We start from the raw sequence: 119,212 nt of genomic DNA on the forward strand, positions 1-119,212 counted from the left end.
AAATCTAATAACTAAAAAAAAACTGAAAAAAATAAAAAAAAGGCAAAAACTACAAAAAAAATAAAAACTAATAAAAAAACTAAAAAAGCTAAAAAGCTAAAAAACTAAAAAAAACTAAAAAAAACTAAAAAAAGGTAAAAAACTAAAAAAAACTTAAAAACTGAAAAAGAAAAAAACTAAAAAAAAGGAAAAAACTGAAAAATAAAAGAGAAAAAGAAAACTAAAAAAATATGAATAAATATATATAAAAATAAGTTGTTTGTGGGTTATGTCTGTCTGTCTGTCTGTCGAGTGACGTCGTGTTTGTCCGCATATGACGTCTGAATTATTTCACACTAATACAAAAGAAGAAAAAAAACTAAAAAAGGTAAAAACTACAAAAAAAAACTAAAAAGAAAAAAAACTAAAAAAGCTAAAAAACTAAAAAAAACTAAAAAAAGGTAAAAAACTAAAAACTAAAAAAAACTGAAAAAACTAAAAAAAGGCAAAAACTAAAAAAAAACTAAAAACTAATAAAAAAACTAAAAAAGCTAAAAAACTAAAAAAACTAAAAAAAACTAAAAAAGGTAAAAAACAAAAAAAAACTAAAAAATAAAAAAGAAAAAACTAAAAAAAAGGAAAAAACTGAAAATAAGAGAAAAAGAAAACTAAAAAAATATTAATAAATATAAAAAATATAAATATAAATCTATCTATATAAAATAAGTTGTCTGTCTGTGGATGACGTCAAAACTGAAAAAACTAAAAAAAGGCAAAAACTACAAAAAAAACTAAAAACTAATAAAAAAAATAAAAAAGCTAAAAAACTAAAAAAACTAAAAAAAGGCAAAAACTACAAAAAAAACTAAAAACTAATAAAAAAGCTAAAAAACTAAAAAAACTAAAAAAAGGCAAAAACTACAAAAAAAACTAAAAACTAATAAAAAAAATAAAAAAGCTAAAAAACTAAAAAAACTAAAAAAACTAAAAAAAGGTAAAAAACTAAAAAAACTAAAAACTAAAAAAAACTAAAAAAAAAGGAAAAAAACTGAAAAATAAGCTAAAATAAAGGTAAAAACCAATAAAAACTAAAAAAAAAACTGAAAAAACTAAAAAAAGGCAAAAACTACAAAAAAAACTAAAAACTAATAAAAAAAGTAAAAAAGCTAAAAAACTAAAAAAACTAAAAAAACTAAAAAAAGGTAAAAAACTAAAAAAAATATCAAATAAAAAAAAACTAAAAAAAAGGAAAAAACTGAAAAATAAGCTAAAATAAAGGTAAAAACCAATAAAAACTAAAAAGAAAAAAAGGAAAAAACTAAAAAAAATTTTCATCTAAAAAACTAAAAAAAACTAAAAAAGGTAAAAACTAAAAGAACTAAAAAAGAAAAAAATAAATGACGACACTCAAAGAGAAAGCGACCAGGACAAAAGGAATGTTCGATTAGCAATCAACAAAGCACCGGGACACAGGGAGTATAAATGACGACCAGGACATAAGTAAAAAAAAAAACTATCTATATATATAAAAATAAGTTGTCTGTGGATCTGTGGATCGTGGATCAGGTGACGTCACCTGAAAAAACTGGATCAGGTGACGTCAAAACTGAAAAAACTAAAAAAAGGCAAAAACTACAAAAAAAACTAAAAACTAATAAAAAAAATAAAAAAGCTAAAAAACTAAAAAAACTAAAAAAAGGCAAAAACTACAAAAAAAACTAAAAACTAATAAAAAAGCTAAAAAACTAAAAAAACTAAAAAAAAGGCAAAAACTACAAAAAAACTAATAAAAAAAATAAAAAAGCTAAAAAACTAAAAAAACTAAAAAAACTAAAAAAAGGTAAAAAACTAAAAAAACTAAAAACTAAAAAAAACTAAAAAAAAGGAAAAAACTGAAAAATAAGCTAAAATAAAGGTAAAAACCAATAAAAAACTAAAAAAAAAACTGAAAAAACTAAAAAAAGGCAAAAAACTACAAAAAAACTAAAAACTAATAAAAAAAGTAAAAAAGCTAAAAAACTAAAAAAACTAAAAAAAGGTAAAAAACTAAAAAAATAAAAAATAAAAAAAAACTAAAAAAAAAGGAAAAAACTGAAAAATAAGCTAACATAAAGGTAAAAACCAATAAAAAACTAAAAAGAAAAAAAGGAAAAAACTAAAAAAAATTTTCATCTAAAAAACTAAAAAAAACTAAAAAAGGTAAAAACTAAAAGAACTAAAAAAGAAAAAAATAAATGACGACACTCAAAGAGAAAGCGACCAGGACAAAAGGAATGTTCGATTAGCAATCAACAAAGCACCGGGACACAGGGAGTATAAATGACGACCAGGACATAAGTAAAAAAAAAATTAACAAAACTAAAAAGAAGGTAAAAACTACAAAAAAACTAAAAAGAAAAAAAAACTAAAAACTAATAAAAAAACTAAAAAATCTAAAAATCTAAATAAACTAAAAAAGAAAAAAAAAGGAAAAAAATAAAGGAGAAGAACAAAACTAAAAAACGAATGTATATACAGACCGGTACACCGGGATACAAATGACGACCGGGACACAGGGAATATAAATGACGACCGGGACACAGGGACACAACTACAACGGGGACACCGGGGGAAACAGGGGGATATAAATGACGACCGGACAAAAAAACTAAAAAGAAAAAAAAACTAAAAACTAATAAAAAAACTAAAAAATCTAAAAATCTAAATAAGCTAAAAAAGAAAAAAAAAGGAAAAAAATAAAGGAGAAAAACAAAACTAAAAAACGAATGTATATACAGACCGGGACCCGGGACACAGGGAATATAAATGACGACCGGGACACAGGGACACAACTACAACGGGGACACCGGGGGAAACAGGGGGATGTAAATGACGACCGGGACACCGGGACAGGGAATGGTCGATTAGCAATCACCATCAACAAAGCTCAAGGGCAATCATTAGAATCATGAGGTATAGATCTGAATACGGATTGTTTTCCCATGGACCATTATATGTTGCATGTTCAAGAGTCGGTAAACCTGACAATCTATTTATATGCACAGACAATGGGACAGCAAAGAATGTTGTATATTCGCAAGTTTTACGTAGTTAAAACATATATATATATATATATATATATATATATATATATATATATATATATATATATATATATATATATATATATATATATATATATATATATATATATCTATATTCACAGGTGGGACATAGGGACACAACTACAATGGCGCGTTACTAATATGGCGCGTAACGACTTACGCGCGCGGGGGGGCTTGGGGGGGGGGGCGCGAAGCGCCCCCACCAACTAGGTGTTGGGGTGGCGCGAAGCGCCACCCCAATAGCTAGTAATCTATATACATAAAAATGTACTGGCTATTATCTGTTACAATATGACGTAATATATATATACTCTAAGAGAAAATATAACTAAGTCTTTTATATGTTACAATATGACGTCAATATATGTATACAAGAAAGCTTTCCTTATAATATATGACGTCATATTCAATATGATGTCTTATTCAATATAAATATTTGTTGCTCAGAGAAAAAGTACCATTATATTATGGCTCAAAGAGAAAGTATCACTAATGTCAAAGAGAAATTATCCTATAACTAACTATTGGGGTGGAGCTTCGTGCCACCCCAACACCTAGTGGGTGGGGGTGCTTCGCGTCCAAACCCCCCCAAGCCCCCCCGCGCGCGTAATTCGTTACGTGCCATATTAGTTACGCGCCATTGTAGTTGTGTCCCTGTGTCCCACCTGTGAATATAGATCGATGTATATATGTTTTTAACTACGTAAAACTTGGGAATATACAACATTCTTCGCTGTTCCATTGCGTGTCCCCGTCGTCATTTATATATCCCCCTGTGCCCCCTGACGTCCCCGTTGTAGTTGTGTCCCTGTGTCCCGGTCGTCATTAATATTCCCTGTGTCCCGGTCGTCATTTTTATCCCTTTTTTTTCTTTTTAGTTTTTTACCTTTTTTATTTTTTCCTTTTTTTAAGTTTTTTCCTTTTAGGTTTTTTCTTCGTTTTTTAGCTTTTTTCGTGCCATATTAGTTACGCGCCAGTGTAGTTGTGTCCCTGTGTCCCACCTGTGAATTTAAGAATTAACGACGCTACTTGGCTACTAATGTCCCTGCGTCGGCCCTGCAGTGCATTCCTGCAGCGTGATATGATCTCTGGGCCACCTGTGAATATAGATAGATATATATATGTTTGTAAAACTTGCGAATATACAACATTCTTCGCTGTCCCATTGTCTGTGCATATAAATAGATTGTCAGGTTTACCGACTCTTGAACATGCAACATATAATTGTCCATGGGGAAAACAAGCCGTATTCAGATCTGTACCTCATTATTATAATGATTGCCCTTGAGCTTTGTTGATGGTGATTCCCTGTGTCCCGGTCGTTATTTGTGTCCCGGTGTCTCAGTCTGTAATTTCTCTTTGAGTGTCCCGGTCGTCATTTGTGTCCCGGTATGTAATTTCGTCAGTCGACAAACATGACGTCAGTCGACAAACAACGTCATGACGACATACAGCTCAACCCTTATAATGACGTCAGTCGACAAACATGACATTAGTCGACACACAAACATGACGTCAGTCGACAGACACACAAACAAACAACTTCTATACATATAAAAATAAGTTGTTTGTCTGTGTTTCTGTCTACTGACGTCATGTTTGTAAGTCAAATGACGTCATGTTTGTCAACTGACGTATCTATATATATCTATATATATAAAAATAAGTTGTCTGTGTGTCTATTGAGTGACGTCATGTCATCATTTCATGTCGTCATGCAGTTAGTTGTCGTCATGTTTGTTATGACGATGACGTCATTGAAGGTATTTAAGACATTCGTTCACGGAAAAATGTTTAATTGTAAAATGACTGAAGAACCTACAATGGCAACAGCCGAGGAAGCTGTTCAAAGAGTCTATGCCAAAAAACTTGCTGCTGATAGAGAAAGTAAGAAAAGAAAGGTGCACAAAGCAATATCCTTGACTTTTAGTACCCAACACAATTACTGACAATGATGGTTACCCACAATATAGAAGAAGATCTACTGAAGATGGCGGTAAAACAGCAATAATAAAGAAGCGTAACGGTACCACAATCGAAGTAGATAACCAGTGGGTTGTTCCATATTCCCCTTTATTATCAAAAACATTTAATGCACACATAAACGTTGAATCCTGTAACTCCGTAAAGTTAATCAAATACATATGTATATACGTCAACAAAGGCAGTGATATGGCAGTTTTTGTCTTGCAGTCCGAAATCAAAGATATCGACGAAATCGTACAATATCAGGCTGGAAAATACATAAGCAGTAATGAAGCTGTTTGGCGAATTCTTTCATTTCCGATAAATGAACGTAGTCCAGCTGTTGTTCACTTAGCGATACATTTACAGAATGGTCAACGTGTTTATTTTTTGGAATCCAACATGCAACAAAGAGCCCTGAATCCACCGGATACAAAGTTAACTGTTTTCTTTTCGCTATGCAAAAATGATTCTTTTGCAAAAAAACTGCTGTATACTGAAGTGCCTTCGCATTACACGTGGAATACTAAAAATAAAGTATTTGAACGTCGAAAACAGGGTAAGTCAGTCGACGGCCAACCTACCATCTTCAAAGATACCACGATAGGAAGACTCTACACCGTTCGCCCCAATCAACATGAATGCTTCTTTCTACGCCTGCTTTTGGTGAATGTACCCTGTCTGACGTCCTTTGAGTATTTGAGGACTTTAAACAGTACTATACATGACACTTACCGTAGTGCATGCCAAGCTCTGAATTTATTGGAGAATGACCAAGACTGGGATAACTGCATCAATGATGCGTGCGAAGCGTCAACTCCAAGTCTAATTTGTGCATTGTTTGGAATCATTCTAACAACTTGCTCTCCTTCAGCTCCTACAGAGTTATGGGGAAAATATAAATCGAAAATGTCCGAAGATATACTCCATCGAAAACGGTTAGAGACGTCAGATATGACTTTTGATTTTACATCAGAAATTTATAACTACACTTTAGTTATTATAGAAGATTTGTGCGTATGTATGGCAAACAAACCTCTTCAGGATTTGGGAATGCCTTCACCTAATCGTACCGCTGCTGTTTCGACATGTGTAGAATTGGATCGTGAACTAAGTTACAGTACGAGTGATCTATTGTCGTATGTACAAAATAACATTTCCAAGTTAACGTCGGAACAAAAAGACATTTATGATACGATAATGCATTGTGTCGATAACAATGTTGGAGAAATTTTCATTTTGGATGCGCCAGGAGGTACTCGTAAAACGTTTGTGATAAAACTGATTCTGGCATTGCGGGAGATTTCAGGCAAACATTACCTATAATACCTAGATCAACCCCTGCAGACGAAATGAATGCTCACCTGAAAAATTCTAATTTATGGGCACACGTAAAAACATTAAAATTAACTACAAATATGCGTGTCCGATTGCAAAACGATGACTCTGGTCAAACATTTTCAAATCAATTGCTGTCAATTGGAAACGGAAAGCTCCCAGTAGACTCAATTTCAGGACGTATACAACTACCTGCTGAATTCTGTAATTTAGTGACGTCCAAAAATGAATTGATTGAAAAAGTATTTCCGAATATTCTAGACAATTATAAAAATAATAAATGGCTAAGTGAAAGAGCGATTCTTGCACCCAAAAATATAGACGTCTACAAAATCAACAATATTGTTTTAACCAAGATTCGAGACCAGGCAGTCCTTTACAAGTCAGTCGACACAGTTTTGGAACCAAATGAGGCGGTTAATTATCCACCTGAATTTTTAAATTCCGTTGATCTTTCAGGGTTTCCACCACACTTGCTACAACTAAAAAGAGGTGTACCAATAATACTGTTAAGAAATGTCAACCCACCAAAGCTTTGCAATGGCACGCGACTCGCCGTAAAAAAAAACAATGGAAAACGTAGAAGAGGCCACAATCTTGACAGGGCCTTTTGAGGGTGAGGCTGTTCTTATTCCTTGCATTCCCATGATTCCAACGGATCTGCCTTTTCAATTTAAAAGATTGCAATTCCCAATTCGATTAGCAGTTGCAATCACCATCAACAAAGCTCAAGGTCAGTCATTTGAAAATGTGGTATAGATCTTAATACTGATTGTTTTTCCCATGGACAATTGTACGTTGCATGTTTGAGGGTCGGTAAACCTGACAATCTATTTATATGCAGCGACAATTGGACAGCGAAGAATGTTGTATATTCGCAAGTTTTGCGCAGTTAATTTGTATTGTATCTATCTATCTATCTATCTATATAAAAACTAGTTGTGTGTATGCATGTTTGTTTGTTTTTAAAAAGAACCTTTGCATATGACGTCATTATAAGTAAATAAGGCTTTGTATATGCACAGACAATGGGAAAGCCAAGAATGTTGTATATTCGCAAGTTTTACGTAGTTCAAAACGCATATATAAATCTATCTATATTCATAGGTGGTACAAAGGGACACAATTACAATGGCGCGTAACCAATATGGCGCGTAACGACTTACGCGCGCGGGGGGGCTTGAGGGGGAGGGGCTTGAAATCGTTACGCGCCATATTAGTTACGTGCCATTGTAGTTGTTTCCCTGTGTCCCACCTGTGAATATAGGTAGATATATATATATACTAGCTGTTGGGGTGGCGCTTCGCGCCACCCCAACACCTAGTTTGTGGGGGCGCTTCGCGCCCCCCCCCAAGCCCCCCGCGCGCGTAAGTCGTTACGCGCCATAATAGTTACGCGCCATTGTAGTTGTGTCCCTATGTCCCACCTGTGAATATAGATAGATATATATATATGGTTTTAACTACGTAAAACTTGCGAATATACAACATTCTTTGCTGTCCCATTGTCTTTGCATATAAATAGATTGTCAGGTTTACCGACTCTTGAACATGCAACATATAATGGTCCATGGGAAAACAATCTGTATTCAGATCTATACCTCATGATTCTAATGATTGCCCTTGAGCTTTGTTGATGGTGATTGCTAATCGACCATTCCCTGTCCCGGTGTCCCGGTCGTCATTTACATCCCCCTGTTTCCCCCGGTGTCCCCGTTGTAGTTGTGTCCCTGTGTCCCGGTCGTCATTTATATTCCCTGTGTCCCGGGTCCCGGTCGTCATTTGTATCCCGGTGTCCCGGTCTGTATATACATTCGTTTTTTAGTTTTGTTTTTCTCCTTTATTTTTTTCCTTTTTTTTCTTTTTTAGCTTATTTAGATTTTTAGATTTTTTAGTTTTTTTATTAGTTTTTAGTTTTTTTTTCTTTTTAGTTTTTTTGTCCCGGTCGTCATTTATATCCCCCTGTTTCCCCCGGTGTCCCCGTTGTAGTTGTGTCCCTGTGTCCCGGTCGTCATTTATATTCCCTGTGTCCCGGTCGTCATTTGTATCCCGGTGTACCGGTCTGTATATACATTCGTTTTTTAGTTTTGTTTTTCTCCTTTATTTTTTTCCTTTTTTTTTTCTTTTTTAGTTTATTTAGATTTTTAGATTTTTTAGTTTTTTTATTAGTTTTTAGTTTTTTTTTCTTTTTAGTTTTTTGTAGTTTTTACCTTCTTTTTAGTTTTGTTAATTTTTTTTTTTTACTTGTGTCCTGGTCGTCATTTATACTCCCTGTGTCCCGGTGCTTTGTTGATTGCTAATCGAACATTCCTTTTGTCCTGGTCGCTTTCTCTTTGAGTGTCGTCATTTATTTTTTTCTTTTTTAGTTCTTTTAGTTTTTACCTTTTTTAGTTTTTTTTAGTTTTTAGTTTTTTTAGTTTTTTACCTTTTTTTAGTTTTTTTAGTTTTTTTAGTTTTTTAGCTTTTTTATTTTTTTTATTAGTTTTTAGTTTTTTTTTCAGTTTTTTTTTTAGTTTTTTATTGGTTTTTACCTTTATAGTTTTTTTAGTTTTTTAGCTTTTTTATTTTTTTTATTAGTTTTTAGTTTTTTTTGTAGTTTTTGCCTTTTTTTAGTTTTTTCAGTTTTGACGTCACCTGATCCAGTTTTTTCAGGTGACGTCACCTGATCCATCCATCCATCCACAGACAGACAACTTATTTTTATATATATAGAATATATTCACTAGCTGTTGGGGTTGCGCTTCGCACCACCCCAACACCTAGTTGGTGGGGCGCTTCGCGCCCCCCCAAGCCCCCCCGCGCGCGTAAGTCGTTACGCGCCATATTAGTTACGCGCCATTGTAATTGTGTCCCTGTGTCCCACCTGCGAATATAGATAGATTTATATATGTGTTTCAAACTACGTAAAAATTGCGAATATACAACATTCTTGGCTTTCCCACTACTGGGAGCTTTCCGTTTCCAATTGCCAGCAATTGATCTGAAAATGTTTGACCAGAGTCATCGTTTTGCAATCGGACACGCATATTTGTAGTTTATTTTAATATTTTTACGTGTGCCCATAAATTAGAATTTTTCAGGCAAGCATTCATTTCGTCTGCATGAGTTAAACTACGTGAAAATTGCGAATATACAACATTTTTGACTTTCCCATTGTCTGTGCATATACAAAGCCGTATGTACTAATAATGACGTCATATGCAAACGCTCTTTTTACAAACAAACAAACATGCATAAACACAACTCGTTTTTATATAGATAGATAGATAGATAGATACAATACAAATTAACTGCGTAAAACTTGCGAATATACAACATTCTTCGCTGTCCAATTGTCGCTGCATATAAATAGACTGTCAGGTTTACCGACCCTCGAACTTGCAACGTACAATTGTCCATGGGAAAAACAATCAGTATTAAGATCTATACCACATTTTTCTAATGATTGACCTTGAGCTTTGTTAATGGTGATTACAAATGCTAATCGAATTGGGAATTGCAATCTTTTAAATTGAAAAGGCAGATCCGTTGGAATCATGGGAATGCGAGGAATAAGAACAGCCTCACCCTCAAAAGGCCCTGTCAAGATTGTGGCCTCTATTAGGTTTTCCATTGTTTTTTTTTACGGCAAGTCGCGTGCCATTGCAAAGCTTTGGTGGGTTGATATTTCTTAAAAGTATTATTGGTACGCCTATTTTTAGTTGTAGCACGTGTGGTGGAAACCCTCAAAGATCTATGGAATTTAAAAATTCAGATGGATAATTAACCGCCTCATTTGGTTCCAAAACTGTGTCGACTGACTTGTAAAGGACTGCCTGGTCTCGAATCTTGGTCAAAACAATATTGTTGATTTCGTGGACGTCTATATTTTTGGGTGCGAGAATCGCTCTTTCACTTAGCCATTTATTATTTTTATAATTTTTAGATTTATATATGTAGTATATATATATATATATATATATATATACTAGCTGTTGGGGTGGCGCTTCGCGCCACCCCAACACCTAGTTGGTGGGGGCGCTTCGCGCCCCCCCCCCAAGCCCCCCCGCGCGCGTAAGTCGTTACGCGCCATATTAGTTACGCGCCATTGTAGTTGTGTCCTTATGTCCCACCTGTGAATATAGATATATATATATATATATATATATATATATATATATATATATATATATATATATATATATATATATATATATATATATATATATATATATATATATATATATATATATATATATATATATATGTTTTTAACTACGTAAAACTTGCGAATATACAACATTCTTTGCTGTCCCATTGTCTGTGCATATAAATAGATTGTCAGGTTTACCGACTCTTGAACATGCAACATATAATGGTCCATGGGAAAACAATCCGTATTCAGATCTATACCTCATGATTCTAATGATTGCCCTTGAGCTTTGTTGATGGTGATTGCTAATCGACCATTCCCTGAGTCGCCATCGTCATTTATATATCCCCCTGTGCACCCCGGCGTCCCCTTTGTAGTTATGTCCCTGTGTCCCGGTCGTCATTTATATTCCCTGTGTCCCGGTCGTCATTTGTGTCCCGGTGTTCCAGTCTGTGATTTCTCTTTGAGTGTCCCGGGCGTCATTTATATTCCTTGTGTCCCGGTGTCCCGGTCGTCATTTATATCCCCCTGTGCCCCCCAGCGTCCCCATTGTAGTTGTGTCCCTGTGTCCCGGTCGTCATTTATATTCCCTGTGTCCCGGTCGTCATTTGTATCCCGGTGTCCCGGTCTGTATATACATTCGTTTTTTAGTTTTGTTTTTCTCCTTTATTTTTTTCCTTTTTTCTTTTTTTTCTTTTTTAGTTTATTTAGATTTTTAGATTTTTTAATTTTTTATTAGTTTTTAGTTTTTTGGTAGTTTTTACCATTTTTTTAGTTTTTTTAGTTTTTTTTTTTTTACTTATGTCCTGGTCATCATTTATACTCCCTGTGTCCCGGTCGTCATTTGTGTCTCGGTGCTTTGTTGATTGCTAATTTATATTATATTTATATTTATATTTTTATATTTATTAATATTTTTTTAGTTTTCTTTTTCTCTTATTTTTCAGTTTTTTCCTTTTTTTTAGTTTTTTCTTTTTTAGTTTTTAGTTTTTTTTGTTTTTTACCTTTTTTTAGTTTTTTTAGTTTTTTTAGTTTTTTAGCTTTTTTAGTTTTTTATTAGTTTTTAGTTTTTTTTTAGTTTTTGCCTTTTTTTAGTTTTTTCAGTTTTTTTTAGTTTTTAGTTTTTTACCTTTTTTTAGTTATTTTTAGTTTTTTAGCTTTTTAGTTTTTTTTGTAGTTTTTACCTTTTTTAGTTTTTTTTCTTCTTTTGTATTAGTGTGAAATAATTCAGACGTCATATGCGGACAAACACGTTTTTAGTTTTTTTGTAGTTTTTACCATTTTTTTAGTTTTTTTAGTTTTTTTTTTACTTATGTCCTGGTCGTCATTTATACTCCCTGTGTCCCGGTCGTCATTTGTGTCTCGGTGCTTTGTTGATTGCTAATTTATATTATATTTATATTTATATTTTTTTATAATATTTTTAAATAATTTTTTTATATTTATAGTTTTTAGTTTTTTTGTAGTTTTTACCATTTTTTTAGTTTTTTTAGTTTTTTTTTTTACTTATGTCCTGGTCGTCATTTATACTCCCTGTGTCCCGGTCGTCATTTGTGTCTCGGTGCTTTGTTGATTGCTAATTTATATTATATTTATATTTATATTTTTTATATTTATTAATATTTTTTTAGTTTTCTTTTTCTCTTATTTTTCAGTTTTTTCCTTTTTTTTAGTTTTTTCTTTTTTAGTTTTTAGTTTTTTTTTGTTTTTTACCTTTTTTTAGTTTTTTTAGTTTTTTTAGTTTTTTAGCTTTTTTAGTTTTTTTATTAGTTTTTAGTTTTTTTTTAGTTTTTGCCTTTTTTTAGTTTTTTCAGTTTTTTTTTAGTTTTTAGTTTTTTACCTTTTTTTAGTTTTTTTTAGTTTTTTAGCTTTTTTAGTTTTTTTTCTTTTTAGTTTTTTTTGTAGTTTTTACCTTTTTTAGTTTTTTTTTCTTCTTTTGTATTAGTGTGAAATAATTCAGACGTCATATGCGGACAAACACGACGTCACTCGACAGACAGACAGACAGACATAACCCACAAACAACTTATTTTTATATATATTTATTCATATTTTTTTAGTTTTCTTTTTCTCTTTTATTTTTCAGTTTTTTCCTTGTTTTTAGTTTTTTTCTTTTTTAGTTTTTAGTTTTTTTTAGTTTTTCACCTTTTTTTAGTTTTTTTTAGTTTTTTTAGTTTTTTAGCTTTTTTAGTTTTTTTATTAGTTTTTATTTTTTTTTGTAGTTTTTGCCTTTTTTTATTTTTTTCAGTTTTTTTTTAGTTATTAGATTTTTACCTTTTTTTAGTTTTTTTAGTTTTTTAGCTTTTTTAGTTTTTTTTTTCTTTTTAGTTTTTTTTGTAGTTTTTACCTTTTTTAGTTTTTTTCTTCTTTTGTATTAGTGTGAAATAATTCAGACGTCATATGCGAACAAACATGACGTCACCTGATCCACAGATCCACACACAGACAACTTATTTTTATATATATATATATATATATATATATATATATATATATATATATATATATATATATATATATATATATATATATATATATATATATATATATATATATATATATATATATATGTTTTTAAGTACGTAAAACTTGCGAATATACAGCATTCTTCGCTGTCCCATTGTCTGTACATATAAATAGATTGTCAGGTTTACCGACTCTTGAACATGCAACATATAATTGTCCATGGGAAAAACAATCCGTATTCAGATCTATACCTCATTATTCTAATGATTGCCCTTGAGCTTTGTTGATGGTGATTGCTAATCAAACATTCCCTGTGTCCCCATCGTCATTTATATATCCCCCTGTACCCCCCGGCGTCCCCGTTGTAGTTGTGTCCCTGTGTCCCAGTCGTGATTTATAGTCGACAAACATGACGTCAGTTGACACACAAACATGACGTCAGTCGACACACATGTCCCAGTCGTCATTTGTGTCCCGGTGTCCCAGTCTGTAATTTCTCTTTGAGTGTCCCGGTCGTCATTTATATTTCCTGTGTCCCGGTCTGTATATACATTCGTTTTTGAATTGGTATATGATGAAGTACATTTTTTGTTTTTTTCCTTTTTTTCTTTTTGTTTTTTTTTTTTGGTTTTTGCCTTTTTTTAGCTTTTTAGTTTTTTTTCTTTTTTCTTTTTAGTTTTTTTTGTAGTTTTTACCTTTTTTAGTTTTTTTTATTTTTATTTTTTTTAGTCTTCTTTTTCTCCTTTATTTTTCAGTTTTTTCCTTTTTTTATTTTTTTTTCTTGTTCAGTTTTTAGTTTTTTTTATTAGTTTTTATTTTTTTTTCTTTTTAGTTTTTTTGCTGTTTTTACCTTTTTTAGTTTTTTTAGTTTTTTTCTTTTTTAGTTTAGTTTTTTTTACCTTTTTTTAGTTTTTTTATTTTTTTTTAGCTTTTTTAGTTTTTTTTAGTAGTTTTTACCTGTTTTTTAGTTTTTTTTTAGTTTTTTTTTTTAGTTTTTTTCTTCTTTTGTATTAATGCTAAAGCCAAGGTTCGAACCTGGAACCTCTCGGACCTAGAACCTGGAACAAAACGCTTTACAAACTCAGCTACTTCGGCTTGAATACATTCACCTTTTTTAGTTTTTTATTTTTATTTTTTTTAGTTTTCTTTTTCTCCTTTATTTGTCAGTTTTTTCCTTTTTTTAGTTTTTTTTTCTTTTTCAGTTTTTAGTTTTTTTATTAGTTTTTAGTTTTTTTGTAGTTTTTACCTTTTTTATTTTTTTTTTAGTTTTTTTGTACTTTTTAGTTTTTAGTTTTTTACCCCTTTTTTTAGTTTTTTAGCTTTTTTAGTTTTTTTAGTATTTTCTTTTTAGTTTTTTTGTAGTTTTATCTTTTTTAGTTTTTTCTTCTTTTGTATTACTGCTTTCTTCGCGTTATGTCAAAATGATTCTTTTGCGAAAAAACTGCTGTAATCTGAAGTGCCTACCTTTTACACATGGAATGCTAATAAAAAATCTTTTGAACGTCGAAAACGGGGGGAGTCAGTCGACGGCCAATCTAACATCTTCGAAAAAACCACGATAGTAAGTATCTACACCATTAAACACAATCAAGATGAATGCTTCTTTCTCCGCCTGCTTTCGGTTTATGTACCCGGTCCGACGTCCTTTGAGCATTTGAGAACTGTAAACGGAACTATACATGGCACTTATCGTAGTACGTGCCAAGCTCTGAATTTATCGGAGAACGACCAACACTGGGATAATTGCACGCATGCAAAACGTCAACTCCAAGTCAAGTCTCGTATTGTTTGGAATCATATTATAGCTTGCACGATATTCTCAACACTTGGATTATGAGTGTTAACTGGTGTTGAAGGGGATTTACATGCTGGGTACTTGATACAAATATCTATACATCGCGAGATTTTTTTAATAAGCAGATGTTCAGGTTCATGCATGTCTAGAACCTCGGTAAATATCCACGTGTCACACACATCAAAAAGAATGGCTTGAGAATCATCTTCTAATGCAATAGTGCAGGCAAAACATTTGTTGGATCCTTTTTTCGGACTTATTTGTGTCCTTTTTGATTTCCTACTTGATGTGGCCTTAATTTCACTAGGCCGCGGCATGTTTTGGGAAAAAATAGGGCTGCCTTTCTTTAAAATGCGGGAAAATAACGTTCAGCTGACAGATGTCGATTCGTCACGGGGTTTTCAAAAGTTGGGTTGTGAATTTGGACCTGTGGGAAGTGCAGATACTCGATCGCCTATCCTCAGCAGTTTAAGGAGGGATATCCCACTGGTACCAATATTGCCCTTCGTGGTTGTTACCGCTCTCTTCTGCACAGGTTTCTCCAAATATAAAAGATGAACCGACTCAGTTTGCGTAATTTGTAGCTTTTTGGAAAAAAACAAATACTTCGCAACTGTAGACCGGCAAGACTGTATAATTAATACAGTGAAGAACAGGAGGATGCACAATTCTTAAGAGAATTGAAAGTGGAATAAATGACTTAGAAGTCAAAACATAAAAAGCCCAAAGTTGTAGGTCCCTTAGATTAACACTTAAGGTAACATAAGATTAGGGATAATGAAAAAAAGTTTTATCTCATAGTTTGTTATATATTTATCCAGGGTTCAAATTTATGCAGCCACGTGGATTTGTTGTAGACAGATTTTTGCTGTTTTCCCATAGACTAGTCTATCTTTCTACGCCTTTTCGCTACTCTTCATTCCCTTTCTTTCTTTGATCTCCCCTTCCTTGCAAGTAATGCAATAGAAGGAACAGCTAACAAAAGAGCAGTTAAATTTTGTGAGTCCAATACAAAGTTGCACATGATTTAAACTTTAAAATTTTTTTCTGGTAAATAAGAACCTTGAACTTTTTGTATTTGGACAGGCACATAAATTGCTATGATCTGACACATAAGCTATGTATAGGGTTATGCAGCTTATTAGGCCAATTAGGGCAATGGTTAACTATTCTTGTTCCCAGCAGACTGGGCAGTACCCATTTTCCCATTAGGAGTAGAATTAGTAACCATTTGGTTACTTCAGTAAGTCCTTGGAATGCACCCCATATATCTCCCTACAATTTTAGGAACTGGATATAGCACCAATACACAAATTCTGGCATTAGAATTAGATATTTAATTTATAAATTTAAATTTTTACCAAAACCCAGCAATTCTGCCTTCACACCTGTCTCATTTTTATTATCTTGTGGCTAGACCATGTTTCTCACAAGATCAGATAAAGTAATATTAGTCTATCAAAGCTGACATAGGCTAGAATAGTATATAGACTAAATGCTCAATGGGAAGCATATTAAATACAAGCAGGGATAAATATTTTGTTAAATAATTTTGGGGGTAAATATTTACTTTTGTTCCAAGTGCTGTAAAGTGCATAGCCTATTACTACATATAGCAAGATTCTGATGATCCCATATTCTTTGCTTGTCATTATTAAAGAAGGCCATCCATTTCTGGTTGACCCTCCTCCTCCATGGGGCAAACTAAAAATGCATAGAATACACTTGCTTACAGGTAATATTACCTATAGAGCAAAGCATATTAGTCAATGAGCCCCACAGGCAGCAGGGCAAGGATTATGTTCTATATATATTCAACAAAGAGTGATAAAACTAAAAAAAAAAAAAATCAAACAAGGTTTATTAAAAAAAATATAGAACACAGACCTTGCCCTACTGCCTGTAGGGCTCATGGACTAATATGCTTTGCTCTATAGATAGTGTTACCTGTAAGTAAGTTCACTCTACACATTTTTAGTCTTGTCAGAAGGGGATTTTAGAAAGCTGAAAATGGTTGTGCTTCTCTGATAATGAAAAAGAGTCAATATGCAATCATCAGAATCTTGCTATATGCAATAATACACACCTGGAACAAAAGTAAACATTTGCCATTTTGTGTTCTTGATGTCAAATCTCCTCTTGGTTAGTCTCAATTTAGTTTTTGGTGTAGACTTTAACTCAGTGGGCTTGATAGGCCTATTGACAGTGTCCTCAATCAAATATCTTATCTATCTCCCTCACTTCAGGAAATGTCTCCAAATACTAAGTTAAATCAGTTAATGAAGGGCAAAAAAGTCTGGAGCCTAGAGTTTCTTATTTTAAAGATAAAGGTAAAAAACTAGTATCCAATTGGGAAAAACTATGTAAAACTAAAATCCTCACACCTTACTACCAAAGAGGAATTGAGAATAATTGTATATATATATCAATGAATAGCTAAAAACCTAAGCTGTACATAAACTTGGTCATTACTAAAATAATTTAAGATCAAACACTTGAAATTATTAGTTTATTGACTTACCTACAAAGACCTCTTTTTGGAAATACTAATTATCTAATTTTGTATATTCTTTAAAACTTTAGTTTGGTCACAAGCTGTGTTTTGTCATTAACTGGAAACTGTGCTGTAAAGTAGCATAATTTCCATACTATGGTAGTTAGGAATGCTAATTCTAAAAGCTTATCCATTTCTGATTTATCCTCCTCCTCCATGGGGTAAACTAAAAATACATAAAGTGGGCAGGGTTTTGAAGCCAAGGGAAAAGTTTGGGTTGTACAATATGAATAAAATTATATTTTAGATACTAATTCTAGTCATCACCGGATTTTTCTTAGCAGGGGTGGGGGCTCATAATAGGTTACTCCAATGAACTTGCAAACAAAGAAATATCAGCAATTTAAAGGGAACCTCAACAATTATACGTTGTAGATTGGTAGTTGAAATGGTTGTAAATTTAATAAAAAATCTAATGAGGATTAAAGTTCTAATAAATCTATGGAAGTTAAAATGATGTAAAAATACTGATGCAAAAAATAGTGAGTTATAAAAACCACCCCACCATAAAGAAATTAAAAGCTACTCACCATCTACAAAAAAATTTAATATTTAATATTTTCTGCATAATTTTTAGCCTTTGGGCTTTTGACAAATATAGCGAGTAATTTATTCCTTGCATTATCAAAAAAAGTTCTTGAACCATCTTTTGGAGTTGGCATTCTTTGTGACTATTTGTATAGGTCAAACCATTTTTATGTCACCTAACTATATGATACTGCTTAGTCATTTTCATGGTAATGAAGAGTAGGAAATGAGGATTAAGATATAATCATATATATGCAAAAGATTAACATTAAATACTACTTTGTTTAGGGGTGTACAAAGAGATAGAAATACAAAGAAAACATTCAAAATGAAGGTTTTAAGCATAGGCATTAAATCATTAACTAATCACTGTTTCTTTTTAAAAATTGTCTTTAATGAACAGTCCCAACTTTGACAGAATCACAGAAATTTGCTAATCAAAATTTTGCTTTCATAAAAATATACCATATCTTTCCACTTTTTGAAGTTCAATATATTTTGCTTAAATTACAGAATTCACAATTTTATATTAAATAAAGGCTCTTTCTACTCTTGCCATATCTATTTGTTACATGGTTGATGTCTACGTCAATATTTCCGTGAATGTTTATAATGGATAGTCCTCTCAGTTTAGAGCTCTTCATTAGTATTTCCTCTTCTATTTGTCCTAGAATATTCAAATAAAGACCAAAATCATCAGAAAAAACATGAAATCTAATAAAGATGCATTTAGGTATGCGCTCTAAACTAAGTATATGATTCAAAATATTCCTTTAAAAAAATGTGTGTTATTTTTGTATATGGTAGGTATAGATTGGTGGTTCAGAATTTCAAGTTATGGTAGGTTTTAGATTATTTATTTTTTATTTTTACATGTTCAATTCAAATGTTTAAATCTCGATATGTCTGTTGAGCACAAAAATAAAATTTGATATTCGGTAACTATATTTTGTGACTAGTTGGTATTGAGAAGGTGAGGAATTCTGAATAAATAATGCAAGTTGCATTCCGTTTCTGGGTTGAACTCAATTGGTGGATTTCCTCTTTTTGAGGAAGAGGAAATTATCTTTCAGGAAGTTGAAAGATAATTAAAACACCCATGCATTCATTAATGCCAATATCCAAGATAGTTCACTTTCAAACAAAACAAATGTCTGATTCTGATTACAGGTAACATTACCTATAGAGCAAAGCATATTAGTCCCTGAGCCCTGTGGGAAGTGGGTTGAATTGTTAGTTGATGTTTATGACATACTTTTTGCTGATTGGTTAAGCCTTGTTAGTTGTGGGCATGACATTTCATCATTGCAACCCTAATTTCCCCAGGGCAAGCTTCTATAGTGTTAAAAGTTTGAAAGGAGGATATTTTTAGTTTGTGTGATTTTCTATTTTATTTTTTTTGAATTGCTCAGTATGGCTAGATTCTGATGATTGCATTTTTTTTTTATGTCATTATTCATTCATATTGTCCAGCCCCAACATTTTGCTTGGCTTCAAAACCCTGCCCACTTTATGCATTTTTGGTTTCTCTGAAGGGGAGTTTTAGAAAGCTATCCTGCCTTGTAGCATAGTTTCCATTTTAGACAGCTTGTGATGAAACTAAAGCTCTACCCTTTCAGTGTTTCATTTATATTCTTATATTACCAGAAGGCTGATTTTTGTATGATTCCAAAAATTAACTTTTATTGCTTGATATTTATTCTGTAAATCATAAAAATTAAATATAATATTTTCTTTTTGATTACTTGTCAAAACAGATACCAAATTTTTAATTTATGAAAATTTCACCAGGAAGGCAGGACTCTTGTTACTACTGTCCCATTGCATCATGCTGTGGTAAAATATGGGTAGTCCAAAAACCGATCTCTATTTTCTGGAATTCTAAAGAATAGTGGTATCTCCCAAGAAAAGTCTTTTACCCTAGATCTGAAGAGAAAGTGCAGTAAATACACTGCAGCCTAGTTTCCAAAGTGTGAAGTATTTTATAGTTGTTTTCCCTTTGGGAAGTGGATGCTTCTCATCTCTATTTGTACCTTTAAATGTTTGCTAGTTGCAAGTCTTAATGGGCAGTGGACCTAGGCTGGCTTGCTTCTGAGGGACATAAGAAAATAAAAAAGTAAAGTAAAAAATTCATTGATTTAATGGGGCCAACTAAATAAGTGAAGAGGTTTAAGAAGGTAAAAGTTGGAACTAATTACTAGTGTGAGATTAGTTTAAAATTGTTAGTTTTCTGTTAGCTTTTTCGTTTGAAAGCTATTAGATTTGTAGTGTGCTGCTTTGGGGTTGACTACCACAATTTATCTTCTTATCACATAGCTATTTTTATTGCAATTTGTCATTATGAAAAATAGAAATGTAAATTAAATGGTGTTGAATTTTGAAATGTGTTGATCTATGCTTTCTGTGCTTATTTCTTCCATCTATTTTATACAACTTGAACTCTTTGTTCTCTTTCAAAGATAAAATATGATATTTTGTTAACTATTCAGATTATAGAGATTTCTAATTGTCCAGAGAAGTCAAGAGAAGGTCACTGAGCATTTGACTGAATTGGCAAACCATGGAAACACCAAACCTTTTTGGTATTGTTGCTGCTAAGCAAGGTAAATGGCATTATGATACATTGAGCCAATTGGCCTCTTGTTTCTACTTCTTTGCTTACTGAGTTGAAGAGTTAGCCTATTACAATTCTGCACTTATTTTGGTTGCTTTTACTTGAAAAATGGATTAAACAAACTACAAAACCTTTTGTAATAAATTAAAAAACTGCATAGAACAAGTTTTTAGTCTTGCTATCCCTAGCTTTTCACTGCCTATGTGGAATTTGCTAAATGATCACCCTAAAATTAATAAACAAAATGTGGGTATTAATAACATCATTTTCTCCATGGATAGATGTTACAAATTTTTAATAGAGGTTAGAAGATTACAACCAATTTCTATAATAATTTCTCACTTGTCAGGGGGGGGGGGGTATTCAAGATATTCCCTAGCAATGTCCTGACTTCATTTAGAGGATTAAGACTATAGGGCTAGAGGAATTCATAAACGTGATCTTTTGATCCAATTAGAGTTTAGAGTTATTTTTAATTGACATTTGAATCTTACCTCACTAAAATGATAATCTCAAGATTTCTGTGTCAGAATTCAATAATTGTTGCACCAACATTATTTAAGTAGAATAATATTTTTTTTGACAATAAATAGGTAAAAATATATGGAAATTTCTCTTCTAGGAAAATAATATATACTGCTATGAGGTCAAATTAGAATGATTTTCTTTCTTGCCTCCATTATCTTGAAAAACTGTCTATCGTCATTGAAGAAAATAATCTCTACTGATTTTAGTGAAAATAAAATGTTTTTGAATACAGTTTTAACAATGAAAAACTAAAATACAAAATTACCAAACAAAATTTTATGTTTCATTCTAAAATACTTTTATGAAAAAATTGCTGAACATTAGCATAATATTCTATTTTCCATGGGAAGTGGAAGTTGCAGAATGATTAAAAAACACAAATGATCCAAAATAGGCCTATTTCTAGCATCTTAGCCTTGGGTGTCTTGTCTTGTTTCTTTGTTCTAAACTTGTCTATCTCTCCCTTATTGAACTTGACCTTGTCAAGTGTCACCCCACCTGCAAGTTCCCATCATCCTTTATTCTGAAATATCAAAGCAATATAGATAACAATTATATTCTAGTAAAGCATGTTTATTTTACTATAATGCCATTTTACAATTTTCATATATATATATATATATATATATATATATATATATATATATATATTTATATATATATATTTAAATAAGGATAGTTTTGGATTACTTTTAATCATTGTTTATTTATATCAAAAAATTAAGCTATTAATTACCAATCCTGAATCAGCTAAAAACTAGACCTACATTGCCCAGGCAACATGAAGTGTTGCAGCAACCTTTGTCCACTTCACCAACTAAAGTGTTGGAAGAGCAACACTTTGGTTTTGTTTCTTCACTATGAATCTCTAATCACATGATCAAAGGCTATTCCTCAGCGTTGAAAAAACAACAACAAAATGGTATTGAAAGAAGGGACTAAATTGACTTTGCAGCCAGTTGAACCTTATCCTTTTCAATTGTAGACATCATGATGAATGAAAACTCGGAACTATATCTTATATAATCTAGTTGGTATTATAAAGCTATCCCTAACTTTTCAGGATCAAAATGCCATAGATGACATTCTATTAATTAATACAAAACTATCTCATTGTTTTACATTCTTATTTGTGTTTGTTTCTTTACTATCATTTAAATGATGAAGTTGTCAGCCTATCGAAGTTTTTAAAACAGTATGTTCAAACAAGAACGCAATCAGTTATCACATGACCAAAGGCTATTCCTCAGCATTGAAAAAACAACAACTACAAAATAATATTGAAAGATGGGACTAAATTGACTTTGCAGCCAGTTGAACTTTGTCCTTTTCGATTGTAGACATCATGACAGATGCAAACTTGGAACAATATCTCATATAATCTAGTTGGTATTATAAAGCTATCCATAACTTTTCAGGATTAAAATACCATAGGTGACACTAATTATTACGAAACTACCTCATCCTTTAACGTTATTGTTTGTACCCATTGTGTAAACACTTAATTCTGTCAGATTTAAAGAGATCAAGTACAATGTGCACCAATTTGCACAAATTTCTAGCCCAAAGTGAACAGATTCTTACTTACAAGTCCCTCTTCTGTGATAGACATCAAGTTTACCAGAAACAAATAAATGGGTACATCAACTAGTAAAAGTTGCAAACCCCTCATCACTGAAGATTATTGTAGCCCAACAGTCGATTATTACTTACAAGTCCCCTATATATGTTACCACTGGAACCAAATTGGCTTAACCATCAAATACACTGGAAACAAATAATAGGTATGCCAATTAGCAAAAGTGGCAAACCCCTTATTGCCGAAGATGATTAAGAGCTAACAGCCGTTTCTTGCCCAAAGTGAACTGATTCTTACTTATAAGTCTGTCTCCCATGATAGGTATCAAGTTCACCAGAAACAAATAAATGGGTATAACTCTTGGTAAATGGGTACAACAACTAGCATAGTTGCGAACCCCTCATTGCTGAAGTTGACTGTAGCCTAACAGCAGATTGTTACTTACAAGTCTCCTACATGTCTTACCACTGGAACCAAATTGGCTTTACCATCAAATACACTGGAAACAAATAATTGATACACCAACTAGCAAAAGTTGCTAACCCCTCATTGCCGAAAGGTGATTATTACCCAACAGCCGACTGTTGCTTACAGGTCCTCTATATGTCTCACAATTTGTATCGGCCTAGATTTCGTTTCAGTGTGTACCTTACTACTGAAGTTGTCAACCCCTTGAAACTTTCAAACTGGTATACCTTATGAAGGAATTTTGTTTATCAAAAAATGGATGTCATATACTTTGATCAGCTCATCAAGAGCTATCGATTGCGTCGAAAAAAATTCTATCTGTCTTAGTTCAAAAGTTGATTTTTTTTTTTTTGCCATAGGCAAACTTTCTAACGTCACCACTTAGAAAGGAGCAGAGGATAAGCTCCAATTTCTTTATCTTTAGCAATGAGAGAACTTTTAAAGTCTGTTAGGCACATCTGATACCATTTCTCTACCGGAATCTCCAGTCCGAAAAACCAAATGATAAACTCAGCTGAAATCATGAACAGAAATGGGTAGAAACAATGGCAGCACTTTCGGACCCGTGGAAAAATGCCACATTTTTGCTTCTGTGAATTTTCTATTTATCACTCAAAGAAGATATTTTGGCTGTGGGGCCGGGTAACTGCCGCATATATTTAACACTTATAGATTTTAGTCCATCTTCAATTTGAAAGTGGTGTCTGCTTGCTTGCCTGCTAGAATGGAGCTTTCCACTCGAAAGCAGAAACATGGTTTGATGAAACGAAAGCTTGGCTGAACAACTTCAGATACTCCTCTCTGACATAGGCTATATAACTCCACTTCACTTCGCACATCATAGTCTCTGACTTGTGGACAAGCAAAAACCATCCTTTTTGGCCCCAGGCAAGAATTCTGCGGAACTTTCCAAAATGTAATGTCATATTCCTCAATCCAGCCTGAGGTCCACACTTTCCATAAAAGCTGCACAGGTTAGACCCTTACCAGTTTCCGGGAATAAGCTGAGATCGGCAGCATAGGAAAAAAAATGGGACAAAACCGAAATGTTGCTCTCGCAATACAGTGCCAATTTGTTCTCCATGTCCAATTTTCATTAAAACACATCTTTTAATTGTTGGTTGCTATGGACCATAGTTTGTTCTTTACTAGGTTGCAGCTACTTCTGCAACCATTATAAATAGAAAGGTTGGTCCTATAGCAGGGCTTCTTAAACTTTTGTAATTCCTGACCCCATTTATGATTGCGAGTTTCTTAACGACCCCAACAAATATAAAAGAAAAATAAATTAATATTTTTGATGGTATATTTATTAGGTAAAAATATACATATGCATATGAAAATATATAAATTTAGAATTCGTTTTGAAACATATAAATTCTAAAATTGAAATTTGCACAAAATGTTATAGAAATGTTTTTATTATAGTTTCAAAAACCAAAGTGGATTCTGACCATCTTAATTCTCTCCAATATATCCACGTAGTTGCGTGGTAAATATTAAATTAAAGTTTACGTTAAAAATTTAATGAGATGGATGTACCTGTTTTTTATCTAACAGTTCGTGGTAACGGACTGTAGTAAGGAGCAACCCGGCTCAATAGTAAATGAAACTCTAAAAAATGGAACTTCGATGCTAAGAGATATATCAAAAGAATCAAGTTTTTATGCTGATTTTAAATATATAAGTTTCATCAAATTTAGTCTTTGTCATCAAAAGTTACGAGCCTGAGAAAATTTGCTTTATTTTGGAAAATAAGGGAAAACACCCCCTAAAAGTCTAGGATATTAACGAAAATCACACCATCGCATTCAGCGTATCAGAAAACCCTATAGAAAAAATTTCAGGGTCCAATCTACAAAAACGGGGAATTTCGTATATTTTGCCAGAAGACAGATCACGGGTGCGTGTTTATTTGTTGTTTTTTTTCCAGGGGTCATCGTATCGACCAAGTGGTCCTACAGTGTTGCAAGAGGGCTCATTCTAACAGAAATGAAAAGTTCTAGTGCCCTTATTAAGTGACCAAAAAAATTGGAGGCCACCTAGGCCCCCTCCCACGCTCATTTTTTCCCAAAGTCAACGGATCAAAATTTTGAGATAGCCATTTTGTTCCGCATAGTCGAAAACCATAATAACTATGTCTTTGGGGATGACTTACTCCCCCACAGTCCCTGGGGGAGGGGCTGCAAGTTACAAACTTTGACCAATGTTTACATACAGTAATGGTTATTGGGAAGTCTACCGACGTTTTCAGGGGAATTTTTTTGGTTTGGGTGTGGGGTTGAGGGGAATGGGGTATGTGGGAGGATCTTTCCTTGGAGTAATATTTCATGGGGGAAGAGAAATTCAATGAAAAGGGCGCAGGATTTTCTAGCATTACTATTAAAAAAAAACAACGAAAATGTAAACATGAAAAGTTTTTTCAATTGAAAGTAAGGAGTAGCATTAAAATTTAAAATGAACAGAGATTATTACGCATATGAGGGGTTCTAAAAATACTTTAGCATAAAGAGCGTGGTATTTAGGAGGAGATAAATACTTCGCTCTATGTGCTAAAGTATTCTTAGTAATTTCAACTATTTATTCTACAGCCTTTCTGATTCAGGGGTCATTCTTAAAGAATTGGGACAAAACTTAAGATTTAGTATGAAGAGCGAGGTATTAACGAGGGGACAAACCCCCTCATATATATAATCAAAAATATAAGAATATAAAAGTTTGTTACGTAAGTTAATTCTTAAGTTACGTATATTTTTTACTAATAAAAACGTTCGTTAAAAATTAAAAGTTTTAGTTGCCTTTTTAAGTAACCGAAAAATTGGAGGGCAACTAGGACTCCTTCCCCACCCCTTATTTCTCAAAATCGTCTGATCAAAACTAAGAGAAAGCCATTTAGCCAAAAAAAGAATTATTATGCAAATTTCATTTTAATAATTTATGTACGGAGAGCCAAAATCAAACATGCATTAATTCAAAAACGTTCAGAAATTAAATAAAAAAATACTAGTTTTTTTAACTGAAAGTAAGGAGCGACATTAAAACTTAAAACGAACAGAAATTACTCCGTATATGAAATGGGTTGTCCCCTCCGCAATCCCTCGCTCTTTACGCTAAAGTTTGACTCTTTGCCACAATTCTACTTCTTAAAACAATTAAAAACTTTAGCGTAAAGAGCGAGGGATTGTGGAGGGGACAACCCATTTAATATACGGAGTAACTTCTGTTCGTTTTAAGTTTTAATGTCGCTCCTTACTTTCAGTTAAAAAAACTAGTTTTTTTAATTAATTGCATAAAAAATCAAATCTTGGTGTAATGTTTGAAACTGCTGGACGTAAGACCTCTTCAACATTTTTATCGCTGAACGATATTGGGATTTAATGTGTGTTAAAGCTGAGAAAGTAACTTCACATAAATATGTGGTGTTGAATGGCAGAAGTACAGTTAACGCCAAATCGGCGATTGTGGGAAATTCAGTTCTAGTTCCGATCCAGAATTCAGCCAAGGGCTTTTTTTCGGTATTGTAGTTTTAAGTTTGAGTCACACGAAAGCTCGTCAAATTCCTCTTGAGCTTTAAGTGACAGATGATCAATGTCACTTAAGCCAATCCAAAACGGCTTTGGAATCCAAACTATTTTTTGTAAATCAATATTTTATTTAAAATATGTTCGGAACTGTATTTCTAGCGCTTTTAAGTGATCTACAATAGTTTTTGCAATAAAAGTTTTACGATGAATTTTCTCAATTACAAAATTGTCGACACTGGAAAACATTTCGAGCGAATTTTTTTCGACCCTACTTTTCCAAATGCTGTTCTTTTTAATAAAAAATTCAATTTTATCGTATGAAGTAAATATGTCGCAATTTTTTCATTGAAGAGACAAGTTAAGATCGTTTAACTTCGCAAAAAATATCTGACAAATAACGCAGCTTGGATAGCCACGAGTCATTTTGAAAAAAAGCAGTAAATTCACATTTTCGTTCAGTTAAAAATATTTCGATCTCGTCCTTTAATAACAATAATTTTTTTAAACTTTGACCTCTTGCCAACAATCTTACTTCTGCATGTAGTAACAAAGTTGTGTAGTTGGAATCCGTATCCTTACAGAGATTTGAAAATAAGCGACTGTTAAGGGCATGGCTCTTAATCAAATTTATAACCTTAACAGCATCCTGAAGCACATCGTTCAATTCTGGTGCTATCAATCAATTAAGAAGCGCCCAAAGGATTTTTACATACCGGGATTGTAAGGTTCCGTCGGTCGCGAAAGGGTTAAACTGACTAATTCGGAATAACATGCACTTCGTTAACAATTATACAATGGCTAAATAAAAATACCACGAAATGTTTATATAGTTTCTTCGAAATAATACTCAGAAATTTTATTGATAATATTTATCAGGATTATTTCGGTTTCAAGAGATTGACAAAAATAAATCTACAGTTTTTATAAATTTCTATAACATCTTCTGATTCATAGTAAATTTATACAAAATATTATAATGATCGGAATAGAAATGGTGGTATAAACAGTCTTTCCGAACCAGAAGATTTTATGATATATTTATCTACGATGATTGTTATTTTTCTTTATAACAATAATTTTACAAGTTAAAAAATATTTTTTGTTAAATTGTATTTTTATCACTCGCGACACCATAATTTTGCTACGTGACCCCAAATGGGGTTGCGACCCATAGTTTAAGAAGCCCTAATATAAATAATAAATATAATAAGAATATAAATAAGCTGAAAGAACATGATGAAAGATATATATATTTTCTTTTTTAATGTACAGTCCCAAATTAACTAATATGGTCTGTTTCAGTAGTTATGTACAAAGAGTGAGCATAACATTTGTAAATTTTATTAGAAACTAGTTAGAAGGGATGAGAAATTCTTAGGGCTCACACCAAAACAAGTAGAGACGCTCTGGGATGGTATACTCCTCTTGATAGTGCTGGCAAGTTGTTGCATGGTAATTCTAATGTTTATTGTGCGGTTAAACTAAAGAGTGTATGCAACTTCTCCTATTTTCTATTCTGGTGATGTTTCTAAAGTCTTGACTTAAAGTAGGAAAAGAAATTTAGCAAGATTGGTTTTCCTTATCCATCAGTTGAAGATGACTACATATTTACGACAATCCTAGGCCTGATTTCGTGCAAAAACGTGTTTATCCCTGATTGGATAAAAAAAAAGCTGAAAAAAGTTGTGTAGTTGGAATCCGTATCCTTACAGAGGTTTGAAAATAAGCGACTGTTAAGGGCATGGCTCTTAATCAAATTTATGACCTTAACAGCATCCTGAAGCACATCGTTCAATTCTGGTGCTATCAATCAATTAAGAAGCGCCCAAAGGATTTTTACAGACCGGGACTGTAAGGTCCCGTCGGTCGCGAAAGGGTTAAACTGACTAATTCGGAATAACATGCACTTCGTTAACAATCATACAATGGCTAATTAAAAATACCACGAACTGTTTATATAGTTTCTTCGAAATAACACTCAGAAAATTTGTTGATAATATTTATCAGGATTATTTCGGTTTCAAGAGATTGACAAAAATAAATCTACACTTTTTATAAATTTCTATAATATCATCTGATTCATAGTAAATTTATACAAAATATTATAATGATCGGTATAGAAATGCTGGTATAAACTGTCTTTCCGAACCAGAAGATTTTATGATATAATTATCTACGATGATTGTTATTTTTCTTTATAACAATAATTTTAAAAGTTAAAAAACATTTGTTGTTAAATTGTATTTTTATCACTCGCGACCCCATAATTTTGCTACGCGACCCCAAATGGGGTCGCGACCCATAGTTTAAGAAGACCTGTCCTATAGAATTGGGTTCTGTATGATTCCCAGGTGTAAATTTAACTGTAAGAAAGCATATAAAAGTTTACAAATTTTACAGAAATATTTAATTAAAAACGAAAATTAATTGATTTTATCACCAATCCTGAATCAGATATAAATGACAATTTTTTCTCCTTATCCAGTTTTCATTAAAATGTATTTTTGGGAAGGGCTATAAATGACAATTTTTTCTCCATATCCAGTTTTCATTACAACACATTTTTTGATTTTTGGTTACTATGGACCATGGCTTGTTCTTTACTAGGTTGTAGCTACTGCTGCAACTATAGTAAGTAAAAATATTTGTCCTAATCGGGGTCTGTATAATTCCCAGGTGAAAATTGGACTTTATGAAAGAATCTAAAAGTTTACAAATTTTAAAAAGTACTGTAATAAAAGCAAAAATGAAATTAACCAACATTAAAGCAAAAATAAAAGCAAGAATAAAAGCAGAGTAAAAAGCAAGAATAAAAGCAGAATAAAAAATAAAAATCATAAATAATTATATATTTATAAATAATTTTCTTAATTTTTACTGCATGATATGCAGTAAAAAATGCCACAGATGGCGAAGCCGCCTCTCTGCGGTTATAACACAAGGAACAATAAGAATCCATATATAGAAGCCTGCCGCATGCCATGCTTGGGCCAGGCGGTGAAGCCGCCGGGACCCAGTTAGTATAGAATAAAATTGCTGTTTTAGAGTTGCTCTGTAGCTACAAGACCAGTTGAACATTTCTTTTAAGCATCGCTTAAGCTTTAATGGAATATTTGATGATTCTGATTTTCTTGAGCCTAAAAAAGGTAATGCCCCTTCATCTAGAGTTTCATCATTTAATTAACAGTCTTGTTTATCCTTTTGGTAATCTTACGCCAAGGGTAATATCTTGGCACTTGGATAGTGCCTGATTTTGGACATCCATTTTATAAAAAAAAGAAAAAAAATACCATTATTTGGGAGTAAAATCACAGTGACATATTTTTTTCTACATCTAAACCTAAGAAATGTTACTTTAACCGCCTTGCATATTTAAAAAAAAACCGCATTCAGCCACATTTCTCATATCATATACATGTTATTTTTCATTTATTTATAAAAGCACCAAATTCAAGTGAAAAAGTGGTTTGTAATACTTTAATAGCTTTGATTAACTAAGCAATGGATCATAATAGTAGAACATTCTATCACTTTCAGTCACTAAGACCTTCAACAGGATCTGCTGGCAAATCTCCTTCAGATTCTGGTGACTGTGCCTGTTCCATAGCCCCTCCCCCAAACAAAAGTCCCGGATACGGCCCTGTGGATTATATGTCCACTTCTACTTCCAACCTCTCCTCCCTTCTCCTTAGCACTAATTCTGTAGTTATCTGATGATTCATTCAAAACAACTGCTGAAATACAAGGACCATTAAACAAGAATAAGAATTTCTTAAAGACACTGTAGCCAGTAACAACTTTTTTGGAAGCGATTAGTTGAAAAGCTGGCCAAATCTTAGAAAAGAGCACGAGAACTTTACATTTTCAAGTAACTGAGCCCTTCCACAGTTTATCTAACCACCCTTTCCACATGAAGTGCCTCTGGGAAAAAATAAATGAACAAATATTAATACTTCCAACTCTTATGGGTCTTTACTATAGGCCATGCTATACAATTGGCTCTGACTTAAACAGGAGAGTAGAAATTTCAGTTTCTCTTCCTGTGAAGATCTGGAATTATCCAGGGGGAAATGGGGGGGAGGGCTGAATTCCCCACAGGTAATATTTTTTTTTGGGGGGGAGGGTAAACGCCGGGTTCTGTGGAACAATGGCTTGAACACAAGATTTCTGTGGGATAGGAAATTTAAAATAAAAACGAGTATATATATTCTTAATAGGCCTACCACATTGTTGAAAATCTAGAAAATTTGCTCTTTTTGATAAGGTAAATCTAATATCTACAGTAAATGGCTTCCCTCATTCTTTGAGGAGGGCAATTCCAATTTTAAAAAATACATAAATAGAGCTTTGGTTTTAGTAGAGATACTGAAGATATTCCTGTTGACCCAATTTACAATAATTTAAAATTAGAGGATTCAAATATTATTTTTTCTTCAGCTTAAATTAGGGTCAACTGAACACACTTCTAGTGAAAATTAGGTCAGTAGACAAGCTAAGTCTTGCCGAATCTAATTGGTGACCAGTCTTTCATTTATTACGGCTTGGTTTATTTGATTCAGTCTTTCTTCTGCTCTTTTAAGAGTTACTTCAAAAGGTTGTTGTTTCTTCTTTGTTTTGCTCTGAAGATGGTTGGGCGGAAGTACTGGACGGAATAGCTGCTTCTGTCATTTTCGCTTCTTTTCTTTCCACCGTCTCACATTACTCTTGTTTTTCCCGGCCATATAATCTGTTTTTTTCTTGTTTCTCATGTGTCAATCCTGCTTGTAGCCCCTTCTCTCTTTAACAACTTACAGAACGAATATATTTTTATTTCAGATAATATTTAACCAATTAAAAATCATAATTACGTGTATCATATATGCTAATCATAATCATATACGCTTTATTGTTCTGATAACAAAAGACTGAAATCAGAGAAACGGCCTTCTTAACCGGGTAATACGGCTATACACAAAACAAAATCATATCCTAACCTTGTACTGCCAGCCTCTTCGCGCATGTATGCAGTGAAAATTGCAAGACATCGTAAAATACATTAGTAAATTATATAAGACACCGCTAAAATAGGTAAAACACGTAAATTTTGTAAAATAGGTAAATTACGTAAAATGGGTAAAACACCAATTTTTACGGGGTCAGGAAAATCATGGTAAAATGCGTAATAGACTCAACTTTGCCTTGACCAATTTTATCAGTTGCAACTCTACCTCTGGCTAAAACTTACTGCGTGGATAACACTGGGACGCTGGTTTTACAAAAAGACCCATCCGTGATACACAGGCTAAAACAGTTTTCTTAGAGAATTTTCTTGGTTTTGTGGAAGTTTTTCATTCGATGTCAGTCTTGATGCTGGGTTTGTTTCAGTTTACCTGTCTATCACTGAAATTAATTTTGGATTTAACAAAGTCTAGTTTGGAAAAGGAAGAAATTCTACAAAGTTGCCACGATTTTCCGGAATTAATGGGCTCAGATACACTGAAAATGCTTCCCCAAACCTCAAGCTCTTAAGGGAGATTAAATTCGTTTTTCCTTGAATTTATCTGAACATCTGCAGTGCCAAGCTTCATAGAGCTGCCACTTTTTTCTTTATCTCTCGATAAATGTATCTCTTTTTAACCTAACAAGGTTTTGTGGGAAAATAATCTTATACAGTCGAACCAACTGATAAAATATGTATACATAAAATGTAAGGTTGCCTCTGACGTGGCCCAGGGTAGATGCAGGCCAATTAAATGTATGAGAAGCCAAAATCAAACTTTATTTACGCTTAAATTATATTTTAATGGGCTGGGTCAGCAAGATGAAAATGGAACGCCAGTTCTTCCAAATTTGATTCCTCTTTCGAAATTATCGCCTTGACAGGAATAGTTTAACTTGTAGATAAAATTATTTTGTAGGTATAAGAGAAAACAGACGTTTATCCGATAAAAAGGGGCACGGGACCCAATACTTCCCCTACGATAAATTACAACCCTTGCGCTATGCTGGTCAACCTTTAACAACAGAAAACACAAAGTGAACATTACAATTTCAATTAGCCTTTTGTCTCCTGTCTCTCACTAATGGCCGTGCTGTTGCTTCTACATCTTGGGTCAGGATCTGTCGCCATCCAACATTTCTCCATTGCAGAACAACAAGGGTTTGGGTTGTATGGGTATATCAGCATGAGTTTTGAGATTTTGAAGAATGGAAGTCCGCAAGATTAGTAGAAAACTTTGTACCACTCTAATCAAGTAATTTTCAGGCCGAGCGAGAGTTAATTCAAATCCAGCTAACCATAAACATAATGAAAAATTGTGTTTGAATTGAAACACGACTTGCCTCATTGCATAGCTTCATATATTCTTGATAATAATGGTAGATGATAATAAGCTTACCTAAGCTATGTTTATCAGGTGATTGATTTTCTTCAAACGATGATTTTGACAGGACGTGTTCCTGTCATCATCAGGTTCAAATTTGGTTCAATTTCAGGCTGATGATGACATGCACAGGTCCTATCAAAATCACTGTTCGGAGAAAATCAATCACCTGACTTCCATAGCTTAGGTAAGCTTGCTACCATCCACTTTTATTATGTATAAGAGTCAAGTTGGCCTCAGATAATATAAATTCGGGATAAAAAATACAAGGGTCCGTGACAATCTTGGGCTAGATGTAAAGCTGGTAAAATCTGAGCAAACCAGGGATCAGTTTTTTCTGAGTCCTATCCCCTTTAATAATTAAGTGAAGAATGTGTGTAGATACCAAATGTAGATGAAACTTGGATATATACCTCAAAGAAGGAAGCTTGGAAGAAATATGTGTTGATTCTGACCCAGGTGTATGACCGGTAAATGTTTGGATGAAATATGAAATAGCTGGTAACGGGAAAGTATACCTCCCTGAGACCCAAGATTTGTAAAGCCTCGGTAAAAAGATCACAACTGTTCCGCCATTCATGCGCTGAGGGAACCGGCTATCATTTATGGGCTCCTGTCCCCCAATAGAGACCATATACCCCATAGAGCTAGCAGGACCAATCCCAGATTCCTTCCCAAGTTTCACAAGTCCAACCCAAATTCAATACCTCCTAACCTGTCCAAAACCTATTTCAATCAATTCAATTCAACCATTTGATAATCTGTTTTTTGTCTCCCATAGGTCCCAAGGCCTCTTCGTTTTCCCTATGCTCTTTCTTCTCTCCATAGTTTTGTAATTTTCACCAAATTTTTACTTTCCGCCATCAGAGATCGAATTTGTAAATACCATTTCTTTTTCGCATTATTTTTTTCATTTTTACTTTTCTCAAGTTTTTTTCTGTATTTCTTTTCTCCCACTTAAATTTCTTTTCATTTGCCGTGGCTTTGAATATACCGTTGCTAATTGGAATTGGAATTCTTGAATTGTAGCTTTGCTTCTTTTTTATCTCTTTTATTTCTCTTCATGTTTACAATTATTTTTCATGTTGGACAAGGATTTCTCACACTTTTCGCAGGAAAGCGCGTACGTTAAATTTGTTTTCATTTTTCTCTGATACACAGAGTGCCTTGTCTTGGTGCTTGCTTGTAGGCGTCAAGACATTTGATGCATTTGTTGTGAAGTTTGCTTTTTCTAAAACGATTCCCAAAATATCCCTTTTCTGTATAAGTTGGCCTGACCACTTTCCAATTGCCCGTCGTTGTAGAAGTCGCTTCTTGGGATAGGAGATTTTTGATATATCCAAAGTCTCCTCCTATGAGAACAGTAAGTGCAAGAGTAGGAACTAATCATATCTCTATTGTTTTTCTGTGGATCTTGGCGTCTTTCTTGGCAATTTTTATTCTAACCCAGGATGAAGGACATGAGTCTTTATTTCTACAAAAGCATGTGTTGCGACTATCTGAATAGTTTAACTTCTTTTTCGTTAACTAAATTCCTCCGTACGTAAGTTTGATCGCTACGAAAAACATTCTAAATAAAAAATTTAGAGAATCTGTTTCTTTATATTATTATTAATAAAAACAAATGCATAAAAACCATTTCCATGGCCACTTTGTTATAGATGGGCTGGAGAGAATTTTAAGACGTCACAGGAAAGGTTCACACGAATTTATAGCTGACTGTCTTCAATTCCTGGGTGAAACCACTATAATGAATGGACTATTGCAGGTTTGCCATAAAATTGTCTTTTTTTTTCGTTTGGCTGTTTTTCTCAAAATGCCTACGTTGTTTTAGTTTTGAATTGTTGGGGGTTGTGAAGAAAGTATTCAAGAAAGAAGATTTTTAACCTCTGGCTAAAGGTTTTCAACCACGTAGATAACAATGGTACGCTGGCTATACAAAAAAACAACAAAAAAACATCCATGATACACAGGCTAAAATAGTTTTCATGGATTTTATTAAGAGTTTTCTTGGAGTTGTCATCTGAATGGCTGAAACCCTCTGGTGAAGGATTCGACTATAGTCATTTACATGGGGCTCTTTTCATTCCCGTCTGGTGTCAATTTTGTAGGTATTTCAAGCTTATTTTCGAAATTCTCCTAAATCTGTTTCCGTTTTTACCATGAAGTTAAACCGAAATAATGGTCACCATTCCTACCAGTCAGCATACCTATCACCATGAAATACTAAAAATATTCCCGTTTGATCATTTTATTTCCAAACGAGTCTTAAATTTTATTTTTGTTTAATTTATTTAGATTTAAATTTATTTAAATATTTAAGTTTAAACTTTAAATATAAAATATTTAATATTAATATAAATAAACTTAATAATATAAATTAATAAGTAATAAATTAATATATAAATAAATTATTTATTATAAATATAATTATAAATAAATAATTATAAATAAATTAATATAATAAATTAAATAATTAATAAATTAATAATATTCTTTATTTGAATTTAAACTTTATAAGTGACAGCTATTCCTTCACCCATGATGAAGAAACTGTAGACAATAAGATCACTTTCCTCTTGGAATAGTTCAGTTTTTAAGTTGTTTTATTTAACCCGTTGGGGTGGCATAGATCTTACATAAGGAATAAACTTATATTGTTTTGAATGTTTTATGTGGTCTCTACTGTAATCCTTGTAGAAACTGAAGCTGAAACTTCAGATGGTGATAAAGATGTTTCTGGAAGTAAACATCCAATGTTTTCTATAGAACACGAAGCCAACCTTTTTGCTACTTCTCCTGGCATATCTCCAGATGGTATTGCTAATTCCAAACATCTTCAACAGGAGCTCAACACTGACGGTGACAAAGGTATGATTCAGATATCCTGCTCTATTTCTATATGTTTGCGTTTCCAAAATGAAAAAAGTGTATCATTCACTATCTTTTAAATTGCTGGGGGCGTGAAATTTCTGTGCTTGTTGCATCTGAATCCTGTAGCTACATTTTACCATTTGAAAAAGTCTCGGGTGAATTTAAATATTAGGAAAGATTTTTAATCAAAACGAAAAACTATTGTATATTTGACTTGTATTTATGAACAAAACAATCTGTAATTGAAAGCGTCCTATTGGCAGGCGTGAAGAAAAATTTCATAATGTTACACTATTTTCCAAAGCTGGGCGAACAACTGAAAAAGATTTTACAAAATCATAGCTTGAGCATATTCTTCAGTAGCTCAAATAGATTTAAGACCTTTAACAACTGTGAGAAAGATAAAATCAACTCCTGACTATGGTGTGAAATCACACCATCGCATTCAGCGTATCAGAAAACCCTATAGAAAAAATTTCAGGGTCCAATCTACAAAAACGGGGAATTTCGTATATTTTGCCAGAAGACAGATCACGGGTGCCTGTTTATTTGTTATTTTTTTTTCCAGGGGTCATCGTATCGACCAAGTGGTCCTACAGTGTTGCAAGAGGGCTCATTCTAACAGAAATGAAAAGTTCTAGTGCCCTTATTAAGTGACCAAAAAAATTGGAGGCCACCTAGGCCCCCTCCCACGCTCATTTTTTCCCAAAGTCAACGGATCAAAATTTTGAGATAGCCATTTTGTTCCGCATAGTCGAAAACCATAATAACTATGTCTTTGGGGATGACTTACTCCCCCACAGTCCCTGGGGGAGGGGCTGCAAGTTACAAACTTTGACCCAGGGAATCAGGGGAATTTTTTTGGTTTGGGTGTGGGGTTGAGGGGAATGGGGTATGTGGGAGGATCTTTCCTTGGAGTAATATTTCATGGGGGAAGAGAAATTCAATGAAAAGGGCGCAGGATTTTCTAGCATTACTATTAAAAAAAAAAAAAACAACGAAAATGTAAACATGAAAAAGTTTTTTCAATTGAAAGTAAGAAGTAGCATTAAAATTTAAAATGAACAGAGATTATTACGCATATGAGGGGTTCTAAAAATACTTTAGCATAAAGAGCGTGGTATTTAGGAGGAGATAAATACTTCGCTCTATGTGCTAAAGTATTCTTAGTAATTTCAACTATTTATTCTACAGCCTTTCTGATTCAGGGGTCATTCTTAAAGAATTGGGACAAAACTTAAGATTTAGTATGAAGAGCGAGGTATTAACGAGGGGACAAACCCCCTCATATACATAATCCAAAATATAAGAATATAAAAGTTTGTTACGTAAGTTAATTCTTAAGTTACGTATATTTTTTACTAATAAAAACGTTCGTTAAAAATTAAAAGTTCTAGTTGCCTTTTTAAGTAACCGAAAAATTGGAGGTCAACTAGGACTCCTTCCCCACCCCTTATTTCTCAAAATCGTCTGATCAAAACTAAGAGAAAGCCATTTAGCCAAAAAAAGAATTATTATGCAAATTTCATTTTAATAATTTATGTACGGAGAGCCAAAATCAAACATGCATTAATTCAAAAACCTTCAGAAATTAAATAAAAAAATACTAGTTTTTTTAACTGAAAGTAAGGAGCGACATTAAAACTTAAAACGAACAGAAATTACTCCGTATATGAAATGGGTTGTCCCCTCCGCAATCCCTCGCTCTTTACGCTAAAGTTTGACTCTTTGCCACAATTCTACTTCTTAAAACAATTAAAAACTTTAGCGTAAAGAGCGAGGGATTGTGGAGGGGACAACCCATTTAATATACGGAGTAACTTCTGTTCGTTTTAAGTTTTCAGTTAAAAAAACTAGTTTTTTTTAATTAATTGCATAAAAAATCAAATCTTGGTGTAATATTTGAAACTGCTGGACGTAAGACCTCTTCAACATTTTTATCGCTGAACGATATTGGGATTTAATTTGTGTTAAAGCTGAGAAAGTAACTTCACATAAATATGTGGTGTTGAATGGCAGAAGTACAGTTAACGCCAAATCGGCGATTGTGGGAAATTCAGTTTTAGTTCCGATCCAGAATTCAGTCAAGGGCTTTTTTCGGTATTGTAGTTTTAAGTTTGAGTCACACGAAAGCTCGGCAAATTCCTCTTGAGCTTTAAGTGACAGATGATCAATGTCACTTAAGCCAATCCAAAACGGCTTTGGAATCCAAACTATTTTTTGTAAATCAATATTTTACTTAAAATATGTTCGGAACTGTATTTCTAGCTCTTTTAAGTGATCTACAATAGTTTTTGCAATAAAAGTTTTACGATGAATTTTCTCAATTACAAAATTGTCGACACTGGAAAACATTTCGAGCGAATTTTTTTCGACCCTACTTTTCCAAATGCTGTTCTTTTTAATAAAAAATTCAATTTTATCGTATGAAGTAAATATGTCGCAATTTTTTCATTGAAGAGACAAGTTAAGATCGTTTAACTTCGCAAAAAATATCTGACAAATAACCCAGCTTGGATAGCCACGAGTCATTTTGAAAAAAAGCAGTAAATTCACATTTTCGTTCAGTTAAAAATATTTCGATCTCGTCCTTTAATAACAATAATTTTTTTAAACTTTGACCTCTTGCCAACAATCTTACTTCTGCATGTAGTAACAAAGTTGTGTAGTTGGAATCCGTATCCTTACAGAGATTTGAAAATAAGCGACTGTTAAGGGCATGGCTCTTAATCAAATTTATAACCTTAACAGCATCCTGAAGCACATCGTTCAATTCTGGTGCTATCAATCAATTAAGAAGCGCCCAAAGGATTTTTACATACCGGGATTGTAAGGTTCCGTCGGTCGCGAAAGGGTTAAACTGACTAATTCGGAATAACATGCACTTCGTTAACAATTATACAATGGCTAAATAAAAATACCACGAAATGTTTATATAGTTTCTTCGAAATAATACTCAGAAATTTTATTGATAATATTTATCAGGATTATTTCGGTTTCAAGAGATTGACAAAAATAAATCTACAGTTTTTATAAATTTCTATAACATCTTCTGATTCATAGTAAATTTATACAACATATTATAATGATCGGAATAGAAATGGTGGTATAAACAGTCTTTCCGAACCAGAAGATTTTATGATATATTTATCTACGATGATTGTTATTTTTCTTTATAACAATAATTTTACAAGTTAAAAAACATTTTTTGTTAAATTGTATTTTTATCACTCGCGACACCATAATTTTGCTACGTGACCCCAAATGGGGTTGCGACCCATAGTTTAAGAAGCCCTAATATAAATAATAAATATAATAAGAATATAAATAAGCTGAAAGAACATGATGAAAGATATATATATTTTCTTTTTTAATGTACAGTCCCAAATTAACTAATATGGTCTGTTTCAGTAGTTATGTACAAAGAGTGAGCATAACATTTGTAAATTTTATTAGAAACTAGTTAGAAGGGATGAGAAATTCTTAGGGCTCACACCAAAACAAGTAGAGACGCTCTGGGATGGTATACTCCTCTTGATGGTGCTGGCAAGTTGTTGCATGGTAATTCTAATGTTTATTGTGCGGTTAAACTAAAGAGTGTATGCAACTTCTCCTATTTTCTATTCTGGTGATGTTTCTAAAGTCTTGACTTAAAGTAGGAAAAGAAATTTAGCAAAATTGGTTTTCCTTATCCATCAGTTGAAGATGACTACATATTTACGACAATCCTAGGCCTGATTTCGTGCAAAAACGTGTTTATCCCTGATTGGATTAAAAAAAAGCTGAAAAAAGTTGTGTAGTTGGAATCCGTATCCTTACAGAGGTTTGAAAATAAGCGACTGTTAAAGGCATGGCTCTTAATCAAATTTATGACCTTAACAGCATCCTGAAGCACATCGTTCAATTCTGGTGCTATCAATCAATTAAGAAGCGCCCAAAGGATTTTTACAGACCGGGACTGTAAGGTCCCGTCGGTCGCGAAAGGGTTAAACTGACTAATTCGGAATAACATGCACTTCGTTAACAATCATACAATGGCTAATTAAAAATACCACGAACTGTTTATATAGTTTCCTCGAAATAACACTCAGAAAATTTGTTGATAATATTTATCAGGATTATTTCGGTTTCAAGAGATTGACAAAAATAAATCTACACTTTTTATAAATTTCTATAACATCATCTGATTCATAGTAAATTTATACAAAATATTATAATGATCGGTATAGAAATGCTGGTATAAACTGTCTTTCCAAACCAGAAGATTTTATGATATAATTATCTACGATGATTGTTATTTTTCTTTATAACAATAATTTTAAAAGTTAAAAAACATCTGTTGTTAAATTGTATTTTTATCACTCGCGACCCCATAATTTTGCTACGCGACCCCAAATGGGGTCGCGACCCATAGTTTAAGAAGACCTGTCCTATAGAATTGGGTTCTGTATGATTCCCAGGTGTAAATTTAACTGTAAGAAAGCATATAAAAGTTTACAAATTTTACAGGAATATTTAATTAAAAACGAAAATTAATTGATTTTATCACCAATCCTGAATCAGATATAAATGACAATTTTTTCTCCTTATCCAGTTTTCATTAAAATGTATTTTTGGGAAGGGCTATAAATGACAATTTTTTCTCCATATCCAGTTTTCATTACAACACATTTTTTGATTTTTGGTTACTATGGACCATGGCTTGTTCTTTACTAGGTTGTAGCTACTGCTGCAACTATAGTAAGTAAAAATATTTGTCCTAATCGGGGTCTGTATAATTCCCAGGTGAAAATTGGACTTTATGAAAGAATCTAAAAGTTTACAAATTTTAAAAAGTACTGTAATAAAAGCAAAAATGAAATTAACCAACATTAAAGCAAAAATAAAAGCAAGAATAAAAGCAGAGTAAAAAGTAAGAATAAAAGCAGAATAAAAAATAAAAATCATAAATAATTATATATTTATAAATAATTTTCTTAATTTTTACTGCATGATATGCAGTAAAAAATGCCACAGATGGCGAAGCCGCCTCTCTGCGGTTATAACACAAGGAACAATAAGAATCCATATATAGAAGCCTGCCGCATGCCATGCTTGGGCCAGGCGGTGAAGCCGCCGGGACCCAGTTAGTATAGAATAAAATTGCTGTTTTAGAGTTGCTCTGTAGCTACAAGACCAGTTGAACATTTCTTTTAAGCATCGCTTAAGCTTTAATGGAATATTTGATGATTCTGATTTTCTTGAGCCTAAAAAAGGTAATGCCCCTTCATCTAGAGTTTCATCATTTAATTAACAGTCTTGTTTATCCTTTTGGTAATCTTGCGCCAAGGGTAATATCTTGGCACTTGGATAGTGCCTGATTTTGGACATCCATTTTATAAAAAAAAAGAAAAAAAATACCATTATTTGGGAGTAAAATCACAGTGACATATTTTTTTCTACATCTAAACCTAAGAAATGTTACTTTAACCGCCTTGCATATTTAAAAAAAAAAACCGCATTCAGCCACATTTCTCATATCATATACATGTTATTTTTCATTTATTTATAAAAGCACCAAATTCAAGTGAAAAAGTGGTTTGTAATACTTTAATAGCTTTGATTAACTAAGCAATGGATCATAATAGCAGAACATTCTATCACTTTCAGTCACTAAGACCTTCAACAGGATCTGCTGGCAAATCTCCTTCAGATTCTGGTGACTGTGCCTGTTCCATAGCCCCTCCCCCAAACAAAAGTCCCGGATACGGCCCTGTGGATTATATGTCCACTTCTACTTCCAACCTCTCCTCCCTTCTCCTTAGCACTAATTCTGTAGTTATCTGATGATTCATTCAAAACAACTGCTGAAATACAAAGACCATTAAACAAGAATAAGAATTTCTTAAAGACACTGTAGCCAGTAACAACTTTTTTGGAAGCGATTAGTTGAAAAGCTGGCCAAATCTTAGAAAAGAGCACGAGAACTTTACATTTTCAAGTAACTGAGCCCTTCCACAGTTTATCTAACCACCCTTTCCACATGAAGTGCCTCTGGGAAAAAATAAATGAACAAATATTAATACTTCCAACTCTTATGGGTCTTTACTATAGGCCATGCTATACAATTGGCTCTGACTTAAACAGGAGAGTAGAAATTTCAGTTTCTCTTCCTGTGAAGATCTGGAATTATCCAGGGGGAAATGGGGGGGGGAGGGCTGAATTCCCCACAGGTAATATTTTTTTGGGTAAACGCCGGGTTCTGTGGAACAATGGCTTGAACACAAGATTTCTGTGGGATAGGAAATTTAAAATAAAAACGAGTATATATATTCTTAATAGGCCTACCACATCGTTGAAAATCTAGAAAATTTGCTCTTTTTGATAAGGTAAATCTAATATCTACAGTAAATGGCTTCCCTCATTCTTTGAGGAGGGCAATTCCAATTTTAAAAAATACATAAATAGAGCTTTGGTTTTAGTAGAGATACTGAAGATATTCCTGTTGACCCAATTTACAATAATTTAAAATTAGAGGATTCAAATATTATTTTTTCTTCAGCTTAAATTAGGGTCAACTGAACACACTTCTAGTGAAAATTAGGTCAGTAGACAAGCTAAGTCTTGCCGAATCTAATTGGTGATCAGTCTTTCATTTATTAAGGCTTGGTTTGTTTGATTCAGTCTTTCTTCTGCTCTTTTAAGAGTTACTTCAAAAGGTTGTTTTTTCTTCTTTGTTTTGCTCTGAAGATGGTTGGGCGGAAGCACTGGACGGAATAGCTGCTTCTGTCATTTTCGCTTCTTTTCTTTCCACCGTCTCACATTACTCTTGTTTTTCCCGGCCATATAATCTGTTTTTTTCTTGTTTCTCATGTGTCAATCCTGCTTGTAGTCCTGCTTCTCTCTTTAACAACTTACAGAACGAATATATTTTTATTTCAGATAATATTCCAACTCTTATGGCGTCCCTGTGCTTTTTTTTATCAGGCATGGCTCATCTGTTTCGTAAGAAAGACCGCCATACTCTACGTGCGGCTTATTTCAAATACTGCAAATTCCTCCTCCGGCTTCCTAGATGGCACCGAAATAGAAAAATAATTGCTCGATTTGGTTTGATAGATGTGCCTTCTCGGATTCGGTTTTCCAGTGATGATTTATGTAAAAACACTATCAACTTTATTAACGCTTACGACCCTCTGCAGCTTTTTTCCATATTGATACTGGTTTAATTAGTCCATGTTGTCTTTTGTTAGTTTGAATTTTTTATTATTATTTTCTCGCTGTTTATCGTTTTTTTTTGTTTATTTATAATACTCCGTACTTAGTGGGTTTTTTTTTTGTACTTTTACGGGTAATAAAGTTCATTCATTCAAAATATAAAGGTATCAAGATGAAGTTTTCAGGAATTATGAGACCAGTGTTGAACAAAAAACAATACCTGCACGAACGTTGTCAAAAGGACTTATCTCATGAACAGTTTTTGGTATTAAGTTGGTACTTTCATGAACAGATAAGGGGGATGATCTATTGACCAGAGGGCGCCCTAGCATTGCTGCTACTCCCTCTGCCATTACTACTGCTACGACTTCTGCAACTACCTCCTCTTCTGTGAATGCTACCAATGCTAAGGGTATTAAGGTGAAAATTTCAGGGAGTGTTGAGGGGGAATCTAAACTGAAAAAAGACGCTATTTACATACAGATTTTTGAAAGGGCATATCAGCAATAACTTAACAACGACTTGGATTATTAAGTTGAAACGTAAACGCTATATGCATACAACGCTATTTGTATGTGTACAACGTAAAAAACGCTATTTGCATACAGATTTATGAAAGGGCATATCAGCAATAACTTAACAACGACTTGGATTATTAAGTTGAAACTAGGCATGATGGGGGGGGGGACATTCGACTGATCGAAAGACAATACATCCATACTGCTGCTGCTATTGCTAATAATGCTACAAAGGATTAGAGTGTTAAGAAAAAGAAAATATTTAGGGGAAATTTTGACTAAATCAAGACCTTATAGGTGTATGCAGGCTGTCAAAAGGGAGTATCAGGGATATATTGGGAACGGCTCACAGCATTAAGGGGCAAACGGTGTCCACGCCGTTTGCCAATTTGCCATTTTTGCCATTTTGCCATTTTGCCATTTTTGCCAATTTGCCAAACGGTGTCAATTCTACTTTGACAATTGGTGGATTCGCAAATGAACAGGTTTTAAAAGGAATGACGCACATTTATTGAGGCATGTGTCTTTCATCTGTCTCTGTTTATAGGTCGTTACTTAGCTGGTTAATTTCCGAGTTACGGATCTTGAATTTTTTACAGAAAAAGAAAAGCATAGAGATTATTTAATCTAGCCGCAAGAGTCTGCAACATTTTAGCAGGAATCTAACATTTAGAAAACTCTTACAGGTGACTGTTCTCATCAAGAATCTCTAGTTTGAAGAATAAGAAAGGAGTAAGAATTGTTCAAAGTTTTCAAATGAATGATTTAGAACAAATTTTTCTATGCAAAATGCCTTGTATCTTGACTGAGAAAAATAAAAAGAATGATTCAGAGGGGATTTCAAATAGACTGATAGTTTTACCAAATGAGGTTATTTTGATCGATGAAAATTTTATACTTGTGGAAGATTTTTCTGAGAGGTAACCGTCTGAGGAGTTAATTAACTGACACAGTAAATACTTGAGCAGCTTAAAGAAACTTAAGTTAAAGACCTAATTCGAAACTTGATTTTCATTGGATTTCCCCTAAAAATTGAAAAATAATTGGAAAAGGGACTGAAGTAGGGTTGGGACAGGAATCAACAGGGATTTAAGTAAATAAACAACTAAAACAAATATAAGTTTTTGGGAAAGTTTGAAGAAAATCCTATAGGTTCATATATTCATTCAGGTTAGACAGTTCATACTTTTAAATGCGTGTAATATATAAACATTAAATCTGAAATACATTTTCTTAGAAGCAAGGCCGTATCCAGAAGTGGTTTAACCCTTCAGAACTTTTTATCAAGCTCGTAAAAACCCAACAAAAATTTATGAGAACAAATTTTTAATGGGTGTTTTTGTGACCTCCCCCCCCCCCGAAAAAAGTGATACTCTCTTGCTTGAAGTCATATCCATGCAAGCAATTTATTTGGCCCCCGATCCATTTAGAAGTGGCTTGCAAATTGTGACAATATTTCTAAGCACCACAATGACTTTCAGAGCCTTGACTAAGTCCTGGGTTGTATTTTCTTCTATTGTGATCGAAACAATTGTACTCCTTACGAAATCACGCACGCATCTTTTTTATGCATGAAGGGGTTAGAAAATTCTTATACATGGGGCTTCCCTTTTATCTTTTAGTCCAGACTGACCTTCAAAATAAAAGGAAATTTTTGTTAATTTTGAAGAAAATCCTTTTTGAAAAAATGTTTTAGCATAATTTAGATAAGACAATTCCAAATACAAGGACAATTAAGAAACGTAAATTTATATCCGATACATAGTAATAACATACTTCTGTATAAATGCATTCTTTCTCAGTATTTGAGACTTTTTTTTAGTATGTGCAGTATATAAACACTCATGCTGAAATACATTATCTTTGAAGCCATGTTTGCAGTTTTATTCACCCTTCGACTCGTTTAGGAATGGCTTGTAGATCGCCATATTGTGTGGTCTTTTTCTGTCCAGAATTTAGTTTAATGAAGCTTCTATATTTAATTTTGATCTAACCCCTATGCTACCATTGCTGAAACACAAAACGCAAACTCTAATACAAGAAGTCGTCAAACCTCTAGCAAATAATTTTTTTTTTCATTTGCCTGTCCCCATGGTTGGCCCACCCCATTTCCGTGGCTAAATTCTTAGACCTTGTAACAAGAAATGTTTAGATTTTCCCGGTATTGCACTAAATAAAATTTTAATCTATGACAGAGGGATGGTGACTCGGTCAAGATGCAAAACTCACACTTTTTGTGTGATTTTAATCTATGACAGAGGGGTGGTGGCTCGGTCAAGATGCAAAACTCACACTTTTTGTGTGATTTTAATCTATGACAGAGGGGTGGTGGCTCGGTCAAGATGCAAACCTCACACTTTTTGTGTGATTTTAATCTATGACAGAGGGGTGGTGGCTCGGTCAAGATGCAAACCTCACACTTTTTGTGTGATTTTAATCTATGACAGAGGGGTGGTGGCTCGGTCAAGATGCAAAACTCACACTTTTTGTGTGATTTTAATCTATGACAGAGGGGTGGTGGCTCGGTCAAGATGCAAACCTCACACTTTTTGTGTGATCGCACACAAGAAGTGTGTCCTTATCTTCAACAATTCTGTTTAAATTTTTGAGCAACTGTATTGCACATTGCGAATCAGTTAAAAGAGAGAATACTTTCAGACTCTAAACAGTAATCTATAAAATATTTAGGGCAAGATGGATGGTACACAAGTCAACAGAGAAAATAGAGCCTCCCAATGGAAGGAGAGAATACAGATTAAGATTCAGGGATGGAATGCATGTCTCCAGCCTATCTCCACATGAGGGGGCACCAGCACATAAGGCTGATTAAGAAAAACTTTACCAGTTTTTCTTGAAGAAGTTCATTCAAATAGCTCAACCAATTGAAAAAGGCTTATTATTCAGGTATTCTGAACTGAAACTAGTCATGCAGAAATACTGTTTCAAAATATATCAATGTATTGCATGAAAAAAAAATCTTACTTGAACACAAAAAAATAAGCTTATATTGATTAAAATACAAAAAATACAGAATCTAGAAAAGTGTGTCTTTGTCACAAAACAAAACGCACAAAAAAAAATCAAGGAAATGCCTAGAAACTTGAGATGATATTGATTGCACATTGTTGCAACCACCTAAAGGATGCTCAGTTTACCTGTCCAATAGGAATCAGATGACCTGTCTATTAGGAATCTGACGGAAATATTCTGCCACAACTTTAAAAAGAAAATACTGAAAAAAAATACCATTTGAAGAAAAGGGTAAAAAACTATTGTTTTCATAATAAAAGGAATGCATCTAATCATCACATAATACAAATTATGTCAGCGCATCAGGTTGATTAATAAAAATTATAACAGCTTTTTGTGAATTATCCCATTAGGAAGCAGAACTCATTTTAAAAACCAGGCTTATAGTTCAACCCGGTGAACTGAAACAAGTCACTTAAAATATATTTTTATAAAAGAATGAAAACTGATCTGAAATGAACTTAAAGGTGACTTATATTCATTAAAAATATGGATAATACAAAGAGCAGAATCTTGGACAATGGGTCTGCATCACAAAAAAAAACGCGCGCGCAAAAAAGCAAGAAAATGGCAAGAAAGTTGGATTATCTAAATTGAGAGGGCAATTTTGCAGCCACTCTACATAAAATTCAGCTTCAACAAATTACTTATCCGCAAAGCTGTATCAGGGGGGAGGGTTAGGGGGTTTGAACCGCTCTCGAAACGATCATATCGTTTCGATCACGACTCGATCACGACTCGTAAAAACATAACAAAAATGGATACAAACAAATTTCTTATGCGTTTTTGAGTTTTTTTATAACCTCTTTACTCTCCCCCGTAAAATAATCCTTGTGTTAAACACGCCCAAAAAATTCTGGATACGGCTCTGCCTATCCATTAGAAATCTGATGAGAATCTTCAACGTAATTTAAAAAAAAAGTAGTAGCCTTCTATGAAAAGTAAGACTAAAAAAAAGAAAGAAAAAAACTGAGAACATCATAAATATTTGCCATAAGACGATTTCACCTTATTATGACATACGATACATTATACTTACACATCCGATTTACTAATACAAATTACAACAGTTTTTTCTATGAAGCATACCATTATTGAGCTATTATTCATCTAACACAAATTATTAAAAAAGGCTAATTGCCAGAAGACGGATGCTCAGGTAAACGCGGGCCAGCTGAGTATTTTGTTTGAGGAATTAAATTGCAGGAATTAATTTTTTATTATTATTATTGATTATATTTGTATTATTTATTATTATTTTTTATGCTTGGTTTTATGATGTGCGTTTGTTTCTGTGTTTGTGCTGTTGCACTGGTGATTTGGATGGATGGTAGACTGAATTGTTTTAGTTTCATGACTTGTTTTGGTTCACTTTATGGAACAAAAATGTTGTTCCATAATATCAAAAGTTCTTACGGCTCTTCTACGAACGCAAAAAAGTGGCTTGAACTGGTCCTACAAATACAGATATTAAGAAGTATACTAACTTGAACAATTTACAATTTGTTTGTATTACAAAAAAAAGACAATGTCCCCAAAAAATAAAATGCATAAGAAAGATGCAACTAAGTTAATACTCAGTCTAGCATCCATTCAACAAAATTAAGAAGTTAAGAAGTCGATATTAAGAAGTGTACTAACTTGAACAATTTACAATTTGTCTCTATTACAAAAAAAAATGTTCCCAAAACATAAAATGCATGAGAAAGATGCAGCTAAGTTAATACTCAGTCTAGCATCCATCCAACAAAATTTAGTTTTAATAAATCAACGATCAAATCGGAATCCGAAGAAAATCTTTTGAAATTTTCTTTGAAGTGTCGTGAAAAAAAGGTTAAAACACCATGAATTCCGCCACAAATTAACTACACAAACTTCTTTTGTAAGATTTAAATGCTAAATAAAAATTGCAATGCTTATTCTCAAATTTTATATAATTTTTCCTTGAATCAGATAGTTCATCGTAGCGAACTTTAAGCAAGGAGCGAAGCGACTCAATAGTAACCGAAACCCTAAAAAATTGAATTTTTGTTTCAATAGTTGTATCAAAAGATTCGGCTTATTATGCTGATAGTTAGTGTTAATCATCAACAGTTACGATCCTGAGAAATTTCGCCTGATTTCCAACAAAGAGGGGAAACATTTCCGAAAAGTCAACAAATCTTAATGAAAATCATATCATCAGGTTCTGCGTATCTAAGAACCCTGTTATAGAAGTTTCAAACTCTCTTCTGCAAAAATGTGGAATTTTATATTTTTTGCAAGGAGAAAGATCACGAATACGTGTTTATTTGTTGTTATTTTTTGTTTGTTTTCTGAATGGGTGATTATATCGAACCAACAGTCCTATATTATTCGAAAAGGACTCAATCGAATGCAAATTAAAAGTTCTAGTGCCCTTTTTAAGTGACCAAAACGATTGTAGGGCAACTAAGCCCCCCCCCACCCCTGACGTGCCCCTTTTCCCCTAAATTTCCCGATCAAAATTTTGAGATACAAGGCCTTAACCATGGAAAGAATATGGCCCCAACAGCCCCTGGGGATACGTCTTTAAGTTATAAAATTTGCCCATTGTTTATTTATAGTATTTGTTATTGCTTAGTTTGCATAATTTTTTCGGCTGAGGGAGGAGTGGTGAATTTCCTGCTAGGGGAATTCTACGCAGAGAAAATTTTTCATGTGGAGAAAATTTTACGGGGGGGGGGGGGCTTTTCACAGGAAACTTTACACCGGGGAAATTTTCCAGAATTCCTATTCGAAATCCTTTTTATTTGTCTTACTTTCACTTTGTTGACTTAATCCTAGGGATGGAGATGCAAAGGATAATTGTCCGGGGTTAATTTTTCACCGGGATTAAATTATCTTGAGGATCTTTCTGTGGGGGGATTTTTCGGTGAAGAGGGAGCCGGATTTCATGGCACTATTTCAAAAACCACGAGAAATTAAACTAGAAAAGTTTCTTTTTTCAACTGAAAGTAAGCAGCAACATTAAAACTCAAAACGAACAGAAATTAGTTGCGTTTATAAAGTGGGTTACCCCTCCTCAACATCTCACTCTTTATGCTAAAGTCGGAATGGTGTCCAAATTTCTTAATAACGACTCATGAAACAAAAGGGTTGTTTAATTAGAACAATAAAAAGATTTTCTTAAAATCCTAAAACACATCAGGATGAAGAGCAAGGTTTTGAGGAGGGGAACCCCCTTTGTGTAGGTTGTATTTTTTGCTTGTTGTTAGTTTTAATGTTGCTCCTTAATTTCCGTTGAAATAACCTCGGTTGAAAACGATAAATAAAAGTTCAAATAAGGATAAATCCCTTTAATTGATTTTTAACATATGTCAGTTTTTCTGCTGGTGATGGTCACTGTACATGTTACAGAAATATTCAGTTTTTTTGTGAATTATCACTATATTAAAAGGATTTATCACCATTTGAACTTTCATTTATCGTCATGAAAAGGCAATGTGGTCTTTGAAATTATCTACTATTTGTTTGTTTTTTTAATTTAATTCGTATAGTAACAATTATTTCTCTGTCGTGAGTGTTTATACTGTTCAAACTCTTGTATAAAAACGACTCTCTTGTTTCCATATTTCTTGGTAATCTTGCATCGACTATTTCTGGTAATATTACTTCAAGATAAAATTTTATAATTTTGGTAGCATTTTATTCTGCCAGAATTTTTTTTTTCGTGATTGATTTTTTCAATAAATGGATCGCCTTTGTCGAAAAAAAAAAATAACAAAATAGCCAGAATCTATTTTACAACTTTCTTATTGCATTTGTATTTGGTAGAAATAATTATATAACCCTTTAATCTGTAATGTGCCGTTATTTTTGTTTTCAAGACAAATGTTTTTTAGGTATAGCCTCCATTCTCTTATATTTAAATTTTTGGCGCTAAAAGGACATTTTACTTCCAAAACCGCCCTATAACCAGAAAAAAAGTGGCTATTCCATCAGGACTAGCTGCAAAATATCTGTATTTGATATGGACAAAGAGTCGTGAAGGATATACTTTGCAGTCCATATTTTTCTCAAAAGCCGATACAGCGATTTGTTCGTACATTTGACCATGTTCTATTGCTTTAGTCTGGCAGTTTTTGGGGTGAAGCATTTGGCAAACTAACGGTGCAGCAGTCTTTATCTATCTTTTACAAATTGTTCCAGCTATTGACGTAGTTATTCTATTTCTTCTGTATTCTAGCCATTTGCTGGCAATACAATTTCCCTGAAGTCGCGTTGCTTCTTCTATTTGATGAATTTCAAAGTCAGTAAACTGTTCATGATTCAAAAAATCACTTTTGTGTCTTCAAGAGAATCAAGATAAATCTGGAACACATGCGTTTAGGCCGTAGTTTTGTCGGGTTTCAAAACTTGCTTCGTATATTGTTTCGCAAACAGACGTCTTTTGGCTTTCTATGCCTGCTGGTTTATGGCACTTCTCGCCCGCTGTTTAGCAAGTCGCTTCAACAAATGGCTTGGTTTGTTGCGGCTTGGTCTTGGTTGACCAAGTCTTGGTTGAAGCAACAGCACTTGCTTCAACATCCTAAGCTTCTACGAAATATATGCAAACGGGGAGAGTGTCCCTTAGAATATTATATGTCTGCAGCAGTAACACGCGTTATGTATCAGGCTCTTATTGCCACCATTATGTTTTCCCCCGATAAGCTTTGCAAATATGCTCATAAAATACTCTGCAGGGCTGCTAGTACTGTTTTCGATGAGAAGTCGAGCTCTTCTAGTTAAAGTGTCAAAGGCTGAATACACATGACTAAGGAAAATATTGCTTGGGGCACCTTTCTCGCTGAATTCAATATTTTTTCCTGCCATTTTGCAGTATCCTGGCCATTGTGTATGATCACCGCGAAAGAAATACAATGGTATCACTTTCAACTCATTTACAAGGTTTTTGACACCTTTCCCTGCTTTGGTTGTGTGTGCTATTGCGTTTCTTGCAAAGTCGCACATTATCTTTATTTTAAACCACTAAGAAGCCTCCTCCATTCGGGGTTTTCTTTTTGCTTCATGTAAAGTGTCCTTTTTAGACACGTCCATGCATGGTTGGCACACTGAATTTTTTCGATATATCTGCCCTACGGTACTTTGGCTATAAGTTCTGCATGGGTGCTAGAGTCATCATCAGGGATAAATCTAATATATTTTAAAGAGTTCATAGGTAGAGCGATTCGAAATGCCTCGACTAAAATATCAGATTCCATACCTGTGCTTGGTCCTGTCAGTTCATAAAACATGCACGGTTGGGAATCAAAGTGTATTTATTTCTGCGATGCTTCTTACAAATGCAACAGTATCTGTTTATAATCCCAACATATAGAAGCTTTTCTGAATAAAAACTAATGACGACTCCGCAACCAGATAACGCAGAATACCTATTGCCATTGCTTCTAGAGCACCAGCCACCATCAGCTCTAACACAAGTCTCCCTTGAGTCATACATATTTTGCGAAATTTGCGATAAGTTGTATGTCTTGGTACCTGAAAGAAAACATCGGCTAACAGTTTGACTTAGGGGGGGGGGTCTTGAATTCATGTCGTCGCTGGTTAGTTTCCAATAAATTTCTACTCATAAAAAACGACTAGAAACATCTAAAAACGCCGTCTCTAAAAAATCGTTGTAAGAAAATGAAAAAAAGGAAAAAAAAATCAAGGAAAAAAGATGATAAAAAAAATTAAAATTGCAAGAAAAAATAAAAATAAAAGTTCCATAATAATTTTTAATAAAAAAAATTTAATTCCTGGACACATTGCGTAAAAACTCATAAAATTCTTAGAATAATCCCAACTGGCAACGATAAATTTTGAACAACAACATTAGCTTCATTTGTAAATATTAAGCGGGTTTTGATTACTTACCGTTTTGGAATTACAGCTCCATATATCAGCTTTTTGTCCAAGAATTTGGATTTCTTCAAACTTTAAGCGACTAGCGGCATAGGTTAATGTCGTTTAATCGAGCACAAATTTTGGCTATCTCACTATCTGGAAAACGGGCACGTTTTATGGGGTTCAAACAAACTAAATTCTGACACTCCCACCCCTCTGTGAGATCCAGTCACCCTACTCTTTACGCAAAAGTTTTAGGTTTATTTGATTGAGACTGTTTTTCTTTCAAATTCAACGGGTCTTGTGTTTAATCATTTTTTCTGAAAGAATTGCGACAAAAAGTCAAACTTTAGCGTAAGGAGCAAGGGCGGAAGAGGGGATGACTCACTTCATATCGGTAATAATTTCGGTTTGTTTTAATTTTTAATGTTATTACTTACTAACAGTTGAAAAAGCGTAATTTTCGTTGTATACACCCTATTTAAAATTCTCGCTTGAAAATTCCTCCCGAATACTTCCCTACAAAAAATACCCTCCTAAGAATTTTTGACAATTTTCAAATGAAAAGTACCATATGGAAGCCACCGACAATTTGTATATTTTACAACCCATCTCCCAGTATCTATGGGGGTTCTGGTGATCCTCAAAGACATAGTGGACGTTTCAACTATGCTAATTTAAATGACTATCTTAAAGTTTTGATCGGATGTCTTAGGGGAAAAAAGGTTGTGTTAGGGGGGATAGTCGCCCTTCAGTCTTTTTGGTCACTTAAAAAGGGAATTAGAACTTTCTATTTCCAATCAAATGAGTCATCTCCCGATTTTCTAGGATCATTGAATCGAAACAGATACCCCTGGGGAATAAACGCTTGATTTTTTAGGATTCCTAGGATTAAGATTCCCTTCTCCCCTTTTTTTTTTGAAAATTGGGCAAATTTTCTTAGGCTTGTAACTTTTGATTATAACACTAAACTTACTGAACTTTAAATATTTGAAATCAACACGAAAAATCGACTCTTAATGTGTGATTTTTCATATAAATTCCTTTTTTAGTATTTAGTTATTGAGGCGAATCGCTCCGTACTTACAGGTGTTGCCGCAAACTGTTTGATGATTTGCTTTTTGTCCAGCAACTAGTGTAGTTTTTATTATTTGCTTTTTAATGGCCGAAAATGCATTGATTGTTCACAAAAAAAGAAAATAAGTTGACACATTTGTGGTAACAAAAAGGGGGAAGGAGTCACACCAGGTCACCTATTCTTTTGAACCAAGGTATTTGGAAAATGTTAAATAAACACTGCTTTTGAAGATTTTAAATAAAAAGAGATTTATTAGAAACCTGTCATTTGCTCTTAGAACATTATGTATAAGAAAAACATAAGAAATTGTCAGAGACAATTGTAATTATTGTATTTTAGTTTCATAGGCAGAGTGTTGCCTAAGTAAATAGCGTAGTGAACACAATGCATTATTATTAATTTTTTTTCACCAAGGCACTTACTGTGGAAGGAGTTGTCATAAGATTCGGAACTTAAAAGTTCTTGTGTCCTTTTAAGAGTCAATAATGATTGAAGAGCAACCAGGTCCCCTCTCTCGCAGCTCTTCCCTCCAAAGACATATGATGTAAATTTTGAGGTAACCAACTGATTGTCAATAATCTTGAGAGAGACAGTTAAAATTATTGAGCATAAAAACCAAAAATTAGCCATTATAAAGAGAAAACACAAAAGCTTATTTGATGAGCCCCATTTATAATGAATTTATTAACTTAGATTTCTCTCTTTTAAATCATAATATTTTGCAATCTAATTAAATATCAGATGATACCAGACCTAGTAAGCGATTGGGTTTTAAACAGACATTAAATAAAATGAACTTGATTTAGTTTTGAATTGCCAGTTAATATCTTTCTTTTTTTTATTCAGTAATTCTTTCACCATTAGATGGGATGGGTCTATTTATTCTAATGGTTGTCTTTTCGGTTTTATTGTTTATTTTAGTGGTTTTGTTTTATGGACTTCCATGCTCTTCTATCTCAGCTCTTAGGACGGCTTAACGGAGGTCTCGACAAAATATTGGCATTGCATTTTTGCTTTTTCACTGGCTGGAAATATCCTCATTTTTCTTTTTCTTGATTTTTTTTCTCATTTTGTTCTGCCACATGTTCCAAACCATGTTCACAATATTCTTTTCTAAGACCATTTTGGTCTCACTAATGCAACACTAAAAGTTGAAGAAGTGGAAAGTTTAGTATATGGGGCGCAATCAGCGTTATCGGGGCGTGTGTCATTTTCAAATCAAATGAAAACAAGAATTGTTCATAATTATTTGCTCTTTAAGTTAAAAATGTAATAATATTAGTTAATATTTCATACAGTTAATATTGATATAGTTCATATCAATAATATCAATAAGACAGAATAATATCAGTTCACTTTTAAGTTTTAATGTTATTCCGTACGTTCAGTTGAAATACCCATTTTTGTTATTAAATATCTGACCTTTTTTCATCTTGCAAGCAAATCTTCACCACTGTGTAAAATTTTCCCTTAAAAATTCCTCCGGAGTACTTCACCACAGAAAATCCCCCCTTGTAGAAAATACCCTCCCCAAAATTTTAGAATGTTTCCCAATCCCAAATACTATATTTGAACAATCGACAATTTGTATAACCTTCAACCATTTTCCCAGTGTCTATGGGGGTTCAGGTGATCTTCAAAGGCATAGTTAGTGGACTTTTCAACTACGCTGAATCAAATTGCTTTGTTAAAATTTTGATTAGATGTTTTTTAGGAAAACACGTGTGTGACTTCAATCATTTTGGTCACTTAAAAAGGGCACTAGAACTTTCTGTTTCCGATCAAGTGATTCCTGTCCCGATTTTTTAGGATCTCTTGGTCAATTCAATCACCCATGGGGAAAAATATAGACGTCCATGATCTTTCTTGTGACAGAAATGCAACATTCCTCACTTTTGCATTTAAATCTACCCCTTGTTTACGTGTAGTTTTTGTTATTGGGATAAAAATCATGTTTGACCTTTCGTGTGAACTAGTTTTAAAAAAATCCACAAAGAAGTTTTTAAAGAATAGTAAAGAGCTACACCAAACCGAAAATGAGCAGAAAAAGATCAAATAATTTTTCAAGCGCAAAACTACCTTAAATCACTATAAATAATTAGATGAGACCCATAACTATCAGGGAATTACATTAAATAACCAAAGCAAACATAAAATTAGCAGAAATTAAGAGTAGTATGACTGACACCCCCTGTGAATTCTATTGGAAGGAACATACTTTACACTTAATTAAGAACATTCCTTGGTTTCGAGCTGTTTTTATGTTTCCTATTATCGAAAAAATACCATCATTACTAAAATGACTGAAAAAAAATATGGATTGACAGTTTAATGTATATGCATTCCTGAAAATCCATCCTGACATGTATACCTGAAAGTCGTAAGAATTTCGAATTTAACGAGTAAAAACACTTAAAATATATCTTGTTTCCATTGAAGTGCAAAGTATTTAGTTTAGCTGGGCTAATTATTGTAATTTTTGTTTGTTTTGGGTTTCATATATTTATTGATGGTGACTAATGGGAATTAAACACTTAAAAAATTATTTGACTTTTCTTCTCCCCATCTTTGGATTAATGTAACTATTTTCTTGGTAATTTTTTGTTGGAAAAGTTTTTTTTATTCAATTTCTTTTTGTTGTTAATTGACCTAATCTTTGCATTGGTGAAGAAAAAAAAATTTTTAATCTTCTCGATTTTTCTCTATAAGAATTCAGATTTTGATTTACCAGCTGAAGCCGTAATACTAGCTGCTCTGAAAGTTTCAGTTTAGTCCCATTACTCGTTCTAGAGATATTGATGACCAACATGCACATATCGCTTTTAAATTTAGTTTTAAAGCAACATAAAGTTTCAATTAAAGTTTATACTGTATGCTCTATCCCGATCCTAAGATATTCTGCCTGAATATCTTGACAACCTAGATGCTCTTACAACTATGATAACCCATATGTATAAAGCGTGTTGATTCAGTTCGACTCTGGCCTCGCTTTTCCGTGAAAGTTTTACTAATACCTTTAGCATTAGCAATAGTGGAGTCATAGTAGCAGAAGTAATAGTAGGAGCACAAGGAGTAGCATTAGTGATTGTAGTTGCAGTATTAGTAGTAGTAGTAGTAGCGTTAATAGTAATCACATTGTGCTCTTCGCCTTTTTGATGACGTGCATGGACATAGTGTGCTTTTATTTAGCTGAACGTCTACCTTAACAATATCTGAAAGTTACATCAGTAGCCTTAGTAATAGTGATAGTAGTAGCAGTGGCAGTAGTAGTATTACTGCTGCTTAAAGTATGGAAATGATGCTTTTTTATTAGTTTAACATACCCCCTAATATATCCTGTATGTTTCAGCCTAATAATTTTGGGGTTGAATTTAGTTCAACATGCTCCTTATAATGCCAAAATTCCTTTAACATACATCCTCTAAAACGTGGACTATTCTTCGGATATTGTTGCCCTTTTGAGAATCTACATGCACGGAGTGAGTTGACTTAGTTCAAGATCCCCCTAAACATTCCCTTAAAGCTTCGTCTTCATACCATTAGCCTCAGTAGTAACAGTACTCTTTGTAGAGATAGCAGCTGTTGCAATATGAGTAATGTGCCTTTTGGTTAGTTCCACTTTCCTCTTAACACTCTCTGAAAGTTTCAACTTAATGTTCTAAGCTGTTCATTAGAAATACCTCGTATCTCCTATTTGTAGTCAGAATTCACATAGTGCGCTAGTTCAACATCCATCTGAATCCTCCCTGAAAGTTCAACGTTAATGTTCAAAGTCTCAATAGAAATATTAGGCGTATCAGTAATAATAGTTGTAATGTGTGCATAGTATCTTTGGGTTAGTTCGAAATCCTTTTCAATATGCCCTGAAATTTTTATCGTTTCTAAATTTAAGTCGTTTCTAAAATATTGCTTATATGCCCTTTTGACAGCATATAAGTAGTGTATTTTGATTCAGTTGAAACTCTCTCATTAGATATAGTGTATTTTGATTTAGTTCGACACTCCCCTCAGCATTCCCCGAAAGCTTCACCTGGCTGCCTTTGGCGTTTTTGGACACCAATGGCCGGACACGCTCCTCTTCCCAATAACTAATACTATAAATAAATAATGGGTGAATTGAATAACTTACAGCCCTTTCCAAGAGGGGGTGGGATGGTTGAGATCCCACGAGGCATAGTTATTGAACCTTTCAACAACGCCGAGCAAAATTAATTCAAGCCAAGCAGAAAATAAGAGGTGTGAGGTTGATATCCCCGTGCTGCCTAAAGATCAGAATCCATTTTGTATTTTACTAAAAACAAAATATATTTTAGTTGTTTCTTCTTTTTATTAATTTAATAAATTCGAAATTATTAAGGCTTTCCGGAATGACTAACAATATATATATCAAACTGTCAATCAATATTCATTGTCTGGTTTTTCAGTAATCTTGATACTGATGGTGATTTCTTTTTTTCTCTCTTTCTTTGATATTATAATATTACGAGAAATAAGAACTCGAAAAAAGGATTTTTTTTTCAGTAAAGTGCATATTATATTCTGGTCTAGAGAGGGCACGAGGGCGTCAGCCCGATTCTCCTTAGGCTCTGCTCAATTTAGGTTTGACTCTGTAATTTATTGGAATTTCTGTTTGTTTTTTGCTCCAATTATTTATAGATGGTGTTTTATGATAAATTTACCCCTGAATTTTTTTTTCTGCTTGTCTTCAGATAATATAGCTCTGTACTTTTCTTTTGAAATAGTTCTGTGGATTTTTTCTTGCTAATAGAAGTGAATAGTTAATGCATACATGGATAAAATAGCATAACAATATTGTTCATACAATTCCATCTTTAAAAAAATTAATGTGCAACCTAGGGTTTAAAAATTTGAAAATATCGTCAGTTACTTAAAATATACTTCAATTATCGTAGAAACAGTATGCACAATTTAGCTCTTATAAATTAATCACCAAAGGTAGAATGATAAAAATCAAATTTAGAGGAACAATAAAATTCACAATCTTGAAAGCTGCATTATTTGCAACTGTTATATATAAGGCAAAGTGATTCATTTTGAGTGAATTATACATTTTTTTTTAGATTTATCTATTGTAACGTCTTGTGAAAATGATGTCAGCCAACAAAGATGCGGAACACCTTGCATGCCTGATCTGATAAACGTATGTCTAAAGCAAGAAATGATTGTGGATTGTCAGGAGAATGAGCTGCCAAGTAACATTTATGCATTTGCTGAAAATGATATGGTAAAACAGGAGATTCGTCGCACTGTAGAAACGCCTTTTGAAGATAATGCATCTGAGAAAGCCTTTCTAAATAGATCTCATCCGTCTGATCATCAAAGAACTTCTATTGGAAGAAAATTTATCAAATGTGATATATGTGAGAAATGTTTTACTTCAAGGTCGAGTTTGTTCTATCATAAAAAAGCTCATAATGGAGAAACACCTTTCAAATGTGATATATGTGAAAAAAAATTCCGACAAAAAACCCACCTATCTAATCATCAAAGAACTCATACGGGAGAAAAACCCTTCAAATGTGATATATGTGAGAAAACTTTCCGCCAAAAATTTACCCTATCTAATCATCAAAGAATTCATACTGGAGAAAAACCTTACAAATGTCATACATGTGAGAAAAGTTTTTCTTCAATTTCAGGTTTATCTCATCATCAAAGAACTCACAGTGGAGAAAAACCTTTCGAATGTGACTTATGTGAGAAACGTTTTAGTAGACCTTCGTATTTGTCTGAACATCAAAGATCTCATACTGGAGAAAAACCCTTCGAGTGCGATATATGTGAGAAAACTTTCCGCCATAAAAACGCCCTATCTAATCACCAGAGAATTCATACTGGAGAAAAACCTTTCAAATGTCATATATGTGGGAAAGGTTTCACTTCAAATTCCAATTTATCTTATCATCAAAGAACTCGTAGTGGATGTATGAGAAAAAATATTCCGCCAAAATAGACATATAAATCATTTCTCAGGAAGAGGTTAGAGTATTAAGCTGAAACTGTTCGGTCATGTTTAGTCAACTGAAATTTACTATACAAATCCTACTACTACTACTACCACTGTTAATTCTACTTGTATTACGACTGCTACTGTTGCTAAGGTAAATATTTCAAGAAATGATGAGGGCAGTTTTGCCCTAAATCAAAACCCACTATGTGAGTCCAGCTTGACAAAAGAATCATATCAGCAAATAATATTAAATTGAGAATATTAGGACAAATTGAGGATTCTGTTGAATTAAATAAGAAAAAATGTACTCATGGGTTTGTTAAAAAGATGTATCAGCAGCATCCCAGCAGTGCCTATTGGCATTAGATTAAAACTTTCAGGGTTACTAATATTATTTTTAGCCTACTATTGCAACTTCTGCAACTGCTGCTCCTCCTCTCACTGCTAAACCTAGTGCATTTTTACTAATATTTTTAGTTGGTATCCCAAAAGTTTCCTCCCTAAGACACCATGAACTGCTTCACGAACTATTTTCATAAATCATCCCATCAGTTTACCACATGTTCAGATTTTAGGCCTTTCAGTTTAGTTTTTAAATGCTTCTGGAAAGTTTCCTCAAATCCTAATCCTTGATTAGAGCATAGCTAAAACAGAATGTCTCTGTGAGAGGCAAAGCTGGCATAGCTTTTTGAGAGTCGTATAAAAAATGATTATATTCACTTCTTCATGGTAGTCTATCAGATTTTTGGGCCATTTTAAGGTAATTGGAGACCATAAAAATGATTCAAAAATTATGACCTTCCTAATTATCAGTTTTGGATAAACCATTGACACTACTAGAGGGTTACCTTAACTTTTAACGTCAATGACAATACTCTTATATACACTAGTGTCTTTAATCAATCCTTCCTTTCTCCGGTTCAGAACACAATCACTTAAGGTTAGCTTGATCATCATCGTGTGAGTAACAAGTTAGATTATCAGTTATTTTGTGACCAAATGTTGTATTGGTTATAGCAGGATTGTTATGCGTAAAAAAAAATTTGCAGCCAATAACTGTTGCTATCTTTTCCTTATATGAAATTTGCTTATGCTGGGATACCATCTATCTGTATTCTTATTGACCTGGTAGAAAAATTCCCTCATAAAGATACCCTAGTTCTGTCTGGAATCCTGTCTATTTGTTTTGTAGCTGTAACTTAGAGTTCATCCGAGTCACTACTATCTCCATCAGTTGGATCTGCAGGGGCCTATACTGTTATGACTGTCCACAAGGGGTATTAGCCTTACTGTTCTTTTTGGTACTCTGCTTGTCTTAAGTTTGAATTGGTTATAATTTCAGTTATTTTCGGGTTTCATTGATTTGGGTTTGATTTGTTAAAAATATCAGCAGTTCAAACTCTTCAAACCCAGGAACACACTGCTCAAATTTTGCAATGTGTTTGCAAACTGGGTTTGCAAACTCTGCTAACCCAAAAACACACGGCTTCAAACAACTCAAGGAATGGTTGTCAGGGTTCGACACGAATATCGCGATTAAAATATGGGATTCATATATATCCTCCCCGAGAGGTCTGCAGAACTAGAGGTCCATAAATATTGAGATGTTATGCTCAACTTGAACACAGTTTGTTTTTGTTTGAGTTATGTTTACATACTTACCTGGACATTTCTAAAAACTCGGCATGGATTTTTCACCTGCGGCTTGAGTTGTATTTGGATGGTTGTTGTTGCCTTGGGGGTGTCTGGGAGAAGGTGATTTTTTTCAACTAATTTATTCGTTTAGGATGTTTCTAGGAATGTTTATGTAGGTAATCGCTACGCGTTGAAAAAAAATTAATTTTTGTCCTTGTGTAGTGATATATTTTTGTAATGGTTTCTATTTTTTGTTTATTCTGCTCATATATAGTCAAACAGTATCTTGCTGTAGGCTCTAGTGAGCAAAATATGTTGTGTTTGAAAACGCTGTCTTCTTCCTGAAAGAAACGCTGTCTTGTGTTTGAAAAATGTTCTTGTCTGAAGATGCCTAAATACTTAGGACGGTGACAAGCAGTAAAACTCATTTTTCCTTTCACTTTTGTTGGTTTTTCCTTTACTTGCGTGCAGTTATTTATTAATAACTATTAATAATTATTTATTAATTCAGTTGAATTTGATGCTTGTCTGTGGTATGATTTCTTTTGTTGTTTGAAAAAAGTACGCTATTAGAGTTTTAAATCATTTGCGAATAAACTCTTCTTTAATAGTCTATGACTACAGACTCAGTTCAATACCAACTGGAGAAAGAACCCTCAAATGACCGTCCTTCTGTTCAAATAAGATTTTATTTGTGTCATAGGAAGTGCCATAGCCCTGGCTAAGTAAAGAACGAAATGGGCTGTTTGTATTATATGTTCTTTAACTTCTTATGAAAAGAGTTGTTGAAAATTCGGAGAGGACTCATTTGATTGGAAATTAAAAGTTCTAGTACCTTTTTCAACTGTCCAAAGTAATTGGAGTGCAAGCCCCCCCCATGGTGTTCTGGTGTTAAAAGTGATTGGAGTACAAGTATCCCCCGCGTCCCTTTTTCCTTAAAAGATGTCGACCCTTTTGATATCACATTTCCTGTTATATATCCTTTCAGTGACTTACCGGATCTGGGCAATTTCCACAAACATAGTAAACGTTTTTTTTTAGCCCCCATTAAAAAAAAAACAGAAAGCCTGGTTTTGAAGGGGGTTGTCTTATTTCCCTCATTCATATATCCTTGAAACTATATGAAATTTTTCCTTCTAGACTGGGGATTATTCTACCACTTTTTGAACTGGTGTCATTCAGAAACCTCAATTTTACTTTTGCTTCCTATTACCTTTTTTTGTTATCGAATCTTTTATGAAAAATCTCGAAAGGCATAATTTCTGGTTGGACATAATTCCCATCGACCCTCAAAAAGTAGTTGACTCTTTTAATCACTATATATTATTTGAGAAATTTATCACGGAATTCAAAATTAACTCTTTCTTGGTGAAATTGGTAGCCTCGCTAAGGAATTTCCTGACGATGGAAATTTGTCCGTGATCTAACGTTTGTTAAAACCTTCTATATAAATTTAGTGAGTGACCCTATGGGTATATATAATTTAGACCTTGCTATTTGAATTTAGTGAGCCTGTGAGCATCCAAAATAACACCGCACACGATGCCTCAGACATACACGTAAGAGTCCATGACAATCCATTGGTCCATGACTAGAGTCCATTAATCTAAGTTGAAATTTACAGGGCGTGTCGTGGGGGATGTCGAAATAACGAAAAGGCACTATGTGTATGCTACTTTTACTACGACTTCAGCTTTTACCAATACTGCTAAAGCTGAGGGTATCAGGGTGAAAAATGCAGGGAATGCCGAAGGGATGTTGAAATAAATCAAAACATGATATATGCTTGCAGGTTGTCAAACAGAAAAATTCCATTAGCTGCTTATGGTGCTAAGTCGAAACTTTCACGGTATGTTGAGTGAGATGTTCAAAAAGCCAAGGCGCCATGTTTACACTGTTACTTTCACTACTGCAACTGAGAGAGGATGATAAGCTGAAATTGTCGTTAACTTTTAAGGGAGATGTTGAACTAAAACAAAATCCACTATGTACATGCAAGTTGTCAAAAGTGAGTATCAGCAACATCTCAGGAGCAGCTTAGAATATTAAGTTGAAACTTCCAGGGGGTGTTTGGGGAGGGGGTATTGAACTAGCCAAAACGCACAACGTGCATACTATTGCTACTACGATTACTGTGAGGCTAATGATATAAGCAGCAGCTTCCTGTCACTTTTCACCACCGAATCTTTTAGCAACTTTTAGTATTATGGGACCAAAACTTTAAGCTAACCAATTTTCATTAAAATAGCCAAACAGTCAAATGAATGTACTTTGTAAGTCAATAATATGAACAATGAAACATTTACTAGTTGGGCTGTTTGTGTAAAGTTTGAAACCAATGTTTTAAGGCTATTTTTAACCAAAAACTTGAAATATTTTGGTCATTTTCAAGAGCTCAAAAAGGACTTAAATTTGAATTTGTGATAGAAGTGCTTTTTATATTTGCAAAGAGCTTAAAAAAGGCATTGGGTGGTATGTTCACATTATTTGTAAGTCAATAATATGAACAATGAAAGATTGACCATTGTGTTAACTATGATTATTTTGCAAAATATGAAGCAAGAATTGTTTTCTTGACATGTTTCCTTATGTCCAGCTTTTCTCCTAGGCTTATAATGCTGGTTGGCCAATTTAAAGATTTGTATATATTTATATATATAAGATTAGCCGTATCCCCCTTCAAACCCCAAGAGAAAGGAGAAGGATTTTTCAGGGCGTACTACTTCATAGAACATCGTCCGGAAAATGGAATCATTTGCTTGTCGATACTCAGGAACTCTTCTCTTTCAAGGGTTGTGCACATACTACAAACCTCTTCCAAAAGTTGTCTGGCTTTCCATAGTCGGCTTGTAGCTCTGACGCTTTGGTCTTATTCATCTTCCACAACAAACTTCAAGTTACTCCGGAGTTTGAAGTATCTGTCTCGGTTTATATTCTCAACAATGATTGAGACTTTGAATCTGTTGCTCCAGAACGTTCCAATTCTCGGATATTTCAGATTACCCATCAAAATAGTTACACTAAAAAATGTCTTCAGTTCTGATTTCGTTGTAGCAAGTGGTTTTTATACGTTTTCTGGTAGTGAAAGCCATTCGTCGCGAAAGCCATCTGTTAAAGAAATAATCTGAGAAGTATGTCAGGAAATATTTGTGTGGCTTCCAGTCGCTTCGGTCTGATGGTCCCAGATCTTCGTCAATCGGTTCAAAATCGAAATTCGCAGCAGTAAAATGTTCTGAGGACTTCTGTTTGCACAAAGGCTGACGCACTTTTCGGATATACTTTTTAGATCTGGATGAGCATTGGTCCTGAACGCTAAATGTGGAATATTATCCTCTTCGTCATCGAATGCGGAATCAGAGTTATTCGGATCGAAAGTTGAAAGTGAGCTAGGGTCTTCCTTCTCTTCGGATGAGGATTGACAGTCGTTGATACGATGATGGCCATCATTACTGAAAGGCATCCATTCGTTGCCGTCATCGTCGCTAACCTCTAGGGTCAAATTACTTAGGTCGCTGTCATCTAGCAAACTGATCGCCTGGTCCAAAGTGACCAAAAAGATGAGATGAGAGCCATGGGGATCAAAAACAACAAAAAGTTAGCTAAATGAAAGGATATAAGACTGTTATAAATGCTAAATTCAAGGAAAGCGGATGTATAGTATATTATTGCTTCTTGATGTTATTTTCATTCTGAGACAAAAAAAATATAGTTGTTACTGATCCAATTCATGAGTTGCCCACCCAGGACTATAATGGATCGACAAAAGTGCATAGAATAGGAGTAATTGTTTAGGTCAATCTAATATTGTTAGCTGCACTAATAGAAATATAAGATCCAATGTCCAATCCAGTATACATGGACAAAACCTTCATCTAGATGGCAGGTCAATTGATCAGTCCAGAATTTTAAAACACAGAAGTGTAAAAGAAACTTATTTTATATTACTTGATTTATTTCACATTCCGATGCCTATTCTTTAAATTTATTTTTAATTTTCCTATCTTTGACATTTTTTCTGCTTCTTAAACTTTTACATTACTAGTATCTGATAGGACAGGTATTATTAGTAACTAGTAAAAAAAACATCACAGATTTCATTCAAGTTGCGCTCTTTGAGAATATGCCGTTTTGGAGCTCACGTAGACAACGGGTTGGACAAAATGAATTCATAATGTACTGTACAGCGGGTTGGATTTCCGGGAGGTTAAGCTACAAAACTTGCGCAGTGTTTACGTATAGTAGGAAAGGAGTGCGAAGCCGTTCTATTCTTGGAGTGAGGAGGTCGAAATTTTACAGAAGCTAGTACGAAAAGAAAGAAAAATTGTGAATTACCTGTTCACAGAAATAGAGTTGAAATTTCCCAAAATATTCGTCCATTGCTACCCCTATATTCATGGATTTTTCTTGGAAAATACATTAAAAGTTTTAAAACATCCGAATATTTGATCCTTCAAACTCATTTGTCACCCCGATCCTCTTTTGATCTTTGCTCTGTAAGCCGTAGAAATAGTGGCCTGTTTTAAGGGAGTGCGAGCCACCCTCAAAAAAAAGAAAGGAAATCAGCACAGAGTGCCTTATTAAAGGGAAAATAGTCTTTATTTATTTTCTTAAAAAATAAAACTTGGCTTAGATCAGGGACGTACCCATGATGCCGGGGCAAAAGACTTGGGACCTAAAAAAATAATACAAGTTTATTAATAGGGTACGGAACTTCAAAAGAAACGTTGGTTTTATATTATCAACTGTAATAGTTGCCAGAAAAGAAAAAACGAACAAAGATGTAAATAACTTTATCTGCCTATAACAAAACAATTGTAAAATTAGTATCATGCAAAATGTATCTATTATGGTAATACATAAATTCAACAATTTTATCTCTGTATTTTGAATTAAAGGGATGCATGGGGCCAAGAAGGCTTCCAGGAGAATCATTATAAAATATCTATTGCTTTGAGCAAGAAAAAACATCAAATAAGGTTATCACTGTCACTAGTGATTACAGCTATACAAAAACTAACGGATATTCTGGGCTTATAATGAACAAGCTGTACTTCTGTTACAATTTTAAAGGAGGTTATTCAGGCATAAGGTATTAAAAATCCTCGCTGACGGCTTCGTTGGACATTCAAGAGAACTCGGAGAGGCGATCTATGCCTTTTCGGTCTTTTAATTTTCAAAATACCTGAAAAATACTTCTCAGCTTTATCCGAAATATGTTCTGAAAGAGTGCCTGGCAGCACTGACATAATTATGGCAAATGATTCAATTTTACTAGATTGTGAAACAGAATTTCAAGCCATATCAATATTTGTTTTTCCAAATTTAGGAAATACGTTGTCAAATCTTTGAAACCTCGTATATTGAGGTAAGTTTTAAGATGAAAATACTTTTTTGTACTTCTGGTAAAATTCTAGTTTAGTGACTTCTTGCTATCTCAAAAAGGGGTTTGGTTAGGAAAATGAAACTTCTGGGGATGGTTAAGAAGGTTAAAGAATATCCTGGGAAGGTATTTTGAAGTTCCTTCCTGTGCTCCCTCTCCCTTTAGAGGGTCCTGAAATTTGCTTACATGACAAGTCTATACTTATTGAATATTGACAAAAAACATTTTACCTTAATTTTCAGTTACCAGCTGTGGTAAAATTCTAGTTAATTGGCTTCTTGCTATCTCAAAAAGGGGTTAAGATCGGAGAATGAACCTTCTGGGGATTGTCAAAAAGGTTAAAGAACATCCTGGGAATTTATTTTGAAGTTCCTACCTGTGCTCCCTCTCTTTCCAGAGGGTCCTGAAATTTGCTTACATGACAAGTCTATACCTATTGAAATTTTGACAACAATATTTTACCTTAATTTTCAGTTACTAGTTGCTTTTTTCTCTGCCTTTAGTTCTGAAAATACAATTCCTGTTATTTGAGTAGAATTTTGAGCCATATCAATGTTTTTTTTGGTAAAATTCTAGTTAATTGACTTCTTGCTATCTCAGTAAGAGGGTTTATGTTAGGAAAATGAAACTTTCAGGGATGAATCTACAGACTAAAGTATGTCTCAGGAAGGTATTTTGAAGCAACTACCTCCACTCCTTCTCCCTCTAGAGGGCCCTGACCTTTGATGACCTTTAAAAATACATATGTTATAAAAGTGAAACCTTGCAAAATAAATCTTCTGTTTAATTGAAGTACAACAAAATTGTTTTCAGCTTCATAACTTTGCTCAAATCCATTTTATAAGGTTTTAAAGATATGCAAATAGGTTTCCTAAATTTTGAAAAAAAAAACATTGATATGGCTCAAAATTCTACTCAAATAACAAGAATTGTATTTCCAGAACTAAAGGCAGAGAAAATGCAACTAGTAACTGAAATTTAAATTAAAATGTTGTTTTGTCAAAATTTCAATAGGTATAGACCTGTCATGTAAGCAAATTTCAGGGCCCTCTAGAGGGAGAAGGAGTGGAGGTGGGTACTTTAAAATACGTTCCCAGGACATACTTTAGCCTGTAGACCCATCCCTGAAAGTTTCATTTTCCTAACCTAAACCCTTTCCAAGATAGCAAGAAGTCAATTAACTAGAATTTTACTTTTTTTTCAAAATCTAGGAAATGTATTTGCATATCTTTAAAACCTTATAAAATGGAATAGAGCAAAGTTATGAAGCTGAAAACAATTTTATTATACTTCAATTAAGCAGAAGATCTATCTTGCAAGGTTTCACTTTTATAACATGCATATTTTTAAAGGTCATGGCCCTCTAGAGAGAGAAGGAGTAGAAGTAGTTGCTTCAAAATACCTTCCTGGGACATACTTTAGCCTGTGGACCCATCCCTGAAATTTTTGTTTTCCTAACCTAAACCCTTTCTGAGATAGCAAGAAGTAAATTAACTAGAATTTTACCCCATTTGCTTTTTCTCTGCCTTTAGTTCTGAAATTGCAATTCCTCTTATTTGCATATAATTCTGAGCCATATCAATGTTCTTTTCCAAAATTTAGGAAATGTATTTGCATATCTTTGAAACCTTATAAATTGGGATTAAGCCAAGTTGTGAAGCTGAAAACAATTTTTTTGTACTTCATTCAAGCAGAAGATCTATTTTGCAAAGTTTCATATGATAAGATCAGAATCAGCTAGGCTGAGCAAGAAAAGCAAATCCAATCCCAATGTTTTCAAAATGCAATGGGAACACCTTTAGATGACAGTGTATATATAGGCTACACAAATCTTTAAATTAGCCAACCAGTATTATAAGCCTAGGAACTCAGCTGAGCATAAGGAAACAATTCTTCCTCCATGTTATGCAGATTAATAATAGTTAACACATTGGTAAATTTTTCATTTTTCATATTATTGACTTACAAACAAAGTGAACACACCACTCAATGTTTTTTTTAGCTCTTTAAAAATATAAAAATTGCTTCTATAACAAATTCAAATTTAAGCCCTTTTTGAGCTTTTGAAAATGACCAAAATATTTCTAGTTTTTGGTTAAAAAAGACTTGAAACATGGGTTTCAAAATTTATACAAACAACCTAACCAGTAAATTTTTTGTTGTTTATATTATTGATACAAATAAAGTGAACATGATACTTGATGCCTTTTTTTGAGCTCTCTATGAATATAAGAATTGCTTCTATCAATAATTTTGGTAATTGTTTAGTTTTGTCACAAGCTGTCTAAAGTGGAAACTATGCTGTGAAGGAGCATAATTTCCATACTCTAGAACATAGAAATGCTAATTCTAAAAGTGCATCCATTTCTGGTTGACCCTCCTCCTCTATGGGGCAAACTAAAAATATTGCTATTAGCCTAAAGCTTTTGTTTAGATTAAGAGCTTTGACTTCTGTTAGCTTTATTTTCAGGACAGGGTGGAGGAGTGGGATTCAACTTTTATGGTAGTAAAAATTATATTTTGAACTGTACCTTAATCTATCTATATATTAGAACAATTTGCAAATCAGTACTGCAACTAACTTTATGCTAATTTTGCATTTAATCTTGGCACCAATTCAAATTCTGTATAATATTTACAGGGGGGGGGATTTTTATAAAAATCAAGGGGAAATTTGTACTTTTTATGACAGAACATACAAAGTTAGAGTATTTTTGAACAAAAATACAAAGAGGTATTTTCAAAAGTTTACAGTGGGAAGGGAATATGGTTCTCAGACTTCCCTAAAATTTTAACAACAAGCCTAGAGAACAAACAATCAAATTTGATGCAGCATCACAACTACAAATTTCACACAACAACAACAACAAGGCTACTTGTTTATATGAGATTGTGAAAAGTTTTCTAAGTAACAAAGCTTGGCTAAGTTCTCAATTTGCTGTTTGTCCAAGATAAGGTCTCCCAACAGGTTTTTATCAATGTTGTGGCCAAGATTAGGATTTAGATGACCAGGTTATGACTCTATGGTGCAATGCTACATTTTAATCAAATGTTATAACCCATGGTGCAAAAAATAAGGTAGCAAAGTAGCAATGCTACTTGGCATTTTTCAAATTTGTTGGCAGATTTTTATCTGAAATTACCATTTTTACATATAAATATAATTTTTGCTCAAAGAAAGGCTGTCAGAACTCAAGTTATGGTGCTAAAGTGTCAGCAGCATTTGGGTCTTTCAAATCCTGCTACTGGCAGACAACAGCTTTGGAACTCTTCCATACCAGACTCCTCCTCCCAAACACTCAAGTAAGGTTATATTTTTCCCATGTGTTTTCTGGATATTGATTTTGCCACAGTTGGTTCATTTTACAGGTACATGGTTTTAAACAAGAGCAATGCTAACAAATTTAAGTAAATATGGCAATTTTCAAAACATTTATCAATTGTTTTTTTTTTTTTTAATTGGGTCATGATCAGTCAATGCCTCTGGATTTGATAACTTCAACAAAATAGAATTATAATCAAGTAGTGAGTTTTTAATGGTACTTGGTTAATTAAGCAAAACACTCAAGAATTACACTTAAGTTAGATCTTACAAAACCAGTTCCATAGCATACAAAGACAAGTGACAGGTGATAGAATTAATTTGACTTAAAAAATTTGGGCTATATATTTGCACGTTTGGGGGGGGGGCACTATGCAAAAAGTAAGGTAGCATAGTAGCAATGCTACTTGGCAGTTTTCATGGCCTAGAAAAATTTGTTGGCATATTTTGTCTAAAAATACCAGTGCTTCCACTGTCCTCAAAATTTTGGGGAATCTTCTCAGAAAAAAAATTGATTTTCCAAAAATCTCCTTTCTTTCAGGGTTGCCACCTAGTGATAAATTACTAGGGAGAATCCACCCCTAGTAACCTTCACTTTCACTTAACTTAATTTTTTTTTTACTGTTTTCCAAAGTTTTTGTCTCAATTATTTACTACCCAAAAAAAAAGACATAGATCATTGAATTACTTACCTTCTTCTTATGCTAGTGAATGCATAATGTTTATTGGACTATACCATTTCATCAATGATTCTCTTGTGACTTGAAGAAAAAAATTTCATTTGAACATGTTTTATGTTCAGTGTAATTTTGAACATTGATGCAAAGAGTTACTTTAGACAGCTGGACTGTGAGTTTAAATTTTTTTTTTTTGCTATTCTGTTTAATTTTCAAAGGACTAAAAATATAAGGGAGTTATGTTGAAAAGTTATTTTAAAATGGGAAAGGGAAAGAATGGTACCTATGCAGAGAAGAGGGAGGGGATTTTGTGATAAATTTGGAGATATTTTCATTGTCGAGCTGTAAATTAGGTGAACACACCACTGAATACTTTTTTTTTGTACTCTTTTAAAATATTTCCATTACCTTACCAAAAAATTAATGGACCCTTTAAGATGATACCTTATATTCTTACTTTCTGCAATTTACTTTGAGTCATATTTTCTTTTACTCTAGGTTTTGGGCATAATATATTAATCTCAAATGTATAATAATTAAATGTGTAATAGATTAAAGAATACTTGTGTATTTTACAGTCAAGTATTTATGCTGTATTTACACTCAAATTTATGCTGTATAAAATTCAAGAACAAACCGTTTTTTTTTTCTGTCTACATTAAAATACAATTAGCTTATGCTGAGTTGAAAACAAGGAGCAGGTGACATAATACATTGGAATTATTATGAAAAGAGAAATCACCAATGCAACAGCACACACATAAAAAAAAAGAGACAGAAGGAGAAAAGGAAGACTTAGGAAATTAGTGATTAATATAGACCAGCACTTGAATGAGGCCTTAACCCTACTCATCCATACAATAAATATGGGCTATATATTTGCACATTAGATGTGTAACCTCCCACCCCCCTCCCACCCTCAATATGCAGATATATAGTCCAAAATTGTTTCTAAATATTATTGTGTCATTATATTTTGGCATTTTTCATTAGAATTAACCAAACTTCACTTCTTGAGTGTCAGCAGCATAATACATAAGTGCTGATTAAGGGAATTGATCTTTTTGCCAAGAATCTTCACCATTTAAAAAAATATTGAATATTGCTTCATTTAGTATGTCAAATTTAAGTACTTTTGTTTTTTCCTTAAGAATTTCATTTTGCATATAACATTTTATCTTATCCTCCTCCCATCACCATTGCTATTCTCATGCACCCCCCTGTCATATTTTTGGCGGGCATCCATGCTTGATTGAGTGGTTCAACTGCAGTCTTGGATCTTTTTATGGTCTAGGAAAATTGTTAATTAGGTGAATCAAATTTTATGGAATTGATATTATGCTCAAATTAGGGCATAAAATTTTTTTACGACCCATGTCTATCTCCATAACTTCTAATGCTAGAGCAATTATTAACCCTGTATGGAGGCTAATCCTGAGATATAAACAGTAGAACTGAAATAAAAATTTGGTAGATTTGCCATAATCTACCATTACCAAATATAATCTTACCACTACTAGTACTACTAACAACTCACCACAGCACCAAGCCACCTGAGGTCAACATAGCTGCATACATTTCTCCTCCACCTCAATTCAAAGCCTCCCTCTGTACACACTCCCCAGAAGTTCCTATTTCCTTTAAATCTCTTTTTTGACATCCTCACACCCCAGACAAGGACGACCTGCTTTCACTTTAGCTCTAGACAGTTGGCTGAAAAGGACAATCTCTGGCAATCTGTCATCCTTCATCCACACAACGTGCCCTAATCATCTTAACCATTCTTTCATTATAGCCCTAAAGAGCACGATTGAACCCCACTTTTTGTACAGCCTACTTTTTGATATGTGATCAGTCAGTTGGGTACCCAGAACAATCCTTGGGCAATTTCTCTGGAAAACATCTGGTAAACGTTCATCCATTTTTGGAGCGCCCATGCTCCAGAGCCATATTTGACCACCCATCACTGTATCTTCCAATATTCTAATTTCCATACTTATCTTCCTATTCTTCCAAACTCTTTTTAATTGTGCTCTGAGCCTTAGCTATTCCATTTTTACCTTCTTCACTGCTCCCAACGTCTTTACTAATAGTACTACCAGGGTAAGTAAAGCTGCCCACCAGATCAATCTTTTTGTTACCCAATATCACCTTTTCATCTTCACTCATTCCTAGCCCTAGTGACTTAGTCTTCATAACATTAATTTTCGAACCTATTCTAGCATTCCAGACTCACAAAACTTCTAAAAGTTCATTCATTTTGCTTGCACAGTCATCTAAAATGCTTCAATCAACAGCATAAACTTTTTTTATGGGACTTGGTATTTACCAAGTGACATATAGTGATTGCAAATTCTGTTGGTCTGTCAGTCAGTCTGTCCTGGTTTTGCTAGTTTTGGCACTTCCAGATAAGCAGGACAATAAAATTTGGAAAGAAAAGGAAATTTGGCAGGCATATCAGGGATCAGACCAGATTAAATTAGAAATAGTCGTTTCCCCGATTTGACCATCTGGGGGGGGGACAGTTAATTTGGAAAAATAACTTATGAATGGGTGATCGGATCTTAATGATATTTGATATTTAGAAGGATATTGTGTCTCAGAGCTCTTATTTTAAATGCCAACCAGATCTGGTGACGTTGGGGAGAGTTAAAGGGGGAAACCTAAAATCTTGCAAAACGCTTAGATTGGAGGGATCATGGTGAAGCTTGGTGGGAAAAATAAGCACAAGTCCTACATACGTTATTGTAATAACCGGAATGGATACGCTCTCTTTGGGCAAATTGGAGGGGAGGGTTAATTTTGAAAAATTAGAAAAAATGAGGTATTTTTAACCAAATATTTTTTTTTTTTTTTTGTAAAAAAACATTCATCAAACATTCTTGTATTTTTACAAAGGACCGATGAGATCTTAATGAATTTCTTATTTACAAAGACCTCGTAACTCAGATCTTTCATTTTAAATCCCGACCGGATCCAGTGTCATTGGGGTGAGTTGGGGGGGGGGGGGAACCGGATTTTCCGGCATTATTTAAAAAGCAATCAGAAAACAAATAAAAAAAAGTTTTTTCAGCTAAAAGTTAGGAGCAGCATAAAAACTTAGAACGTAGAGAACATATTGTGTATACGAAGGGGGTGGCCCTCTCCTTGCAGCAATTCCTTGCTGTTTACACTAAAAACAATAAATAGAACTTTTAAAAAAGCTTATTATTCTAATTAAACAGCCCTTGTGTTTCGAGATTCGTTCATAAATAATTGAAAAAAATAGCCGAATTTTAGTGTAAAGAACGTGGTATTGAGGAGGGGACAATCCCCCTCACGTATGCAGTAATGTCTGTTCGTTTTAAACTTTAACAATGCTCCTTACTTTCAGTTGAAAAAATCATTTGTTTTATGTAAACGTACAAAAAGACCCCTTTTCGATAGACATAAGGAAAAATCTTGAAATTTAAAGCAATATTTATAAATTAAAATTGTTGTAAAAACAGATTGTTATAACTCAGAGCCTTCAGAATATCTTACTTTTAAATATTTGATTTATAAAGAAATGGTAAGTTTTTAACCACTTTATGAAACTCATTTCTAGTTATGGTAACTTTTTGTGTATTGGTAAAACTAATCTACATTCAAGGGCTCAAAGTCAAATTCCCTTCAGAAGCAATTATTATATTTCAAAAGAGCATAAAAAGGGGTCAGGTGATGCATTCACATTTTTTCCTAGCTAAATTTTATGAGAAATTGAAAAATTTCGTGAATGCTAGTAGAAAGTGATTATGGGTGGTAGTTTTTGGTTGTTTTTCAGATTATTTTACTCGTGATCTTGATAAATCTTCCAATTTTGACTTTCTCCTTGGTGTTATTATTGAAAGGTTCGAAGACTTGGAAGTCTGGTTAGCATTAACTGATCCAAGTTAAAGGGCCTTAATTACCGAAACCCTTCACCATGGTAAAACCTGGTACTTTGGTATACAAAAGAAACACATAGAACATGTTAAAAAAGACAGAAGGTTTATGGATTAGTTGAATTATTGGATTTTTGTCTAGATAATTAACAGATTAAACATAAAGTTTTCCATCAAAGATATTTAAAATGTACTCTTCTAAGATGAAATAAAATGTTAGATGATTCTTAGGTGTAATTTTGAGAGATAATTGTGATTAATTATTATTAAGCTAAACTATGCTAAAAAAAATAAGTAGGGGAGAATCTGTTTTAAGCAGAATTGTAGTTATACCAAGCTGGAACCTATTAGATTAAAATACAGTAATTGTGAAATAGTTTAAATTGAAGATGAATGCTAACCTCTACTTACAATACTGTTGCAGTGCCAGTCACCCAAAAGCCCAGGACAGAATAAGCCCTCAAAATTCCCTTCCTTTTATATATTCACAGACATCAATAAATCAAAATGATCCTATGCTTTCTCAGACATATAAGCAGATCAATTTAGCCTATCAGGCTTTCTTGTACTGACTTTCTTCTAAGGGGCAAAAATGTTCTAAATACCACGAAAGTAAATAGTCTAATTTAGTCTCTAAATTGAAAGTGGTTTAAATAGTAAGTAAACATTACAAGTAGCCTATAGCCTAGTTTAAAGTCAATACCATCATTAAGTTACTAGATGGGTCCAAAAATTATTCTATCCTTTTTAAATTTTCATTTGAAAGCTTTAAACGTTTTTTTTAGAAACTCAAGATTTGCCATATATTTTCCTGGGATATATAAAAAATCTAATCTATTTACCATAAGACTATTTTTATTGGAGTTGGTCAATATAAAAATAGATATATCCCTAAATAGGTCTTTAATTTGGGAATGTGTTGATTCGCTTTTTATGGTTGTATCTTTGAACTATTTTCTAGGTTTAGTGCTCTTCATCATCTTTTGAACTTTGACTTAATTGGTAAAACATGGAAGAACCAGACTTATTTGGCCTCACTGCTGTTAAGCAAGGTAATTGGAATTATGGGTGATTGAGCAAATTTGCTGTGTATTTGTCCTCCTTTTGCTTAAAAGTAGAACTGTCATTACGATTCCCAACTTATTTTGGCTCTTTTATGTGAGTAGAACAAGATAATCTACATCAGTACAGCCAAAATTTTTACGAAAACTTTTTAGCAGTATATAATCAGGTTTATTAAACACTTCAATTACATTCTCATCCATATATATATATATATATATATATATATAATATATATATATATATATATATATATATATATATATATATATATATATATATATATATAACTTAAAAAAAATTTAAAAAAGAAGAAAAAAACAGAAGAACAAAAAAAAACACCAGAAAAACTATAAAAAAACAATAAAAAAACTTAAAAAAAAGAAAAACTATAAAAAAAAAAACAAAAAATAATAATAAAAAACGAAACAGAAAAACAGAAAAAAACAAACAAAAAAATGTGAGTTCAGGCGTTGGTTCCAAAGAATCATCATTTATTGTAACTACAACTGCAAATTTTCGGTTTTCGGGCCTTTCCACAGACTGCGTTGGATAAATAACAGATTACGTTGAAAACTTATTTATCTTATTTATGTTAATCTACTGTACTGCTTTACTTCTGTTCTCTAAAAAATCTACTGTAGTTTTTGTTTAAGCGATCAACAATTAAAAAAAAAAAAAAAAAAAAAAAAAAAAAAAAAAAAAAAAAACAGAAAAAAAGGGATAGTTCATGCGTTGTTTCCAAAGAATCATCATTTATAGTAACTGCAACTGCAAATTTTCGGTTTCTGGGCCTTCCCACAGACATTGTGTTGGATAAATAATTTTTTGCACTGACATTGTGGCAGGGGTCAGCTAGTTAGATATAATTTTTGACACATACGCTTGTCAATATATTTAAAATCCCTTTAAAAGTGTAATGATGCACCAGAGGCGCCATTTGGGGGGGGGCAGGGGTGGGCAAATACCCACCCCAGATTTTCCAGGGGGTCCAAGCTTCCACCAAAAAGGGCCCTTTGCCGGCCATAATAATAACACTATTTGCTATTAACCATCGTAAACTTTGAAAGCAGGTTAGATACATAATTAAATTCTCAAGTTCTGTCAAATGCCCATTTCCTAGATCATTATATTAATATTATAAATTCTGAATATTTGCAGTTCCTTGATGGAATCGTTCCTTTTTATCTTCCAATTGTACTACATAGAAGCAATTATGCGAGCGACAAAATCGCTGTCTCAGCAGCTCCATGCCGTCACCATCGACTTGGTTATTTTCGATCGCGCACCCTGATTCAGGCCACAAGAAGCAAACTCACCGACCTGCGTTCAGATGCCTCATTTGTATTGCTTTTCAAGATGGCTAAAGAGTTTTCAACAGAACTCGAAATTGAAGTACCTGCTGTGAATGAACCCGCGACTAGACCCTCCTCTGTTGGTCAGAAAGGACGACCTTGAAGAACTCAAAAGATCACCAAGCATCGGAAACAATTTGTGACAACTTTGAAGCTAGGAAAGAATTTAATCGAATCTGGAAATTGGACTACTACTTTGGCGGATGAAATGAAGCAAGAATACTTCAAAACGTTTGACCGTCTACTAGCCAAATTTGACAGAAGGTTTACAGATAACTTGCCAGTGCTGAGTACGCTCGAAGCCTTGGATCCAAGCTCAACCAAGTTTATGGACACAGAGCTGCTCAAGCGTTTCTCTTCTATTTACGGCGAGCTGGATATCGACAGCAATCTTCTCGAATCTCAAGCTGGTATTGCCAAGCGTTTCTTGCTCAATGAGGAGAAAAAGCCGGAAAACTTCCCAGACATTGTCGACCATCTTCAGGCATTACCAGTGGCTTACTCAGAAGTAATTAAAGTACTTCGTATTGCTGCCACACATCCTGAGACAACAGCGAGCAATGAGCGTTTGTTTTCTATCCTAGAAATAGTGAAAAACTACCTACAGTCTACAACAGGAGATGATCGTCTCAGTCACCTCCTTTTGATATTTGCAGAGAAGGATTTAGTAAAAAATTTGGACTACAACGATTTTGCAAAGATGAAAGCTCGGCGGTTCCCCTTGTTACCTTGAATTTTCAAATATTCTTTTTTCTTCTTATGTTTCTCCTTTGTGTAAATATATTTGATCTGGAAGATTTCTGCTGAAGGAAAACTGAGATTTTGGTTACAACCCTCAGCATAACAATGAAGGTTACTTTCACCGACGTATTGTTTACTTAAATAAGAAAGTTTCTCACTGAGGAATGCCAGCCTGTAGTCTGGTTGAATTTTCCACTTTCAGTTTAATCACCTAACCTCGTTGATTGTATTCTTCGTTGTTATAATTAATCTTAGAGGTCAGTGTGGTTGAGTTCCACATTTGGTTACAGTACATTTTCAAGCAACACACGGGTGCTGAAAATGTATTTTTGCTTAGAATATTCAATCAATGTACTGCCAAAACCCGGATTTTTCTTACGCGAAACAAAGTGAATCGGGGGGGGGGGGGACAGATGGAGTTCATGTCCACCCCAAGATTTGGCCCAAATGGCACCTCTGTGATACACTCTTAATAAAATAAATAATGCAACGTAAAATCTGCAAGATTTTGTAAAAGAATTCTTTTTCTGTTTTCCATTTGAGTTATTAGAGAAAATTCTCTAGCATTTTTTTTTAATGGCCGTGCTTTGTTACATTTTCCATAACCATTAAGTGTTTCAACAGATGTTTCCTGAAGGAATGTAAATTCCTATCCAGTGTCCTTCTTTCTAGCTTGAATCCCAAGTATTTACTACCATGGCTGTAGGGTAGCTCGCAATCTTTATTTGGTTAGATAATTGGAAGCAATGCAAAGTGATTTAATCCTAACACTTTCAAAATGACGTTTTAAATGCTTAGAAAATTATTTGGAGAAAGACACTACAGGCTGATTTTCTGCAGTGTTTTAATGTGCACTTGTGAATTCGAGTCACTAAAGCGATAATAAGCTACCCAATGCTTTGTTTAAGTTAAGTCCAAACGACCTTCATTAACCGATCTTTGGAGATTTTGAAGTTTAAGACGGTTAAGTAAAATGGGTTCTGCTCGAAATTCTCCGAAAACTGTTGTTTTTTTTTCATGAGAATGATGGCTAGCTTTGATGAGAGAAGAGGGAATGAGCAATGGTCACTTTCAGAAAATGAGAGTAACCCACCCACTATCTATCTTGCATAAATCTTGACATTGTCTTAGTTGAATACGTGAGTTAATTCGTAAGTTACGTATATTTTTTACTAATGAAAACGTTCGTAAAAAATTAAAAGTTCTAGTTGCCTTTTTAAGTAATCAAAAATTGGAGGGCAACGAGGCCTTCTCCTCCGGTCCTTTTTTCTCAGAATCTTCCGATTAAAACTATGAGAAAGCCGTTTAGCCAAAAAGATATTCAAATTTCGTTTTGATTATTTATGTGCGGAGAGCCAAATTTAAAACATAAATTAATTCAAAGACGAACAGAAATTACTCCGTGAATATGAAAGGGGCTTTTCCTTCTCAATTCCCCACTCTTTACGCTAAAGTTTTTTACTCTTTTAAAAGGTGGAGTTAAGAGAAAGTGATAAACTTTAGCATAAAGAGCGGGGAGTTGAGGAGGAAAAGCCCCTTTAATTTACGGAGTAATTTCTGCTCGTTTTAAGTTTTAATATCGCTCCTTACTTCCAATTAGAAAAAAAACTTGTTTTTTTTTTTATTTAATACTTGACGAAGCGTCTCCAAGTGCATTTCTTTGGATTGTCTTTGTTGTTTTAGCTAGACCTTTTACTTTTAAATGATACCTAAAGACGATCTACGTGAAGCTTTAACAGCAGATGGGGTTACGAGGCCCCAGGATTGCATAGATGTATAGGGAGCCAAATTTTTTCCATCTGATATAAATCCAGTCATTTATGCGTATATATGTGTTTGACCAGAGCATTGAAGTCCATTTTTATAGCTCAGGCACCTTGGTCCGTAATTCTTCCTTTACCTAGAAAATTTTTAATTCAATTTTTAACAAAAAATTATGCATGTACACGAAAAATATTCTGTCCCGAAAACTGAAGGTGCTCTGGTTTTTCGATAAATATTGGCGCAATCATAGAAAGTACAATAGCGCTGCCTAAATAAAGAGCAATGTGGGCACAATGTATTAATTTGGTTTAGAATATTAGAATCTGTCCGTTTGATCTCGGTTTGAAAAATTAATGTCAATCAAAAAGCTTAGTGATTTGAAGTTTTCTTGGTGTGAAAATAGTAATTTTGTAGTTAGCCTTTTTTCAGAGCCCGTTTCGAGGGTTGTGCTCTGTAGGATGTTCTCATTTGAACTATGTGAAAGGTAAAGACTTTTCGGGAAATACCGTCGTTAGTATATGGACAGGAGGGTCCATTTGGTATCACCGGTGGCATTGGTGTGGCGCTGGAGATCAAAGACTCGTAGCCTATAGACTATCATATCGAATAGGAGTGACAGCTACCAAAAGAAGCTATCGATAGCACTGATAGTTGAAAGGAATAATCGCCGATTAAAAATATGAGAAAGCCATTTAGCCAAAAAAAAAATTAATATGCAAATTTCGTTTAATTATTTATGTGCGGAGATCAAAACATTCATTAATTTAAAATTGTCCAGAAATTAAATAAAAAAAACAAGTTTTTTTTTAAACTGAAAGTTAGGAGTGACATTAAAACTTAAAACAAACAGAAATTACTCCGTATATGAAAGGGGCTTTTCCTCCTCAACGCCCTGTTCTTTACGCTTAAGTTTTTTACTGTTTTAAAAAGTAATGTTCAAAGGAAGAGTCATGCTTTAGCGTAAAGAGCGGAGCGTTTAGGAGGAAAAGCCCCTTTCATATACGGAGTAATTTCTGTTTGTAATTTTGGCATGCCTAGATAAATCTGAAGATTTAAAGTTATTAGCCAACTTGAACCACGAACGACTTTATGCACATTATAATGATTAAAGTTGAGTGTAAGAGTCTGTTTGCATCAACTCTGGACAGATTGTTTAAGACAATTATAACGGAAATTTGTTCATGATGGAAATGGCCCTGTGAACAATTCAATCATTTTCTTAGACCATTACTCCATGGGCTCAAACAGTTTTAAAACCTCTTCAACAGCGGGTAAAATTAGATGTTCTCCAATTTCTTCAATATCATCAGTAACAAGCCAAGAATTAATAACAAGCCAGTAACAAGCCACCATGACATGCCAAAACTTTCAGTTTTTATCACTGTTTTTTTTTTTCCACGTTGGATATCCTAGGTTACAGATCAGTTACAGACATATTTTGCTGTGGTTGTCTTTATGGAGTTATACTGTAATTCTTATAGAAGTTGAAGATGCATCCTCAAATGATGATAAAGATGTTTTTGCAAGCATACACCCTATATTATCAATAAAACATGAAGCCAATTTCTTTGCTATTGTTTCGGGCATATCTGCAGATTGTAAGCCTAATACTGAGCATCTTGAACAGGAGTTGAACTCTGGCGGGGACAAAGGTATGCTTCAGATATATTGACCTTTTTCTTTATATTTGCGGATCTAAAATAAAAAAAAAATATATCTTTCACTTCTTTTGAAATTATTACGGGGTGTGAAAGAGCTGCATCTCAGTGCATGATGTTCTGTTGTTGCATTTGAATCAAAATATTTCAATATTTGAAAAGAAGTCCCGGCTGGTCTTAATTTTTTGGAAAGAAGATATTTTATCTTAATTAAATCACTGAAAAAAAAGAAAAAAAAAGTTAATTGTCGTTTGAGCGTTTTTATAATTCTTAGAATTCGTTAGAACTCCTTTCTTCCAATTTCACATATGCTTTACTTTTGTTTTAAGATCAATAAAACGATGCAGCTTTTATAATATGTATCCCGTTCATGCCTTTTGTTTAATAATATGCCAGTGTGCCATTCCATAGTCAAAGCATTCTCCAGAACTAAGAGTTGAAGAAGTTGACAATTTACTATATGGGGTGCAATCAGCCTCTTTGGGTATGCATGAGTTTAAAATCAAATAAAAACAGATACTGTTCATAACTATTGCCTCTTTTAAACTTGATTGAATAAAAAAAAAACTAATTTTTTTAGCTGAAAGTAAGGAGCGACATTAAAACTTAAAACGAACAGAAATTAGTCCGTATATGAAATGAGTTGTCCACTCCGCAATCCCTCGCTCTTTACGCTAAAGCGTTTAATTGTTTTAAAAAGTAGAATTGTGGCAAAGAGTCAAACTGCGCCCAAAATTTCCAAAAGTTTTGGTTTGGATAGCATCACTGGTGATTTACCTCATTTGCTGTGTTTGTTTGTTTCTTTTTATTATGGCGAAACCGTATAATTTTTTTTTTTGCGATTCTTCAAAAAGTCTTATTGGTTACGTACGCCCCTTGAATTGACAAGAGTTGAAAAGTTTTTGTTTAAAAGGATTATCTTAATTATTGTGCGTTGTATGACACATATTGCATAGTTTATTGGTGGATTCACTTCTTTTTGACTCGATTCTTTTTTTCTTTTTTTTTCTGACAACCAATGTAGTTTTTTTTTTTTTTTTTTTTTTTTTTTTTTTTTTTTTTTTTTTTTTTTTTTTTTTTTTTTTTTTTTTTAGTGATTCTTCTAAAAGACTTATTGGTTACGTAGGTCTATTGAATTTTAGAGATAGAGTTAAAATGTTTTGATTTAAAAGGATTAATGTTAATTATTGTATTTTGTATAACATGTATTGCATAGCTTTTGGTGAATGCAGTTCTTTGTGACTCGATTCGTTTTCTGTTTACTTTTTTCGGACAACCCGTGTAGTTTATGCTGTTAGCTTTATGATCTCAGGTAACGCTAAGATTTTTCTCACAAAAAAAGTTTCACTCATTTGTGGTGGTAAACAGATGGTGTGAGTATGTGAGGTGTTAGAGTGTGAGCAACTACCCTTTGGAACAGTATCCGTTTTTTTTTATTCTTCTAAAAGACTTATTGGTTACGTAGGTCTCTTGACTTTTAGAGATAAAGTTAAAATTTTTTGATGTTAATTATTGCATTTTGTATGACACGTATTGCATAGTTTTTGGTGGATGCAGTTCTTTGTGACTCGATTTGTTTTTTGCTTACTTTTTTCGGACAACCCGCGTAGTTTATGCTGTTAGCTTTACGATCTCAGGTAACGCTTAACGTTTTTCTGTTAGCTTTATGATCTCTGGAAATGCCAAGATTTTTCTCACAAAAAAGTTTCACTCATTTGTGGTGGTAAACAGATGGTGTGAGTGTGTGAGGTGTTAGGGTGTGAGCGCCTATCCTTTGGAACAGTATCTGGAAAATGTAAAAAAAATATGGCTTTGGAAGATTTGAAAAAGTACACTCATTTGCGGTTGTAAACAAAGGGTGTGAGTGTGTCAGGTGAGAGAGTGTGAGCACCTATCCTTTGGAACAATATTTATAAAATTTAAAAAAAAAACACTGCTTTGGAAGACTTGAATAAATATGCCTTTATTAGAATCTTGTTATTTGCTTTTGGAAGAAATGATTGATCCTGTTGACCACCATTGACAAAATCTTTGTATATAGTATAGAAGAATTTAAAGATCATATATTATAGCAAAAATATCAGAAGCTATGAGAAATAAACATAATTATTCTGTCGAAAAAATTGCTTTAACTGATAAAAGTGGGAAGTCTATACTGTACATGGATAAAACAATATTTTCTAGATAATTCCATCTTTGTGTAAATTAATATACAACCTCATGTTTTAGAATTTAAAATGACCGTCAATTACTTAAAAGGAATTTAAGTAATTGACGGTCATTTTAAATAATTAAATCAGTAATTGGTCATTTAAGTCATTACATCAGCAATGAAGAAGACAGCGACGCCAGTTCATCTATTATAAAATAATCACTATGGAAAGAGTCATTAAATTTGAAGTAATTGTAGAAAGTTTGAAATATTAAAAGCTGGATTATATGCAAATAAACAGGATAAAGGCAAAGTTTTTCATTCTCATTTAAATTTCCATTATTTTAGTTGTTCATATTACAGGGTCCTTTGATAATGATGTCAGCAAACAAGAATGTGGAACATCTAGCATGCCTGGTCTGACCAACATATGTCCTAAACAAGAAACGAATGCAGATTGTTTTGTGAACAAGCTACCAGGTAATATTTATGTACTTACTGAAAATGATATGATAAAACAGGAGGCTTCATGTTCTGCAGAAAAATCAATCAAATGTGATATATGTGAGAAACTATTCCTCCAAAAATCTCGCCTATATAAACATCTAAGAACTCATTCTGGAGAAAAACCTTTCAAATGTGATATGTGTGAGAAACATTTTACTTCCGAATCCCGTTTTTTCTACCATCAAAATACTCCTACTCGAGAAAAACCTTTCGGACGTGATATATGTGAGAAATGTTATACTTCAAAACCTGGTTTATTCAGACATCAAGCAACTCATTATGGAGAAAGGTGGTTTCGAAAGCCATCTCTCGAATGTGGCTTATGTGAAAAGACATTCAGCCAAAAATCCGATCTATCTAAACACCAAAGAACTCACAGTGGAGCACCTTTCGAATGTAATGCCTGTAAGAGACGTTATACAACAAGTTCCAGTTTATCTCGTCACCAAAGAGCTCACAGTAAGGGAAAGCCCTTTGTGTATGTCAGTGTATAATATATATATATTACAATGTTCCTACTTGAGAATAAAGTTACTGTGGATGTAATTTTGTGCTCTCAATTTTGTTAGTAAGGTATATGAAATCTTTAAATGCAGCAAAGCCTAATCATATTTCGAAATACATATAAAAGATAAATTTCTTTAACCTATTTTATAAACATGATGTTATTTTTTTTTAAAGGCCTTTTATTAAGAACCTAAAAAATCACAGTTGTGTTGAAGAGTAACGCCGTTCTGTCAGATTGCCAATTGGAAGATGAAGTATTTGGAGTTGAATTTGACAATATGCTCAAGACCATAATATATATGATGTTTATTAATACTAGAAGCCTTACGGACCATGGTTAACCCAAAAAATTTAACACTATGTAAATTATGAATAAGCCACGCCCTTAAATTCAAATTAAATAATAAATAAATCATAGGCCGCCGCACAATAGTGATGCCTAAGTAAAGAGCAATTTGGGGACAATGAATTATTTTTTTTATCGCCAAGGCACTTTTTATAGAAAGAATTGTTGTAGAAACATGGGCAAAATTTCATTCGATTGAAATTCTAAGTTCTAGTGCTCTTTTTTAAGAGTCAAAATTGCTTGGATGGCAACCAGTCCCCCCTCCCATTTCCCAAACCCATCAACCAAAATTTTGAGATAGTCATTTTGTTCACCATATAGTTGAAATGTCCGATAACTATGTTTTTGTGATGTCACCCCTCTCCCTTCCCTAACAGCCCTCTGGACAAGGGCTGTAAGATATGCAGTTAAACCCATTGTTGGCATATAGAATTTTTATTGAGAAAGGTGGACATCTTTGACCTTTTTTATCCAAAAGGATAAGGGTATTTTGGTGAACCTTTCAGAAAATGTTAATGGCAATGTTGAACTAAATTAAAACACGTTATGTGCTTACGAGTTGTCAAAAAGTTGTAACTTAGGAATGACTGAGTGCATTAATTTGGTACTTAAAAAAATGATAGGGAGGGGGGATTATCAATTGACCAAAACGGCAATATTCGCCTGCTACCATTGCTACTATATCTATTGCTACCGACTAATGAATTGCAAATTTGAGGAAATGTTTAGGGTAAAGCTGAATCAAATCAAAATCAATGATATGTGCATACAGATTGTTAAAAGGGCTTGTCAGTAATATCTTCGGAATAGTATACTATATAAAGTTGAAACTTCCAGGGTATCATGAGAGGGATACTCAAATGACCAACAGACAACATGTGGATAGTAATAGTACTACTGTTACTGCTACTACTAATACCACACTACTACTGCTCCCACCACTACCATTACTACTATGATACTAATACTATTAAGGATATGAAGATGAACAGAGAAATTTAAATTAAATCGAAAGACTATGTGCCTGCAGATTTTCAAAAGGATGTATCTCAAAAATAAATTAGGGCATTAAGTTGGAACTTTTAGGAAATGCTTAAATGGGATGATCAATTGAACAAAAGGGAATATGTGTACGCTACTACTAATACTACTGCTACTCCAACTGCTACCTCTGTCGCAACTACTACTCACGCTAAGACTATTAAGATGAAAATTTCAGGATGTGTTGACGGGGGAGTTGAATTAAATTAAAACACATCATGAACATACAGTTAATCAAAAAAGAATATCTTCAATATCATAGCGATAGCTAATTGTTTTAAGTTGAAACTTAAAACAATTTATGGGTTTGATGAGGACTATGTTCTGCTGATCAAAGACAATACGTTAATACTACTGCTGTTCATAGTCCTAGTGCTATTACTGTTAATACTACTACTAGTTAATGGGTCCACTACTACTCTTAGGGCTTCTAATACTACTGCTGTGACTATTATTACAACTATGACCAAGGGTATTAAAAATAACTTTCGGGAATATTGAGGGAGGATGTTTAAGTAAATCATAACACGTGTGCTGCATGTAGGTTGTCAAAGAGGCATAGCAGCAACATCTTAGGAACAAACGGCTTGGTGTGTCAATTGGCAACTTACTTTGCTTGCTGTCGGGGATGTTGAACTAACTAAAAGGTATTATTTGCATCTTACTACGTTTATGCCCAATATGCACACTAGTAGTAGTAGTAGCACTACTACTGCTGTTAGTACTAATATTACTAGGGCTAATAGCGGTAATGTGGAACTTACAGGAAAATGTTGGGCTAAATCAAAACACATTATGCACATACATGTTATCAATAAAATCTCAGCAATATATCAGAACCGGCTTGAAGTATTAAGTTGGAACTCTCAGGACGTGAGAAGGGGATGTTGAACTGGTCGAATAAGGCACAATGTGAATGTTATTGCTGCCTAAAACTAATACCACTATTGCTATCACTAATATTACTCCTATTATTTCTGCTACTGTGCCTACCACTATTAATAATTTTAAGGGCATTAGTTAAATTTTCAGAGGGCGGTTTTCAACTGAATCTAAACGCACTATTTACATGTGGGTTGTATAAGGGGTGTACTAGCAATATCGCAGCAATGGTTTAGGCTATTAAGATGAAACTCTTGGGGCTACCAATATTATTACCACTTTTACAGCTACTTTTACAACTAATACTGCTACTGTTGAACTAAATCAAAATAGGTGAAGTGCATGCAGGTTGTCAAAATATCCTGGTGTGAATAGGGTGAGAATGAGCAAGGCTGCCACAAGGTCCCTAAACTGCAGAAGTACCCTAAAAGTCTCTTTTTGGAAGATTTAACAATATGTAAGAAATAAATTTCTCATTGAATTTGTTGATAGAATCCTTGTTACGTTTTAGGCATCCGTTTCATGACAAAACAGTTAGTTAAACAAAGAAAACAACACCTTAAAATTCAATTCAACGTAGCAGTCATCAAATAGACCGAAAAGTCACAAAAATTAGTTTCAAAACAAAATATCATGTAAGTAACGGATAACGAATTGCTAAAATAGTACCCAACCGGGCAAAATAAGATGACAAACATATTAAACTATATACCATAGTAGATTTACTTGCCCTGAAATAAAATCCGCCAGTATATGCCATATAACTTGCCAGTATAAAATCTTAAGTCGGGGCGAGGGAAACTTAAGAATTTCTTAGCATTACGGTGTGTTATTTTACGTAGTTATTTAGGACCAATTTCAGTTCTCTAGACTCCCTCCTAAAAGACACATTTCGGAGCGAGATAAACTTAGGAATTTCTTAACTTTACGGTGAATTTTTAGGTAGTTATTTAGGATCAACTTCAGTTCTCTAGACTCCTTCCTAAAAGACATATTTCGGAACGAGGGAAGCTTAGGAATTTCTTAACCTTACGGTGAGCTATTTTACGTTGTTATTTAGAACCAGCTGCAGTTCTCTAGACTCCTTCCTAAAACACATATTTCGTTGCGAGAAAAACTTAGGAAACTTTCTAAAATACAAATTTACAGATAAATTCATTTTGAGTCTATCTTGAATTAAATGAAAAAAAGTTTTGTCTACTGCAAGCAAGGAGTGACATTAAAAGATAAAACAAACAGAAATTACTCCGTATATGAAGAGGGTTTTTCCCTCCTCAACGCCCCGCTCTTTACGCTAAAGTTTGACTCTTTCTATCAACTCTACTTTTTAAAACAGTAAAAAAACTTTAGCGTAAAGAGCGGGGTGTTGAGGAGGGAAAAGCCCCTTTCATATACGGAGTAATTTCTGTTCGTTTTATGTTTTAATGTCGCTCCTTACTTGCAGTTAAAAAAAAACTTGTTATTTTTATTTAATTTTTGAAGGTTTTTGAATTAATGCATGATTTGATTTAGGCTCTATGCACATGAATAATCAAAACTAAATTTGCGTGATAATTTTTTTTGGCTTAATGGCTTTCCCGTAGTTTTGATTGGACGGTTTTGAGAAAAAACAGCGGGGGAGGAGACCTAGTTGCCCTCCAATTTTTTGGTTTCTTAAAAAGGCAACTAGAACTTTTAGTTTTTTACGATCGTTTTTATTAGTAAAAAATATACAAAACTTAAGAATTAACTTACGTAACGAACTTCTATGTTCGTATGTTTTTGTTACGTACATGTCTCCCCCTCGTCAACACGTCACTCTTAACACTAATTTTTAAATTTGTTCTCAATTCCTTAAGAATGACCACTAAATCACAAAGGCCATAGAATAAATAGTTGTAATTACTAAAAATATATTAGCGTAAAGAGCGAGGTATTAGGAGGAGGTGAACCCTATATGCGTAATAATTTCTGTTCGTTTAAAGTTTTAATGCTGATCCTTACTTTCAGTTGAAACAACTTTTTTATATTTATTTTTGTATTGTTTTTGAAATAATGATATAATATCCTGTGCCTCCTTCATGGAAATTCTCTCCCCCAAGACAAATTTCTCCATGAAAAAATCACCCCACTTAATCCCTCCCCTCAACCCTTCCATCCCCCAACCAAAAAATATCTCTGAAAACGTCTGTACACTTCCCAATAACCATTACTATAGTAAACACTGGTCAAAGTTTATAACCTGCAGCCCCTCCCACGGGGACTGTGGGGGAGTAAGTCTTCCACAAAAACATAGTATTAGGTTTTTCGGTCATGCTGAATAGAATGTCTATCTTAGAATTTTGATCCGGTGACTTCGGGAAAAACATGAGCGTGGGAGGGGGCTTAGGTACCCTCCAATTTTTTGGTCAATTAAAAAGGGCACTAGAACTTTTAATTTCAGTTAGAATGAGCCCTCTTGCGACATTCTAGGACTACTGGTTCGATAAGATCACCTCTGGGGAAAAAACAAACAAATAAACACGCGTCCGTTATCTGTCTTCTGACAAAAAATATAAAATTCTACATTTTTGTAGATAGGAGCTGATACGCTGAATCGGGTGGTACGCTGAATCTCTGATACGCTGAATCTGATGGTATCATTATCGTTAAGATTCCATGACTTTTAAGGGGTGTTTCCCCCTATTTTCTAAAATAATGCGAATTTTCTCAGGCTCGTAACTTTTGATGGATAAGACTAAACGTGACGAAACTTAAATATTCAAAATCAGCATTAAAATGCAATTCTTTTGATGTAACTATTGGTATCAAAATTCCGTTTTTTAGAGTTTTGGTTACTATTGAGCCGGGTCGCTCCTTACTACAGTTCGTTACCACGAACTGTTTGGTGACGTAATTTGAGGTATAGCCAATATTAACAAAGCTACATATATCTCTATTTAGCCTCTAACGTGAGTAGAAATTCAATTATAGGGGGGGGGTTCTTTTCATCAAGTGGACTATTCCCTTATTTTTAGTATCTATCTCTTTTCGCCAGCAAACAGTGGAACTTGGGCCAAAACGAAATTTAAATAAACTTAAAAGATTTCTAAACTCTTTTAATATCCCCTTTGATTTCCTTTAGTTTCGGACTGTTGAATTTAAAAGAGTTGCCTCAAATTAACTAAGAAACTGAGACACTCGGGGGTCGAACAATAAGTAACTAGAAGATAAATTTCAAGCGAAGCATCTTGTTTTCCAAGCTAAGCAGTATAAAAACTCTAAGAATCAGCTTGGCCCGGAAATTAGATAGTATATCCTGGTTTTCGGCCAATCTTTGTTGGTTACCAAGGTATACTTGCTAGGGAATTCTAGAGGGAGTGCGGAAAACCAGACCTCGTTCGACCACATTTCCTGCAAGTAACTAACGATCATAGAGTACCAGAACTAGAACGGATTCACATTAGTAATGATACCACTGGTTTAAATCCACCACGCCTACTCTCTAATTTCTTAACCTTAGCCTCAGTTAAAAAATTTAACAAATACCTCAGTTTAGAAAGATTTTTTTTTAATATATCTTCGGGGATATTCGTTGAATTTGATTATGCTTGGTAAGATGGGTAGGGGAGTAAAGAGAACTGAGGAGTTAAGGTTGAGCTGGAAAGGTAAGGATGGACAGGGGTAAGGTGGCGTTGGGAGGGCAGCGTGAGGGGGGGGGGGGAATTGAGCATTGAAGTGATGAAGAATGGATTTGTTATTATTTTTCTCTTACCTTTGTAGTTATCTATTATTATCTTAAATGCATTTTTATTTAATAAATGTAATTTGCAGTTATTAATTTTTGTCTTTTTTTATAACGGATTCAATTAAATAGTTGATGACTAGTTCAATGTTTGATTTAATAGGTAAGTAGTGACGTGGATTTTTGCGGGACCACAAACTCTCATAGGTTTTCTGCAGCACAAAAGAGCTGTTTAATTTATTTATGTGTGAATGTGAAATACTAAAACTTATTAATCTAGAACTCTTAATTTCCGTTCGAATAAGCCCCCTCCCAAAGTTTTAGGTACAATTGGTTTGATACAATAATCCCAGGAAAAGAAGAAAAAATAAAAATTAAATAAACACGCATCATTGATCTTTGATCTGACAAAAAAAAAAGAAAAAAAAAAGTCTACATTTTTACAGTTAGGAGCTTGAAACCTCCTCAATGAATCTTATATATTTTGAATCATCCTAATGAGCCAAATCTTTTGATATACCTGTCGATATCAAAATTCCGCTTTATAGATTTTTGGCTACTATTAAAAAGCGTGACCACGAACTGTTTGAATAGTTTTTTCGAGATGGAATGTTCAAAAACCACACTGTTGTTTGTAATTCCTTTATTTGTTTACCGTTCAGAATATTTAGAAGTGAAAAGAGGGTACGGGTACGGAAAAGAGGGTACGGGTTTCTTACATTTGTTGCACTTCACATTCTGGATTATCGGTAGGCCTCGTAAAAGTATCTTAAATATGTTAGGGTAAATTGTAGGACAATATTTAAGAATAGGCATTTTTGTTTTTCAGTGCTTGAATAATTTAGGATCTGAAGTTTTTAGAAGTTATTTTAAACATAATTCATTCCCGGAACATATAAGGCATTCTTAGAGTCTCCGACAGCTTAAGCGCCGGTTAAAATTGCATTTTTTGAATGATGAATGGTCAAGATGGTGAAGAGAAGTGTATTGAATGAGACTAGGCTATCCAAAATGTTTCAGTAATGAGTAATTATCTGAAATATTATATATTTTTTTCTTGTATTTTTTGTGTATCTAATGAGTCAGTATTATTGATGAGTAAGTAACATGAATGTAGTCTGCTATCAAACAGTTCGTGGTAACGAACTGCAGTAAGGAGCGACCCGGCTCAATAGTAACAAAAACTCTAAAAAAAATAGTAACCGAAACTCTAAAATGGAGTTTTGATACCAATAGTTACATCAAAGAATCGCATTTTAATGCTGATTTCAAATATATAAGTTTCATCAAGCTTAGTTTTACCCATAAAAAGTTACGAGCCCGAGAAAATTTGCCCTATTTTAGAAAATGGGGGAAACACCCTCTAAAAGTCATAGAATCTTAACGAAAATCACTCCATCAGATTCAGCGTATCAGAAAACCCTACTGTACAAGTTCCAAGCTCCTATCTACAAAAATGTCACGACAAATCACGGATGTGTGTATATTTGTTTGTTGTTTTTTTCCAGGGGTGATCGTATCGACCCAGTGGTCCTAGAATTTTGCGAGAAGGCTCATTCGAACGGAAATAAAAAGTTCTAGTGCCCTTTTTAAGTGACCAAAAAATTGGAGGGCACCTAGGCCCCTTCCCACGCTCTTTTTTCCCAAAGTCATCGAATCAAGATTCTGAGATAGCCATTTTATTCAGCATAGTCCAAAAACCTTATAACTATGTCTTTGGGGACGACTTCCATGAAGGGGGTGAAGGGGGCGTAGCATTTTCTAGCATTACTTAAAAAAAACAATGAAAGAATAAATATGAAAAAGTTGTTTCAACCGAAAGTAAGGAGCAGCATTAAAACTTAAAACGAATAGAAAATATTACGTATATAAGGGTCTCACCTCCTCCTAATACCTCACTCTTTACGCTAAAGTATTTTTAGTAATTTCAACTATTTATTCTACGGCCTTTGTGACTCAGGGGTCATTCTTAAGGAATTAGGACAAAACTTAAGCTTTAGTGTAAAGAGCGAGGTATTGACGAGTGGGCGAACCCTCTCATATACGTAATAAAAACATACGAATATAGAAGTTTGTTACGTAAGCTAATGCGTAAGTTACATATATCTTTTACTAATAAATACGTCCTTATAAAACTAAAAGTTCTAGTTGTCTTTTTAAGTACCCAAAATAGGAGGGCAACTGGGCCTCCTTCCCCCTCCTTTTATCAAAGTCGTTCGATCAAAACTATGGGAAAACCATTTAGCCAAATAAATAAATATGCAAATTTCATTTTAATTATTCCTCTGTGGAGAGCCGAAGTCAAAACATGGATTAACTAAAAAATGTTCAGAAATTAAATTAAAAAAACAATTTTTTTTAACTGAAAGTAAGGAGCAACATTGAAGTTTAAAACGAACAGAAATTACTTCGTATATGAAAGGGGCTGCTCCCTCTTCAGCGCCTCGCTCTTTACGCTAAAGTTCAACTCTTTCTCACAACTCTGCTTTAAAAAAAATAAAACACTTTAGTGTAAAGAGCGGGGCGTTGAAGAGGGAGTAGCCCCCCGTTCATATACGAAGTAATTTCTGTTCGTTTTAATGTCGCTCCTTATTTTCAGTTAAAAAACTTTTTTTTATTATTATTATTATTGAATTACAGGCCTGAACGGCCTTTTTGCTACTAATTGATATGTATGTGATATAAAGGTTTTAAATGAAAATCTATCTACCTACATATCAATGGATTCAATAAGCGTATGACACCAAAGTGATCGGAAGGCAGCTATTCCTCACCCCACGCCTTCTTTTCCCCAAATGCACGCAATCGAAATTTTGTAATTTTATTCAAAATGGTCCTAAGATCATAATGCAATGCCTTCGGGTTTGACGCAACCCTCCAGAGCCCAGGGGTTAGGATTATAACTCATGTCTTAGGAGCATATAGGGTTTCTATGGAAGGGGTGGTTGTATAAAATTTGGAGGGTGCTTAATTGATTGGATATGGAAAATTCTGGTTCCCTTTTTAAGAGTCAAAACTAGTCGGAGAGCAACTAGCCCACCCCCGTCCCACACCCTCTTTCCTCTAATTTCATCAGATGAAAATTTTGAAGTAGTCATTTGTTTCAAAATATTCCAGAGATTTTGCAACATTGTCTCTGGGGTTATCACAATCCCCAGAGCCCGGGGACAAGGTGCGAGCTATGTCCCGAGGGCATAAAAGATTCTTGTGGAAAGGGTGGATGTATAATCTTTGGAGGAGGCTGATTAGACTAGGTATCAGAATTTTATTTCCCTTTTTAAAATTCAAGGGCGATCAGAGGGGAACTACCCCACCCTCTTTTACCCAAATCCGTCCGATCCAAATTTATAGATAGCTATTTTGCTCAAAAACTCCAAGAATCATACAACAAAGCCTCTGGTGCTGACAGAGCCACCCCCCCCCCAAATCCAGGGGACAAGGGATGTAATTTATGCAAACTGTTCAGTATTAACATATAAGCTTATTGGAGAAAGGGTGGTTGTATTAAGCTTGGAAGCAGCTCATTCAATTAGAATTGGAACTTCCTGTTCTTTTTCTAAGAGTCAAAAGTGATCAGTAGGCAGCGTGAATCCTCACCCCCTTTTCCCCAAATGCATCCGGTAAACATTTTGAGGCAGCTATTCTTTTAAATAGTCCTAAGACCAAAAAACTCTGCTTCCGGGTTTAATTCTCCCGGGGCAAGGTTTGTGAGTTATGCAAGTTGCTTATTGTTACTTTGATATTTTGTTTACTTTGATACTTCGTATTACTGATCTGCGGGCAATTTTGATTTACAGGGCAAAGGCTGTAAGTTATGCATGTTGCTTGAAGAAAAGATTAAATTTTTAAATGTGGAATTTTTAAAACTGAAAATTTTGGCAATTAAAAACGAGCAAAAATTAATAAAAAAAAGTATATCCGAAAAAGAAGCTTTTCAAAGAAAAGTAAAGGCGATACTAAACATAAGATAAGCACCAATATATTCCTATAATAATTCAAACTCAAAACGACCAAAAATTATCATTAAAGAATAAATGAAACCCGAAATAAACACAAGTTAAATAAACAACCATAGAAAACAAACACACGACAGCTACTAATATAAATGAATAAATAAAACTTAAAAGAGTAAAACTTAAATTAAATGTACAAATCAAATTTAAAACGACATAAAATATTTACTATTGAAGAATAAATTAAACCCAGGACGAAGAGAAATTAAATAAACAATCATAGCAAACAAAACAGTAAGACTCAAAAGTTTTCTTTAAAAAAAGTTAGAAGACTTTTATTCGACTCTGTCATTGCCATTTATTAGCTTAAGCACTAAATTTGACTAAACAAAATTTAGAGGATCTATTCCATAGACTCATGGTTTCCCAGAACCCAAGGTTATATCTAGGATACGGTGGGGGCTATTCAATTCTCTCTCCCCACACCCAAATGTTTGTCTGACTCGTTAAAAAAAATAGCAAAAAACGTAGGTAAACAATTATGTGATTCGGTTTTAAAATCTACTTTGTATGTCCCTCCCATTCCCCGAACAAAATTACCCGATGTAGGTTTGACTCCTAAATCAGACATATTATAAGTGAAGGCGGGTGAACTCACAAAGACTCTAATTGTTACGGTACATCCATTTGGGGAAAAAATCTCTTTGATTTAGTAAAACACCTCCTTTGTGTCTTCATTAAAAAAAGAAGAAAATCTTTGCCTACCTACATTGTCGTGAATCGGCACCTTGAAAATTTTAAGAATTTTAAAGGGGGATACATCTGGGTCACCTACCTAGTAAGGCATCAGAAAACTCTTTAAGCCTTACTCGTGCCCTTTGCACCACTTTATCACCCAGTCTACAAATAAGCCCTTGAAGGGAAATAGGAAGGAAAGGCCAGAGGCTTCTAAAAATTTGTAACTATGCTTGGCAAATTACTCACGTATAGGAATTTAAATACTTTAAAATGTTTATTTTTTCTTTTTTGAAGGAAGTTTGTACTATAGATTTTCTCTCTAAATTGTTTTATCGCTCACTGGGTGTTCTGTCTTAGGCACTTCACCCCTTCAACCTACCCAGATCTAACTCTGGGATGCGAAACATTTTCAGAACGGAGAAAATTTTTTTGGATATGTAAAATAAGAAATACTAAAACTGGAATCTAATGGTAATAACTTTATTTTATTAATGTGTTTCATTGTGAGGATCCCTTAATTCGTTTCCAGGAATTTCATGGGTACAATTTTTTGTAAAAATTTCCGCTAAGTCACTACAATCTTTTAAGATACAATCATCAACAGATATTGTCATTAAAATTAAAATAATTGCCTGTTTTGCATGCATAAACATATCGTATGCCCCCTTAAGATTTTTATCGCACCCTCATTACTTTTTTTTTACTCCTTTTAGAATAAATTTTCAAATTGGTCGATTATTGGCACCTTTGTCACATTAGGCCCCCCAAGATATGGCTCAAAGGCACCCTTCTCACAATGACCCTCTCCCCAAAGATTTTGCTTTAGATCCACCCCTATTTTGAGTCGGTCCATTTTTGAATAAAACATTTATGGATTCATGCCTGTGAAATTTGGAGCCCAAATAATTTGATTTTTCTTTGAGATCCAGTTTCCAAAAAGTATGTCTTGACTCACGAGTTTTTTAAGCCGTGCGAGAAGACCTAGAGACAGAAGTCCTACCAGGCGTGTATGCCGCCTCTAAAAAAAATCAATATTTAAACAATTTATAGTTTTCTTTGACGTTACCTGTTTATTGCCGTTTCGATAGGTGTTCAAATCCCCCTCCCCTGAAAAAGTTAATGAACAACACATTCTGAGACTATCGAAGATGTCAGGGAGGTACTGAATTTCAATATATATATATATATGTATATATATATATATATATATATATATATATATATATATATATATATATATATATATATATATATATAGTATAGTAAAATTTTGGAGAATGTTGAGCTCAAAAACGTCCTTTGTGCTTTACTGGAAACAAAATAAATTGTAAACCTTTTTTTATTTACAATATTTAACAACAACAAAAAAAAATGTAACGAAATAAAATCTTGATTTGCTGAGTTTCCAGGAATCCATATAAAAATATATATCAAATATTTAACTTGTTTTCATTAGTTCTTTCCATTCATCTTGAGTGTTACTGAAATTTACTTTTTAGTAGTCGTCGATGTTTTGAAAAAGTGTTTTGAACATTCTTTTCCCAAAAAAAGGATGTCACACAACAGGCGTCAGGGCTTTCATAGTTAGGGGAGATGGAGTAGAAGCCAAACTCATGTTAACAGTAATTTTTGCTCGTTTTTTTTTAAACATTGAATTAATTCCTTATTAGGGAATTTTTTGTACTTGTTCTCTTTTGCTTGTTTAGCCACCTCGCCCCACCCTTTGGTGTTCCAACCAGGGTAATTTGCCCTTCTCTTTCCTAGATCCAGCTATAGGGGTGTGGTTCATTTCTGGAATGGGGCAAAGATACTGTAACACTTTGGATCGCCTTGGTTTTGGGCGATTGAGGTGTGCAATGTCAAAAAATACTGGTACAAAACTTGAAAAGACAATTAATACAGTAATATAACTTCCTCATAGCCACAACCTTTTCAAGGCATGACTATCAACAGTCATTGTAATAAAAGGGAACCGGCATTTACCTTCCCCCCCTCCTTCTGGTTGGTCTCCAATTACTTTTGAATCACAAAAAGGACTAGAGCTCTCAGTTTCTAATTTAATGAACACCCCCCGCAGATTTGCGACCATGAGGTGGAGGGGGGATGAGGAAGGACAGTCTCCCTCTTACATGGAATAAATCATGCTCATTTCTTACTTTCATAGTAACAGCGTAGACCAAAAACATTCACAAATATCAAGAGGGGTTAAATCTCAATTTGACAATTTTTCGTGTTTAATATCCCCCCACAAACAAAAAAGAGTCCTTGGTACGACCCTGGGGATTATATATCAATTTCTATCTCCACCCTCGCCTCGTCTCTCCTTTAAAACTAATTCTGTATTTATCTGAAGGGCGAAGGCCGAGTAAGAGTTGTGATGTTTTGGCATTAAAATGCACCCTTTGTGGCATCTCCTTCCCTCCTTACCGACAAAACAATCAGAGAAGCTTATTATAGAGGTTTAAAACCCTTACATTTTTATGCATGGAATTGTAGATAATATAAATTAACTTAGACAGTGAAATCTTTTGTATTATGGAGCAAATTACTTCAGTTAAATAAAGCTTTAAAATAAACACCAGAAACCTTTTTGTGCAATAAGAAGGTTATCATGATGAACCAAATGGTACCTCACAATTTCATTCACATGTCTTTGGGGGATATATTGATAGAGGAGGGTGCTAGTTCCCATTCATTCTGTTTGGTCACTTGAACTTTCAATTTCTGTTCAAATGAGTCTTCTCTCTGTCTTCTTGGACCCTGGGTTTGATACAATCATCCCTGGGGGAGACGAAATACTTCAAATGACACGTATCCATGATCTTTACATAGCAACAAAGACCAGATAACCTCTCCATCATAAATAACAAGAAAAAACTTGAACTATTTTAACTTTTCAATTTCAGTTAAAGACCTTATTTCATTGTTAGTTTCATTTCATTTATATATGTAATTTTCTGAAAACAGCTCTTGCATATAGATCCGAAATATGTTTAAGATCTAAACAAATTCCACTGTCTTAGGTAAATTCCCTGTTGTTTTACTTGCTTTTGTTTTTGTCCATGTTTTATTAAAAAAAAACACAATTAAGGTTTGTTTAATAAAACACATCTTTTATTAAAAAAAAAACACAATTAAGGTTGGGGTTTTCTCTTGCTCGGCTGCAAAATATGTACAGAAACATTATCAATAAATATGAATTTACTAGAGATTGATGTAAAAAGCCATTTCAAATGAGGAAATGTTTCAAATGACATCGGAGAGCCATATCAAAACCTAAGAATAGCCGAAATCAGGTCGTAAACAGATTTAAAGTTAAAATGAACAGGCTTCATTTTATGACAGGCTAAAATGATCATAAATGACAGGCTAAAATGAACAGTTAAAATGAACAAGAATCTCGGCATTAAACGTGTAAAACTATCAACGGCTAAATAAAAACCAAAATAAACTGACATTCATATACATAATCACATAAAACAAGTAATTGAATCCCAAAACAAGATACATCAATATCTTCACAGGAGGCAGGGAGAGGGGTGGATCTAGAGCAAACTTTTTTGAGCAAACTTTTTTTTTGGGGGGGGGCAATTTGACAAAAGAGCCAAAGAGCAAAATCTTGCGGTGGGGCCGAACGTGACAAAGGTACCAATAAATGCCCAAAGTGACAAATCTATTCTAAAAAAAAGTGAAAAAAGGGAAAGAGGATGCCAGAAAAAATCATGGGCCTCTGCCCCCCTGGATCCAACAGAGGGCAGAGAGGGTTTCCTAAACCCATTAGACTAAAAAAAATCCTCCAACATTTTTATGAATCGGCTTCCTAATGCAAAGAAAAATTCAGATGAATAAGTAAGGTAAATTTAGGAAAATTTAGAACCCAAAAACTTTTAGGTTTTCTATTTCCTTAAAATCAGACTGAAACGAGACACAAGGTTGATATCCATCATATTTTCCGGGGAGGTACACAAAAAAATAAAATAAAACTCATCAGTTTTTTTTTTACTTTTTAAGAGTCAGGCAAACATTTTCAGTCTGGCCCTCCCCCTAGATACGGGTTGGAAGGCACTGTTGTCGAAATTACGGGTTCGGGAATACAATTTGTGCCCCATGTTGAATAATTTCTCTGAAAAAATGGAGTGTAAACTCATAAATTTCAACAAGTTCAAAAAGTACAACGTTTAGAATTCAAGAGTTAGAAGGTGGGAGGAGTCCTTTATATCCTTTTTTCCATCAGCTTACATGTCATATCTGATTTACCTTGCCCTTCTAGTTATATGTATTATTCAAAGTCTTTAAAGTCAAATACAAAAGACAAGAAATATGCGATTTTAGGTTCACTTCCTAATTTAAATCAGTTATATGCAAATAATTATTATAAAATAGGTCAAAATCAATAATTGAAATTTATGCTATACGCTCCTTATTGACTTGATAAATCTGTTAATGAAAACATTAACTTAAAAAAAATTAAAGATATGGTAATGAAACTGATAAAAAACAAATTAAAAACAGAGCCACCCAATTGGTTAAAAGAGGTCAATTTTAAACAATTGGGTAATTTGGTGAAAAGAGGAATAAAAGATAAAGTTTGGCCAAATTAAACTCAGTCGCTAGGTCACTACATTCGAGAAAGTTGTTTAGAGGGATAAAATAAAGCAATGTCTAGAGAAGATAAGTCCTCAGTAAGCAATCATTTTCTATTTGGGTGATTTTTCATGCCAGTTTACACTCAATAATAGTTCAGCAATTTTATCTACTGTTAAAGAAAAATACGGGTGCAATAGATTTTAAAATACACAAATTAAAAAGAATTGGTTTAAAGGGGACCAGAAGTTCATGAAAGGAGATAAGGATTAAGGTTTTGAATAGGATGACCCACCCTTATCACATTGGGCCTCCCCCGATATTTTGCCCTAGATTCACCCCTGAAACTATTAATTTTGGTTTTTAAATTGTCTTTACATTCAATAAAAAGTTATTTGATAGTGTTGGATTTTTTGTTGGTTTGTTGTTTTAGATTTTTCTTTCTATTTTGCGGAGGGATATTAGTCATAGAGCCAAAACCCTCTTTAAGGTTTCAATCAATCTTTATCTAAAGCAAAAGTCCTTATTCTGCATTGCTTTGTTATTTCAAATTGAATAAAAAGCAAGTTTTCTAACTGAAAGTCAGGAGCAACAGTAAACGTTAAATCTAACAAAAATCGATTCTTATATGAGAGGGAACTGTCCCAACCTAATCCCTCAATCTTTGCGCCATAGTTTGATACTTTGTCCCAAATCTTTAAGAGGGACTCCTGAAACAAAGGACTGCTCCATTTTCATCAGAAGTATTTTAAAATAGTTTTCTTGCGTAGGGAGCAAGTAATTCGGAGGGGGCAGCCGCCTCATTTAGAATAATTTCTGTTCATTATGAGTTGTAATGTTGCTCCTTACTTTTAGTTCGAATATCTTTTTTTTATTTAATATGGAAGCAATGAGTAAACTACGTAAATTACAACCTTGACTTGATATTTGCTGCAAAAAAGCGGCATGGGAGGAAGGCTTGCTGCTCTCCAATATTTTTGTTTACTTAAAAATGAAAGTAAAACTGTTCATTTCTGTGTTCAAATGAGCCCTCTCCCAATCTTCTTGAATAATTGATTCGATACAATCACCACTGGGGAATAAAAAACAAAGAAAATAAACTCATATCTATGATCTTTCTTCTGACAAAAAAAATATAAAGCTCCACATTTTTCGCAGATAGGAGCTTATAACCCCTATAATGGGGTTATGTGAAATGTTAACCCTGTTGGCGTGACTTTTATTAAGATCGCTTGACTTTCGAGAGTATAAAAATACAAAATTCAATATTTTTGCATATTGGAGCTTGAAGCCTCTACAAGAGGGTTCTCAGATACGCTGAATTTAATGAAGTGATTCCTATTAAGATTCTTTTACTTTTAAGGGGTGTCTTTTATTTCTTTTTCGAAAATCAGACAAATTTTCTCTGGCTTCAACTTTTAGTGGGTAACGTTACACTTAATAAATTTTATACATGTAGAATAAACATTAAAGTCAATTCTTTTGATGCATTAATTGTTATCAAAATGCCTTCTTCTTGACTTTCGGTTACTATTGGACTGAGACGTTGCCACAACAAATTTGAAAATGATGAAGGGGTAGTGTAATCCACCTTTGCGTGAAATTGTGAAAGGTTGGAAAGGCTATAGGCGTGATGCTATGGTCCGTGGTTTAGTTTGCCTCTCCCACTACTTTATCCAAAACCTTTTAAACTACCTACTAGCTTTGTTCTGTTTTGATTCTTTTTATGATTTTCCAGGGTTTAAACGGCCGTTTAGTTTTCGCCATTGCAGCTGCTGCAATCGGATCAGGCTTCCAACACGGTTACAATATTGGTGTAGTCAACGCACCGGGAAAAGTAAGTATTAATTTTAATTAATTTAATTAATTAATTTTAATTGTAACAAGTGTGTGACCTATTCTCCCAAATAGTTGTTTCCTTTTAACCAAACCAGTAATTTGCTTACGTCAGATTTCTCGGCCTAAGAGTTTATATTTTCTTCTCAGCCTAAGTGGTGAATTATTCATCCTCAGCTTAGCTCAGCGATATACTTTGGATTCTTCATTAGGTGTATTTTGACTTCAACTACATAAATTACCTGGACGTTCTTCAATCAATATATTCATTTAAACGGACCACATATAAAAATTTTAAGATCAAATGAGCCCTCCAGCTTTCTACGATCGCTAATTCTATTTTGTGACGTTCTTTACATGGATTAAATAAAAAAAACAAGTTTTTTTTTTAAATGAAAGTAAGGAGCAACATTAAAACTTAAAAGTAACAGAAATTTTTACCCTAAAGCTCTTTACCCTAAAGTTTGACTCTATCTCAACTCTACTTTTTAAGACAATAAAGATCTTTAGCGTAAAGAGCGAGGCGTTGAAGAGGGGACAACCCCTTTCATATACGGAATAATTTCTGTTAGTTTTAAGTTTTAATGTCGCTCCTTACTTGCAGTTAAAAAACTTGATTTTTTTTATTTAATTTCTGAATGTTTTTAAATTAATGCATGCTTTGACTTTGGCTCACTGCACATGAATAATTAAAACCAAACTTGCATATTAATTTGTTTGTCTAAATTGCTTTTTCATATTTTTTTCGGGAGATATGGGATAAAAAAAGGAGTGGGAGAGGAAGCCTTGTTGCCCTCCAAATTTTGGTAACTTATCACCCCAGAATCACAAAGGCCGTAAATAAATAGTTGAAATTACTAAAAGCACTTTAGCGTAACTGTATGTAAACACTGGTAAAAGTTTGTAACTTGCAGCCCCTCCCCTGGGAACTATGGGGGAGTGAGTCGTCCCCAAAGACCTCTTGTTATGTTTTGGACTATGCTGAACAAAATGGCTATCTCAAAATTTTGATCCGTTGACTTTGGGAAAAAATGAGCGCGGGAGGGGGCATAGGTGCCCTCCAATGTTTTTGGTCACTTAAAAAAGGCACTAGAACTTGTCATTTCCATTAGAATGATCCCTCTCGTTACATCCTAGGACCACTGGGTCGATACGATCACCCCTGGGAAAAAAACAAAAACAAATAAACACGCACCCGTGATCAGTCTTCTGGCAAAAAATACGAAGTTCCACATTTTTGTTGATAGGAGCTTGAAATTTCTACAATGAGGTTTTCTTATACGCTGAATGCGATGGTGGGATTTTCATTAAGATTCTATGACTTTTAGGGGGTGTTTTCCCCTATTTTCCAAAATTTCTTATTTCATTATATCAAGTTTTGATTGATGAGAGCATGATTTTTATAATTTGGTGAAATAATAAAGAATGGTAAGACCAATTTAGAGTTCAATTTTACTTTGCTTAACCCTTTTTGACAAAAACTATGTATTATACTAACTTTTAGCTCTATTTTCATTCGGATCTGGTCTATTTTTTAATATTTTCGTGCTTGTCTTTTTATTCTAGAAATTGTAATTTGTCGATTCTTTCAGTTGTCGATACTATTTTCTCATTGTAGCTTGAGACTAAATTTTAAATTATTTAAGTAAAGCTTTATCTAAGTGGCTTTTCTGGCCTGTCTTGTGCCCAGGACAAAAACTTTATCAGCCTCTCACCTATCTCTCCCAAAATTTTTTAGACAAATTAAAAAAATCATTTATTAACAATCTGCTTTCAATTTTATAATTAATTAGCAATTTATTTTTTATTATTTTCTGTTTTGAATTTACTTATATTTCTTTAATTTATTGATTCCTTGTGCTTTTATTGTTCTTATCTTAATTTAATTATTATTTTTATTTGCCATCTTTTTAATTTTTAAATTCTTTTATTAATCAATTGTTAATTTAATAATTTCTTTCATTTATTAACCGCACCCCTACTTTATTTTAATAGAAATTACATTTCATAAATTACAAAATGATCATAGCTGTTAGATCATTTATTTGAACGTTTGCGCTCCTAAAATTTCTGTATCGAGGGTAAGTGCCCCCTATTCCCCCAATAAACCCACCACTCCTTTAACTAGTCTATATAAGAATATATAAGAGTTTCGCTCGCCTAAGTATTAAGAGGGCAGTGTATGTCTTGTAATTACTTTTGCAATGATGCATGGTTTGACAATATATCCGTCTTTTCAGCTCATACAAGAATGGATTAACTACACTGATTATTTCCGATCCAACTCTACGGTGGTACCAACAGAAGCCACAATAACATGGATTTGGTCCGTAGCTGTTTCTGTGTATTGTATTGGAGGAATGATTGGTGGATCCTTGACAGGATTCTTTGCTGAAAAGTTTGGCAGGTAAGAATAAAGGGTATTTGCATGATTTTTTTTTAAACCTGAAAAAGAGTGTATTACCCTAGTGTTACCGTAGAACAAAGCATACCAAGTGAAAAATAAGTTTTTGAAATTTGGACCTGAGACGGTGAAATGATATTAGACTGTTTGAAATAGAAACTTGTTTACCGGAAATTTATAGTTTTGATATAGTTTTTACTTTAATAAATATTATATTTAATATTTATATGTAGTTTTTACGATGAGGTTAAAATCCCCCTTCCTTAAAAAAAAACAACCATGATTTGCAGTCTAGAACAGACTCTGCTGGCAATTTCAATTATCTAGCAAATCTTCCTCCCTTTTTCGAAGCGCCCATGCTTTAAGAATCATATTTGACCGCTGTCATGATTCTAGCTTCCAATATTCTAATCTAAATTCGCACCCTTATCTTCCTATACTCCCAGCCTTTTTTCAGCTTAAAAAAAACACCCAGAGTCTTGGCTATTCTAGTTTTAACATTTTCAGGCTTTAAGACTGTATTTTCTAATAATACTATCCAGGTAAGTGAATCTGTCCATGCGATCGATCTATTCGTTATCCAACGTCACCTTTTCAACTTAACTTATTCCTAGCCTTTGCAACTTAGTTTTCTTAGCATTAATCTTCACGCCTAGACTAGCACCCTGAACTTGCAAAGCCTCTAAAAGTTCGTTCATTTTGCTCACAGTTTCATCTAGAATGTTTAAGTCATCAGCATAACCTAAATTCACGAAAGTTTTTCTCCCAATTTAATTATGTGTTTCCCATTGCCTTTCGTGTGCCCTTTAAGGCGAAGTCCCTTAAAATGATCCGTATAAATGGGATAGACAACAACCTTGCTTAATTTATGATTTAATACAAAACTAGCTACTAACCTCATTTTCTACCTTAACCATAGCAGTATTATTCTCCTATCTTTCTTAAAACCACACTGCTCTTCTCATAGAACTTTGTCTACAGCATCTCTAAGTCTAAAAAGTATCATGATACTAAGTTACTTGCTACCTTCAGAAACCAAGCTAATGCCTTTATAATTACTATCCTCATTATTATCAATTGGAATTTTCCTAAAATCGTTACGAACTTAACCATTTTCAAAACTAATGTTCATTATCTGCAGTAGCCTATTTCTAAACTCATAGCCAAAATATTAAAAAAAAAACTCATTCACCGCACTATCAGCAGCTGAGGCATTATTATTTTCAATCCTCCTAGCACTCTCACTAACTATTTCTCAAAAAATAAATATTTTTTTCACATCTAAGGTATCACAAAAATTTTCATTTTCCTCTATATCTTTTTCTGTAACTCTATCCTGGTTTAGCTGGTTTCTGTAACTCTATCAAGTACCTACCAAGTGACACATAGCGATCGCAAATTCTGTCGGTCTGTCTGTCCTGGTTTTGCTACTTTAGGAACTTCCAGGTAAGCTAGGACGATGAAATTTGGCAGGCGTATCGGGAACCAGACCAGATTAAATTCTGGTCCAGATTAAATTTTCGTTTCCCCGATCCTACCATCTGGGGAAAGTGGGGGGACGGTTAAATCATAAAATTTAGAAAAAACGAGGTATTTTTAACTTATGAACAGGTGATCGGATCTTAATGACATTTGATGATTGGAAGGATATTGTGTCTCAGAGCTCTTATTTTAAACTCCGACCGGATCCAGTGACATTGCGTGGAGTTGGGGGGGACCTAAAATCTTGGAAAATGCTTAGAGTGGAGGGATCGAGATGAAACTTGGTGGGAAAAATAATCACAAGTCCTAGATACGTGATTGACATGACCGGAACGGATCTGCTCTCTTCGGGGGAGTTGGGGGGGGGGGTAATTCTGAAAAATTAGAAAAAATGCTGTATTTTTAACTTACGAAGGAGTGATCGGATCTTAATAAAATTTTACGTTTGGAGGGATACCGTGTCTCTGAGCTCTTATTTTAAATCCTGACTGGATCCAGTGACATTGAGGGCAGTTGGGGGGGGACCTAAAATCTTGGAAAACGCTTAGAGTGAAGGGATCGGGATTAAACTTGGCGGGGGAAATAATCACAAGTCCTAGATACGTGATTGACGTAACCGGAATGGATGGAAGGAGTGATTGATGCAAAAGATATAGTTTGCTATATCAAAAAGCACACTATATCAAAGGCTTTTGGTTTTTCAGGAAAGGCGGGCTTATTGTCAACAACATATTTGCTTTAATTGGCGCTATTCTCGAAGGCTTGTCATATTCTGCCAAATCGTATGAAATGCTTATTGCCGGAAGGATATTTATTGGAATTAATTGTGGACTCAACGCCGGACTGGCACCCATGTACCTTAGTGAGATATCTCCAGTTAATCTCCGAGGGGCGGTAAGATACTTCTGTTTTATTGACTAAATTTGAAAGGAAAACTTTTGTGTTTTGTTTTTTCTTTTTTGGCGTTCTGGCAGAGGAATGGCTGATCTATTAATCCTTCTCACCTTTCTAAGATTCTGTGCTTATTACCTGCAATTGAAAGAAAACAGCGTTTTGTTGGGTTCCTTGGGATTTTGTGCAGCGACATCGATGTTCTTACGATAAATATGATTTGACTAGTACTCTTGCTTTTAAAAATGAGACTTTTTAAAAATGTATTGTTCTTGCTCTTAAAAATTGTAAAATTCAAAAACTGTAATTATTTTTTATTACAGCTCCAACTTCAGCCATTCATTTTTTTCTTACTTCTACACCGTTATTCCTGGGTAGACTGCATTTCATCCCATCTTTAAATTTTATTGTTCTAACCTTAGCAAAATCGATTGTTCTTAGGAGAAATATGACTTGACTGTATGATTGTTCTATACTTTTATATATGATATTGTTTGAATTTAAGAATTGTATAATGGCAAAATTTAAAAATTGTAAATTGTAAATTTTTCCTTTTCAAGATTTTTTATTTCAGCTCTAACTCGGGCCCTATTTTTTTTCTCCCTTCTCCGCCGTTATCCCAGGCGTTCAGGGGTAGAATGTATTTCATTCTTTCTGTAAATTTGTCTTTCTGTCTATACTTTTATATATGATATTGTTTGAATTTAAAAATTTAAAAATTGTATAATGGCAAAATTTAAAAATTGTAAATTGTAAATTTTTCCTTTTCAAGATTTTTTATTTCAGCTCTAACTCGGGCCCTATTTTTTTTCTCCCTGCTCCGCCGTTATCCCAGGCGTTCAGGGGTAGAATGTATTTCATTCTTTCTGTAAATTTGTCTTTCTGTCTATACTTTTATATATGATATTGTTTGAATTTAAAAATTGTAAAATTGTATAATGGCAAAATTTAAAAATTGTAAATTGTAAATTTTTCCTTTTCAAGATTTTTTATTTCAGCTCTAACTTGGGCCCTATTTTTTCTCCCTGCTCCGCCGTTATCCCAGGCGTTCAGGGGTAGAATGTATTTCATTCTTTCTGTAAGTTTGTTGTAAGAAATTTGTTTTTTTATTACTATTTAAAAAACTTGAAAACTGAGATAATTTCGTACGAGACATTCAAGGGTTGAATTACTTTACATCTTTTGCATAAGGAAACCAAACCAAATGCTCCATTGCATTTGAGTTGTTGTTTTTAGGGAGGGGGTGTTCACTGGGTAATATAACCACCATGGGATGAATAAATTACAACAATGGCTTAATAGTAGATTCCATGATAACCACAGAGTGGTTTACACTGAACATGAAATAGTTTAGGTTATTTTATGCAGCTTAAACTAGATTAAGTTTATTTTAAGTATATGGTTAATTTTAAGCATTAAATAAAAGACTAATTTTTATTAGTCTTTAGAAACTTAAAAGCAGTAATTATAAATGCAAAATGACATCATTGGAATTTTCACTACTCCCGAAATACTCTCCACATAAATTGTTGGAAAATGAGAAGACTAGATTTGAAATCATTAAAAACTGGAATTTGAAAATGGAATTTCTAAAAAAGTCATGTCTTCATTTTGCCTTTTCATAAAATCAGAAAGCATTTTAAAACAATTCCATTGAAAATTTTCGTAGTTGAAAAGAATAATTTCAAAATAAGTTTACTGACTTTTGAAACCAAAATTAGCTCTGCTTCATAGACTAAATACCCAAAAAGTCTAGGAAGACAGCAAAAAAAGGGAAAAAATAATGAAAAGTACTAAATATATGGCATCAAGATTTCAGTCCAAAAAGGCCAAATTCAAAACACAACAAAATCAAAAACTAAACCTTGTTATATTTAAATATTTGTTTAATTAGCTAGTCATAAAAAAGAGTATATTTACCTGTAAAATGATAATAAAGACACAAAATGGGAGGGGCAGAAAATATGGAGACTGATTGGAAGGACAAAGCTTGGCCATTTCAATCGCCTGGTGTAAATCTCAGCGTCACTTATTCTGTCATGCGTGCCGCACTAGGCAAGTCCTAGAAATGAGCTACTCCTCGGTCGATGCCATACTCGTGATTTTTTTCCTCGAGGAGGGGGATAACAAAATAGTCTCAGAGGGGGTGCCAAAATAATGAAGAAGAAGGCGTTAATCTTCGGCAGAAATTGTCTAACGGTCTGAAATTTAGGTTTCTCAGTTTTTTAAGACAACTTTACAAGTGGAAGAAATATTTTGGGAGAGAGAAACGGATTTCAAATTTGGTCTTCTCAGTAACAACAAAATGGTGCAACTCTATAGAAATTCTTTATCTCATGGGATTTTGCTTTTCAAGTTATAACACGATGGTGCAAAAGGACAGGCCCATGCTTGGTTTGATTCTTACCAAAATAGTAAAGAAGAATGGGTTAGCCTTCCGCAGAATTTGTTAAACAGTCTGGAATAAGGGTATCTTACTTTAATATTTAGGACAACTTTACAAGTGGAAGAAATATTTTGGGAGAGAGGAACGGAGTTAAGACTGACATTCTCAGTAATGACGAAAAGATGCAGATCTATAGAAATTCGTCATTTTTTAATTTTTTTGCTTTGTTCTATCATCATTTTATTTCGGCTAATTCTTATTGTGCATTTTTTTTTTAGGTTGGAACAATGTATCAGCTAATTCTGACAATTTCAATCCTGATATCTCAAATTTTGGGAATGGAAAACATCATGGGCACTGAAGCACTTTGGCCATATCTTTTGGCATTCACAGCTGTTCCTGTCCTCTATCAAGTTCCTGCACTTATGTTTTGTCCTGAGTCACCCAAATATATCCTTATCACCAAGGGAAGAGAGAGGGAGGCTGAAAGAGGTAGGCTTTAACATTTCTTAAGAATTAACTTTTTGACATAGCAGAATTTAAATCAATCAAGAAAAACTTATGTTCAAATAAACTTATTTGAAAAGACACTTTTAATGGTAGATAATATCTACAATAAGAATTAGATTTTTTTTTTTCATTGCTATGCATAGAAAAAAAATAATACATGTTAGCAAAATTATTGCTTCTTTTATGGTGCAATGTAATGACCAAGGAAAGTAGCCAATGCTGTCGTTGTAAAATAACTGTGGTGTCGCAAAAGTTAAGTGTACACCTAATCCGTCAAAGACACACTCAAGAAATTAATATCTCTTCAATAAGGTTCTAAATACGTTATTTCCATGCTGGATCTATTTACGGTTTTCTACTACAGTCACGACTGGAGATTATTAGAAAATTACTCCACCTACGAGGAAGCCTAGCCATGTAAGGAGGGCCCTGATTTAAAATACATTTTTTGGACGATTTATAAAATTTTTGGGGAGTGTGATATTTAGAATATGACATGGCATACGGTTGGCATTGCAGAAGCATTACCTTGCAGGTAAAAGCTACCTTGTGGAGCGTGAAGAGGTAGGGTCTATTAAAAGTTTGCCACGCCATGGCATGGCAAAAGCAAGGATGCAGTCTTGTTCTTTAAAGCAGTAATCTTACTTCTTATACCTTAAATATTCCTGCACACGTTACTGTTCTTTAGTTCACCATTGTCCTTAGATTTAACAGCTCATTGATGTTAGCAAAAAAGCACAAAGAGCACAAAAGCACAAAAAAGCACAAAGAGCATTATTTTTCTCCCACATAGGACAAAGAACAATGATATGAGAACTTTGATGATATATTAATCATTTTTCTTAGACCGCTGATAACAGCATGATAATGAAAGACGTTTACTTAAAAAGGCAAAGAAGTAAGATTTTAGTCTTAAGATTTCGCTTAAAATCGCTTTCTGACGATAATAGTAAGATCTTAGCAAAATGATGAGCAAAAGAATGGCCTGAATCATTTCCCCAATACATATGCCAGAAGATGAAGAATGATCGGTCTCTCCATAGCAGGGTTGCCAATGGGATGCATTTTATGAGCCAAATTCCAAAATGACACATTTTAGACATATGGGACATAAATCAGACAAAAAGGGACAGATTTTGTAAGGTTGTGACGTAGAGCAACACATTCCCGAACTGGATATTTACTTTGGCAAAAAATATCAACTTTCAACAATATAGTACTTTTCTCATTTTATTTTGAGCGTCCAGGATTTCCAAGAGATCCCGTAAGTAAAGATGTTCTCCAAAGTAAGGGATTTGCATATTCATATGAGCTTTTGCTTTCACGCTTAGTCATTTTGAACGATTTTTTTTCGTTTTCATTATAGTTGATGTTAACTTAGAGCTTTGAAAGAGGTTTACGAAGCGTCTTTTAGTCGGTAATGCAACTAGTAAAAAAAATAGCCTCTAGTTTTAAGATTTTAAGATGGACACATTTTAACTAAAAAAGACCTTTCTTATGTTCAGAGGCATAGACACACACAAGGACAAATGAGTCTATAACTCTCCTCAACGCTGAATGGTGTTTTCAAAGTATAGCCTTCATATACAGCCGTTAATGTTTCAATACTTCTTTGAAGCTGATGCTTTAAGGCTTATTAAATTAATTTTTATGAATCATTTATTCAAGGTTACTAAAATATTCAAATACATTAATTTTTAATATTTCTAGCGTTGAATCGGTTGAGAGGTTTATAAAAAATTATTGCTATGAGGCATTTATTCAAGGCTACTAAAATATTCAAATACATTAATTTTCAATATTTTTAGCGTTGAATTGGTTGAGAGGTACAGATAAAGTCGAAGAAGAGATGAACGAGATGAGGGCCGAGTCTGCAGCACAAAAGCTGACTACCGTGATCAGTTTGAGGGAAATGTGGACAAATCCATGTCTAAAATCCCCACTGATTATTGCTGTCATGATGCAATTGGCGCAACAATTTTCTGGAATTAATGCTGTAAGTGAAAGCTATGAAATTTTAATTTGTCTCAAATAAAAAATGTAACCACAAGGAGGTTCACCACCTACCACTACAAAATGTATGAGTAATTTAATGCGTTTAATAGCAGAAATCATAGATGGTATAATACATTGTTCAGATCTTCTCCAGTTTGAAGGGTCATAGACCATAGTCTCCTGAAGAGATTTGAGGTTTTTAAAATAAGCGTTAAAAAGAAGTATCTCAAAATTACTTAAGGCTTTGTATTTCCTAAGGCACGATTCTTGATCATTGGAAATTCCAGAAATTCTGTTATTATTGTATTCAGGGAATTAGCAACTTAAAATTAATATTTGTATTAGGGAGTTAGCACCTCATATTTAGTAGGACGTTATTCCAAAGAGTCCCGCTAGTGTTTATTTTTTATATTAGGTTTAAATGTACAAAATATTTGTTCCCGATAAGCTGAAAAATAGAAACTACATTAAGCGGAAAACGACAATTAGGATTTTTTGCGCTTTAATTAACTGTCTAATTTTTGTGCCATTCATGTGACAAATGCAATTACTTTGTAAACACCATTTCTGTTTTATGCTGGAGACAAAGATTGACGAAAAATACAGGTTTTAAGGAAATACTATGCGGTAATTGGTAATTAATAAGTAACTAGAGTAGTTAAGTTCTATTTTTATTTTTAAGAATTTTTGCGTACGCAAGAAAAATTACTCAAAAGATACTAGGGAAACATGCTTTGTACATTAGTTTAACTAGCACTTTTTTGCATTCTTTAGTAACTTTGATTCGATAATTTAATTTAGAATTCATATTAGTATAACAACAAAGAACTGGAAAATGATATTTGAATATTTTATATCATTAATTTTCGGCAACACTACTGGAACATGAGTGATTTTCCGAGGCTTTAAAAGATTAGAAAGGAAAATTTTGGAAAAAACACACTTAATTTATGGCAAACAAATTGAACCAATATACGCAGTAGATTCAACTTAGTGTTGTAACTACAAGTTTCATTCAAAAAATTTCAAATACTTTGTGGATCATGGTCAGATCTAACAAATTCTAAGATGTTTTACTCATGCTTTAATCAGGGATAGCATACAATTCCTGAAAATTTAATTAAAACAACTGTTCAACTATAGCTTAATATGAAAAAAAAGTAATTATCTGTTCATTTTCAGGTAATGTTTTTTTCAACAAGCATTTTTGAGGATGCAGGCTTAAACACACTTACCTCTCAATATGCTACACTTGGAATGGGCGTCATGAATGTCCTCATGACCTTTGTCTCTTTGGTGTTGGTCGAAAAGGCAGGACGAAAAACGCTGCAACTCGTCGGTCTTTCTGGAATGTTCGTCGTGGTTATACTTCTTACTGTATTCTTAGCCGTCAAGGTAATTTAGTCCTTTCTTATTCTAGTTGTGACCACATATCCAGGACGGCCCTTGGCTTATGGGTCCTATCCCTTCATCATGGAAAGTCTTAAGAACTAAAAGCACATAACTTGAGACACTAACATTTTATGCAAATTGCATGTTTGTTTATATCAATGATAAAAATATTTTTCTTCAGTATGGAAGCATTAAGCTCAGTAATGGATTGTTAGAAATGTCTATAAGGGGTATAGTGCTTATTCAGCGAAGTTTCAAATTGGAAGCATTTTCATTTATTTTATATATTTTTCCCTATTTGTGTATTTTACGTTTATTTTTTTTTTTCAAAATCACATTTAACTACCAGTCATTGCTTTCATTGTCTTTCTTCACCTTATTGTGATTTTAGCTAATAACTTTGAAAAAAAGACAACGAATTTTAGGTATGACGCTGTTCTCAACTATAGAAAATATAGAATATGTTTTTCCAAGAAATAAATTGATGTTTTATTTTATTTTATTATAATGCTCATTTTCTGGTAGATAGTAGGAAGAATGAAAAATTTTGACTATTATTAAGATATAATATAAATCTTAATATTTCCTTAAGACAAGTGTATTGACAGTATTTTTTCAGGGTTAAAGATATTTTGTGATAGGAAAATAAAAATTTTTGAGTGAGTTTCCTGAGCAGTTGGATAATAAATTAGACGAATTAGAAATTAAAAACATATAGGAAGGATAGAATAATTTTAAGAAAATATTTCGGGAAGTAGTAAAATACGTCTTGAGACAAAATGTTGAAAAATAATATAGGAATATTATTGAAAATACTTTAAGGTGGACAATAAAGAGATACCGTTTGTACAAAAAGTTTTAGAGTGAGAGCTCTTACGAGAATGAAAGGACAGTGAACCGAGTAGAGAAGGCAGTAAAGCATTAGTTGAGAAAACGCAAAATTGTGGTCACGAAAAAAATCACCAAATAGCTGGAAGATACTTGGGAATATCTTGAAGATAGATGTTCCAAGAAGATACTTGAAACATCTTGAATACATATTAGACTGTAAAGAAAAATTTTAGGAAATGCTACAAAAATAAATAAAATGTTTTGCAACAATCAGGGACTGAAGTCAGATGTTTTTTGCAAGGACGAGCTAACAACAGTACTAAAAGTATTGAAAAATAAGAAGGAGCCATGGGTAGATAGTATCGTAAAGGAGTTTGTTGAAAAATGAACTTTATGAAGCTAGAGATAAAATACTGAGGATTATGATTTGAAAAGGCGAGATACCTTTTGGACTTAGGAAAACTCTACTTAAATCCCTACCCTAAAGAGATTATAACAGTGTCTGTAGTAATTACATAGGCATTCAATAGATTTCTATAGAAAACAAATTACTTAACATGATATTAATTATTAAACTCAGAGATGGTTTGGGAAAAGTTTTAAGAGATGAACAGCGTTTTTTTTTTTTTTTTTTTTTCATGAAGGGAAGAGAACGTCACGATATTCCTGCATACTTTCTATAGGAAGCAAATCGCTTAACATTATATTAATTATTGAACTAAGAGATGGGTTATGAAAATTTTTAAGAGAAGAACAGTGTTTTTTTCAAGAAGGGGGGATAATGTGCCGATACTTATACATTTTTAGATTAACAACTCAGAATATGCTACAGAAGTGTCTGTAGCATAAGATCCATGTTAAGATGCCCTTGTTTAAGTGTACGAGATAAGTATATAAAATACTGAGGATTTTAAAAGGCTAGATACCTTTTGGCCATAGGAAAACTCTACTTAAATCTCTCTCCTAAAGAGATTACAAGTGTCTCTAGTAATCACACAGGAATTCAATAGATTTCTATAGGAAGCAAATTACTTAACATGATATTAATTATTAAGCTCAGAGATGGTTTAGGAAAAGTTTTAAGAGAAGAACAGTGTTTTTTTTTTCAAGAAGGGAAGAGAACGTCGCGATATTCCTGCATACTTAGATTTATCGTGGATAAGTGTCTGGATCATAAGATCCATGTGTTAGTGAAGATCTTATCCTTGTATAAGTCAAATTGAGTCATTAGTGGCATGTGAGAAAAAATTTGGCGATGGAGGTAGGAAGTGAGGTTAGTTTCTTGTTCGTTGTGAAGTCAGGAGCTAAGAAGAATTGTGTGATATTCCCATTTTTAAGGAGTATTTTGGAGTACTTTGCTTTAAGGGACACGTCAAAAACTATGGAAGAACCTACTATCAAATGTGAAGATAATACTTTTTTAGGCTTAGATTATGCAAATATCTGGAGTTTCCCAGACATAAATGTTAGCGATATGAATTATCGACGTTTTCAGATGTTTCTGAAAAAAGGAAAAATATTCTTTGTGTCGTTTTGATAACATTAATTCTGAGAAAATTATGCTTTTGCTTAGAAGAATAAAAAAAAAACTTTATCCATAGTAATATCTTCCATAGTTTTTGTTGTGTCCCTTGAAAGTCTAAGAAATCAAAGAACGGGCACACATTTCCACTTGAGGCCTATCTTTTATTTAGGAAGTAATTGTAAGCCTCATAAAAACAACCAAAAACCATTTTTAATCACTCCTAACATTTTTTCTTGCTGCAATGCTCATTTTGTATTCCCGGATATTTCCATCTTTCAGTATTGCTCAAACCATTGAAGTTGTCATTGCATTCATCAGCTCTCAAACTTGACTCCCTGGTCTTTAGTCATTATGCTATTATATAGAATGGTTCATCCCCCAGGGTGTAAATGCTAAAAACCTGAAGCTGGTAACCCTCACCATAATCTGGTAAAAGTAAAAATCTGAAGTTAAAGCTGCTGGTTTTGTTACCCAATGATAAAGTTTAACTGAAGAAAATATCTCTTGGAATTATTATTTTTGGAAAAAAAGCAATTTTTCAATAATTAATACTGCAAGTCTAAATCATTATCTGTTTTATAAAAAATAACAATCTCGAACCATTTGTGAGATTTATTTTACATTATTTAATTTTATATTATGTATTGTTTTATTACGTACTATATAGATTTTATATAATATTCTTCCTCTTTGCATATCAGGATTTGGCACCTTGGATTCCATACATCAGCATCGTTCTGATTATTGCATTCGTTGTTGCTTTCGCCACCGGTCCCGGTTCAATTCCCTGGTTTTTAGTTAGTGAACTATTCAATCAATCTGCCAGGCCACTTGCGTCATCTATTGCAGTTACTGTCAACTGGACTGCAAATTTCTTCGTTGGTATTGGATTTTTGCCACTTGCAGTAAGTACACTTTTTTTTAGTTACATGACAATAAATAAGTTAGAATTGTGTATCCATAAAAGAATAAAAGTGACACAAAAAAAAAAAATATAAAAAGTAGAATATGAAACTTGCGCCGGTTATGCATGAAAAAAGTGAGAATTACAAAAGGCGTCACGAGGGAAAAGGTTTGTGACATAAGGCAATGGATTTTACTGACTGGTTGGTCATTTTATCGAGTGATTTGGGTGATTTGCAGTAAAAATTGCAGAATATATTCAGCTGCTACCTCCAACCCCCCCCCCATATATATATATATCTATCTATATATATAAAAATAAGTTGTCTGTCTGTGGATGGATGGGTCAGGTGACGTCACCTGAAAAAACTGGATCAGGTGACGTCAAAACTGAAAAAACTAAAAAAGGCAAAAACTACAAAAAAACTAAAAACTAATAAAAAAAATAAAAAAGCTAAAAAACTAAAAAAAGGCAAAAACTACAAAAAAAACTAAAAACTAATAAAAAAGCTAAAAAACTAAAAAAACTAAAAAAAGGCAAAAACTACAAAAAAAACTAAAAACTAATAAAAAAAAATAAAAAAGCTAAAAAACTAAAAAAACTAAAAAAAAAGATAAAAAACTAAAAAAACTAAAAACTAAAAAAAAGGAAAAAACTGAAAAATAAGCTAAAATAAAGGTAAAAACCTATAAAAAACTAAAAAAAAAAACTGAAAAAACTAAAAAAAGGCAAAAACTACAAAAAAAAACTAAAAACTAATAAAAAAAGTAAAAAAGCTAAAAAACTAAAAAAAACTAAAAAAACTAAAAAAAGGTAAAAAACTAAAAAAAATAAAAAATAAAAAAAAACTAAAAAAAAATAAAAAACTGAAAAATAAGCTAAAATAAAGGTAAAAACCAATAAAAAACTAAAAAGAAAAAAAGGAAAAAACTGAAAAAAATTTTCATCTAAAAAACTAAAAAAAACTAAAAAAGGTAAAAACTAAAAGAACTAAAAAAGAAAAAAATAAATGACGAAACTCAAAGAGAAAACGACCAGGACAAAAGGAATGTTCGATTAGCAATCAACAAAGCACCGGGACACAGGGAGTATAAATGACGACCAGGGCATAAGTAAAAAAAAAAAAACTATCTATATATATAAAAATAAGTTGTCTGTGGATCTGTGGATCGTGGATCAGGTGACGTCACCTGAAAAAACTGGATCAGGTGACGTCAAAACTGAAAAAACTAAAAAAAGGCAAAAACTACAAAAAAAACTAAAAACTAATAAAAAAAAATACACCGGGATACAAATGACGACCGGGACACAGGGAATATAAATGACGACCGGGACACAGGGACACAACTACAACGGGGACACCGGGGGAAACAGGGGGATATAAATGACGACCGGGACAAAAAAACTAAAAAGAAAAAAAAAATAAAAACTAATAAAAAAACTAAAAAATCTAAAAATCTAAATAAGCTAAAAAAGAAAAAAAAGGAAAAAAATAAAGGAGAAAAACAAAACTAAAAAACGAATGTATATACAGACCGGGACACCGGGATACAAATGACGACCGGGACACAGGGAATATAAATGACGACCGGGACACAGGGACACAACTACAACGGGGACACCGGGGGAAACAGGGGGATGTAAATGACGACCGGGACAGGGAATGGTCGATTAGCAATCACCATCAACAAAGCTCAAGGGCAATCATTAGAATCATGAGGTATAGATCTGAATACAGATTGTTTTCCCATGGACCATTATATGTTGCATGTTCAAGAGTCGGTAAACCTGACAATCTATTTATATGCAAAGACAATGGGACAGCAAAGAATGTTGTATAAGTTTTACGTAGTTAAAACCATATATATATATATATATATATATATATATATATATATATATATATATATATATATATATATATATATATATATATATATATATATATATATATATATATATATATATATATATATATATATATATATATATATATATATATATATATATATATATATCTATAGACAATGGGACAGCAAAGAATGTTGTATAAGTTTTACGTAGTTAAAACCATATATATATATATATATATATATATATATATATATATATATATATATATATATCTATATTCACAGGTGGGACATAGGGACACAACTACAATGGCGCGTAACTATTATGGCGCGTAACGACTTACGCGCGCGGGGGGGCTTGGGGGGGGCGCGAAGCGCCCCCACCAACTAGGTGTTGGGGTGGCGCGAAGCGCCACCCCAACAGCTAGTATATATATATATATATATATATATATATATATATATATATATATATATATATATATATATATATATATATATATATATATATATATATATATATATATATATATATATATATATATATATATATATATATATATATATATATATATATATATATATATATATATATATATATATATATATATATATATATATATATATATATATATATATATATATATATATATATATATATATATATATATATATATACTGAACATCTCATCCCTTTCGAAAGTTAATCTGCTCCTCGGTGCTATCTCTACCGCAATTTTTGCAGCTCTTATTTTCAGTTCTTCGCTATTCTCTTCCTCCTGTCTCTTAATGTTCAAAACAGTGAAATCACTCATTTTTTATTTTAATTATGTAGCTAATTTCAAGGCCAGGTCCAGGCAATGATACGCGGCAAGATTGCATATATTGTTACTAATTCACATTGTCACTTATCTTCAAATAGCAGACAATTTGAACCTCTTCTTTATGTCATGGCGTCACTATAGGCTCGATACAACCATGCTGGGAATATAGAAATTCCTCTTTAAGTTGTGACATTTTAGACCGTTTTAGTGGCTAGAAATGTCAATATGCCAGTTAAGAATAAAAAATAATATCTAGCCGATTTTGAGGTCGGGTCCAGAACTAGGCATGTGGCAATTAGATATATATTGAAACTGGTCGTAAGTAGTGCTCTCCAAATAAGTCACGTCTGTTTGCTTGTATTTCTTCGGGAAAATTAAGGGTTCCCTAGGGAATACGTATAATGGTGCAGGTCCAAATGACATGTATAAGCTTACATGTTTTTTTAGACCGTTTGAGGGGCAAGAAAAATCAAAATGCTAGTAAAAAAAAATATCCAGCCGGTTTGCAGGCCAGGCCCGGCATATTAGGCATATCTCCAAATTAGGTCATCTTTATTTGATACTTTTTTTCTCAGAAAAAAAGAGGGCTCCCAAGGGATATATATGCCGTGGAAGGGTTCCGATGACGTGTAATTAACAATTGTTGGTTGTAATCAATAGTTGTTAACTCTAAGTTTTAGCTATCGTTTGTGTTTTAAAAACGCAAGTTTTTATTATTTTCGAAACGTTCTAATTCTCACTTTCTTGATATATCTTGTAATTTTCACTCCCACGTATCTTCCAACAGTATATTTCTTTGTTCTCCCTGTGGTATATCTTTCAGGCACATATTTCTTTGTTCTTCACTTTCATCATATCATATATCACTTCCTTTTGTATGTTACATGCGTTACAAATTTTTGTAAAACTCGCGACCTATATAGATAGCTGTTTTAAGCCAAAGTGTATATATATATATACATTTTATAAAATAAAGTGCAATTTATTTTATATTAATGTTCTTCTTTATCTTTATCTTT

The 119,212-nt window shown here is 33.4% G+C and overlaps 3 protein-coding genes and 1 long non-coding RNA gene across 18 annotated transcripts; 3 read left to right on the plus strand and 1 right to left on the minus strand.

Moving 5' to 3' along the window:
• Positions 1 to 10,725: 10,725 nt before the first annotated feature.
• LOC136030384 (uncharacterized) lies at positions 10,726 to 12,998 on the minus strand. The gene is made up of 2 exons (XR_010618270.1): positions 12,359 to 12,998; positions 10,726 to 11,647 (listed from the first exon to the last, which is right to left on the minus strand). It is a non-coding gene; the product is annotated as an uncharacterized LOC136030384 (long non-coding RNA).
• A 2,408-nt stretch (positions 12,999 to 15,406) lies between these two features.
• LOC136030385 (zinc finger protein 239-like) lies at positions 15,407 to 61,705 on the plus strand. 15 transcript variants are annotated; one of them, XM_065709317.1, is made up of 4 exons: positions 15,407 to 15,510; positions 20,351 to 20,464; positions 35,706 to 35,807; positions 58,562 to 61,705. In XM_065709317.1, the coding sequence occupies exons 2-4, from the start codon at positions 20,422 to 20,424 to the stop codon at positions 59,452 to 59,454; spliced, it is 1,038 nt and encodes a 345-aa protein (XP_065565389.1). In that variant the 5' UTR covers positions 15,407 to 15,510; positions 20,351 to 20,421; the 3' UTR covers positions 59,455 to 61,705. The 15 variants fall into 15 exon arrangements, with proteins under 15 accessions (XP_065565389.1, XP_065565383.1, XP_065565382.1 ...); XM_065709311.1 differs by having other exon boundaries at positions 15,408 to 15,510; positions 35,637 to 35,807; XM_065709310.1 differs by having other exon boundaries at positions 15,416 to 15,536; positions 35,637 to 35,807.
• Positions 61,706 to 66,329: 4,624 nt separating this feature from the next.
• On the plus strand, positions 66,330 to 84,174 carry LOC136030386 (zinc finger protein 322-like). Its single transcript, XM_065709325.1, has 4 exons — positions 66,330 to 66,451; positions 75,329 to 75,419; positions 80,771 to 80,941; positions 83,463 to 84,174. The coding sequence occupies exons 2-4, from the start codon at positions 75,377 to 75,379 to the stop codon at positions 84,098 to 84,100; spliced, it is 852 nt and encodes a 283-aa protein (XP_065565397.1). The 5' UTR covers positions 66,330 to 66,451; positions 75,329 to 75,376; the 3' UTR covers positions 84,101 to 84,174.
• Positions 84,175 to 99,394: 15,220 nt separating this feature from the next.
• On the plus strand, positions 99,395 to 117,281 carry LOC136030387 (solute carrier family 2, facilitated glucose transporter member 1-like). Its single transcript, XM_065709326.1, has 8 exons — positions 99,395 to 99,458; positions 101,099 to 101,197; positions 103,437 to 103,603; positions 105,787 to 105,976; positions 108,638 to 108,851; positions 110,678 to 110,865; positions 112,047 to 112,259; positions 115,314 to 117,281. Exons 1-8 carry the CDS (start codon positions 99,435 to 99,437, stop codon positions 115,608 to 115,610), a joined length of 1,392 nt encoding a protein of 463 aa, XP_065565398.1. The 5' UTR covers positions 99,395 to 99,434; the 3' UTR covers positions 115,611 to 117,281.
• The last annotated feature ends 1,931 nt before the right edge of the window (positions 117,282 to 119,212 follow it).

Source organism: Artemia franciscana, chromosome 8 (genome assembly GCF_032884065.1).
Source record: "Artemia franciscana chromosome 8, ASM3288406v1, whole genome shotgun sequence".
Taxonomy (NCBI): Eukaryota; Metazoa; Arthropoda; class Branchiopoda; order Anostraca; family Artemiidae; genus Artemia; species Artemia franciscana.

Excerpts from the sequence above, each read along its gene's own strand:
- LOC136030385 (XM_065709311.1), top strand. The coding sequence starts at position 20,422 with ATGGAAACACCAAACCTTTTTGGTATTGTTGCTGCTAAGCAAG. Across the intron at positions 20,465-35,636 it reads TATTGTTGCTGCTAAGCAAG|AAACTGAAGCTGAAACTTCA; the intron begins GTAAATGGCATT and ends TAATCCTTGTAG. Across the intron at positions 35,808-58,561 it reads CAACACTGACGGTGACAAAG|ATTTATCTATTGTAACGTCT; the intron begins GTATGATTCAGA and ends ATTTTTTTTTAG.
- LOC136030386 (XM_065709325.1), top strand. The coding sequence starts at position 75,377 with ATGGAAGAACCAGACTTATTTGGCCTCACTGCTGTTAAGCAAG. Across the intron at positions 75,420-80,770 it reads CCTCACTGCTGTTAAGCAAG|AAGTTGAAGATGCATCCTCA; the intron begins GTAATTGGAATT and ends TAATTCTTATAG. Across the intron at positions 80,942-83,462 it reads GAACTCTGGCGGGGACAAAG|GGTCCTTTGATAATGATGTC; the intron begins GTATGCTTCAGA and ends TTCATATTACAG.
- LOC136030387 (XM_065709326.1), top strand. The coding sequence starts at position 99,435 with ATGTCTAGAGAAGATAAGTCCTCA. Across the intron at positions 99,459-101,098 it reads CTAGAGAAGATAAGTCCTCA|GGTTTAAACGGCCGTTTAGT; the intron begins GTAAGCAATCAT and ends ATGATTTTCCAG. Across the intron at positions 101,198-103,436 it reads TAGTCAACGCACCGGGAAAA|CTCATACAAGAATGGATTAA; the intron begins GTAAGTATTAAT and ends CCGTCTTTTCAG.